Here is a 129749-nt window from a genome sequence, read left to right on the forward strand (position 1 = left end):
GTGCTACACAAAATATTTAAAACAGTAAGAAAATAGTTAAACAAAAGTAGCACATACCTTCAACATACCAGGCTCCATTCTGCTTCTTGCAAACGAGAGGGCTTCCAATGTCATCCTGGAAATGATTAGAAGCAATATATTGCAGGTTTTAAACTACAGCTGTGGGTTGATATGAATTAAATACAACTGATGATGAGACTCACAATAGCGTTGCTTATTTTAATGAAGGTATACATGCACTAACCGCCAGATGGCAGCAACTGGTCTGTCACATATAACAACAAATATAAACAGAAAGGTTCCACCTTTAATAACTACAGGGGTTAACCCGGTAGCCCGAACTTTAACCAAGAACCGCTCATCTTTAATAACAATGCAAACTATAGGGCCTAATCCAGTAGCCCGCCCATCTTTTATAACGATGCAAACTACAGGGTCTTATGCAGTAACCTCAACTTTAACCAAGCTCCTTCCACATTTAATAACAAGGCAAACTACCGGGGCTTATCCATAAGAGTGAACTTTAACCTAAATCCTCCCACCTATAAATACAAGGTAAACTACAGGGGATAATCCACTCGCCCGACCTTTAACCTAGATCCTTCCACCTATAATAACAAGGTAAACTAAAGGGGTTAATCCACTAGCCCGACCTTTAACATAGATCCTTCCACCTATTATAACAATGCAAACTACAGGGGCTTATCTAGTAGCCACAACCTTATCAAAGATCCTACCTCCTATAATCACAATGCAGCAATAATACAGTATCATTTTTCGTTTCGTCAGTCTATTATTGGGCATAACATGACACATAGTTGCATCAGAATTATGAGACCAATTGTTCATCCTGAGTCATACATCTACCTCAGGGAAGGTATTGCATCCGGTTCTCATAGCCAGCACACAACTAAAACCGTTAGCAGGAAGTCGTTCCAGTAGTAGGCACAGAATAATACACCATTAACATACATACACGAACATAACCCAACAGAAGCATTTCCTCTGGTTCTCATAGACGGCAGACACCTAAGTGTTGAGCAGAAAGTTGTCCCAGTTGTTGGCGCAGAGTAAACAGCCACCAACACACAAACACAAGCCAAACACTTACCCCACAGAAGTCTTTCCTCTGGTTTTCATAGCCGGCACACAACTCATTGGCGGGCAGGAAGTCGTCCCAGTGGTTGGCGCAGATGGAGTCATCTAGGATCGGGTACATGAGCTGGTTCAGCTGCTCCTCATCACCAGTGTCTGGGTGTAGAATGGTAGGATTTTGGGCGTTATTATCGATTTAACCTTGTGTATCACTTGCAGTAATTTAAAGAAAAGACTAATTCAAAGACACTTCTGGGTGAATCCAAGCGCAAATAAGCTGTTATAATTGCTAAACATACAAAATGCTCCTGAACTGTTTATCTTGCACGATATATAAAACAGCATCAACCATTGGATAAAACGTCTTAAATAACCGTCGACAGACTTGTATGTGTTTCTTATATTGCTTTTAATATGTAAACTTTCGCCTGTAAAGATAATGATTTCAATTTATTCTCATTATTTCTTACAACTCCATTCAATTATATACCTCACTTTTGACATGTTACTTATTAATGTGTTTATATGTGTATTTTTATATGATATATTTATAATGCCGAGAAAGTATGTATAGTTTCAGTAAAAAAGGTTATGTTATGTTATGTTATGTAAACATAATATAAATTTACTCTCACCCATAAGTTCCTCTTTTGTATGTAATTAAAGAAAAAATATAAATTGCCATTATATTTTTTTACATGTCACATACCATGCTTTTTGTTTACTTGATTGTATGACGCGGAGCTTGTAATGCTTAACTCAAACTGGTCTTTTCTGTTATTATGTGGTAACCCAATAAGGGTAGCCCTCCCCCCTTAGGGTAACGTTTATGCCAAGGCCCATCCGATAAAAAGCTAGTATATGGAACAGTGTTTTTCATCTGTTTTTGAATGTGGCCAGGCCTTTAGAATTGTGGAAATTGCGACAAAATGCTTAAATTTGTGAACTTAACATAGAACATTTATTCCAAACAAAACAAGAGCTATCACAGAGACAGCGCGCTCGACTTTTTCGCCGCTTTTCGGCGTATGGAGTGAAAGGTTTTGGCGAAATATGCATGGATCAGTGTTAAATTAGATTTCAATGCAAAACATGATGTGCTAAGAAATTTACATAAATTTAATTTGAAAATATTTGTGGTACGCAAACTTGAACGTAAATTCTAAGTCGTAAAAGGGGCATACTTTTGTCGAAATGCGTGATAGAGTTACCTCCTCCTGTGTACATTCAAAGCCATATGTAAATGGACTTTGAAAATATTTGAGGTGGTACACAAACTCTTACAAAAACTTTAACAAAAGTGGTTACGCCGACGCCGACGCTCGGGTGACTAGGATAGGTCTCCTTATTCTTCGAATAGTAGAGCTAAAAACAAAGCAAAGCCCCCTTTTAAACAAATTCCTGGGGCCTAATATTGCCTTAAACAATACTTGTACAATTTGCAGTTTTTGTTAGGAGTTTAAAAGTAAAAAAATGGAAACTTATGGCATTTTTTGGTGAAAAACTTTGGCGGGTTTTGAATGAGGCTGAATGTCGGCCCCATTTTCAGTTCATTACAAAATCACTGTAGAATGTTGCTTTACTCACTTCTTGTGCTTCCCCATCCGGGTAGATAACACTGATCTCCGACCTGGTAACCGTGGCTAGCATCAGGCAGACACACGGGCCTGGTGTAGTCGTTCCATCTACAATACATGACGCAAACAAGAAAATCAGATGGAGGGGTGTTAACAAACTTCTAATATTCAGTGTTTGTATAAAGTTTCATCAAAAACTTGGACAAACCTGTTTCCAAAATAATGTTTTGACAGTGCTCCGTCAGACGGCCGTATTGTGAAAAGGTTTGTCGAAGTGTTTTAAAAAACTTAACTCCGAAGGCAGGGCTCCGTAGACGCGCTATGTTTCATTTAAAATGGTGAAAAAATAGTGAAGTTGTCTTTGTTTTAAGTATTTTTTTCAAATAAAAAAATGCCTTCCGACATAGCATTTATGACGCAATTTATCACAAGGTATACACACACTGATAGTGCTAGGTTGTGTTTTGAATAGAATAGCACTTAGGAAATATTAAGCTACTATACAGGTCAGACAAATTATAGACCATTAGTTTAGTTTAGGTGTGCGGCGAACCGACATGCGAATCGAACAACCGACCGCTGGATTGACAGTCAAGTGAGTTACCACTAGACCAGGGATCCGCCACAGCCTGAGTTGAGCTTTGTTTACATCCCTTAATGTCTAGTAAGCAAACTGATGCACTTACGGTCCGATGAATCAAAAGTCTATCGACAGCGCAACACTCGAAGCAACAATCAATTTCATTAAATTTGATAATAATCAATGGTGAACGGCACGTCGTAAAGAAGACCTTAAGATGGTGAACGGCATGTCGTAAAGAATACATTCAGATGATGAACGGCACGCCGTAACAAAGACGTTCAAGAAGTGAACGGCATGTCGTAAAGAAGACGTTTAGACGGTGAACGGCATGTCGTAAAGGAGACTCTAAATAGTTAATGGCATGTCGTAAAGAAGGTATTCAGATGGTGAACGGCATGTCGTAAAGAAGACGTTCAGATTGTGTACGGCATGTCGTAAAGAAGGTGTTCAGATGGTGATCGGCATGTCGTTAAGAAGACGTTCAGTTCAAGAAAAGCAAAGAACGGACAAGTCATTGTACATTAAATTACATATTTATGCGAGTACCGAGCTGTCTTAGGTTTTCAGTTGTTAAGGTATGAAGGTTCAACCTTGAAATAGATGTATGAATATCCATTCTTAAACTTACACAATGGGCTCAACAGTGATGATGAGAGCGATGTCATTTTCAAGGCTCGTTGTGTTGTAGCCTGGGTGGAGAACCACGCGACGGATGTGGTACGTCTTTTCGTGCGGGTCGGTCATGCTGATGTTGTGAGAGCCCGTGTAGAGACGCCAGTTGTGGAGGTTCATGTCGAAAATGCTGTAACCCCACCTGCATGGCAAAAACAACGAATATATGGCTTCGATATTTTTATCTAGCGCCGGTTTTCGAAAAGTATGCAATCCTATTTCCATGTCGATTGCAGTGAATGGATTGATTTTGCATTTCACAATGAGTGCTAATTAATAGTTTTATTATAAATTATACTTTATGTTAAAATTTAGTGATTATTTTGACAAAGTTACTCCTAATCTATACTCTATTTATAGAGATTGCAACCATAGTATGGCAAAAATCAGCTTACCCCTCAAAATGCTGAGCGGAAGTCAAAATGACATGAGAGTCAATGATTGCACCGGAACCGGAAATGTAGCCAAGGCTGTCAACAATCAGCGTCTGAATCACAGATAAAGGTAAATGCAATATTTAAAACAAGAAAGCCTTGAATGGAACTCCAACGTTCATCAGTTGCTGGTGTTTTCATTCAAACAAGGTGAATAACTCCCTAAGTATTCAAATTAGAGTTATTGGACTAGATATAGATGTGCTTATTTTCTCTAGCGACATGAGTACCAAGTTTGAATTTAATAACATGAACAGTTTTTGAGTTATGGCTATAGTTCAGCACGACAACGATTCTAATCCAGTCTACATAAAAATGTATTCTTTATGTCAACCACTTCATATTAAAGAAATGTTCGGCTCATAAAATATAACTTGTTTAGTGTACAAAGTTGCATGTCCTAGCCGATTTTTGATTGCCATACCATCCATGGCCATGAGCCGGGGGTGGCCGTCTGTCCTCCGACAATCCTTTTGGTTTTCGGCTGAACCGTTTGGATTCCACATGGTACGCTGCCCTGGCCTAAGTGAATTGATGGTACTTCTTAAGCAATATTGATATGGGAACTCGGGAGTTCATTTTCATTTGTGATACATGTACTAGATTATGTAGTTATAAAGTAAACATTATTTTGTACGCGTTATTTTTCTACGGGGGTATTTTTTCGAATTATAGTATAAAGTAAATCACGAGTCTACAAAGTAAATTACGCATTTCAGGTAGATCTTTCCGAAATCAGATTTGGTAGCTCAACTTAAACAATTCCGTAGGGTATTGGGGTGGGGGTAACTATCGTTTATATGTATTAAGCCGTGTAATAAATTGTAAAATACATAGAAACGTTCAAAGTAAAATTCAAATCTGACATAAGTTAGTCAGTACCTTGTACCGAGACGGCAGCCACAAACAGAGCTAAACAAGGAATAAGATTCATTCTGTAAAACAAAAATAAACCATGCGTGTAAAGCGTACGAAAACTCAGGTTTTTTAAAGAATATTTTTCCTAAAAATACCGGGACTATTGTAACTTCAGTCTTTCAGCATCTTCATTTGCCTTTACACTGTATGAGGTTTGTCGGTATGTGCCTGTCGAAAGTTTTAAGTTTGTTCGTTCTTAGAATAAAGTTTGTCGGTACAAAGTATGCGATGTGTCAGAACAAACTATCAAGCTTCCTAATTTACCACAGAGTGGTCCATTGCCTTGTATTAAAAAAGTACCGGAAATGATTTCGCGATCCCCAATTGACACGTAGCTCAAACAGATCACCATATGGTTAAAGACAAGAACAAACCATTGTTGTCAACAAGACAATAAAAAAGTACATGAAGTAATAAGAAAAAGAAAGAAAAACGGCAAATAGTTTTAAAATGAATTTAAATTTACTGGAACGAATACAATAAATGTTTCACCTTTAGAAAAATAATTGCTAAGACGTCTTACCTGTCAGTTTTGGGTTGAAAACTTAAATGTCTCTAAAGCTGGCCATGCGTTATCTACTAGTTTAAGATAAGACGCACGATTCCATGGTCTTGCATAAAGTCTCAAAAAGATAAACATGAGTTTATCAAGAGCTTTCATATATATCAAAATTATAGAGAATGCTTCGTTAGATAGATAAAAGAAATGTGATTTGTTACATGCATCTTGAGATCTTTTTCGAAACGAAATCAATCCGTTCAATCTAAAAAGCACAAGACACAAAACACATTAAGCGCGGAACACAACAAATAAGCATAGCACACAACAACATGATTAACACACAACAAACATGCATGGAAAACCACAAACAAGCACGGTATACTCAACAAGACACACAACAAAGGACATACAACTTTAAAATGCACGGCACACAACAACGTGATTGACACACAACTAACAAGCATGGAAAATCACAAACAAGCACGGTATACACAACAAGACATACAACAAAAAACACACAACTAGAAAGCACGGTACACGACAGCACATACAACACACATCATTTTGAGTATCAGGTCGAGCGCCCATAAACTATTTTCAGCCACAATGAGTTCCATCTCAGTTTTTGTTGACTATACAAAGACCGTTACTCCAACATTTAACCAACTGAGATATTTTAATAGGCGTGTGTTGTCTTGTAGCGTTGTGTCTACTGTTTGGACTTGATCCCTGTGCCTCTTAATATGATCTGCGTTAAATGCAAGGCTACTTGTCCTCCTGAATTGTTATCAATGAAACAAGACCTATGTCTATGACTCTTATCACATACAAATATGTTTTCATAATAAAAACAAAACAAAATATTCATTTTACGCATTTATTTAAGGATAATCAAGCACATATACTTCACAATTGAATATGGGCATGGATGGCTAATACTGGTAGGGGAAGTAGGCCTGCTCCATGGTTCTCTAAAATTATCCAATCCTGGTACATGAATAGATTGTTGTGGTTTGGCGGTTGGAATGGTAAATATTCTCCATGGACAGCGGTGGCTCTTATATATCAGTCAGAAAGGTCGGGAATACCCCGATATTTTCAAATCATTCGCCGACTTTCAGTGCAATGACATAAGATTAATTGATTTATGTATTAGAAACTTTACGAGAGTACTTCCAAAGATACGTTATATGGTAAATAAAATGCAAACCACACAAGATACACGAACTCGCAGTGCTGTTAGCCAGACAATGTATTCACCACGTACATAAATACTAATAATTATATAAGAAATCCGACTTCAAAACTAAAACATTAATTTAACATCTTTTCGGCCATCTAAGCCTTTGACTCAAAACCGTGTTTTGAAATCTTACTTGTAACTATCTAAACGAGTCGGAGTGGTCTGCCTTTGATTTGTGTTTCAGACACGGACAATTTGTGCTTCAACTGACATTTCTTGTATTCAATCTCAGCCCCGAAAGCAGTTGGCTGAGACTATAAAATAGAATAAAAATTCGACCTAAATCTAGACGGTAAACACGACGTTAAAACACAATTTTATTTTTGTTCTGGAAATAACACTTCCCCCTTATTTGTATGGGATTGGAAATATATTACTACATCAAGTTATATTATGTTTACTGGTTTATGTAGAAAACAAGATACACGAATGTAGTCGGGTTTGTGTTAACCAGAAACATTAGCTCAATAAGCTGCTTTCCGACATGCATTACAAACAAACATAACATATAAAAAAATAACAATGAGCTTGTGACCTGGAAATAACAGCATAAAGGTTAAAATGAACGAATACTGAAACAAGTATTTACTAAAGCGGTTTGTTATCATATGCATGCATACAGTTACAAATCGTAAATTAGAGCATTGAAAACAGTGATAACATCAACAAGTTTTCCCAGCTGTCCAAACGTGCACGGTACCGCGAGTTGACATACCACCGGAAAATGGTTAGTTCTTTCAAGAGTATAACTTAAAGGATAACCGTATACATTGAAATAGCAAATTGTAAGTAGAAATATATATGGGAACAACAACATTGTACATTGATGTGTAGTTGGTAAAAAACTTATAATTAGTTTAGCTTGATAGGAAACATCTTTGGAAAGTATTGCTTAAAGGAGGTAATATGTGTATCATGTTATCTTGATAATACTAGATTTTGCTGATATTTTCAGGAACAGTAGCGTACTTGTGAAGGCATTTTTAATCCCATTAGGGCAATCCCTACCTATAGGTAACCATTCAAACCTCTGCCCGGCTACTGTCCGGACAGTATCAGCACCTACCACTGTCTGAGAATGTGAATTGAAAATGTTTAGTAACAACTAAAATATACTTACCGGAAGAAAAATACAAGTAGTTGTTTTGTGTTCGACAGATGTAATATAAATTTGAAACAATCATGAATAGAGATATTAGCCCATGTTATTTAATTTGATTATTTGTTATTTTTATTCAAAATGACCGCTTAAATCTTTTTGAATTCCTTATATTGTCCAGAGGGTGTAAGCCATCCAACTGAAAACAAAACTCCTTTTCCGTTAAGACAAAGGATAAAAGATATTCAGTGAAACATCTTATAATTCTCAATTTCTTCTATTTTTTAAGCAATAAGGTATTATTTGCACGTAGAGCATTTGCAAGAGGAAACTGTCGAGGTGCGGATCAGCCTTCTTAATTCCAGGTAGTTTTGGGGGACATTTTTTTTCCTTTGGGAGGCAGTTCAATACCTGACTAGTCTCAGAGCGGAAAGAGTTCTTCCCATATTTAGTTGTTCTTCCTGATGGAACATCTACACAGTGTTCATATCTGAGATTAAAATTACATGTTTTAAAAACTACTAGGTTTTGAACATATTCTGGTGAGATACCATACAGAAATTTTAAGTTTCAATAGCAATGTATCTTACCCTGCTCAAATATAATGTTGGCAATTGATTTTCGTAAGTTGAGGTGTAATTATTAAAAACATTTTTAAAGCTCTGTATTGAATCTTTTCCATTTGTTCTGTGTTGGTCTTGCTACAAAAATGCCAAACGACAGGACAGTAGTTGAAATTGGGTCCGATAAAAGATTTAAAGATAATATGCTTAGTATTGGTTAAAAACTTGCTTAGTCTTTGATATCCAATATGTAGCTGTTTTTTGGCACATTTGAGAAATCTGGGCATCTAAATTACCTAACATAACTATCTAACTCAACGCCTAAAAGTTTCCCTTGCCCTGCACAAAAAATGGTGTAAAAAAAGTATATTGAATTGTTTTATTTCTTTAACAGACTTTGAGCCAACTGAAATTGCTTGAAATTTGTCAGGGTTAGCCTGCATTTGATTGGAAGTTAACCACTTTAATAAAATATTACTTTCATCTTAAAGCGTGGTCTTAACAACATCAAGATTTTTATCACACACATATTGAGTCAACTGCATAATTATACAAAGCTGCATTATTGATAAAGTAGAAAATGTCGTTAAGGAAGATGTTGAATACTAAAGGCCATCATATGGATCCTTGTGGTTCGCCTTTCAGAATGAAGTCCCAGTCACTGGTTATTTGACCAAGTTTGACACATCGCTTTCTGTTTGTTAGATAGCTGTGCATCAGTTTACATGCTGGGGCTGAGAGACCGTATGCCTTTCTAAGATGAGATCATGGGGCAGGCAGTCGAATGCTTTTGAGAGGTCCATTAGAACTGCACCTACATGTTTGTTCTCATCAAGGGCTTTTTGCCAGTCTTCCACCAGCCTTAACAGGGTAGTTTGACATACAAAAGTTGTTCTGAATGCTGCCAGGAAAATATGAAAAATGTAATCAAAAAGACAAATCAGTTGCTCACTTATGACGCGTTTATATAATATGGACATTGATGGTAAAATACTTACTAGTCTATAGCTTTTTAAAATAAAGGGGTCATCTTTCTTGGAAATAAGGGTAAATTATGCTACCTTAAGACTATTTAGAAATGATCCTTGGCTAATGATTTCATTGGCCATGTTTCGGATGGAAAACTTTTAAAATATCTTTGCCAGAAATGATGATTATGCGAGGAATCAGATCTATAAGATCTATAAAATAAGGCTAAATCAATATATTAGAATCGGATTTTGTAACTAAGGGTCAAGTGTAAACAACAATTGATTATACACATGGAAACTTACATCCATTGAAGTGCTTTAATTGTGATAAATCTTCTATTTGTCATAATATTCTTATTTCATTTAAAGCACCACACTGATATGCAAATTGGTAAACATAGAAGAAGAAACAAGTAAATTATGTAAATCTAGAATTACGATGGAAATGTTTAAAAGGAACAAGTGAAACAACGGATTTGCCCATACACACAGATAATAAAATAAGAGATGAATCTCACACCCTAGTGTATATCATAAGGATACAGAATTAGATATTATAAGTTACGGGGTTAGTAGGTTACCCGATATGGGATATATGGGGCAACGGAAACCATATCGGGTGAGAGCAAACCCGATACGGGATATACGGGGCAAAGGAAACCATATCGGGTGAGAGCGAGGCTCAAACCCGATTATGGTTTCCTGCGCCCCGTATATCCCACATCTGGTAACCTACTAACCCCGTAACGTATATATGCCGTCGACAAACTGTTTACATGCTTTTATTCATCGGAATCGGAAATAGACGTCATTTTGGTACGATATAAATTCATGACCCAATATGGCAAAATATGAGGTCACCGCGTGACCAGTCCTGGACCAATGGCGTTGCGTCATTTATGTTGAAGGCGTGATATGACATTATGTAAGTGATTTACAACGTGTTAGGATGAACTCCATATCTGACCTCCAATTACTCCAGGTCTCGCACCACATCTACTAAAAGAACACCAGGTATGTCCCTTTTAACCAAGTCAAATATGGTAACCAGAATCATCGGATTTATATCTACTGAGGCGTTCATCGAAAAGCGCAAAGTCTACTCTTCTTAAGAACTTTGAATATTGACTTGAAATATAGTATAAGGACAATATGTTCAGTTAAATTTCAGTGCAAGTGTTACTTCCAAAATCAAAAGAATGTTTCGTCGGAACTTTCCGTCCTACGATTATATCGGAAATATATATTTTATAACTAATAAGTATTCATTCGAAATAAGGATAGTACGATATTCATGGATAAGACTAGCACACCATATACTTAACTCTAGTGGGTACCAGACCCAGTCGGATTTCGGGTTACGTGCAAGTTCGGGGCTAATTTGCGGTTCATGAGTTGTTTTCACAATGATGACCTATGTGTGGCGATAGATTGGTGAGTCCATTTACTACTTCCACTCGTCGTTATCCCGCTACTACACTCAAATGAGTACCAAACCTTGTCGGAATTCAGGTTCCTTGCCGGTTTGGGACCAGCTTTCTGTTTAACCGAGTGAACGAGTATTTCCAGGATGGTATTCTACATGGCATGGAAGTTGGACATATCTTCTCCAAAACCTTTGAAGGGTGGTACTCCACCTTCTTGGCTCAAGTGAGTATCAGATAAATCCGAAATTCGGATTCCGTGCAAGTTTGGCTCGAGATTTGCGAGCGTTTTAAACGAGTTAACGCGTTATAAAGAGCGTCGACCTATATCTGTAGGCTGTGGCTCGTGGACAAGTCTCAATGTGTACGGACGTGGCGGCGTGTCCCTATGTGGGTGAGTCCCCTATGTGGGCTTGTACCTACGTGGGGGCAAGTTCCATTTTGGGTGTGTCCCTAAATGGACGTGTCTCTACGTGGGTGTGTCGCTATCGCTATGTGGGCTTGTACCTACGTGGGGGCGTGTCCGTACGTGGGTGTGCCCCTATGTGGGATTGTGCCTACGTGGAAGGTGTAACTTCATGGGCGTGGGGACGTGTTCCGTTGTGGGTTTGTCATTATGTGAACGTGTCCCTACGTCGGTGTGTCCCTTTGTGGGATTGTACCTACGTGGGGGCGTGTTTCATTGTGGGTGTGTCCCTATGTGGGCGTTAACCTACGTTGGTGTGTCCCTATGTTGGCTTGTACCTTCGTGGGGGCGTGTCCCTACGTCGGTGTGCCCCTATGTGGGCTTGTACATACGTTGGGACGTGTACCTAGGTGGCGGCGTGTCCCATTGTAAGTGTGTCCCTATGTGGCCATGTTCCTACGTGGGTGTGTACCAATGAGGGTGTGGTCCTATGTTGGCATGTACCTATGAGGGTGTGGCCCTATGTTCGTGTGTCCCTACGTGAGCGTGTCCCTTAGTGGGGGCGTGTACCTACGTGGCTCAGTCGTTATGTTGGCTTGTTTCACGAGGGTGTGTCATTACGTTGGTGGGTCACTACGTGGGGCGTGTAACTACGTTGGTTAGTCCCTAGTGGGCTTGTACCTACGATGGTGTGTCACTTCGTGGATGTGTCCCCCTGAGGGTGTGTCCCTATGGGGGCCTGTCCCTAAGTGGGGCGTGTACCTATGTAAAGGTGTCCCTATGTGGGCCTGTCCCTACGTGGACGCGTGTCCCTACGTGGGTGTATCACTACGTGGGCCTTTCCCTTCGTGAGCGCGTGTTCCTACGTGGGTGTGTCACTACGTGGATGAGTCCCAATGTTATTGTGTCCCTATGTGGATGAGTCCCAATGTGGCTGTGTCCCTATGTGGGTGTGTCCCTAGGTGAGTGTGTCCCTGTGGGTGTGTTCCTAGGTGAGTGTGTTTCCCTTTGTGAGTGTGCCCCTAGGTGAGTGTGTTTCCCTTCGTGGGTGTGTCCCTTTGTGGGCGTATCCCTAAGTTAGTGTGTCCCTATGTGGGCTTGTACCAACGTTGGGGCGTGTTTCTTTGTGGGTTTTCCCTCGGCGGGCTTGTCAATCGGTAGGCTTTCCTCCTTTTTTAGTGTTTGAAGTAAACGATTGACCTAACTGTTATGGTTTTTCTATGATGGATCGGACATTGCCATTTACAAAGCCTGTAGCTGGTCGAAGTATATTTTGTGAATTTACAGCCGGCTGTGCAACTGAATCCCTAGAAGACTTGTCCATACTCATGGTATCGAAAAATTCATTTTGAACATATGATAATAAAACTTCCAGACATAAATGACAATATATTTCCTTTAATCTTATACCAAAAATTAAAATGATGCACTAAAACTGACAAACACATTTAGGAACAACGTCGACGATTGACAAACATGCGTGGCTCATAACTTTTAACGTTCAAGCCATTGCGAAAGAAAAAAATGCAATCTCTTTTTGATTGAAACTGTGTAAAGACAATAGCGGTAAATGCACCACACTGCTGACGAACCTTTCCACGGCTTAAGCATCATTGTATGTATATTGTTTAGTGTCAGTTAGACTTTAACATTGTGTCTATCAAGGTAAAAGATAACTAAGTAAATAGTTGATATATTATATTCTATAGTCAATGGACTAATTTGCACGCGAAATAACACTGAATTCTAGTGCTTTACGACCCCAACATATATGGGGAGAAAGTTCGGCTCGTGTACTGAACATTAAACAACGTTAAAAAAAAAGTTTCTTATTAGAAAAATGAGATTGGTAACGACTATGTATTCGATAAAATTACTACATCCGGTGTAGGAGTACGAACAATGCGGTGAAAAGATAAACATAAAAGTAGATCCAGCATGTTAAGCCTGTTTCGGGAATCCAAAAAATATGTTTCTAATAAGAAAAATAATATTGGTATTCGATAAACGAGCAATGCGGTGAACATGTAAACAAAAATAAATAGATCAAGTAGATCGAGCATGTTCAGTCTGTTTCGGATATCACAAACCATCCAGCTTTAGAACCTATAAAATGGAAAGTAGCCAATAGGCTTAGATAGTATAACCATGGATTCACTGTCATGTGTTGGCAAAAAGAACATAGGCATGTAACACTCAGAAGTCACTTCCGTGTTGATGTAATTTGGTCTAAAACAGAACCTTTGGACTACTTATTACTTTATGGTCTACTGAGATTGTCCCTGTAGACTGCAATTTCTTTTGTTTTATAAAGCGTTGTTCTATTTGCAAGAATCAAGCCTTATATTTGATGATTCAAAAATACAAAAGCTGAAAATAAGTCTGGGGCAGCATATACAGCAGGAAATTATAAATGACCAAAAATGTAACTCAGTGATGGAATTTAATACGTATGAACATAAAATCGCCGCGTTTCATTTTACACCTCACTGTAACGTAACGTGTATGTAACTGCGTTAATATTGGTATGGGTAGCCAGCGTTTTCCATTGTTGTCAGCACCCAGTTCTGGTACACTGTCACGTCTTCGAAAATACCTGGCTCATTGGCGGTTGTACAGTTGCCACCAGATGAGGCCAAACCTTTGTAGTAGAAATAAGTTCAGAAAAGATCGGATTAGTTTCATTGTAAATTTACAAGCCTTTATCAAACAACTATCTATCTCTTAAGCCCTTAAAACGCATCTTGCTTTTGTGGTTTCCTTGTGCAGAACAAAATTGTATATTACAATGTTTATGCTTATAGTTGTACGGGACTTAAATAGTCAAATTCCTTAAATGCACTTGCTACTTAGAGAAGCATGCTGAAGTTTTACTATGTCATAGGTTATATATAAAAAGTTATAAATAACTAAGAAGCATAACCTTAAAATAATAAAAAGGTTAAATGATACATTATTGTAATAATTTGGTTCAAGATGTTGGAAGTACTATACAAAATATTTAAAACAATAAAAAAATAGTTAAATAAAAGTAGCACATACCTTCAACATACCAGGCTCCATTCTGCTTCTTGCAAACGAGAGGGCTTCCAATGTCATCCTGGAAATGATAAGAGGCGATATATTGCAGGTTGTAAACTACAGCAGTGGGTTGATACTACTACAGGGTCTTTCCAAGTAGCCCGAACTTTATCCGAGATTCTTCCACCTTAAATAACGATGCAAACTACAGGGGCTTATCGAGTAGCCCGAACTTTAACCTAGATCCTTCCACCTTAAAAAACGATGCGTACCAATACAGGGGCTTATCCGGTAGCCCGAACTTTAACCGGAATCCTTCCACCTTAAATAACGATGCAAACTACTAATGGGACTTATCCAGTAGCCCGAACTTTAACCGGAATTCTTGCACCTTAAATAACGATACAAACTACTAATGGGACTTATCCAGTAGATCGAACTTTAACCGGAATTCTTCCACCTTAAATAACGATGATGCAAACTACAAAGGCTTATCCAGTAGATCGAACTTTAACCGGAATTCTTCCACCTTAAATAACGATGCAAACTACAAGGGCTTATCCAGTAGCCCGAAATTTAACCGGAATTCTTCTACCTTAAATAACGATGCAAACTTCAAGGGCTTATCCAGTAGCCCGAACTTTAACCGGAATTTTTCCACCTTAAATAACAATGCAAGCTACAAGGGCTTATCCAGTAGCCCGAACTTTAACCGAAGTTTTTTCCACCTTAAATAACGATGCAAACAACAAGGGCTTATCCAGTAGCCCGAAATTTAACCGGAATTCTTCCACCTTAAATAACAATGCAAGCTACAAGGGCTTAACCAGTAGCCCGAACTTTAACCGAAGTTTTTCCACCTTAATTAACGATGCAAACTAAAGGGACTTATCCAGTAGCCCGAACATTAACCGGAATTCTTCCACCTTAAATAACGATGTAAACTACAGGGTCTTATCCAGTAGCCCGAACTTTAACCGGAATTCTACCACCTTAAATAACGATGTTAACTACTACTGGGGCTTATCCAGTAGCCCGCACTTTAATCGGAATGATTCCACCTTAAATATCGATGCAAACTTCTAATGGGACTTATCCAGTAGATCGAACTTTAACCGGAATTCTACCACCTTAAATAACGATGTTAACTACTTCTGGGGCTTATCCAGTAGCCCGCACTTTAATCGGAATGATTCCACCTTAAATATCGATGCAAACTACAGGGTCTTATCCAGTAGCCCGAACTTTAACCAAGATCCTTTTATTTCAATGCAAACTTCATTTTGTTTCGTTTCGTCGGTCTATAATTGGGCATAACATGACATATAGTTGCATTAGAATTATGAGATCTGCTGCTCACCACTGGCTATACACCATTATTTCATCCGGTTCTCATAGCCAGCACGCAACTAAAACCGTTAGCAGGAAGTGGTCCCAGTGGTAGGCAAAGAGTAATCAACCATAAACACACATACACGAGCCAACACTTACCCCACAGAAGTCTTTGTTCTGGTTCTCATAGCCGGCACACAACTCATTGGCGGGCAGGAAGTCGGGCCAGTGGTTAGCGCAGATGGAGTCATCGAGGATCGGGTACATGAGCTGGTTCAGCTGCTCCTCATCACCAGTGTCTGGGTGTAGAATAGTATGATTTTACGCGTTATTATAGATTTAACCTTGATCAATCACTATTGCGATTAAAAAGCATTCCGTTTGGATAACCTTCCGGTTGGTATGGTCTTTGCCAAATGCCTTTCACTTTCTTTCGAAGTGTATCACTTGCAGTAATTTAAAGAAACGACTAGTTCAAAGGCACAACTGGGTGAATCCAAGCTCAGAGAAATAAATTGTTTTAAGAAATATTATTTATTACCATTATATTTCTTCATATTTCACATACCATGCTTTTTGTATATTTTTAATGGTATAACGATGAGCTTGTAATGCTTAAATCAAACTGTTCTTTTCTGTCACTCAGGAAGGGTATCCTCTCCCCGCACATTGAGTAACGTTAATTCAGAGGCCCATCCGATTATAAGCGAGTATATAGAACAGCGGTTTTCATCTTTTTGTAAATGGGGCCAAGCCTTTAAAATTGTGAAAGTAGCGAAAAAACTTATGAACTTATCATAGAACATTTCAAACAAAAAAAAACAAAGCAAAGCCCCCTTTAAAATAAATGTATGGGGCCTAATATTGCCTTAAACAATACTTGTACTATTTGCAGTATTTGTTTAAAAGTAAAAAGAATATGTAAACTTTAGGTAGTTTTGGTGAAAACGTAAACCTTGGGGGGTTTTGAACGAGGCTGAATCTCGCCATATTATCAGTCAATAACAAAAACACTGACGAAGGTTGTTTAACTCACTACGTGTGCTTCCCCATCCGGGCAGATAACACTGATCACCGACCTGGTAACCGTGGCTAGCATCAGGCAGACACACGGGCCTGGTGTAGTCGTTCCATCTACAATACATGGTACAAACAAGCTTTTCAGATGGAGGGGTGTTAACAAAGTTCTAAAAGTGCTAAGTTGTGTTTTGAATATAATAGCACTTAAGAAATATTAAGTTACTTCACAGGTTTTACGCGGTTCGCATCAGGATGTGTTTAGCGCATAATTGTAGCATTATATTTAAAGGTAAACTTCACACTAACTGGCAGCGTATTCCAATACGTTTGTAGCCCGATTTGAGGTTGTGTGTAAGCATATTTATACTCGCACTCGGGCTTTGTCCATTTTGCGACTTTTCCGTTAAGATTGTTAGACCTAGGTTTTTGGAGCGTAGTGCACAGACAGAATGTTTCCCTGGTTAGAGCTTCCCTGGTCCTTTAAGGTGCATCATTGTAAAGCACAATGCGACCCCTGAACTGACAGTCAAGTGTGTTTCCACTATACCACGGATCCGCCACAGCCCAAGTTGATCCTTGTTTACATCGCTTTATGTGTAGTAAGGAAACAGACGGACGGATGGTCGGATGAATCGAAAATCTATCGACAGCGACACACTCGAAGCCACGGTCAATATTTAATTGAATTCGATCATAATAAATGGTGAACTGCATTTCGTTAAGAAGACGTTTAGATGGTGAACGGCATGTCGTAAAGAAGACGTTCACTTGGTGAACGGCATGTCGTAAAAAAGACGTTCAGATGGTTAACGGAATGTCGTTAAGCAGACGTTTAGTTCAAGAAAAGCAAAAAAGGGACAAGTCATTGTACATTAAATTACCTATTTATGCCAGTACCTTGAAATAGATGTGTGAATATTCATTCTTAAACTTACACAATGGGCTCAACAGTGATGATGAGAGCGATGTCATTCTCAAGGCTCGTTGTGTTGTAGCCTGGGTGGAGAATCACGCGACGGATGTGGTACGTCTTCTCGTGCTGGGTGGTCGTGCTAATATTGTGAGAGCCCGTGTAGAGACGCCAGTTGTGGAGGTTCATGTCGAAAATGCTGTAACCCCACCTGTATGGCGAAGACAAGGAATGTATGGATTTTATATTTTTATCTAGCCCCGAAACAATATGGATGGATTTTTCATTTCACAATTATAGCTTATTATTATGATATCATTATTATTATTATTATTATTATTATTATTATTATTATTATTATTATTATTATTATAAACAATATTTCATGTTGAAATTAAGTGACTGTTTGACAGTTACTCCTAAACTATACTCTATTAATAGAGATTGCAGCCTTAGAATGGCAAACACCCGCTTACCCCTCAAAATGCTGAGCGGAAGTCAAAATGACATGAGAGTCAATGATGGTACCGGAACCAGAAATGTAGCCAAGACTGTCAACAATCAGCGTCTGGAGTCACAGACAAAGGTAAATACAATATTTAAACAAGAAAGCCTCGAAGTGGATGGCAACGTTCATCTGTTACTGTTGTTTTCAGTCAAACAAGGTGAATAACTACCCAAATATTAAAACTTAAAAGTTATTGGACTAACTATATATTGGCTTATTTACTCTTGCAACATGTGTACCAAGTTTCAATTCAATAATATGCACAGTGTTTGAGTTATGGTCATAGTTTTGCACGACAACGATTCTAATCCTGTCTAAAATTTATAAAATTGTATACTTTATGCCGACCACATATTTATATTTACCAAATTTAGTCTACAATTTTGCATGTTTCAGCCGATTTCTGATTGTCTTACCATCCATGGCCATGAGCCGGGGGTGGCCGTCTGTCCTCCGACAATCCTCTTGGTTTTCGGCTGAACCGTTTGGACTCCACATGGCACGCTTCCCTGGCCTAAGTAAATTGATGGTACTTCTTGAGCAATATCAATATTGGAACTTGGGAGATTTTTTCGTTTTCATTTGTGATACTTGATAATGTAGTTAAGAAATAAACATGATTTTTACGCGTTATTTTTCTACGGAGTGTATTATTTTTCGAACTATAGTATAAAGTACATCGCGGGTTTACAAAACTAAATTACATATTTCAGGTAGAAAAAAATCTTTCCAAAATCAGAGTTTGTAGTTCAACTTATACACTACCGTAGAGTATTGTTGATTTTAATTGTCGTTGATATGTATTTAGCTGTATAATAAATTCGTAAATACACAGCAACGTTCAAATTGAAATTCAAAACGCGAATTAAATTAAAAGCCAATGTGATTTTAAGGAATGAAAACAACTGACATAAAAGTTAGTCCGTACCTTGTACCGAGGTAGCAGCCACAAACAGCGCTAAACAAAAAAGAAGATTCATTCTGTAAAATAAAAACAAAACATGTTTGTAAAATGTAGGAAAACTCAGGTTTTATAAAAGAATATTTTTCCTAAAAACACCGCGACTATTGTTTGTTGAGTCTTTCAGCATCTTTAATTTGCTTTTACAATGAATGAGGTTTGTCGGTTTTTGCCAGTAGAAAGTTTCATGTTTGTTGGTACTTAGATTTGTCGGTATTTGCCGGTAGAAAGTGTTTAGCTTGTTCGTACTTAATATCAGATTTATCGGTACAAAGTATGCGATTTGTCAGTACAAACTATCACGTTTGCTAATTTATCAAAGAGTCGTCCATTGCCATGTATTCAAAAAGTACCGTAAAATGATTTCGCGATCCCCAATTGACACGTACTCAAACAGGTCACCATATGGTTCAAGACGAGAACAAACCATTGTTGTTAACGAGTCTATACAAAGTACATAAAATAATAAAAAAGAAAGAAACACTTAATTTAAAATTTGAAATTCTAATTTAAATTTACTGTAACGAATACCATAAATGTTTCACCTTTAGAAAGATAAATACAAACATGTCTTACCTGTCAGTATGTAGTTGAAAAATAAAATGTGTCTAAAGCTGGCCACGCGTTATCTACTAGTACAAGATAAGGCGAACGATTCCATTCGATGGCGTCCAAAATGCACCTTTGCGATAACATCATGAACTATTTCGCAACCAATATCCCATTACTGCGTGGCCTGTGGCGTACATAGACGTAACATGACATTGGTGTACAAAGTTTATTTAGTAGGACACGTTTTTTGACAATGAATACGTTCAGTTTCCTGAAGTAATCATAAACTAGAGTATCAAACACAACATTTTGAAAGTAAAGCTACTATATTGTCATTGTTTATTCGTATTCGTATCAATCAAAACATTATCAGGTTCGTTCAGTTCAAGTATTAAAGTGACACTCTTATTCAAAATCAATACATACACATATATAACGAACATCAATTTTGAATAATAAACCTTTTCTTACTAAATAATGCATTTATGGAAAATATTAATTACTGATAACAAGATTGTTACCGTGTATTATAACCGTGTATTTAATAGCAGAAAGCGCAAACAATATTAAATGATTGGTGAATGCTTATAGATTTACTGTGATATTCTATCGTCTCACGAAGTAGATATACCGTGTTTTATGCTCATTTCTTTTTAATTTAACTCGGTATCCTTCATAAGAACCACTGTTTTCGACATTTATTCATCCTTTTTGGAATATTAAATCAACATTTTTAATTGTGGTAAATCTTATTTGGGAGTAAGAGTGCATTTTTAAAAAGATATTTTGGAATAGTTTACATTATCAATGCATGGTTTGCATTATAGTTTGCCTTTGAATACATATATTTACGTTGTTAAGTGGTTTTATTCCGCTCACATATATAATACATTGTGGATTAAAATACGAAATAATCAATTTCACTATGTTATAAATAATTTGATATAATTGTTAAAAGATCTTAATATTATTGAGAGAAAAAGAAAGAAATAGAGGATATTTGTTGAGTCCAGTGTAAGATATACATTATTTCACGAGTTCATGAAAATATTTTTTACAACTCGTGAAAATATAGTTTATCTATAATCACTCGATATTTTCACTTACAGAAATGTGTGTCACGTTCTTTTGGCATTAAGTAAGCACCATAAAGCCTTTGTCCTGTTATAGTTATAATATGAAATAATATGGTCTTCCATAAAGTCTCAAAACATGAAACATGAGTTTATCAACAGCCTTCAGTAATATCAAAATTAAAGATAATTCTTCGTTAGATAGATAAAAGTAATGTGATTTGTTAAAGGTATCTCAAGATTTTTCTTTCGAAACGAAATCAATCAGTTCAATTTAAAAAGCACAAAACACAAAAAACAAGCACGGAGCACAACAAATAAGCATGGCACACAACAACAAGATTAACACACAACACAAATGCATGGAAAACCACATATAAGCACTGTATACACATCAAGACACGCAACAAACAACACACAACTAATATGCACGGCACACAACAGCACAAACAACACACACTTTTACGTGGAGTGTGAGGTCGAGCTCCCATAAACCATTTCAACCACAATGAGTTATATCTTGTTTTTTTTTCTGACCGTACAAAGACCGTTACTCCAACATTTAACCAATTAAGACATTTTAATAGGCGTGTGTTGTCTTGTAGCAGTGTGTCCTCTGTTTGGTGTTTGTTAGGCCTTGCGCCTCTTAATATAATCTTCGTTAAATGTTAGGCTACTAGTCCCCCTGTAGTTTCCATCAATAAATCAAGATCTATGTGCACGACTTTAATCTTACAAACATATGTTAACGTTAGTTAAAACGTACGGGGGGATTTTGAGTGGCCCGATAAGGCAGGTGGCGTTTTAAAGCAGGTGACCGTTCGACCAGGTTTGACTGTTCATCATAAATACTAAAAACCAAATTACGTTTTGCATTTATGTTAGAATAATCAAGCGCATGTACAACACTTTTGAAAATGAGCTTGGTTAATACTGGTAAGGGAAGTTGGCCTGCTCCATGGTTGCCTTTATCCAGTCCTGGTACATGGAGAGGTCCTCGAAAATGCCAGGCTTATCAGCTGTTTTGCAATCACCACCTGATGAAGCAAGACCTGGAACGAAACATTGAGCCGATTGTTCAAAGCTTTGCTAAAGTTAACTGCGTTTTAATACGTTAAAGCAAACTCCCCAATACAACTTTTAGTTCTTACAACTCAGAAATACCAATTTGAAAATTTGATTGTATGTTACATGTGTCAAAAAGATGTCTACTAAGTGTTATTATTGAATATTCGTAATAATTTTTCTATCCCTTCTATTCAGATCTGTTATTCTGCTGATAAAATTGGTTTAGAAAGAAAAACTTTTTACCTTGAACGTACCACGCCCCGTTACTCTTTTTGCACATCAAAGGACTGCCGATGTCATCCTAAAAGTGAAAATATAATCATTGGTAAGCGAAGGCCACTGGCCTTAAATATTCAAAACAAAAACTTGTTATCAACTTGCTCATGCATGTCAGAAATGAAATAAAAATGGCAATATACATTAACACAAGATTTACGTGCATATAAAACTCCTAAATAAGATAATGTTCATCGATGATTTATTCAAAAATTTCTTTTCAATTTTTCATTTGGGTTTGACCCCATTCAAGTTTTGGAACAACGCCGACATCGTCGAAGCCGACGACGAAACGCCGGCTAATGGTTAATGCAATACCATTACTTTTTTCGAGAAAACACATGTCACTTTTTAACCGCGAATTCAAACCATTATTATTTTTTAACTAATTGGAAATATCAAGTACCTGACAGAAGTCCTTGGTCTGATTCTGGTATCCCGCGCAAATCTCAGTCCCAGGGAGGAAGTCGTCCCAGATGCCGCTACACACACTGTCGTCAAGGATGGGGTACATAAGCTGGTTCAGTGTTTCCTCATTGCCAGTGGCTGTTGGCAAGAAAGCATAACATGCCATCTAATTTACCATCATTCAATGATGTTCCATTACCAGTGTATGTTTGCTATGAGAACATAATATGGCAACTAGGTTACTATTAATCAATTTTGTACCATTGCTAGTGAACGTTGGCAAGAGTTCATGGCATTGGAATTTGTTTACCTTCATTCAAAAATGTTCCATTACCAGTGGTCGTGGGCAAAAGAAAATCACATGCCAACTAGTTAACCATCATTCAATTTTCATTCACTGTCAGTGGCCATTGACAGGAGATCATTACATGGCAACTAGTATACCATCATTCAATTTTGTTTCACTGTCAGTGGCCGTTGACAGGATATCATTACATGGCAACTAGTATACCATCATTCAATTTTGTTTCACTGTCAGTGGCCGTTGACAGGATATCATTACATGGCAACTAGTATACCATCATTCAAGTGTATGTCATATCTAGTGACCGTTGACAAGAGTTCATGGCCTGGCAACTAGTTAACCTTCATTCTATTTTGTTTCATTGCCAGTGACCATTTGCAAGAGATCATTACATGGCAACAAGTTTACCATCATTCAATTCTTTTTCACTGTCAAAGGCCGTTGGCAAGAGATCATCACATGGCAACTAGTTTAACATCATTCAATTTTGCTTCACTGCCAGTTGCCGTTGGCAAGAAAACATAACATAGCAACTAGATTATCATCATTCAATTTTGTTTCATTGCAATTGGCCGTTGGCAGGGAAACAAAACATGGTTACCAGTTTACCTTCATTCAAAAATGTGTCAGACTGTAGGTGTTAACCAATAACAAACTAGTCTACTAGTTAAAAATTGTTTCCTACAACTTAACTTGATTAATTATTTTTGACTCAACAACAAGGGTAACGTCGATTTCTTTTATACTCGGTCTCGCTCTTAGCCTCACATTAAACATCATTACGATGGTCAAACCAATGCAACAATGATCTTTTTCATATATAAAAGCCAGTTGTTTATTAAGAAAGATAGACACATTCAGCGCGTGTATTCATTAGAAAAAAAAAAAAGTTTTTGGCGGAGTAAGCTGACGTATTCTTATAAATATCATGCATGATAACGTTGCAAATCTTCTGAAAGGAAATCTGATTGAGCTTCATTTTATTGTAAGATACGTGTTTTGACCATATTCGGGACATCATAATGATGTGATTCGTTGCACGTACTCTGATTTATTGAACTAGCGAAGTACAGAACTTGCAAAAAATAAAAAATAGAATTATCGCTAACTTAAACTAATCTGATATACCCGAAAAGAATTCGCTCACATGATGTGCTGCCCCATCCAGCAAGATAGCACTGTTCTCCTACAGTGTAGGATGTAGTCGGGTCGGGCAGACATAAAGGCCGAGTGTTGTCATTCCACCTATAAAAAAACACGGTGTTAAAGCAAATAGCCGTGTATTTATATACGAATTTGGTCAGAAGCTAACACTTACAAAGATCATCTTATTCAAAATGAAATATTCTTCAACACAAAAAAGTTGTGTTTATTATCTGGTTGTCTTTTAATTGTTTCATAAACAAAACGTTCGCTTGAAAAAAAATATGTATTTATAAACGATAATGCTTTGGATAGTTAGAGCAAAAATATGTTTTTTTGTTATAACAAATAAAAAAGTGAGTATTGCATTGTGTACTTTACTCGATGTAAAAAAGAATTGAATAAGCAACACATTAGTTATCAAAACGCACTTGGTATACTAGCGTTACACTTGCACAATTGGACAGTGCAATCAAGAACTCACCATAACTCGCTGGTGCAATCAAAATAGGAATATGGCGTTAGATCACAAGTATGTTTACGTATCAGACACAAAATTTAATCACAAGAAAACATAACATTAACAGGGCTGTCAAAATTGATACATAACCCTTCATAGAGTTATTCGGCTACAAACAACCAATTAACAGACTTCCACATGCTATGATTTTTCAAATATTTGACACTGGAAACATTTTTTTATAAAACATAAGTACTTGAACAAAAACACTCTTTTCTCTGTATTAACCGTATAAACACGTTAAGTTATTGGGAACGATAGTCAAGTGTAGTCTTTCAACCTTCTGTCATCAACGATACAAGAGAAACTTCAGTGACAACTTAAAATAACAAGTGGGTTGAATCCAAGTACATCAAAAAAATAATAACGGGCTGGCGCCATTAAATTGATGAGGGTATATATGTAAATATTGCATACAAATTATGTTCACGCGTCTATCTAAACTTTTACTCTACAAACCGTTTTGATGGCATGCGTATCATTATTTCCAAGAGCATTATGTTGACTTAACGTGTACAAGTTAGGGCATACACGGACTGGAGTAACTACACGCGTAAGGGCATGATGAAACGTTACAGTTGGCTTCGCATATATGATTAATGGCATGGTATATACACGCGCTTACTGGCACGGGCATAATGAATCGTTACAGTTGGCTTCGCATATATAATTAATGGCATGGCATATACACGCGCTTACTGGCAAGGGCATAATGAAACGTTACAGTTGGCTTCGCATATATGATTAATGGCATGGCATATACACGCGCTTACTGGCAAGGGCATAATGAAACGTTACAGTTGGCTTCGCATATATGATTAATGGCATGGCATATACACGCGCTTACTGGCACGGGCATAATGAATCGTTACAGTTGGCTTCGCATATATAATTAATGGCATGGCATATACACGCGCTTACTGGCAAGGGCATAATGAAACGTTACAGTTGGCTTCGCATATATGATTAATGGCATGGCATATACACGCGCTTACTGGCAAGGGCATAATGAAACGTTACAGTTGGCTTCGCATATATGATTAATGGCATGGCATATACACGCGCTTACTGGCAAGGGCATAATGAAACGTTACAGTTGGCTTCGCATATATGATTAATGGCATGGCATATACACGCGCTTACTGGCAAGGGCATAAAGAAACGTTACAGTTGGCTTCGCATATATAATTAATGGCATGGCATATACACGCGCTTACTGGCAAGGGCATAATGAATCGTTACAGTTGGCTTCGCATATATGATTAATGGCATGGCATATACACGCGCTTACTGGCAAGGGCATAATGAAACGTTACAGTTGGCTTCGCATATATGATTAATGGCATGGCATATACACGCGCTTACTGGCAAGGGCATAATGAAACGTTACAGTTGGCTTCGCATATATGATTAATAAAATGGCATATACACGCGCTTACTGGCACGGGCATAATGAATCGTTACAGTTGGCTTCGCATATATGATTAATGGCATGGCATATACACGCGCTTACTGGCAAGGGCATAATGAAACGGAACGGTTGGCGTCGCATATATAATTAATGGCATGGCATATACACGCGCTTACTGGCAAGGGCATAATGAAACGTTACAGTTGGCTTCGCATATATGATTAATGGCATGGCATATACACGCGCTTACTGGCAAGGGCATAATGAAACGTTACAGTTGGCTTCGCATATATGATTAATGGCATGGCATATACACGCGCTTACTGGCACGGGCATAATGAATCGTTACAGTTGGCTTCGCATATATAATTAATGGCATGGCATATACACGCGCTTACTGGCAAGGGCATAATGAAACGTTACAGTTGGCTTCGCATATATGATTAATGGCATGGCATATACACGCGCTTACTGGCACGGGCATAATGAATCGTTACAGTTGGCTTCGCATATATAATTAATGGCATGGCATATACACGCGCTTACTGGCAAGGGCATAATGAAACGTTACAGTTGGCTTCGCATATATAATTAATGGCATGGCATATACACGCGCTTACTGGCAAGGGCATAATGAAACGTTACAGTTGGCTTCGCATATATGATTAATAAAATGGCATATACACGCGCTTACTGGCACGGGCATAATGAATCGTTACAGTTGGCTTCGCATATATGATTAATGGCATGGCATATACACGCGCTTACTGGCAAGGGCATAATGAAACGTTACAGTTGGCTTCGCATATATAATTAATGGCATGGCATATACACGCGCTTACTGGCAAGGGCATAATGAAACGTTACAGTTGGCTTCGCATATATAATTAATGGCATGGCATATACACGCGCTTACTGGCACGGGCATAATGAAACGTTACAGTTGGCTTCGCATATATGATTAATGGCATGGCATATACACGCGCTTACTGGCAAGGGCATAATGAAACGTTACAGTTGGCTTCGCATATATAATTAATGGCATGGCATATACACGCGCTTACTGGCAAGGGCATAATGAAACGTTACAGTTGGCTTCGCATATATGATTAATGGCATGGCATATACACGCGCTTACTGGCAAGGGCATAATGAAACGTTACAGTTGGCTTCGCATATATGATTAATAAAATGGCATATACACGCGCTTACTGGCACGGGCATAATGAATCGTTACAGTTGGCTTCGCATATATAATTAATGGCATGGCATATACACGCGCTTACTGGCACGGGCATAATGAATCGTTACAGTTGGCTTCGCATATATAATTAATGGCATGGCATATACACGCGCTTACTGGCACGGGCATAATGAATCGTTACAGTTGGCTTCGCATATATGATTAATGGCATGGCATATACACGCGCTTACTGGCAAGGGCATAATGAAACGGAACGGTTGGCGTCGTGCGTGTAAGTTAGGGCATACACGGACTGCAATAGCTACACGCGTAATAGCAAGGGTATGATAAACCATACCGGTTAACTTCGCGTGTTTAAGTAAGGGTAAACACGGACAGGAATAGCTACATGCCTACTATTATTAGTTAGGGCATTATTTAAATGCGGATTAACTACTAACTAGGGACAATACACTTACTGGACTTGCGCCACAAATAAATTATTAAGGGAATAAACGGTGACGCGTTTGCCCAATGCGTATAAGTACGGACACAAAATGTAATTGATTTCCTTTGGTTTTATAAATTCATTCTGGCATACTATACTTACTGATCGTCTACCGACGTATTGGAAGCACATACTAATGTTTTTACTTATTTGGTCGGCACCTGCGTGAACGTAAAACATGGGTAACGTATTTGGGCTCTTTTAAAATAAGTATGCACATTGCATACTTACTGGATTGGATCATTCAGGATGATGAGAGCGACGTCGTTCTCGAGACTAGATACGTTATATCCAGGGTGTAGAACCACCCGACGAATGTGGTAGTATTTCTCATTTGGGTCCGTGGCCGATATATTGTATTCGCCGGCATACACACGCCACAAGTTCAGTTTTAGGTCAAAGACATTGTAATTGGTTCTGTAAATGTAATAGAAAATTCATGGTATAAAATAATTATACAACAATGTTTATAGTACTCAAGGATATAAGTGGCATAATCACATTGAATTAAGCCTTTGACATTCAGGGCGCTTTTATTGCAAATATTTCAAATGAAGGGGCGAAATCCAAAACTATTGATTTTGGCATTAAAATAATCATGCTTAATCGTTATGAGCTACCAAATACACTGACGGTTTAGATTCATGCCTCCGAAATGGGATCGCCGGAAAAAAATCACAACTATTCATTAAGAAGAGCTCTGACAATCCAAAAATCCGTAATGCAGATTTAATTATCGCCAAATTTCCAATTATTAACGAAAACCGTGATCGCCAAATTTCCATTCATTCAAAAATTGGTTAATTAAATGAGTACTAGTGAGAAACTCACGCATGCGCATATGCCAATATAAAGGCATTTATGCGGCATTTCGCACTTTTAACGCGTTTTAGTTGATACGAGACTTGTTTCAGTTTTGGTTTCAAGGGTTTCGGCGGTATGGAAACCTGTTTTGAAAGTTTTGCTTGAAGTAACAATTATTAAATGCTTGGTTTTCGGCACAGCTTCAACAACATAATGGAACTTCTGCACGTAGCTTTATATCATAATTTCTTCAAAACAATGAAACCGCAGATGATCGTTTGCCTGTTTTAACTCAACGGTGTAACAACACACGTATAAGATAACTGTCCGCCATGTTTTTGTTCTTTTTCAAAGTATGCTAGTTTTTCGATGGAACGAACCGACGAAACAACCTCCGGAGGGGGTTTCGATAGTTTCCAAAACCGGTTATCGTTAAACAAACGATAAAACTGGTTTTCATTTTATTGCGAACAGTCACAACAAAAACACAGGTCGTAAAATCACTATAAAACCAAAACTAGTTTATATTAAGCCAACAAAAAACGCCCTAAGCTGCGCCGAACTGCCGACTTTATTGCTTAGAATACCAAAGGTAAACACTATTACTCATACAAATGTCTCAAACATAGTTCAATACATGACAAGTACATACATGTTGTGTGCAGAAGGCGTTATGATAGCAATATAAACATTACCCTTCAAAATGCTGGGCGGAAGTAACGACCACGTGCTGATCAACAACTACACCGGAACCGGAAATAAACCCAAGACTGTCCGAAATTAGCACCTGAAAATGTTGGAATGGTCTTTATTTATTTAAAAAGGAGTTAACAAAAAACAAAAAACAAATTTGATTCCAGGGTCCCGATCTTCTCCATTGTTTTTCACTCGGCCTTTACTTTTTACATAGCAGCAGAAATATTTGTGGCCTTTTTATTCGTTTTTGGATTAACTTGTTTGGTAGTTTCCTACAAGGGAAAGACGCGTAATTGTACCCAGACCGAACTGCGTCGGTTTTCAGCGAGAAAATGATATAAGACACAATCAAGTATTGTACACAATATATACACTTATGCACCTATCGATGATACACCCAGCCGATGAGAGGGGCACACAGGAAAATTAAGAACACTGCTGTTTTCCTACTGGCCGGTATTTGGCATGCCCGTTGAAACTGCCAGCCGGGAAATATGGCAGGAGTTGTTACGTCCCCGTACCAGAAATGGGATTTAATGAACAACGCTACAAGAATGTCCAAAATTCCTAGGTGTCCCCAACTGCCATCCTATCCCCCGATTCGACAAAACATTGATAGATGCATTACTCACGACCCATGGCCAAGAGCCAGGTGTCGCCACTTGTCCTCCCACAATCCTATTGGTGACCGGCTGGACCATCTGTACCCCACATGGCACTTGTGCTGTAAGTTAACAGAATTATAACATGTATTGTAGTTATATAAAGATTGCAGTGACGTGAGTAGCTTTACTTAACAAAAATGTTTACAAATTTAATAATTTTTCGGAGTTTGCAAACTGATGAAGTTTAACTCAATACATTATATTCTGGGTATTCCATTACTTCGTTCAAATTTGGCAACAGTAGGAATATCTTAAAATGTGTACGGCCATGAAGGCTGAATAATCGATGTAAAATAGAAACTGTTTTGTCATTTGCCGCGGTTGTTGTCACGTACACGTACTTTCCGATACACGTAGAACTATCGGTCATTTTTCGTGATTGTTTTTACGTACACGTTTTTTCCGATACACGTAAACCTATCGGTCACTTTTTCGCGACTGTTTTCACGTACACGTACTTTCCGATACAGTAAAACTATCGGTCATTTTTCGCGATAGTTTTCACATACACGTACTTTCCGATATACGTAGAACTATCGGTCATTTTGAGCAATTGTTTTCATGTACGCTTACTTTCCGATACACGTAGAACAATCGGCTTTTTCCGCGATTGTTTTCACGTATTTGAACTTTCCGATACGCGAAATACTTTCGGTTATGTGTAGCGATTGCGTTCATATACACGTACTTTCTGGTACACATAAACTTTCTGATACAAGTACACGCAATGTGACATGACATGAACCCAAACTGGATAGCACACATTCGCCCCAACACAAAGTTAGTACGGTGAAATGTTGACTCTCAACAATAGAACATTCCACGAAATCGGATTTTTTTTTATACAATTTGTATTAAAAACAATATGTGTGCATTACAAATGTTCGTATTGGTGTTGGTATTGGTTATGGCAAACACCGGCAATGTGAGATAACGCGGTTTACCTTTATTGTGTACGTTAAAGTAATGATTCGGAACGAGTACACATGTGCTAAAAACTTGCATCAGTTTTGACGTTTTTGTAGACGCAATTCATGTGAATTGATTTATATATACGTTTTTTAAATAAACATTAAAGACTGTACATGCTAGCCAATTTCGAACCTTCATATTACGTGTACGCTTAAGCCTTATCATTGTTGAAATAATTTGATAAGCATGTTCAAAGTCTGACTACTTACGCGCTGCCTGGATACCGACCAATACCAAAAATATTCCCAGTACTTGATGCATTATTCTGAAAACAGAAGAAAACAACACTTACAACCATCCCAAATTGAGAGTCAACGCGTTCCAATACAATATAGATTATCTTTACATAAGAACAAATATATTCATTAAGCAAACTTCTAAATAAAGCATATTAATCACATGCCTGAAATTGCTTTACGTAAATTTAACAGTTGTCCTTATCTTGCCAAACAATGTAACAAAATTAGCTTACACTAGCTTACACATTCAAACTTAGATAACACTGGCAAACCTGCAAAGAGTGCTTGTCTGATATCAGAACAGGTGTGGCCAGGTTCGTTCTTATCACGAGCACAATGTACTAAGTTGAGCCAAAAGACTAGCGTTACATGTTAAAAGCATCTTATTTTCATTCTCCAGGTCACATAGTGCAAAGAAGTGTCTACAATAATCGAGGGTCTCAATGCAAAATAAATGTATCTCACTTTAATTGAATATGCATTTACGTCCCTCTTTCATGGACACAGTACCTACACTCATGCGCACAATGGTCAGAAATTGGCTCATGGAGAGCAATATTTGATAAGCATATAGAGATATGATTTTCTACCTTCTGTGACCTGTGCGTAGGAGTGAGTTGTGTTTTGAACTTATGCCGTCTACAACCGTAGATCTTGCATCATTATTTCGCAGAAAAGTCATTCGACTTACTTCTGTTTTCTCTATAGAACATCACGGCTAGCGAATAATGTGCATTAAAAGGGTGGGTCCTGGATTTTAAGTAAGAAGGGGCTCGACTAAGGAGCGCCTCTAACGATAAAAATATGGCTGTTAGAAATGGTGCGCTTGGAGCGCCCCCTCCACTCTCCCCGACTCGAATCGTTAAACGATATTGAGCAAGCGATGGCATATTTTTTGTATCTGTATTGTTCTGAAACCAAATGTTTGTTAAGAAAAAGGACTTTTGCTTAACTATCTGATTTTTTATGTAAAAAAATGTGCAGATAAAAAACTTGTCTAATTTTGTGTTTCTTTACACTGTATTTATTTATTTAAAGTTTTTGCACAATTCCTCAAATGTTTTCTTTGAATGGAATATACAGTACACATAATCGTATTTTACTATTTAAGTCAACAAAAAACTTTGGGGATTCAGCGCACAATTGAATTTTGAACTCTATTTGTAAAAGCTAACATGTTAGTTCTCGTTCATTTTATGTCTCCCCTTATGAAAGCATTATATATTTGTTGTTTTAGGTGAATCATTTTGGTAACGAAATATTGAGCAAGTATAATAACAATATTGCCAATATCAGTGAGAGACCACCATGTGGCGCGTGATATATTCTTATGAAACAAGCAAATTCGGTGATATCCCCTGCCAGAATATGAAGAGTAGATGGAATGAAAATCAAATGTTTGTGAAATATTCCAAACGAAGCATGCTGATGATGCACTACAAATGCAGAGTGATGGACTTCGGATATGAGATATTAGTCTGTTTGCAATTATTTGAAATAAAAGTAAAAAAGTATAAAGTGTAGCACTGAGATTTTACCTAGTATGTATAACCTTGTTTTTGACCCCTCGTTAGTCACCTCGTAATCATAAATTTTATCAAGGCAAATATTCTGATTAACTTAAATCAAAATTGGAGATGTATCACAAAAATAAAGCCTTTTGTGATAACATGTACTTTTCTAAGATTTGACAAAGTGACCTAGTTTTTGACCCATGTTACCTAGTTTCAAAAGTATCACCGATTACATCGAGGCAAATATTCTGATCAAGTTTCATCAATATTGGAGCGTATATAATGCCTGTTTGTTTGAGATTTTTCTAATGTTTAACCTAGGTTGTTCTACCCTTTTTGACCACACGATTACATCAAGGGGAACACTCTGACCACAATTTTAACAATGTCTGATCAATGAATACAATTATTTGGTTCAAAACAGGAGTTTGCTCAAAGATTAGACCTAGTGACCTACTCTCTGGACACAAGTGACCCAGTTTCAAACTATTCAATGATTAAATCAATGAAACATTATGATTAAGAGATTCATAACAATTGGGCCATATTGTCTGTAGTGTCCTAAAGATTTTCTTTTAAAAAATGAACTAGTGACCAAGCTTTAGAATATTTTGTCCAAGTTTGAATATAATCTGGCCAATCTTAACCATGGTATGGTTCCAGATAAAAACCTTAGATTTGACCTAATTTTTGATTACATGTGACCCTGTTTCAATTTGTGTTCATCAAGGGAAAACATTCTGATTAAGTTTGGTGAATTTTGACCAAATAAAATGCCTCTTATGCGTTCCAAAGAGTTTCTGGCGTTGACCCTGTGACCTATTTTTGACCCCATGTGATCCACTTTCACAAACAGTTGAGACTTGACCAAGGGGAACATTCTGACCAAATTGGAACACAATCTGAACAATCCCTACGAAGATATGGGCCTGATGGTATGGTTTCAGACCAAAAAAATCAATGATTTGACCTAGTGACCTCATTTTAAATAATGCGTGACCCAGTTTTCAGTATGTCCAGGAAATCATCAAAGGAAAATGTTTCATGAGTATTGAACCAAATATGATATCTCTAATATCGCTTACAGATTTTCTAAGAATTGACTTAATCATCTAGTTTTTTAACCCATGTGACCCACTTTAAAAAGCGGTCAAGATTTTACAAAGAGGAAAATTCTGACCAAGATTGAACAGTACCGTATCTGACCAGTCACTACGAAGATATGGTAATTAAAGTGTAACTTACTTAAGGACAGATGGACGGTAGGGCAGTCGGACGATCAACGCAAAAAAATATCTCCCTCACGAAATGTCTGGTAGGGCGGTGTATAATAAACCTGTACATTTATGAATCTACGTGTTATTACTTTTGAATAGTGTTCTTTGTATTGAGTCTGCATTGCTTAGTGTACAGTTCTTAAATAACAATACAAATTACTTGCACAGTATTGTAATTGTCACTATTCATTATTATAAATAATCGCGAAGACTTATTAATATCATCACCTTTGGTTAAAATAAAAGAGTCAAGTTCATTTGCAGCAGACCTGATAAATTGTGTTATTCAAAAATGATGCCATCATGCTATGCAGCATGTACCGCCAGGAAATATTCGGCGATTTTCCATTTGGTTAACAATGATAAGTGCTCACCCACAGACTAAACAATACGTTCAGAAAACAAACGTTTAATTTGTAAGTTTATTATATATAATAAATATGTCTGAATTTAAAAACAAATGTTTATATAAAACACAAATATGTTATCAGTAAATAGCATAAAAATATGCATAAGAACGGAACGCTAACACTGTCTGTTGTCCAAAAAGGGACATAGCTCAATAATAATAATAAAAATATTAAGTACAGTCAAACCCCGTTGGTTCGAACTCGCTTGATTAGAATTTCTCGTTAACAGGAACTCGATGTAAAGGACCGATTTCTTTATACGGAATGCAAACATTCCTGCTTTGCTCAAATTTTCCATGGCTTAAGGTATTTTCGCCTTTTCGCTGGGAGTTTGAGCCAGCAGGGTTTCAGCTGTAATGGGCCTTGCTAAAAATGTGCACATTGCCTTTGACACAATTTGTAATAAAAGTTTCATTTCACTATCTCAGTGATTGAAATTAGCACAACCCCGCAAGCTCTCTTCTGGTAAAATGACAACTGGGCTTGCTCAAATTCTGGATTTCATATTGCAAGGCTTTTTAATGATTTTGATGCTTTGGACCAATGTAAGGATTTGGGCTTGTTCATCCATTTTTAATTTCAAATGACTGCTCTCTTGAACGGCGTTGAGTTATGGCCAAGATTGAAGTGTTTGGTCACTGCTGACAAAGAATCACTGCCACCATGCACATCTCGTTACCATATATAAGGCCTAAAAAATATGTCCGTTTCGGGTAACCCGACCCTACCTATAAAAATGCGCCGACCCTAACTATTTTTTTTTCTGTTTCTGAGCAAAAAAAATATTCGTTAGCGAATAGAGTTACGAAGGGCGGATAAATGCAGATTTTAATCAGAATTATTGTTTATATGATAAAACAAAGTCAGGCAATGACAGTAATGTAGGAAAGACTGCCATGTGTAAGAAAACACTCGAAACTTACGACAGATTTTGATTTTTTTTTTTTTAAATCCCTACCTACCCTACCTAGAAATTAAGGGGAAAAAATTGGCCTAATATGTAGACTGTCTTTATCTTTTTATAATTTGAAAAACCTATCCAAAATGAGAGGGGAGGAAAAAAAACATTTATTTCTTTATATAAAGTATATGTATTATATATAGCTAAAATCCAGCTTTGCTCTATCATGGTGGCAGTTATCTATTCTGCTTGTCAGGGGAGATCACTGCGCAGGAAATTGGTACCGAGGACAAAGACACCAAAGCTATGACAATACCGTGACTTTTTTTCAAAAGACAAACGATATATAAAAAATATATAAATGCAAATAAGCTAAACTTCACTGAAAATAAAATACCATAAAACTACAAAAATATGGATAACAAGCAAATTCGTTGAATTGATATCCCCCGCCTGGTTAGGCAAAGTTCATGGATTGGAAATGAAAAGTAGGTGGAATAATCCTATATTAACATGTCATATGGCTGCAAAGAAATGGACCGTTATTAAGTTTGGATGTAAGTTTGAGTTTGTTTGGAATTATTTGAAGGTTTGACCTAGTGACCTTATTTTCGATCATATGTCATCCAGTTTTATATGCGTCCAAGAATTCATCAAGCAAAACATTTTGATTAAGTTTTATGAATATTTGACCATGTATAATGCCTCTAGTTTGTGTCCTAAGATTTTTTCTAAGGTTTGACCTAGTGACCTAGTTTTTAACCCTATGTGACCCACTTTTACAAGTGGTCGAGATATGATCAAGGGGAACATTCTGACCAAGTTTGAACATTGTTTTATCAATGCCTACCAAAATATGGTTCTGGACGGACGGACAGAATGACAGACAACGCCAAAACAATATCCTCATCCCGAAACCTTCGATTCGGCGGGGGATAACAAGCAGATTGTACAAATATGCTGAGGCAGTAAGTCTGGATAAAAAATTATTATACTTTTCAACCTTTTGCTGGACTGTTTATTTCAATACTAAAATACTGGTCACCATTTTAGCAAATTACATGATGTAAAAAATCTGGTGTAGGTTAATACATATATATAAACCATGGATTTCAATTATATAAGGAGTCAACAAGATCATAATTATCAAGTATGAAGTGAATTATTTTTTCAAGCATTATAAATAACTTCACTGTGATAAACCGTTTCTGGTTTATTGAAATTTCTATTTGTTAGATTTGTCGTATGTGTCTTCGAACACAGATTTTCAATTTAACAAATTTACTGGTACATTTATAAAGAAATTCAAATTTCATTTTAAAATTAATGAAACATAAAAAAAACAAGTTTGTTGATCAGTTTACAATCTGTTTCTTTACACAAGAGGGCAAGTTGTTGGTCCAAAAATGCAAATGGTTGACTGTATTGGAAATTGGCCCCTTAGAAATTCCAAGTGTCTTATTATAGATACACAGGAGGGTAACATTAATAATATCACCTGGTGAAAAGCGTTTTGTCAACGTAACAGATTGGATTGATTAATGTCGTGTATATGATAATTTAGCATGGGCAGGTCACGTGAGGTATATCGACAACTTATAATTTACACACTATCTTTAATTTCTGCTTAACTAGAATTGAGGATTTTTGCCTGAACTCAATCGGAGATAATCCGTGATCTCCATTAGTTTCCTTCAGCTCTGTTCTGGTTTAATTAGATGTGATCTTAATATGGAATGTAACTTCAGAACAGGGCGAACTGCCTCTCATTGAATGATTGCATGGTGATACCAATGTGCTGTTATTGGTGTAAGAACTAAATATAATACTCAGAGTAAACACCGACACCAAAACAAGGTCAGTAACAAACAATCCATTAACACAAACAAGGTTCATGACAAACATCTAACAACACAAACAAGAAACTGTAAACATTCACGACACAACAAATGGATTCTAAAACCTGTCTGGTACTGTTTCAGTTGTTTGATCAACACATTCGCCAACTATTTCAGCCACAAGCTTTAATGAACTTGTTAAAAATGCGTATTTTGTCAAAGTGAACATGATTAGCAAGTTTCATGTTAATCATATTACATGACAGTTTTTGAGATAACAACCCACATGGTTAAATTTTTTGCTCAACACTTGACACTGCCTTAACCATAACTATGATACAAAATCCCTTAAAAATCCAGCAAGCTAAAAAAACTCATACAACACACTGTAACAAATATACTAGCTTATAATGGACAGAGCTTGCTGAATATTGGTCTGCATGTCTGTCACATCTTGAATCAGGTAGGAACAATTACTCTTCACAACCTCTGGGTCAAGCTCTGATTCTGTGAGCCACAAGATGCGGCGCTGCGCTGAATTAATGCATGACTTGAACTTGTCAACCAATTCCTCTCTGTTGGCTATGTCAGGCAAGGACAACTCCTCTGAAACAGTGAATGATTTTTTGGTTGAGTATTCGAACACAAATTTTAACATCCTCCCAGTCAGTACCGAAGCACTATAAAAACCTGGTGTTTAAAATACATGTAGATGAATTATAACAATGACTGTCATAATGTTTGTAAGTAATGTTTATGTCATAACATGAATATGAAAATCACGCTAAGTTTGAATCAACAATTAAAATTTCATGAAACAATGTATAAACGGATATAAGAAATTCATAAATTTTGAAAAGAACTGACTTGTCATTCCCATAAAAAAAACTGCAAGGACCAATTACAAAACCAACATACCGAAATATTGGCCCTTTTCAAGAAGTTTTTCTTTATCTCGTTGTGATCTTGTTACTGCATCACTGGAGAACTCAATATCAAACCCTGCACCATACTGTGTCCTGAAGAGAGGTATTAACAACAAATATGTATCAGGGGGCCGTTAAAGTCAAGATCTTGGTCGATTTTATTCGTGAATAGAAATCATCTCAGTGCTTTTGCTACATATTTGTGTGCATTGTCAGCGACTCTAAATATAGAGGTGAACCTCTAAATTACATAGAGATACATGTACACCTCTATTTTGGCTCTTATGTTGGCTTTACGCCTTTTATGACCCTAATGTTAAGTCATAGTCTACTGATAAAGATATTAAATAAAGAACTGGTGCTGTTTTAAAATTATCTTAGTAAATTCAACTATGAAATAAATTTACCTATACATTGAACAGAAAACGACCGAGGTAAAGATAAGAAATGGTCATTTATTTATATTAACAGTGTATAATTGTTGAAATTAACATGAATACCAAACTTGCACACTTTCGTTATCTCAAAACCTAAGGATCTTTGTGCGTCAATAATCAATGCCCACCTGTTGGCGCTTGCACTAGCGGTGCATGTGATATTAAGAAGGACTTGGATCATCTTTGATGCACAGAAATGGTTCTTGAACTCCTCATGATGACGTCTAACCAGATGCTGGTCCTAGGTTAAGTATAAATGAAAATCATAATGTACAAAAAAAGCTATTGTATCACAATTTCTAATAGGCTATTTTATCACTTGTGATTCATAATAATTTTATGTTCATATGTATGTGTCTATATAATATTTCTGTTTTCATCAATTAAAAGGTTTTACCGCTACACGATGTGTCATTAAACAGTGTATGACTTTGATGTCACTTCCTTTCTATGACTGTTTATTCATCTACTGCGTTACGCCGAAGAGTTAAGATATAAAACTTTTTAAAAAACAAAGTATTTGTGTGTTTTTTTACGTATATTATCAACTCTTACTTTAAGTAACTGAGAAACTAGTTAGCTGCTTCTATTTCTGATGCTACCATGAAATAATTTCGCTTTAATCAGTAAATAAATTTAAATAATCCATAAATTCTTGTTTTAAAAACTAATCTAAACTGGTACATAATTATTTTTTTTAATTCTAAAGGGCAATAATTTATCATAATTTCGTATAGGCTACATTTGTCCATGTACATGAAAAAGGCAACTATATTGTTAGAATTTTATACAGAATTATTAAATTATAACAGACAATAAATATACCATACCAAGTGTCTAAACACTATAATAATAATAAGGATGTTTTATACAAATATATATATAACCAACACCAATATATCGTGTGTTCAAAATCAATTAACATGACGTGAATGTGAGTTTTAAAGCTACGCCAGGTCACTTGAGTAGTTTATCCAAGTGGATCAAAGTAATTTATTCGATAATACAACAATGAGCTAATACATATTGATGGAAATAAACAAACATGTTCAAAATTAACTTTTGTCTACTAGCCCAAAGGTCTAAAAGTCAAAAGCAAGACTGTTTATAAAAAAAGCCGGTGCCTGCATTAGTGCGGATGGGTGAAAAACTAAGATATCATTTGTTTAATGCACACACAACTTTTAGAACACTTCAATCAAAACCATCTCTGTTTGTCAAACATAATGCCCCCCTGAGCGCCATGTTGTCAGGTTTATATGGACAATTGAATGAAATATGCATGGACTGAAATGACAGCTGATTTGTCACTGACATTGGATGCCGTTGAGGCAGTTTTAAGATTATGACCATTCAAAGTGTGAGGTTAGAGTGTGTTATGACCTTGACCTTTGACTCTATGACCTCCATAGGAGTCATCAGCTGGGCACCAAAACCTAAATGTCAAGTTTGAGGGCCATGGGTGCAGGCATTGTCAAGTTATCACAGAGACAAGCTTTTTTTCGTTCAAGGTCACTGTGACCCTGACCTTTGGCCCAATGACCCCCAAAAACAATAGGGGTCATCTACTGGTCAAGCCCAGCCTCCAAGTCAAGTATAGAGGCCATTGGTGCAGGCATTGTCGAGTTATCACTCGGACAACCTTTTACCATTCAAGGTCACTGTGACTTTGACCTTTGGCCCAATGACCCCCAAAAATGATAGGGGTCATCTACTTGTCCAGCCCAACCTTCAAGTCAAGTTTGAGGGCCATGGGTAAAGGCATTGTCGAGTTATCAATCTGACAACTTTTTATCATTCAAGGTCAATGTGACCTTGACCTTTGGTCGATGAACCCCAAAATCAATAGGGGTCATCTACTGTTCAGACCCAATCTCCATGTCAAGATTGAGGGCCATGGGTGCAGGCATTGTCAAATTACCAATCAGACAACCTTTTATCATTCAAAGTCACTGTGACCTTGACCTTTGACACGATGACCCCTAAAATTAATAGGGGTCATCTACTGGTCAGGCCCAGCCTCAATGTCAAGTTTGATGACCATAGGTCTATCCATTGTTGATTAATCACTCGGACAAACTTTAAAATTCTTTTACCATTTAAGGTCACTGTGGTCAAGTTTGGTGACCATCCGTCAAGGAATTGAAGGTGGGCATAATTATAACAAAGGGGAACAACTCTAATGAACACTTAAGAAACTAAATCAAAGGACTGAAATCACTTATCAGTGCATCAGTAACACTATCTGATTCTTCTTTGAATGTCGCTGAGAACTTATTGCTCTTTAGCCATTAATATATAAAACACGTTGGCTGGATATCCCAGGGATCATACAAAATACTTCCAGCCTTGCAAAAATTCGAGCCAAGCAGTAATGCTTACATAGAGTAAAAAAAATCGGTTCTTTCCATCAAGGTCGAGCCAACAAGAAAATCAAGCCAATCGATATTGAGCCAACAAGTTTCAACTGTATGATACATGATTATATATATACTACAATTACATTCCCAATGCAAAATTCCCACACTGTATAATCGGTAGATATTGATACCCACATAGCCTCGGTGAACAGTATTTCCCCAAGTTGATAATTTTACTACCAAACTATCAGTACGTATCAGCCGTCTAATATATTATATTTTATCTACATGGTGGCCAGGATGAAATAATTACCTTTGAATTGTGCTTCTAAAAACAAAATATTAGATAACAATTTCAATAAATAAGCCTCACAAAGGACAACCCATTCTTTACAGAACTTTTTTTACTTTTTGTAGCTCAAATAATTACAATTTTTTTATATTGTAGGAACTGAATGTCAACAAAAAAACAGTTTTTTAATATATACTATATATCATCTAAAAAATATTTTCTATTTTTTGCTAGATCATTGAAAATGTTAATCAAAAAGCAGGGGCGGTATTCATAAAACTTCATAAGTCATTTCTCAACTTAAGTAATTTTCCTAACTTTAGTATCCCTTAAGTCATATGAAAACAAACTTAAGAATTTCCAAAATTCATTATTTTTATTGACCTTATTGAAAAAAAACTTTATTTTAAATAAAAACACGTATACTGGGTGAGTACCTAAATCGGAACAGTACCTTATAAAAGCGTTTTTCCGATCACGATCGGTTTAATCATGATTTTAATCAATAAAGACGCTTGCCTTAGATACAAGTTCCAAAAAACATGATACTCCGGTTAGTATTTCAAATGCTGCTTTTATTCAAAGTTTTTCATGTTCAAATGTCAATACATGGCCTGGGGGGAATGACTTCATGCTTGCCACAATCACAGCATACTGGCACAGTCTATATTTTTTACTGAAATCGTCAAATTTTACTGACAAAAATGACAAAAAAAACAAGCTGGAAATAAAGTTAATTATTAATTTACCAAAACAAAACATGTAGCAATAATTTTAAAAGGATACATAAAATAAAAAACAAATTAAAACTGTTCCATATTTAGGTACTCCCGAGGACGAAAATGGCAGTCCTTGAATGTGCGTTTAATAAAGTACTTTTCATGCAGATTGGTAGTATCTTGAAAAATGCCATTTATATCAACCAATTGGTCTTGAATCCTAGTATGCTGATGGCAAATTTTGTAGTTGTGGTGCAAATCTAACTAAAGATATTTCAAAAATAGTGCCAAAAGTGTACATTTCTTTCAATTTGACTATGAAAGATTTAAGAAATCGACTTAAGTTAGGAAATGGCTCAAGATTCTTTTTCAATACGTCCCCAGAACTAAAAGCAAAAAAGGGATCCTACCCTGTTCTATAAAATAAAAATTCATTTAATATAGTTGTGTCTTTTAAGTTGTGTTATCAAATTATACAAAATTTTAAATATGTTGCTACATTCTTTGTATATAAGTAAAGTTGATGCTAACAAAAATGCTGTGATAGTTTTATACTGTTGTATTAACATAAAGATCTGAATTACATACGCTACTTTCTAAAAAACAGAAAATTTACCTACCCGTCTGTTCAGATCTGTTGATTCAAAATTTCCATGGAATCCACCAACTACAATGTAGGTAAAAAAAATATACATTTAAACAACTACTAAAAAAAGCTGAGACAATTGTCAGTAACATAGTTTGAATATGCTTATTAATAAATTATTCAGCTGCAAGTGTAACATTGCTTCCTACACATAAATATATTATATTCCAATTCATAATGTCCAAGTATATGGTAGCGCGACAAGGTATTCCCTTTTCTTCCTTCACATCCTCCCTCTCTTGCAGCACCCTGACTTTTTAAATCCTGGGTAAAACCTTAGATAAGTCCACCACATTTAATGTCTAAGTTATGTCTCTGCCAATGAAAACTGCTGGAATGATTTTGATTCAATCAATAAGAAAGTCTGAAAACAAACGCAAAATTTCAATTCAATCATTAATCGCTTTTGTTAAGTAAAAAGGCGGTTCGTGCGTTGCCATTGCATTCGGCGTGAAAGCATCAATTGATTTAACAATACCTCAAAAATATATAGAGTTATGTAGAAAAGTAAAAAAGTATATATTAATAATCAAAGAGCAATAAGATAATACACAAAATAATGTTTCATATGGAGCTGTAGAGAAAAACAGATTTGTCCAGATGTCCCAGAACAGAAAGACAGACAGACAGACAGGTACTACAAGGTGGTTCCTATGTAGCCCGCACCACCAAGTGATGGAGGTACAACAATACCGATTTCTTAAGGCTTATGCGTACTGGGATCCTATAGTCAGCTACATATTGTATGATCATTTTATCGAATTGGTAACTTTAGGTAGTAAATTATTCATTTTTAAACAACTTATGTTATTGATCATTTAAATCAAAGCTAGTTTGAATTTGAAAATAGCATATTAATTTACTAAAAACATGTTGTAACCTTATATGAAATCTTTTACTAAAATTCTTGATCATATGGCATTATGTTGTATGCGCCACATTTGCACATGTATATTTTGTTTTTCTCAGGGGCCATGTGGCTTATTGAACATGTATTCAAAATAAACCATCTCTCCTATATTATATAAGTTTCATAAAACACATATTAAGGAACATAACTCTTTCTTCTTGGAGAAATAATTCAGGTTTAACTTGGTGAATAAATGACACATGTAACTCGCCACAAAATATTACCATCAACTACAAAGTCCTTGGGTGGCAGACTCTTGGACAAGAGACCCAGAAGGGCTGTGGCCAACTGTTCATCATGGCAAACGATGTAGACAGGCAACTTCACACAAGCTTTAAAAGTTAGAAGAAATTGCATTTTCTTATGAATATGTAATAAAACAAGAATAATGAAAGGAATTCTAATTAGCTCTAATAAAAAAATAAAAATCATAATACCCTGGTAAATTCAAAAATTAAATTTACTTTTACTTTAAGTATTAAATGTCCTATTAAACATGCATCCCCTAATGGAGTCATGCTGGGGGTCTTTTTTCCGATTCAGTGACATGAACTATGATTACCTTTTAACCTTATAATCTAATTAATGCAATAAATTCTGATGAAAAGCCTTCTTACAGCCGTTATTTTAGGGCACTTGCTGACTTTATGCATATACGGAAAAACCATACCCTATTGTACACAATGACAGTCTATATAAAATTGCCAAAAATTGTGTATTCATATATATTGAAGTCATGTATTCAGCGGACCATTTTATTGACTTAAACAGCATAGTATGTTTACAGCTATGATGCAGCGGACACTGATAATTATTTCATGTTTTTGACTCCAATTTTGCGGATTTTTAAAAGTTGCTGAATAGGGGAAAAATGGTTCTTTTTTTAGAGTGCAGTGTTCTCAAAAAGAAATGTGCTTTGAGTGTTTAATATAATATAAATGGTATTCTAATAAGGACTTTAAGAAAAATATCTTTTTCGGTTCCTACCTCTCATTGGAAGAACAAATTCATAGGCTCTTCCTGAAAACAGAAAAGCATAAAGGGTATGTCATTTTAGTTAAAACATATTTATGTCATGGAAAGTATTGTTTTGTATTATAACCAGCTCAAAATTGATGATCTATACTTAATGCTTACAAATTTAAGACCGTCGTTTATATGCGTGTATCGCTGTACTCGTTTTGTTAGCCACATATTAAGCCGAAGCTCCAATTCTTTGTTTACAAGTGATTTAAAGTTTATAAAAAAAAATTGCGTCTTTATGACCTGGTTGATAAATTGTTTCCTGTTACGGTCAGGTCGTACTCAGCACGAGTAAGAAAGAATAAGTGTAAGGTTTTATAAAATGAAACAAAGTTTTTTTTACGTTTTTTAATTCTACCACATGTGAATATACCTTTTAACCTCACTCCACCTTCACGCAACTTTTTGCATTCGTCTGTGCTCGTGCTGCGAGGCAGGCGACAGATTTCAGCCCTAAAAAAGCAAAGTAAAAGAACATAAATTAAATGTGCCTCATAAAATGATTTTTCTTCAATTAAGAATTTGATATTAAAATTCTGGACTCCTAATTTAGACAGACATTTTGCTACATATTTTAACTTCATCAAATCATGTCTCAGGTCAACAAATGTTAAGACATGTCTCACAATACTTAAATACCTATGGTCATTCAACTGTTGAAAAATCTTTTGGGAAAATCCAACTGCGAAAATGATTGCATGCATGTAATTGGCTAGTCCACATATTTACAGCATAAGATGTAGCAGTAGTTCATTCTTTAACAAGAGACCTACACAATTTATGGGGTTACAAAAACTCCCTTTTCCTAGTAATAAATAAATGACATGAAGTAAAATTTCAATGATTAAGGACGGGCGGAGTGAGCATAGCAAAGAGGCTTCTTTATATAAAAATATAACTTTGAGTCACCTAACTGACTAAGCATACAACCTTATTGGCTGACACATTGTCAATGCAAAATCTGACACAGGGAGTGTGTATCAGATGAGCGGCAGTTGGCGGACCTTTAAACAAACGCAAAAGTTGACATTCTTAATGATTAAACCTAGTAACTAAATTTTATCCATATCTGCAATTTCAATCGCTGTAAATGAAGGTTGTATTCTAACATATCATAAATACATGGAGCTATCAACCCACTTTTTGTGATCATATACTGGTTAAACTTCGGTTAACACCGGAAGGTTTAAGCTATCTGCTAATAGATTAAACTGCTAAACTTTGATTGAACTTGTTCCAATGCACCGTCAATTTTAAGAAAGGCAAAATCTATCAAATATCTTCTCACTTTTTGAGATCTGGAATCCAGCAGAGAGATTCGCTATTGTGTCGCCCTGACAAGGGATTAACCAAGTGACCGCCCCAGACTTGTGATCGGTCGTGTGGGTGTGATACCTTTACAAGGAAAATGTCACCAGGACTTAGGCTGAATGGATCAGCATCATCATGATTGGAGACCTTTACATTACACCTGCAAATGAAAAAAATATATATGAGTAGATGAAAACAGTAAATTATTCGATTAGGTAAAAGAGTTCTGATATGTAGGGAAACAGGACATGTAGGGTAAAGTGACATGTAGGGTAAAGTGACATGACATGTAGGGAAATGGGACAAGTAGGGTAAAGTGACATGTAGGGTAAAGTGACATGCAGGGTAAAGTGACATGCAGGGTAAAGTGGCATGAAAGGTAGTGAAATATAGGGTAAATTGACATGTATGGAAAAGTAAAATAAACGGTAAAGCAACATGAAGGTTAAATTGCCATGTGGATGGGAAAGCTGGGAAACAAGGAGGTATAAGTGACAGTGACACAACAGAAGATATTGAAATTACACAGGAATGTTATGGTGACATAACAGATTTGTTCTCTGCTGACAATGTTCAATAATTAGCATGCGTATAAAAGAATAGTGCTGTTATAGGCACAATATTTATTAAATGATTGAGCTTCGCCTACTTGTTACCGTTGAAATATCAGAATTAAAGTACAGAGGAAAACATTTAGAAAACACTTGCAAACATTGAAAAATAATGAAAAATACTTTAAAAATAATGAAATAGCGTGAACTCACTTGATGTAAAAATAATCTCCACTGCCATGGTTTTCGTCCATCCATTTGCATGCAAGGGCAAACTCTATAAAAACAACACCAACATGCTATTTTCATAACTTATAAACTTCAATAACACCAACAGGTTAGGCCCTAAATAATGGTTTAGTTAGGGTTACATCCTTTTCAAAAACAAGTAGGGTAGGTAGGCCTTTTAAAAAATAAATATTAGGCTTTATATAAGAACATAGTTGTCATCATTGGAGATTGGTTAAAGTAATGTTCAGAATAAAGGTTTAAAGATTTCAAACTACATATTAAAAAACACACTTAATTTTTTGTTTTTTGTTTTACCAACTGACTATAAAAACAGAAGGGTAGGCACCAATTTCATGAGGCAGGGTAGGGTAACCCCAACCAAAAATAAATGACAAAAGCGATTTCCATGGCTATCGAACTTGATCAAGATATTATGGTCACAATCATGTATGTAAAGTTTGGTGAGGATTGGACACATACTTTTCAAGAATTAGATTGGAAACATATATTTTTGAAGTATTTTTGGCAAAAAAGGGCCGTAACTCCTAAATGACTAAAGCGATTTCCATGACTATCGAACTTGATCAAGATATTATGGTCACAAACATGTGTTTAAAGTTTGGTGAGGATTGGACAAACGGTTTTCAAGAATTAGATCGGAAACAATCTTCGGGACATACGTACGTACGTACAGACAGACAGACAGACAGACAGACGTACGTACGGACAAGGGCAACTCTATATGCCGCCACTTTGTGGGGGCATAACAAATTAATGATACATGCTGACTAACAGTTGAAAACGAATTGTGACATGGTTACTATAAAATAACAACACTAACATGCCAACAAAACTAATATAAACAAATCTATGTGCTTACTAAGCCAAGCATTTTCTTTTGTTTGGTGTTTTTTGTAGATTGTTCAATGATATGTGGAAATATATTGGGTCAAAAATTATTATAACAGAATTATACATTAGTGAGATCTCCCATACATCATATCAATACACACAAAATATAAATATACTCCGCAAACAGAGTGTGCACTTGTAATGCACTTAGTTTGCAATTGTACTCCACTCGGCTTCAGAGATTGTGCAATTGATGTGAACTCATAAAGTGCTTGTGTACGAAACAGACATTGTGCAGTTGTTGTGAACTCATTTAGTGCTTGTGTACCAAACAGACATTGTGCATTTGTTGTGAACTCATTTAGTGCTTGTGAACCGAACAGAGATCGTTCATTTGTTGTGAACTCATTTAGTGCTTGTGTACCCAACAGACATTGTGTGTACCGAACAGACATTGTGCATTTGTTGTGAACTCATTTAGTGCTTGTGTACCAAACAGACATTGTGCATTTGTTGTGAACTCATTTAGTGCTTGTGTACCGAACAGACATTGTGCATTTGTTGTGAACTCATTTAGTGCTTGTGTACCAAACAGACATTGTGCATTTGTTGTGAACTCATTTAGTGCTTGTGTACTGAACAGAGATCGTTCATTTGTTGTAAAGTGATTTAGTGCCTTTGTACCTAACAGAGATTTTGCATTTGTAGAGCCCTCATTTGGCACATTAGAACCAAACAAAACAGAGATTGCGCATTTGTAGTGCACTCATTTGGCGCTTTTGTACTGAAGAGAGATTGAACATTTGTAGTGCACTCGTTTGGTGCATTTTTACAGAACAGAGATCGTGCATTTGAAGTGCACTCGTTTGGCGCATTTGTACCAAACAGAGATTGAACATTTGTAGTGCACATTCATTTGACACATTTGTATTGAACAGAGATCGTGCATTTGTAGTGCACATTCATTTGACACATTTGTACCAAACAGAGATTGAACATTTGTAGTGCACATTCATTTGACACATTTGTACTGAACAGAGATCGTGCATTTGTAGTGCATATTCATTTGACACATTTTCACTGAACAGAGATCGTGCATTTGTAGTTCACTTGTTTGGTGCATTCTTCCAGAAAAGAAGTCGTGCAATTTTAGTGCACTTGTTTGGCGCATTTGTACCGAACAGAGATTGAACATTTGTAGTGCATACTTATTTGGCACATTCATAATTAACAGAGACTGTGCATTTGTAGTGCAATTATTTGGCACATTTATAATGAACAGAGACTGTGCATTTGTAGTGCACTTATTTGGCACATTTATAATGAACAGAGACTTTGCATTTGTACTACACTTATTTGGCACATTGATAATGAACAGAGACTGTGCATTTGTAGTGCACTCATGAGGTACACTTGTAGCTAACTAGGATTGTATATTTGTAGTGAACTCAGATTGCGAACTTCTAGTAAAAAAAAATGAACTACAAGTGCAGAACATCATACTCAACTTGGCTGCCCCCCAAAAACAAATATAATACCTTTTTCAGATCTGCGAACTTCTAGTGTAATATCCTTCTTCTTATGTGGTTGGATAGTCTGATCAGAGAGCAACTGGTGCACATCATCAAGACAGCAAACACAGGCATCAACCTTCACCTTACTGTACTTAATCTGATCAAAAAAATTGGCAGCCATTGACTTTTGTATGAAAAAGCCGAAATTCTTATATTATTGCTTGGCATCAAATTTTTGAAAAAGCCCTGCTATATGAAATCCAAAATTTGAGCAAGCCCGAGAAGCATTTTACCAGGCTTGTGCTAATATCGACCACTCAAATGGTGAAACATTTGATCACCAAGAACCATAACTTGCGTAGCTTTTTGCTTTTATTTTTTTTCACTTTATCAAGGTTCAAAGCATGTACATTGGACTTCATAATAATTCATTTTGAAAAATGTTTAAAATAGTGTAAAGCCATGTCTATCTTGCAGTAAATCTTGATTTTTAAACAAAGCAACATTATCAGTGCTTTCATACAAAAAATACCTATTTCATACATGTGTGTATAAACATGTATAATACATTTTTATATATACATATATGAAAGAATAAATTAAAACACTTAATATTCTGCAATTTTTCTACCATGCACAATTATGATAATTTTAAGCAACAAATTTTAAACTTACGGACAATATCTAATCAGCTGTTGAAAAGTTCTGAGTTTCAAAGTTAACTTTGCTGATGAAATGAAATGAAAATTGCAACTATATATACTGAAAAAAATCACTTCCAAATAGGAATTTAATATCATTTTAAGCAACAAATGTCAAACTTACAGACAATATCTTATCATCTGTTGAAAAGTTCTGAGTTTCAAAGTTAACTTTGCTGATGAAATGAAATGAAAATTGCAACTATATATACTGAAAAAAATCACTTCCAAATAGGAATTTAATATCATTTTAAGCAACAAATGTCAAACTTACGGACAATATCTTATCAGCTGTTGAAAAGTTCTGAGTTTCAAAGTTAACTTTGCTGATGAAGAATCCAGTATGATTTCCACCAATGATTTCCAATCTTTTCTCACCAAACACTGGGAATTTGATGTCTCGAAAAATGTTCATGGCTTTTTCTGGAAGGCCAGGCTTTTTAATGCTGAAAAAAATCATGTTAACTGTTAATATTTCATATACTTTTAAGTATACAATACATGCAATACAATGTAGTCTCAGGTTTAATAACATTGTCCCCCAAAAATGTAGAAAATGTTGATTTGTCTACAAAATAGAAGGAGAATATAGTAGGTTGTTCACTTCAAAATGTACGAGGTAAAATGACAAAATAATAGGAGAAAATGGTTCAATTTTTCAGCACAAAATGTATTGAAAACAGGTTTAACACTGCAAGTTAATGCCAGGACTTTAGCCTACAACTATATCACCGCAAGTTGATGCCAGGACTTAAGCCTACAACTATATCACCGCAAGTTGATGCCAGGACTTAAGCCTACAACCATATCACCGCAAGTTGATGCCAGGACTTAAGCCTACAACCATATCACCGCAAGTTGATGCCAGGACTTAAGCCTACAACTATATCACCGCATGTTGATGCCTGGACTTAAGCCTACAACCATATCACCGCAAGCTGATGCCAGGATTTAAGCCTACAACCATATCACAGCAAGTTGATGCCAGGACTTAAGCCTACAAACATATCACAGCAAGTTGATGGCAGGACTTAAGCCAACAACTATGTCACGGCAAGTTGATGCCAGGATTTAAGCCTACAACCATATCACAGCAAGTTGATGCCAGGACTTAAGCCTACAAACATATCACAGCAAGTTGATGCCAGGACTTAAGCCTACAACCATATCACCGCAAGTTGATGCCAGGACTTAAGCCTACAACTATATCACCGCATGTTGATGCCTGGCATTAAGCCTACAACCATATCACCGCAAGCTGATGCCAGGATTTAAGCCTACAACCATATCACAGCAAGTTGATGCCAGGACTTAAGCCTACAACCATAACACCGCAAGTTGATGCCAGGACTTAAGCCTACAACCATATCACCACAAGTTGATGGCAGGACTTAAGCCAACAACTATGTCACGGCAAGTTGATGCCAGGACTTAAGCCTACAACCATAACACCACAAGTTGATGCCAGGACTTTAGCCTACAACCATAATACCACAAGTTGATGCCAGGACTTAAGCCTACAAACATATCACAGCAAGTTGATGCCAGGACTTAAGCCTACAACCATAACACCACAAGTTGATGGCAGGACTTAAGCCTACAACCATAACACCACAAGTTGATGGCAGGACTTAAGCCTACAAACATATCACAGCAAGTTGATGCCAGGACTTTAGCCTACAACCATAACACCACAAGTTGATGGCAGGACTTAAGCCTACAAACATATCACAGCAAGTTGATGCCAGGACTTAAGCCTACAACCATAACACCACAAGTTGATGCCAGGACTTAAGCCTACAACCATAACACCGCAAATTGATGCCAGGACTTAAGCCTACAACCATACCACTGCAAGTTGATGCCAGGACTTAAGCCTACAACCATAACACCGCAAGTTGATGCCAGGACTTAAGCCTACAACCATAACACCACAAGTTGATGCCAGGACTTAAGCCTACAACCATTACACCGCAAGTTGATGCCAGGACTTAAGCCTACAACCATATCACCACAAGTTGATGCCAGGACTTTAGCCTACAACCATATCACCGCAAGTTGATGCCAGGATTTAAGCCTACAACTATGTCACGGCAAGTTGATGCCAGGACTTAAGCCAACAACTATGTCACGGCAAGTTGATGCCAGGACTTTAGCCTACAACCATATCACCACAAGTTGATGCCAGGACTTAAGCCAACAACTATGTCACGGCAAGTTGATGCCAGGACTTAAGCCTACAACCATAACACCGCAAATTGATGCCAGGACTTTAGCCTACAACCATAACACCACAAGTTGATGCCAGGACTTTAGCCTACAACCATATCACCGCAAGTTGATGCCAGGATTTAAGCCTACAACCATATCACAGCAAGTTGATGCCAGGACTTAAGCCTACAAACATATCACAGCAAGTTGATGCTATCACAGCAAGTTGATGCCAGGACTTAAGCCTACAACCATATCACCGCAAGTTGATGCCAGGACTTAAGCCTACAACCATATCACCACAAGTTGATGCCAGGACTTAAGCCTACAACCATATCACTGCAAGTTGATGCCAGGACTTTAGCCTACAACCATATCACCGCAAGTTGATGCCAGGACTTTAGCCTACAACCATATCATCGCAAGTTGATGCCAGGACTTTAGCCTACAACCATATCACCGCAAGTTGATGCTAGGACTTTAGCCTACAACCATATCACTGCAAGTTGATGCCAGGACTTAAGCCTACAACCATATCACCGCAAGTTGATGCCAGGACTTAAGCCTACAACCATATCACCGCAAGTTGATGCCAGGACTTAAGCCTACAACCATATCACCGCAAGTTGATGCCAGGACTTAAGCCTACAACTATATCACCACAAGTTGATGCCAGGACTTAAGCCTACAACCATATCACCGCAAGTTGATGCCAGGACTTAAGCCTACAACCATATCACCGCAAGTTGATGCCAGGACTTAAGCCTACAACTATATCACCGCATGTTGATGCCTGGACTTAAGCCTACAACCATATCACCGCAAGCTGATGCCAGGACTTAAGCATACAACCATATCACCGTAAGAGGATGCCAGGACTTTAGCCTACAACCATATCACCACAAGTTGATGCCAGGACTTAAGCCTACAACCATATCACCACAAGTTAATGCCAGGACTTAAGCCTACAACCATTACACCACAAGTTGATGCCAGGACTTAAGCCTACAACCGTATCACAGCAAGTTGACGCCAGGATTTAAGCTTACAACCATATCACTGCAAGTTGATGCCAGGACTTAAGCCTACAACCATATCACAGCAAGTTGATGCCAGGACTTAAGCCTACAACCATAACACCACAAGTTGATGGCAGGACTTAAGCCTACAACCATTACACCACAAGTTGATGCCAGGATTTAAGCCTACAACCATTACACCACAAGTTGATGCCAAGACTTAAGCCTACAACCATATCACAGCAAGTTGATGCCAGGACTTAAGCCTACAACCATATCACCGCAAGTTGATGCCAGGACTTAAGCATACAACCATATCACAGCAAGTTGATGCCAGGACTTAAGCCTACAACCATATCACAGCAAGTTGATGCCAGAACTTAAGTCTACAACCATACCACTGCAAGTTGACGCCAGGACTTAAGCCTACAACCATACCACTGCAAGTTGATGCCAGGACTTAAGCCTACAACCATATGACTGCAAGTTGATGCCAGGACTTTAGCATACAACCATATCACAGCAAGTTGATGCCAGGACTTAAGCCTACAACCATATCACCGCAAGCTGATGCCAGGACTTAAGCCTACAACCATATCACAGCAAGTTGATGCCAGGACTTAAGCCTACAACAATACAACTGCAAGTTGATGCCAGAACTTAAGTCTACAACCATATCACCACAAGTTGATGCCAGGACTTAAGCCTACAACCATATCACCACAAGTTGATGCCAGGACTTAAGCCTACAACCATATCACAGCAAGTTGATGCCAGGACTTAAGCCTACAACCATTACACCACAAGTTGACGCCAGGACTTAAGCATACAACCATTACACCACAAGTTGATGCCAGGACTTAAGCCTACGACCATATCACAGCAAGTTGATGCCAGGACTTAAGCCTACAACCATACCACTGCAAGTTGATGCCAGGATTTAAGCATACAACCATATCACCACAAGTTGATGCCAGGACTTTAGCCTACAACCATATTACCACAAGTTGATGTCAGGACTTAAGCCTACAACAATACCACTGCAAGTTGATGCCAGGACTTAAGCCTACAACCATATCACCGCAAGTTGATGCCAGGACTTAAGCCTACAACCATAACACCACAAGTTGATGCCAGGACTTAAGCCTACAACCATTACACCACAAGTTGATGCCAGGACTTAAGCCTACAACCATACAACTGCAAGTTGATGCCAGAACTTAAGTCTAGAACCATACCACTGCAAGTTGACGCCAGGACTTAAGCCTACAACCATACCACAGCAAGTTGATGCCAGAACTTAAGCCTACAACCATACCACTGCAAGTTGATGCCAAGAGTTAAGCCTTCAACCATTTTACAGTGGATGGCAAGATACAAACCTAACACTGCAGGTTGATGCAAAGATATAAGCCTACAACCATAACACGGCAAGAGATTGACCAGAGTTAAGCCTAGAAACAGAACACGGGAAGAGGATGACAAGACTTAAGCCTACAAACAGAACACAGCAAGAGGATGACAAGACTTAATCCTAGAAACAGAAAACCGCAAGAGGATGACAAGAGTAAAGACTACAACAATAACACAGCAAGTGGTTGACAAGAGTTAAGCTTACAAACAGAACATGGCAATAGATTGACAAGAGTTATTGCTACAAACAGAACATGGCAAGAGATTGACAAGAATTCAGCCTTCAAACAGAACATGGCAAGAGGATGACAAGAGTTAAGCCTACATCCATTACACCGCAAGTGGTTGCCAATAGTCAAGCCTAAAAACAGAACACTGCAAGTGGATGACAAGAGTCCTGCCTAGAAACAGAACACAGCAAGTGAATGAAGAGTCCAGCCTACAAACAGAACACAGCAAGTGGATGACAAGAGTTATACATAAAAATATAACATGGCACATTGGTTACTTAATTAATTTTCTAATTTTTATTGTCTATTTTACAAAAAATACCTTGACTTGACTTACACAGTGATGGCTTTGGGAAATAGATCCTTGTCAACCTCAAGGCAGGGGAAGTCTGTGACAATCTCTGAAGGTTGGAGTACAGACGGCCCTACAAACACATTTGGATCACTGTCCTCAGATTCTGAAGGGTCATCCAGTGCTTTTTCTTTTGACTTGTACATACCTGTGTTATTTAAAATAGATACCATTGTGGTTTACATAGGAACTCAGTTGTTACACCATTTTTGTTCAAATAATAAGTGACACTCCTATTTTAAAAATCAATACATACACATGTATAACAAATGATAAACCTTTAACTATTTACTAAATGACGCATTTATGGAAAATATTAATTACTGATAACAAGTTTTGCCTTCATACTTATGACTTAAACCTATCCAGTAACAAGTCAACATTTCAAAGAAATTTGGTTGCCTGCTATGAATAAAAGAAATTTGGTTGCCTGCTATGAATAAAAGAAATTTGGTTGCCTGCTATGAATAAAAGAAATTTGAACAATGTTATTTTATTGAAATAACCTCAACACAAAGTATTAGATTTGAAAGATAATAATATAAAAATTAATGTTTTCGGATAAATCAAATAGAAATTTATTAAAGTGGCCCCAATTTCTCGAAAATTCTTAGAGACCAAATAACAGGATTAAGCTAAGCCCACTAATTTTCTTTCTCACTAATTTGCATAATATGTAATAAGTTAAGAATTTCTATTCTTTACATAGGAATAATCTTTATAATAGTTACAATTAACCATTTTTCATTTATAAACATTCATTTTAAGTATGTATTTTGGCTAATTGAAATATGCTACTTAAGCCTGTTAAGCTTAAGAAGTTTCGCAAAATCGGGTTCAGGTTTAAATTGGATTGATTTTGGAATTCAGAAAGTATTGTAGTTGAACTCACCAAACGTTTTCAAGTAATTCTGTTTCTTTCTCTGAGAATCTTCGCTGTCTCGTCTCATAACCCCAGGGCTTTCTCCACCCCCTTGGGCCCCCTGTCCGGGCTCATGGGACAGTTTTGACCCCTGTGATGACTCACTAAAATCATGATGTGACCCCTGAAAATGCTGGGTCCGGCAAGGAGAAGGAGGGGAAGAATCGTCAGACTTTCTTGCAACATACACAGAGCTTGAGTTGTCTGTCACGCTGTTTTCATCATGGTCTTCAGTATGTGTAACCGGACCTTGGAAAAAGAATGGAAATTCCATTAACACATTTCATATCTAACTTCAAAACAACTCAGAAGAAAATTGTATAAAACTGGATATTTTGTTGGTTTGGTTAAAGTTAGCCATGATGTTTATTGATTGGTCAATACTTATCCAATATTAAATATTGACCAATCAAATTGCTTTCATGTGCAAACTAGCCAGAAGATAACTTTTGGATAACTTATCAAGCTTAATGATACAAAAGGCTGCAGAACACCAATTTCATTTCAAGCATTTCAGATTTAAGCACATGTGCAACCAACTGTACCATTCAAAACTTCTCGTTAGAAATGGTTTAAGCCATGATACATTAATTTTCGAACGGAAAAATGAAAATCTGCGATCTGATCTTTTGTCAGCAATCTTTTAACATTGGTTTGAAGATATTTACATAAAAACTTGCTCTTTCCAAGACAAGAAATAAAAAAAGTTGTAAAAATGGTAAATCTGTGAGAGTGCATTTTTAAGAGACTAAAAAATTTAACACATAAAACACCAGCAAAACACACCTGGTCTTAAAGGACGGTTAAAGTCGTTCAACGGCTCAACATGATTCACAAAGTCATCACGAATTCCCATATCATAAGTCCGACTCCCAATGCTCTCACTCAAGTGAGGAATCATGGAGTCAGACTGCTCCAATCTTGGTTTATTGGTAGCATAGTCATTTCGGGAATATCGGAACCAAGCCACCTCTTTATTGAATAAGTCCTCTGGTGATTCCTTGGCAAAGGATGGCAAGGTGCTGGCTTTTTGAACATCAGTTAAATCTTTATTGTCTTCAGCGGGTGTTTCTGTAAGTAAAATCATTTTTTAATTGGACGGTCTGAAAATATTTTTTTTTTTATAATACTGTCTTTAAGTACAAATTAATAGATACCAGGATCTACAAGAAAAAAATTGTTGATGGCAAGGTCTACAAGGAAACAAGTTTTGATTCTAAGGTCTCCAAGGAAACAAGTTTTGTTTTCAAGTTCTACTAGGAAACAAGTTTTTATTCCAAGGTCTACAAGGAAACAAGTTTTGATACCATGGTCTACAAGGAAACAAGTTTTGATTCCATGGTCTACTAGGAAACAAGTTTTGATTCCATGGTCTACTAGGAAACAAGTTTTGATCCCATGGTCTACTAGGAAACAAGTTTTGATTCCATGGTCTACTAGGAAACAAGTTTTTTATTCCAAGGTCTACAATGAAACATGTTTTGATTCCATGGTCTACTAGGAAACAAGTTTTGATTCCATGGTCTACTAGGAAACAAGTTTTTTATTCCAAGGTCTACAATGAAACATGTTTTGATTCCATGGTCTACAATGAAACTCGTTTCGATTCTTGAAGGTCTAATGAGGAAACAAATTTGATTGGGAATCTATTAGGTTTGGGAATTGTTTAACTTGCCTAAACATGAGTAGAAAATCACTAGAAGGAACACATAACTTGCATAAACAATTGAACTTTATATCAAAATTTCTATAAGTAACATGTAAAACTTGCCTGCATGAGAACTTATTGATATTGGAATTACTAATAGAAATCACATTTAACTTACCTATATGTGAATTCAAAGAAAAGAATAAAAGTCATGTATAACTTGACTATACATGAATATTGGAATGTTACCACAGATAAAGAAAAAAACAGACATTGCATACCTGTGGACATTTTTCTTTGTGCTTTCTGTTGTCGCTGCTGAGCAAGAATTTCGGCAAACTTCTCTCCACTGTACTGTTTCTGAATTTGTACTTTTCGCTGAAAATGGACAAGCCTTTTATAAGAATGTTTAAGAAACTCTTTTTTAACATGAAATGAAAAAAGGTAAAAATAAATTGCTTGCAAAAATATCTTCTGATATCCAGTAAATTTATCCAAAATAACAGCCAAGCCTATTTGATAATAGAGATGTGGCATGTACACATGACACTCAATGACAAAAGTAAAGTATACATTTTTATATTTTCATTTCTTTTATTCTAGTAATATTTTACCTATGAGGGGCTTATTTTTATATGAGACTATCCATATGAATTATGTTCCTGAAAAAGGTGTTTTGTAAACTTGCCCCCATTGTTATTCGTCAATGTTTTGTTTTTGCATTGTTACACAAAGTAGTATTAAATTTGGTTGAAAAATTTCACACAACAAATGATTAACAGAAGTTATCGATCAGTGTGTAAGATAATACAGTGTCTATTGCAATGAAAAATAACCAACACATAGAAGTTAATGGTTTTTTCATTGTAGACCGTAATATATTTCACCGAGTGAGCACCAAATTAATTTATATTTCATGAGTGGCATAAATATTCACTTTTGGTGTTTACAAGGTGAAATATATTGCTATCTTACACAGATTTGTTTTCTTTTATAATATGCCTTAAATTAAAATTAAAAGTAATTTAATTACAATTTTTTAAGAAAAAGTGGCTCTTTGGAAATACAATGCTGAAATTGTGTCCAAACCCTCACTGCCGGTGCGCACTAACGTTTGATTATAACAAGTGTGGGCTTAAATTTCAAAACAGTGAAAAATGTCAAATTGATATTTCACTGTTTAAAGCAGTGAAATATCAATTTTATTTCACTGATAAATCTCTATAAACCACCAGAGAGCATATAATAATTTCAAATACATTGCAACATACAATAAAGACCAGTTGAAATACATCAATAAATTCAAAATTGTATACTTCTTTTGTCCGAGTGTATAAACTTATTACCTTTCCTTATTAAACAATATCATACTGTTTGGATTGAGAACGTAAATCATATCTATGTCAGGTCAAATAAAAACATGTAACATGTTTCAGATAAATATCTTAAACAACTTTTGAGAAATGGTCAATTTTAATGATTTTGGGCAACAACAATCCAGTCTGTGATCACCTAGCCCTCACAGACAACAAAACCAAGGCTATGACAATAACTCAATGTTTTTCTTTGAAGTGCAGATGGGATAAAAATCCTACAGTGTCCCATTATTGTATTTGGCTATATAGCGTGCAGATGAATCACTGGTGGTATTATGGATGAGATGTTATTGAAGGTTGGGAACAAGGAAAATACAATGCTAATGCAATTTTTAAAGTTAAAATTGGAACAATGCTTTTTCCTGTCCACAAAATTATCTTTTTTTCCTGTCCACAAAATTATCAATAAGAGTGACAATACAAAGAGCATAATAAAAATATAGACACTATTCCTTAAGAATAATTATATAAAAAATTTGTGAAGTAGTATACACCCTAATATATAAAATATTCAGACGTCATTTATATCAATTTACCCCATTTAGAAAACTTTTCAAAAACAGCTAAATTTGATTGTAAGTTATGTTTAGGGTCATACTAATGGGATATCAAATACCAACTTAGATTGGCTAAATTCCCCATTGCTTGGATAGTAGGCGGAGTCAAAAGACTACAACTGACCAATCAGGGATCAATATCTGCTACAGTGCAGTCGTATATACACCCTGATGTGCAAATCAATGAAATGGTCTACTAAACACTTGGATTCAATTTAACAAATTTTGGCAAGTATTAGATGTTTTGCTGTTATTAATGTAGGTGGTGTGTAACCTAAATCATACAAAAGGGTATGGGCTTATGCACAATGTTAGCAGCCAAAGCATGTGCGCTATAAACAAATGGAATTGACGTTATGCTTTTCATGCCTTTCATGCAAGTTAAGAGTTAATGGCAAGCATTGTTTAATTCACAGAATAAGAAAATATATCCACAAAAATACCACCGGGGAAGTTATTAGGGCATGCACGTCTAATAAGATGGATGTAAGGTAGCATTAATATGAAGTGAGCTGGGATGGTAGCAACATGCAAAACATACCAGGCTTTATGAAATCAGTAGCATTTTTTTTTTCTGATAAAAAAAAAATCATAATTAAAAAAAATTAAGTAAAAAGCCATAGGGCTCCATTCTTTAACTTTGACCTAGTGCACACAAGGCAATTATTGTGCCTAATTCCAGACAGTTTTTTGAGCAACAATGCATGTTGGTAGTTTACAGGCAAAAAATTTCAACCAAATTATCTGATTTCACATTGTCGTGTGAATTGAATCATCAAAGGGTGAAGACTAAATGCCTTTGTCTTATGCACAATATATCTATGAACGTGTTTGAAAAATACAAGGAAAAGTGCTCTCCTTACCTTAAACGAAATGCACTAAAACATCCATAATAGTCAAGGTTCAAGGTTTTGATGACAACTGGGAAGACACCATTGACATAACCATGTTAATGACAAAAGCCTCAACCATTTTTTTATATGCGACTAGCTATAAAGCAAACAATGCAAAACAATATCAACTGTAATGAGTTTAACCTGATATATGTGGTGAATGTAACAAGAAATATGTGCTAAATGTAACCTGATATATGAGTTCAATGTAACCTGATATGTGTGTTAAATGTAATCTGATATGCATGTTGAATGTAACCTGATATGTGTGCTAAATGTAACCTGATATATCCGCTAAATATAACCTGATATATGTGTTTAATGTAACCTGATATATGTGCTAAATATAACCTAATATATGTGTATATTTACATTCACACTTCATTCCTAAACGATGGTTGTTGTTTATCAATTGCACTTTATTTCTGTATAAAGTGCAATGGCATTTCCCATCGATATCGCGTGCGTTTGTTCGATACTTCTGTCCTGTCATTGGGCGCAATAATACCAAGGGCGGGGCATATTTACTACGGAACTATTTTTTTCAATGAAATCGTAGTAAAAATTTTGCCAATATTGGCAACATGCAAAACTGTAATCTGCAGTAAAGCAGTTAAAAAAAGATAAGCAACGATAATTTGATTGATTTTAATGTAGATGGTTTCATGATGGATGGAACAGTTGAAGAAACGTTGGTGTTTAAAAAGGCTGTTAAATGTCACGAAAATGCAAAAACAGTTAGTTCAAAATAACCTCTATGACGGGTGCTTGTATGACGTCATGAGTGATGTCATTGAAAAAGTTTTACATTAAGCTCGATTCGGGCCGCAACATAACTCGGCAGCTGCATTTTGTTTCGACGCCATTTTTTGCAGTGTTCATTCGTTTTGAAAGTGTTGTTTTTTCGAAAATTGACTGGATTACTGGGATTATTTACACGCAATGCCTATTGGGTAATCAATTAATTACCTATTCAGTCATACTTTAACCATTGCTTGTTTTGATAACTAATTTAAGCCTGAAAATTTGGTAAACATGTTCTTGATAAAATGAACAGCATCTTCAGCATCAGAGAAAACATATTTGAAATTTCTTTGTTCATTGCATACGACGTAATGGAATCATGTCCATATAAGTCGTATGTTCTGAATAAAATCGACAGAAATAACTACAGTTCGGAGGAGTTAGTCGTTTTAGACATAATTTAGTGCTTTTAATAGTCAAAACAATTGCAGAAAAAACTATTTAGTAAACACATCAGCTTGCCAGGAAAAGACAACTCAGTAGAAAATATGTAAGTTATATGTGGTTTATTTCATGTTTTGGTATTTGTATGCAGCTACGTTATATATGCTAAAATATGTTTTTGTGCAAAAGTTAGCATCGTTGACCAACTTTCGGTCAAAAACCTGGTCGCTCAGCCTTCATTGTTATGATGCGGGCCCTGATAGCGTATATGTAAAGCAAAAAACCGGGCATTAACGGCACGTGAATTTACTGAATAATGCACGTTTTCTACCGATAACGCATGGGTTTTTGCGTTTTAATACACCACAATAACAGACCGAAAACACACATTTAAAGCAATAATACGTATTTATAATATTCTTGACCTTGAAAAGATAGAAAGTAATCATATAAAAAAGGAACTATTTTATCTGTGCATTCATTGTGGTATAAAATTAGGTTGCGATAGCTGTTCTAATTTACCCACCGTTGAGAACAACGAGAGAAAGAAAAAAGAGAAAATGCTCTTGAATAATCAATTTATTTTAGCAGAAATGTAGATTTAAATGAATGTAAATATAAGTATTAAAATTCGACATGTTGCATTTTATTGGGGTATGGTATGCAATGGCGCAGTTCAAAATATTGGTGGAGTCCTTCGGACTCCACCCATTTTGAACAGCCCCATTGCATACCATACCCCAATAAAATGCAACATGTCGAATTTTAATCCTTAATTAATGTAACCTGATATATGTGCTAAATATAACCTGATATATGTGCTATATGTAACCTGATTATGTGCTTAATATAACCTGTGATGAGTGTAACCTGATATATGTGCTAAATGTAACCTGATATATGTGCTTAATATAACGTGTGATGTGTGTAACCGGATATATGTGCAAAATATAACCTGATACATGTCTTAAATATTACCTGATATATGTGCTATATGTAACCTGATATATGTGCTTAATATAACCAGTGATGAGTGTAACCTGATAGATGTGCTAATTTTAACCTGATATATGTGCTGAATGTAACTTGATATAGGTGATAAATATAACCTGATATATGTGCTGAATGTAACCTGATATATGTGCTTAATATAACATGATATATGAGTTAAATGTAACCTGATATGTGTGTAAAAACTAACCTGATATGTGTGTTAAATGTAACCTGATATGTGTGCTAAATGTAACCTGACATGTGAACATACAATGTAACACCATTCTTATGTTAGATGTAATCTTATATGTGTGTTAAATGTAATTTAACTGCAAAAACAACTCATAAAGCCTGATTTATTACATTGTGCATTTGTGTTAGTACAAACCCACTACATACAATGGCTGCTGTATATACAGAAATGGTCATTCAATATTTAATTTATTAAACCAGTTTTCTTAATTCGATAAACATGATCCTTGGTGAGTTTTTATCAATTTAAGTAAACAAGTTCAATAAAATTTGTATTGACAGACCACAAATGTGAAATTCTTTTTATTTCGTAAAATACTAATTTGATAATTTGCAGATCTTCATTAAAGTTTTAAGAAAAAATCCAAAATAGAATTACAATGATGTTATTTCATGATGGTGGTGACACCAATTATGTTATAAAAATCTATAACACATTAATATTCAAGTGGCTTCTAGCGTGCCTTAGTGTTTACGATCATGCCTCTGCCAATGAAATCTCCAGGCCCCAATTTCGCAAAAGAGCTTAAAGGGACTGAACACCAGATTAGCACCAAATATTTTTTTTTCTGTAACAAATCTCTGCAGAAATAAATGTTTTACTCGTTGATATCATAATTGTAAAAAAGAATACCAAAAAAAAAAAATTGTGTCGAAGACCGGGTCTGAACCGGTGTCGCCAAAATTGCAGTCCAGCGTTGTATCCACTGAGCTACGAAGGCTTACTCTAAACGGGTGATATAATTAAGCTATACACCTAACTTGGTAATATCACGTGATATCATCGACTAGCCAATCACGCATAAGGAATAAATTCTACAAGGTAGACATACCCAGTAATCTTTTTTAATGGAAAAAGTACGAAAACACTGCGAAAAAATTAATTAATTGTAAACTATGTGGTACTTCAGTTAGTAAGCTTCAATGCATTGTACACATCGATACCAAGATTATGTCAGTTTTTCGACAATTTTCTTTTTTTGTGCTATTTCATCATTTTTTTGTGCTATTTCATCATACGGAGTGCAGTCCCTTTAAGGCTCCTATAACATAATTAAGCTTATCTATATATATTTAGTCACTAATTACTTTTATTAAGTGGGTTATTTATTTAGAAGTTTATGCATGCACCCTGGCTAGTATAAGGCATTTCACGCAGACACTAAGATAGCTTTTATTTATTTTTGGTCTTGTACACAATCATATTGGCGCCTTGCTGTGCCCAGCCAGCCAATTTGATGGATTTAGACAACCAAAAATATTACTGACAAGAATTTGTGTAAATTGGAACCTCACATAAACCGACAAACCAAATTTCAGATTGCACGCTACAATATACACATTACATACCGTAAATATTTTAGATTTGTTTTTGCTCGAACCCTAAAAGAAATGTTAGGAACTGATTAAGTATGTGAACAATTACCCTGACCCTCATTTGTAGGACTGCATTTATAATCAAACCTAAAGAGTAACTGATGTTATTATTTAATGGTAGTATCATTTCTTACACTACATGTATTTCTTGCAATCGTAACTGTATTTTCATAATTAATTCTTAATGAATTTATTATATATTTCGGTAATATTATAAAAATTCAGCAGCCAATATTAAGCAATTACATAATGTAACTCCGTAATTATGATTGCCTAAAATAAGTTTTTCCCCCAAGGCATCCCTCTAATTAATATTTACCCCTAATCATTTCTCTAATTTAAAGATATCCCAAACATCCCTACAACATTATGGTTGCCTAAAATTATCTTTACAACTTAATGCTTGCCCAAACACATTCCTTCACAATCATGCCTAAAACAACTGTACAACCATTGCTCGCCAAAAACATCTCTCAAACTACTACTTGCCTAAAACAACTGTTCAGCCTTTGCTCGCCAAAAACATCTCTCCATCTACTACTTGCCTTAAACAACTGTACAACCTTTACTTGCTAAAAACATCTCTCCAACTACTACTTGCCTTAAACAACTGTACAACCATTGCTCGCCAAAAACATCTCTCCAACTTCTACATGCCTAAAACAACTGAACAAACTTTGCTTGCTTAATCCATCTCTCCAACTACTACTTGCCTTAAACAACTGTACAACCTTTGCTTGCTTAATCCATCTCTCCAACTTCTACTTGCCTAAAACAACTGTACAACTTTTGCTTGCCAAAAACATCTCTCCAACTACTACTTGCCTAAAACAACTTTACAACCTTTGCTTGCTTAATCCATCTCTCCAATTTCTACTTGCCTAAAACAACTGTACGATATTTGCTTGCTTAATCCATCTCTCCAACTTCTACTTGCCTAAAACAACTGTACAACCTTTGCTTGCCAAAAACATCTCTCAGACTACTACTTGCCTAAAACAACTGTACAACCTTTGCTTGCTTAATCAATCTCTCTAACTTCTCCTTGTCTAAAACAACTGTACAACCTTTGCTTGCTTAATCCATCTCTCCAACTTCTACTTGCCTAAAACAACTGTACATTATTTGCTTGCCAAAATTATCTCTCCAACTACTACTAGCCTAAAACAACTGTACAACTTTTGCTTGCTTAATCCATCTCTCTAACTTCTCCTTGCCTAAAACAACTGTACAACCTTTGCTTGCTTAATCCATCTATCCAACTTTCACTTGCCTAAAACAACTGTACAAGCTTTGCTTGCCAAAAACATCTCTCCATCTACTACTAGCCTAAAACAACTGTACAACCTTTGCTTGCCAAATCCATCTCTCCAACTACTCCTTGCCATAAACAACTGTACATCCTTTGCTTGCTTAATCCATCTCTCCAATTTCTACTTGCCTAAAACAACTGTACAACCTTTGCTTGCTAAATCCATCCCTCCAACTTCTACTTTCCTAAAACAACTGAACAACCTTTGCTTGCTTAATCCATCTCTCCAACTACTACTTGCCTAAAACAACTGTACAACCTTTGCTCGCCAAAGACATCTTTCCAACTACTACTAGCCTAAAATAATTGTACAACCTTTGCTTGCTTAATTCATCTCTCCAACTTCTACTTGCCTAAAACAACTGTACAACCTTTGCTTGCCAAACACATCTCTCCAACTACTACTTGCCTAAAACAACTGTACAACCTTTGCTTGCTTAATCCATCTCTCCAACTTATACTTGCCTAAAACAACTGTACAAACTTTGCTTGCCAAAAACATCTTTCCAACTACTACTTGCCTAAAACAACTGTACAAGCTTTGCTTGCCAAAAAAATCTCTCTAACTACTACTTGCCTAAAACAACTGTACAACCTTTGCTTGTCAAAAACATCTCTCCAACTACTACTAGCCTAAAACAACTGAACAAACTTGGCTTGCTTAATCCATCTCTCCAACTACTACTTGCCTAAAACAACTGTACAACCTTTGCTTGCTTAATCCATCCCTCAAACTACTCCTAGCCTAAAACAACTGTACAACCTTTGATTGCTTAATCCATCTCTCCAACTTTCACTTGCCTAAAACAACTGTACAAACTTTGCTCGCCAAAAACATCTTTCTAACTACTACTTGCCTAAAACAACTGTACAACCTTTGCTTGTCAAAAACATCTCTCCAACTACTACTTGCCTAAAACAACTGTACAACCTTTCCTTGCTTAATCAATCTCTCTAACTTGTCCTTGTCTAAAACAACTGTACAACCTTTGCTTGCTTAATCCATCTCTCCAACTTCTACTTGCCTAAAACAACTGTACATTATTTGATTGCCAAAACTATCTCACCAACTACTACTAGCCTAAAACAACTGTACAACTTTTGCTTGCTTAATCCATCTCTCTAACTTCTCCTTGCCTAAAACAACTGTACAACCTTTGCTTGCTTAATCCATCTCTCCAACTTTCACTTGCCTAAAACAACTGTACAACCTTTTCTTGCCAAAAACATCTCTCCAACTACTACTAGCCTAAAACAACTGTACAACCTTTGCTTGCCAAATCCATCTCTCCAACTACTCATTGCCTAAAACAACTGTACATCCTTTGCTTGCTTAATCCATCTTTCCAATTTCTACTTGCCTAAAACAACTATACAACCTAGCTTTGCTTAATCCATCTCTCCAACTACTTCTTGCCTAAAACAACTGTACAACCTTTGCTTGCTAAATCCATCCCTCCAACTTCTACTTACCTAAAACAACTGAACAACCTTTGTTTGCCAAAAAAATCTCTCCAACTACTTCTGCCTAAAACAACTGTACAACCTTTGCTCGCTAAAGACATCTCTCCAACTACTACTTGCCTAAAACAATTGGTCAACCTTTGCTTGCTTAATCCATCTCTCCAACTTTCACTTGCCTAAAACAACTGTACAAGCTTTGCTTGCCAAAAAAATCTCTCTAACTACTACTTGCCTAAAACAACTGTACAACCTTTGCTTGTCAAAAACATCTCTCCAACTACTACTAGCCTAAAACAACTGAACAAACTTGGCTTGCTTAATCCATCTCTCCAACTACTACTTGCCTAAAACAACTGTACAACCTTTGCTTGCTTAATCCATCTCTCCAACTACTCCTAGCCTAAAACAACTGTACAACCTTTGATTGCTTAATCCATCTCTCCAACTTTCACTTGCCTAAAACAACTGTACAAACTTTGCTAGCCAAAAACATCTTTCCAACTACTACTTGCCTAAAACAACTGTACAACCTTTGCTTGTCAAAAGCATCTCTCCAACTACTACTTGCCTAAAACAACTGTACAAACTTTGCTTGCTTAATCCATCTCTCCAACTACTACTTGCCTAAAACAACTGTACAACCTTTGCTTGCTTAATCCATCTCTCCAACTTCTACTAGCCTAAAACAACTGTACAACTTTTGCTTGCCAAATCCATCTCTCCAACTACTACTAGCCTCAAACAACTGTACAGCCTTTGCTTGCTTAATCCATCTCTCCAACTTCTACTAGCTTAAAACAACTGTACAACCTTTGCTTGCCAAATCCATCTCTCCAACTACTCCTAGCCTAAAACAACTGTACAACCTTTGCTTGCTTAATCCATCTCTCCAACTACTCCTAGCCTAAAACAACTGTACAACCTTTGATTGCTTAATCCATCTCTCCAACTTTCACTTGCCTAAAACAACTGTACAAACTTTGCTCGCCAAAAACATCTTTCTAACTACTACTTGCCTAAAACAACTGTACAACCTTTGCTTGTCAAAAACATCTCTCCAACTACTACTTGCCTAAAACAACTGTACAACCTTTGCTTGCTTAATCAATCTCTCTAACTTCTCCTTGTCTAAAACAACTGTACAACCTTTGCTCGCTAAAGACATCTCTCCAACTACTACTTGCCTAAAACAATTGGTCAACCTTTGCTTGCTTAATCCATCTCTCCAACTTTCACTTGCCTAAAACAACTGTACAAGCTTTGATTGCCAAAAAAATCTCTCTAACTACTACTTGCCTAAAACAACTGTACAACCTTTGCTTGTCAAAAACATCTCTCCAACTACTACTAGCCTAAAACAACTGAACAAACTTGGCTTGCTTAATCCATCTCTCCAACTACTACTTGCCTAAAACAACTGTACAACCTTTGCTTGCTTAATCCATCTCTCCAACTACTCCTAGCCTAAAACAACTGTACAACCTTTGATTGCTTAATCCATCTCTCCAACTTTCACTTGCCTAAAACAAATGTACAAACTTTGCTAGCCAAAAACATCTTTCCAACTACTACTTGCCTAAAACAACTGTACAACCTTTGCTTGTCAAAAGCATCTCTCCAACTACTACTTGCCTAAAACAACTGTACAAACTTTGCTTGCTTAATCCATCTCTCCAACTACTACTTGCCTAAAACAACTGTACAACCTTTGCTTGCTTAATCCATCTCTCCAACTTCTACTAGCCTAAAACAACTGTACAACTTTTGCTTGCCAAATCCATCTCTCCAACTACTACTAGCCTAAAACAACTGTACAGCCTTTGCTTGCTTAATCCATCTCTCCAACTACTACTAGCTTAAAACAACTGTACAACCTTTGCTTGCCAAATCCATCTCTCCAACTACTCCTAGCCTAAAGCAACTGTACAACCTTTGCTTGCTTAATCCATCTCTCCAACTACTCCTAGCCTAAAACAACTGTACAACCTTTGATTGCATAATCCATCTCTCCAACTTTCACTTGCCTAAAACAACTGTACAAACTTTGCTCGCCAAAAACATCTTTCTAACTACTACTTGCCTAAAACAACTGTACAACCTTTGCTTGTCAAAAACATCTCTCCAACTACTACTTGCCTAAAACAACTGTACAACCTTTGCTTGCTTAATCAATCTCTCTAACTTCTCCTTGTCTAAAACAACTGTACAACCTTTGCTTGCTTAATCCATCTCTCCAACTTCTTCTTGCCTAAAACAACTGTACATTATTTGATTGCCAAAACTATCTCTCCAACTACTACTAGCCTAAAACAACTGTACAACTTTTGCTTGCTTTATCCATCTCTCTAACTTCTCCTTGCCTAAAACAACTGTACAACCTTTGCTTGCTTAATCCATCTCTCCAACTTTCACTTGCCTAAAACAACTGTACAACCTTTTCTTGCCAAAAACATCTCTCCAACTACTACTAGCCTAAAACAACTGTACAACCTTTGCTTGCCAAATCCATCTCTCTGACTACTCCTTGCCTAAAACAACTGTACATCCTTTGCTTGCTAAATCCATCTCTCCAATTTCTACTTGCCTAAAACAACTATACAACCTAGCTTTGCTTGCTAAAAACATCTCTCCAACTACTACTTGCCTAAAACAACTGTACAACCTTTGCTTGCTAAATCCATCCCTCCAACTTATACTTACCTAAACCAACTGAACAATCTTTGTTTGCCAAAAAAATCTCTCCAACTACTACTTGCCTAAAACAACTGTACAACCTTTGCTCGCTAAAGACATCTCTCCAACTACTACTTGCCTAAAACAATTGTACAACCTTTGCTTGCTTAATCCATCTCTCCAACTTTCACTTGCCTAAAACAACTGTACAAGCTTTGCTTGCCAAAAAATCTCTCTAACTACTACTTGCCTAAAACAACTGTACAACCTTTGCTTGTCAAAAACATCTCCCCAACTACTACTAGCCTAAAACAACTGAACAAACTTGGCTTGCTTAATCCATCTCTCCAACTACTACTTGCCTAAAACAACTGTACAACCTTTGCTTGCTTAATCCATCTCTCCAACTACTCCTAGCCTAAAACAACTGTACAACCTTTGATTGCTTAATCCATCTCTCCAACTTTCACTTGCCTAAAACAAATGTACAAACTTTGCTAGCCAAAAACATCTTTCCAACTACTACTTGCCTAAAACAACTGTACAACCTTTGCTTGTCAAAAGCATCTCTCCAACTACTACTTGCCTAAAACAACTGTACAAACTTTGCTTGCTTAATCCATCTCTCCAACTACTACTTGCCTAAAACAACTGTACAACCTTTGCTTGCTTAATCCATCTCTCCAACTTCTACTAGCCTAAAACAACTGTACAACTTTTGCTTGCCAAATCCATCTCTCCAACTACTACTAGCCTAAAACAACTGTACAGCCTTTGCTTGCTTAATCCATCTCTCCAACTACTACTAGCTTAAAACAACTGTACAACCTTTGCTTGCCAAATCCATCTCTCCAACTACTCCTAGCCTAAAACAACTGTACAACCTTTGCTTGCTTAATCCATCTCACTAACTTATACTTGCCTAAAACAACTGTCCAACTAATGACTGCCAAATCTGTCTCTCCAACATCTCTCAAACTACTGACAGACTGTTAACCAAAAACATCTCCCCCACTACTGGCTATTAGTGTTTATGCTTATTATTTTATCTAAAAATATTGTATTATTTTGCAACCCCCATTAATCATTCAGAAACAGCCTTTCATGTACATATAGTGAAAATAAGCCATACCTGAACAGGTAAAAGATTACACAAGTGTACCACAAGTGGTTGCCAACACCAGTCTGTTCCTAACTTTTTCTGTCAAAATGGGCATAAAATGATAAAATGCTACAGCCAGAGTGATGTGACTTCCTATAGAACACAGCTATGTATTGTCTGTATGGTCTCTAACAACATGTATACCAAGTTTCATTTAAACATCATAAAATGCTTTTGAGTTATGACCAACATTTCTTGCCCACAGATGCTGATAATGACAACAAAGCTATCACAATACTCATTTTTTTATCTTTGATATACAGACAAGCTAAAAATTTAAAAATCATTATAACTAAACAGATAAGCACCTCCAATTTGGATTCCTCTTCTTCAGATGTGCAGCTCTGTAATCAAACAATGCTTACGTTCAATCAATGCTGGCAAAATATAAACCGTTTTATTTACTGTAGATTGCTTAAATTTGCAAGGTTCTTTTGTCAAAACTTTTGTGTTTCATGCAATTTCGGCAATGTTTAGTGTTTGCAAAACCAAAAGGATAGGAACCGTTTTTTATAAAAGAAGCAGTATAGCTTTTCCTGATACCATTTCAAAACCAAGACAATTGGAACCATATTTTGGAAGAAGCAGTAAAGGTTTCCTTCAAACCATTAAAGAAAGTTTTTAACTTAAGCATAGAATTCTAAACACCCTCATGAAATTAAAGCAAAGTACAGTAAATGCATAGGTTAGAATTTTAAGCAAAATGCATAAATTCCTTTCAATAGAATAAAAATCATAAAATTGTTAAATGGAAAACTAGAAAAGCAACAAAACCAGGCAAACCAAACCACATTAAAACACAAAACATGCTGGCAACGATCTACGCACTAATTTCTAGAAAATTCTATTATTTTATTATGAGCTCAATTTATTTACTCAAACCTTTTTTTACATTAAAATAAATAGTCAATGATGACTATAATAAAGATGAGTGTCTTTTAAAGTCTAAAAATCTTGAAATGAGCATAAAACACAAATTATACCAAAATAAAATAGTGTGCTAAGCTTGACCCTGTTATAATTGGCTCAAGATTGTTCTAGAAATTGGTGAAAGCAGAATTATTGTGATCTTTTATTCTTCTTAATGTCAAACAAACATATGTTTATAATATTCATATTCGCCCAGACTTTAGCATAGGTAAAACTGGACATTCATATTGTATAACACACTAGTGGCTATGATGTCATTGTCTATTTCAATATCGCCCTCTGATTGGATAAGCACAATGTCATTTAACCAATGATATACAACATAACAACTACTTGCTTTTCTTTGATAAAAACATGTGGTCAATACCTTCTCTTATAAACAATTAACACTCAGCAGCAGAATATTTTACTAATTTTTAATTTAGAGGACTAATTATTTAACATGTAGCTAGCATTGTTCGTTTTTTTTCTGTGTGTTCATGCTAATCATGAACACAGTAGGGCAGGCTAGTTCGCTTCATCAAGTTTGTTAAGGCTATAATAAATAAAAACTTTGTTTTGTTGAGGTTTTAAAAGAAAAACAATGTTTGGGGGGGGGGGGAGGCGATGTAAAGAATTTATTTACTTTTATAGATTTAAGTCAGATTATATTAAATGAGTCTTTCATCCTACAAACAAATCTAAACAAAACAATGTGTGTGTGTGTGGGGGGGTGGGGGGTGGGGGAGATGGAATGTCAAGAATTTATCAAAGTTTGGGGTTTTGGGGGTGAAAACATTAAAATGAATTATTCTTTAATTTTTGAACTACAAATCCTAGCAAATGTATATTTGTTTTACATATCATCGGCTAATTGTGTTTTATCATTTGAATTTAAAAAGCCTCTTCGGGTCATAATAAACCCACCTTAATCTGAGGACTCAAAAATATATATAGGGTTATCTTTAAAGCCAATCTTAATTAAAATATTAGAAAACCAAATAGACATTATCTTGTTTAGAAACCAGATTATATTGAATTTTAATGTATGGTATTAAACAATCATTTGTAGGAGTCAGTCTTAATTTATACTGTCAAATAAACATACCAGAAAGTGTAACAGTTAATAGAATCTTTCGTTAACAAAGACCAGACTTTATAGGCTTTTTGCAGATGGTTAATTGGAATTGTTTTTTAAGAATGCATACTGTAAACCACAAGAGACCAGCATCATTGGGAAAAAAATGATTTTGCTTACTGTAGAGGTCATAAAAATTCAGCCTTTTCAAAGAGCTGGGCAGGTCACTTTAAACAAACTATTTTATATTAATGGCCTTATAATATTTATATAAACTGTCAATTAACTCACAGCCTGGCTACTTCCCGAACTCCTAATCTGGCATCTAAGTAGATCGATCTCATTACGAAGCCGCTGATTTTCTTTCTCAGCTTCATGTTTCTCATCAATCCACCTGTTTTTTTGCTGCTGAAGATCGTGTAATCTTCTGGTGTCTTGTATACGCTGTGTCTGTAACTATACGGGGGAAACAACGTCAAATTATCTTTTGCTTATTTTGTCAATTCATTTTGAGATTGGTCAAATTATTTTGCTTACTTTGACAATGCATTTTGAAATTGGTCAAATTATCTTGCTTTCTTTGTCAATTCAATTTTGAAATTGGTCAAATTATCTCGCTTACTTTGTCAGTGCATTTTGACATTGGTCCAATTATCTTGCTTACTTTGTCAATGCATTTTGAAATTGAAACAAGAGCACCAGTGGTAAAAATTAACACAAGCCCGCTAACCCTGAACTAGTTAAATTTCCTACCAGTTTGCACAAACTCTGAATTCTATATAGAAGGGCTTGTTCAAAAATTTGATGCCAAGCAATAATAAAAGAATTCAGGCTTGTTCATCCAAAAGTCTAATTTCAATGACTGGAGCACTGCAAAGTAACAACTTGTTTTTCCAGTCAAAAAAGGGGAATAACTCCGCAATTTTAAGACAGTTAATACAGGCCTTTGCTATTTACATTTGTACAGTCTCAACTTATGCTTCAGACAAGATAAATTGCAATGGAACAACCACAAGACGACTCCAATCATCCCCTTCATTTTTTTTATTGTTAAGGGTATTATTATAATCAAAGTAAAGAAATATACCCTCTACAGGAAGAAGTTCAATTTTTTAGATTTATGGAGCTGCTCATGTATTTGATGCTTTCTTAATGTCTTCAATGGTAAAATCTACTATCAAGAGCAATTGTTGAAAAAGAATAAGAACGTGTTGTTTTTTCTATACCCTGAAAGTAGGTTTTGATATTAGAACCTGACACTAAAAACATAATCAATTTGGTATGGCCTCATTCAAAATCATTATGTGCTAGGGTGAGTAAAATTGGCAAACATTACTTAGAATACAACCTACATTTTCAGCCAATGAAATTGCAGAAATTAAGTACTAGGCTTAATCACTAAGAATTTTATCTTTTGTGAGTGTTTTAAGGTCTGCCTACTGCTACTCATTCAAATCACACTCCCAGCGTCAGAGTTTGTGTTAGCAAATGAGGTAGTATTCTAAGTATTCAAATTTTTCGCTTCTCACCTAGGCCACCTGGGTTCGAATCCCGGCTTGGGGGCATGTGAGTTTGGTTTGTGGTCACCAAGCCGGACAAGTGGGTTTTCTCCGGGTTCTCCGGTTTCCCCCACAACACAAGACCATACTCTCGCGTAAAATCGTGTCAACGAGAGTGATTAATATAATGTTGTAATAACTTGTTTCACAATCGTTGTAAAATAAATATGTTTAAACTAAGTATTCGATCAATCATAGCAAAATATATAGTATTCAATTAGCTCACTCCACGCATTCTTAATCATTAAAATGTTTCTTCATGTCATCTGACTACATATTACAGTCAGGTATTTTACTCTCATTTCTCAGTTTACATTATAGTGCAAAGAACTGCCTATATCAATTGAGGGTCTCAATGTAAAACAAAGGCATCTCGTTCTAATTTGATATGCTATTACAACCGTCTTGAGCTAAAAAATAGTTTGTTTAAAATTATTCATAACAGAAGAGTGATTGTATCATCACAAACCTCCACAATTTCCGTGCCCTTCTCCATAATCTGTGCATGGTACAAGTCACATTGCTTGTCGGCATTCTTCTTCTGTTTTTCTAAGGTCCTTTTTATACTCGAGAGCGTGAACACTTCCCGCTTCAGCTGCAAAATACAACATGACAGTCAAAAGATGGACAAAATCGATATTATAATTCTCTAGATCAACCCATTTACATTCATTTGCATTGATATTCAGAATAAAATTAAATCCTTGGACTCCAATGATACTTTTAAGTAGGGATGGCAACGAGTACCGGAGTACTCGAGTACTCGATCGAAAATCTAAAAATCTATAAAAATCACAAAATACACGATTTACAGATGAAGTAACAGATCTGGTTAGTTGCCAAGAGGACAATTTACGGTCCCTCTAATCCCCGCTGTGTAATTGACCCTAATAAATTAGTTGAGAGTTGCAAACTGTCAACAAAGGGCCCCGATTTCCAATAAGCACTGATGTCAATTAGCAAAGTTTTGATAGCAGAACTTTCACCTACACAATTCTATTGTTTACCAATTAGTGACCTTTCACCAAACAATGGACACTAACGAGCCAACGAGTAGCAACCGTTACGAGCATTGATTTCTTAATGGGCGTATTTTAACTATTTTTGCAATGTTTATCACAATTGACTGGTTGATATCTTAAATCAAGAATTATGAATATTAATGAGGTAAAATGCAATAATACAGTACTAAGTATGCAATAATACAGTACTAAGTATTTCGCTCATTATTTTTATGTATGTTATTAATTTTCGTTCATTGTAATATGATTGATGTTCATTATAAATCTCAACTATCCAGACGCTTGAATAAAATCCGGGTTTAACTTTCCAGCTATATTGTAGCTTATTTGCAGTGCATAATTTAAAGCCTGAAACAACATATGTTTTCCTTTAAAAAAATTTTCTGTTACAAGTACATAATGAAAGTCTAATCTAAAGATGAAAATGACAAAAAATACGACCAACGCACTATATACGCCATGAACGATACATGTATACACGATCTTGTCTTTCCCAAAAACGAATTCATTTTTTCCGAGTCAATAAATCGAGTACCCAAGTACTCGATCGAAAGATTGTCCGAGTACCAATTTTACTACTCGTTGCCATCCCTACTTTTAAGTCTTGTCTTTTAAGTCATGTGATTGGTCAGATGATGTTTCACTTCTGTAAGATGAATGTGATATCAATGAAGTGCAGTCATTGAAATTAGACTTTTGGATAAACAAGCCCTAATCCTTATACTGGTGGTTGCCATACAAAGAAATCATTAAGCCCAGCTTTATATGGGGGGGGGGGGGGGTATATGAGTGGGTGTCTTTTTTCACTTATTTTAACCCCCCAAAAAAGGAAAAATTTGCTTCTGTAGGGGGGGTGGGCATGATTTGCCTTCCCACGGGGGCATGATCTGCCTACCCATGGGAGGTTATATGTTTAATTGGCAAAGCCCCGGAAAGGATTTTGAGTAATAGCCAAGGTTTTCCAAATTTTACATTTCATCGACATAAAGGCAATCTAATTACTCCAATTTATTTATTATTTTTTCATTAAAAAGCTGATGAGCTAAACACGTCGGTATTTCTTACCTCACTGACTTTCTCGTTGAGTTTTCTGCATTCTTCATCCGAATTTTGAAAACGTTTTGTTAACTCCTCACTATGCATCTGTAACTCTGCCACTTGATCTTGTAAAATGTTTTTCTGTTCTGCGATGTGCTGCCCAATCCTAGTCTGAACCTAAAAAAAGTTATCTCTTGATTATTTGTCATCAAATTAGATTTTTTGGTACACAAGCTTTGCCATTGCTGCACACCATAATCAGAGATGTAATTAACCAGGCAGCTCAAGTGGTGATTGTTTTTTGGGATGATTAATAGGTTCTCAGTTTGAAGGGGGTGGAGTTATGATTGTTTTTTGGGGGGCACTTTATAGGTTCTCAGTTTGAAGGGGGTGGAGTGGTGATTGTTTTTTTGGGGTGCTTTATAGGTTCTCAGTTTGAAGGGGGTGGAGTGCAGACTGTTATTTTTGGGGTGCTTTATAGGTTCTCAGTCTGAAGGGGTTGGAGTGGTGATTGTTTTTTTTGGAGTGCTTTATAGGTTCTCAGTCTGAAGGGGGTGGAGTGGTGATTGTTTTTTTTGGAGTGCTTTATAGGTTCTCAGTCTGAAGGGGGTGGAGTGGTGATTGTTTTTTTGGAGTGCTTTATAGGTTCTCAGTCTGAAGGGGGTGGAGTGGTGATTGGGTTTTTTGGGGTGCTTTATAGGTTCTCAGGCTGAAGGGGGTGGAGTGGTGATTGTTTTTTTGGGGGTGCTTTATAGGTTCTCAGTCTGAAGGGGCTGGAGTGCAGACTGTTATTTTTGGGGTGCTTTATAGGTTCTCAGTCTGAAGGGGGTGGAGTGGTGATTAGGTTTTTGGGGGTGCTTTATAGGTTCTCAGTCTGAAGGGGGTGGAGTGGTGATTATTTTTTTTTGGAGTGCTTTATATGTTCTCAGTCTGAAGGGGGTGGAGTGGTGATTGGTTTTTTTGGAGTGCTTTATAGGTTCTCAGTCTGAAGGGGGTGGAGTGGTGATTGGTTTTTTTGGGGTGCTTTATAGGTTCTCAGTCTGAAGGGGGTGGAGTGGTGATTGGTTTTTTTGGAGTGCTTTATAGGTTCTCAGTCTGAAGGGGGTGGAGTGGTGATTGGTTTTTTTTGAGTGCTTTAAAGGTTCTCAGTCTGAAGGGGGTGGAGTGGTGATTGGTTTTTTGGAGTGCTTTATAGGTTCTCAGTCTGAAGGAGGTGGAGTGCAGACTGTTATTTTTGGGGTGCTTTATAGGTTCTCAGTCTGAAGGGGGTGGAGTGGTGATTAGGTTTTTGGGGGTGCTTTATAGGTTCTCAGTCTGAAGGGGGTGGAGTGGTGATTGTTGTTTTTTTGAGTGCTTTAAATATTCTCAGTCTGAAGGGGGTGGAGTGGTGATTGTTTTTTTTGGAGTGCTTTATAGGTTCTCAGTCTGAAGGGGGTGGAGTGGTGATTGGTTTTTTTTGGGTGCTTTATAGGTTCTCAGTCTGAAGGGGGTGGAGTGGTGATTAGGTTTTTGGGGGTGCTTTATAGGTTCTCAGTCTGAAGGGGGTGGAGTGGTGATTGGTTTTTTTGGAGTGCTTTATAGGTTCTCAGTCTGAAGGGGGTGGAGTGGTGATTGTTTTTTTTGGAGTGCTTTATAGGTTCTCAGTCTGAAGGGGGTGGAGTGGTGATTGGTTTTTTGGAGTGCTTTATAGGTTCTCAGTCTGAAGGGGGTGGAGTGGTGATTGTTTTTTTTGGAGTGCTTTATAGGTTCTCAGTCTGAAGGGGGTGGAGTGGTGATTGTTTTTTTTGGAGTGCTTTATAGGTTCTCAGTCTGAAGGGGGTGGAGTGGTGATTGGTTTTTTTGGGGTGCTTTATAGGTTCTCAGTCTGAAGGGGGTGGAGTGGTGATTGGGTTTTTTTGGAGTGCTTTATAGGTTCTCAGTCTGAAGGGGGTGGAGTGGTGATTGGTTTTTTTGGAGTGCTTTAAAGTTTCTCAGTCTGAAGGGGGTGGAGTGGTGATTGGTTTTTTTGGGGTGCTTTATAGGTTCTCAGTCTGAAGGGGGTGGAGTGGTGATTGTTTTTTTGGGGTGCTTTATAGGTTCTCAGTCTGAAGGGGGTGGAGTGGTGATTGGGTTTTTTTGGGTGCTTTATAGGTTCTCAGTCTGAAGGGGGTGGAGTGGTGATTAGGTTTTTGGGGGTGCTTTATAGGTTCTCAGTCTGAAGGGGGTGGAGTGGTGATTGTTTTTTTTGGAGTGCTTTAAAGGTTCTCAGTCTGAAGGGGGTGGAGTGGTGATTGGTTTTTTTTGAGTGCTTTATAGGTTCTCAGTCTGAAGGGGGTGGAGTGGTGATTGGTTTTTTTGGAGTGCTTTATAGGTTCTCAGTCTGAAGGGGGTGGAGTGGTGATTGTTTTTTTGGGGTGCTTTATAGGTACTCAGTCTGAAGGGGTTGGAGCACCCTGCCACAGAAGCAAAACAGGGGCTTTTTGGCCCCTTATGAAGGCTCTCCTGACTTCAAATTTGAAGCAGTCTTTAATCAGTGTTTTTATTTATTTATATTTAACCTCAAACTAGATGTTTGTGAATATATGGGCACTGCATTTATTTGCAGCTTCAAACTAAGTGTTAGAGAATATATTGGCCCTGATGTTAGGGCTATTCCAGTAAAATATATAACCCGTGGGGGGGAGGCAATTATTTAAATAGTATATGGGTGGGTGTCTTTTTTCCTTTAATTTGGACCCCGAAAGGGTAAATTTGCATCTGTAGGGGGGTGGGATGTTTTAAAAGTCCCCCCCCAACTGGGGGTTATATGTTTAAATTGCACAGCCCTTAGGAAACTGTCTTGTTTCCCTTTTTTTGTAACTAACTGCAGACTGATGTTAAAAAGTCTATATACAGCATATTATTTTTAAGAAAATCTATACTCACAGTGGATGGTAGATCAGGATGCTTTTGAGGTGGTTGTGGTTGATGTGGTAAATTCTGAGACTCTGCTTGTTTTTGCTGTAGTTCGTCATATTTGATTCTCAACTCCTGATTCAAATCTTTCAGCTCATTCTCACGTTCTGAGTGGTCATACGCCTTCTTCATCCATCTATCTGTAAAAGATCATTTAAATGTGTTAGAACAAAAGCAACAGACTGACTGAATATTGGACAGGGCAAAAACAATATTATTTCAGGAGATCAAGTTATGGCACTTACTGATACTCAATACGTTTATCTCAATTGGCTGATGGAGTAAAACTTAACAAGCATTTCAGACCAAGTATTTTTTTTTTGTTATCTTGGAAAATTTACCTTAACATACTATTTCTTGCACATTATATATAATTTCTGTAAAATATGGCTGCACTGGAAAATCCAATACGGTACTCCTCATCATCATGCCAGAGTTGTCACTTGCTATGACACACTTGAGTAGCTGCGCGTGTCAGAATAATTTATGATAATCGGTTTAAACAAACATTCAGTTCACCTTCATTATAGCAGTTTCTTATAAATCCTGAATCAGTGTGTGACTATACCATGTGATAAATGCTAAGTCAGAAGGCAATATTTTGTTTCATTGAATACTTTAAACAAAGATAACTTTACTTTGTATTCACCTTTTAAAACGAAAAATAGCACAGTCTGCGCCGCTTTCACAGCCCCTTCTTCGGCCTTTTACTAGAGTATGATTGAAGTTTCTTAAACAATTCAACAAACCTTTTCACAAAACCGTCACCTAATCCAGCACTGTCAAAACTAATTTTGGAGACAGGTTTTTCAAAGTGCTTGATGAAACAAATAACCTAATCAAACTTTGTTAAAAAAAATGAGGATGGTGCGGGCTATTTGAGCGGCATAGACTGCCCTTTGTTTCATTTAAAATGATTAAGAAAACAAAAAGACGTTATCTTTTTTTTAAGTCATCATTCGAAGCAAAATGGTTGCTTTTGACGTAACATTTACATAGGTTATCACAAGGTATATACACACTGAATACAATATAATATGTTCTAGAATATAAAACTTACTAAACAAGAGAGCTATAATGGCCCTACATCTATCACCTTTTAAAAAATATTTTTTTTTATGTCAAGGAATGAGTTTGCTGGTTTATGGAAATGGAAATTAAGGAATTAAACTATGATCGAGGATAGACAAATGTCAAAGTGGTTGTGATGGTCATGGGAAGCGCCTTGGTGACAGTCAGAGCAGGAAAATATAAAAAGTAGAATTACACAATGTATTTATATAATTCTTACGATTTTCGTCATTCATGGTGCTGACAGTTTTGTTCATATCACCAATTTTATGCCGCAGCTGTTCATTTTCACAACGCACACTCTTCAAAGTCTCCAACTCTTTCTGAAAAGAAATAAAATAATATATTTTATTTAGGGATGAAAACAAATATTTGAATATTTGATCAAACGTTTGGTATTGGAATGTCAAAATCGGTATTCAAATATTCGATGTTTTGTTGTTGAATAAATATAATACAGTAAAACTGCGGTCATTCGAACCGACGTTCCCTCTAGGTCGGAGCTTGGTCCAGAACTGTTTTCCTTCTATTTTCATATAAAATATACCTATGTTGCATCAAAACCTAATTATGACGAGGAGTCGAGCAATATACTCGGTCCCAAGTACACAAATCATGCACAAAACCTTATGGCTCCCTCTAGGTCATAATTTCACACTTTTTCCCGAACGCATGTTCCAAAATAAACAAACAATTGCAAAAAAAAGTGTTAAGTGTTAAAATTTTCGCAAGTTGTAAAAATTGCAAAGACAGTTGAAAGGAAATTTGATAATGTGTGAAAAAACGTTTATCACTGTTAAGGCATGACTGATATTAGTCGATATGGGCATTTGAGAAGATAATTATGAGAAGTTAATTGTGAAAAGTTAATTGTGAGAAATGTAAATGAGGAATAAAAATATGAATAAACACTACCATATCGATCCAACATCGGAATCTGTAAATTTGTAAAAATAAACATTTCTATTTATTCATTTGTTGATATTTGTTTTATTCTAAGTATTCATTTTGTATTCGACAGCCTTTGAACATATGAGCGATTTCCTCAACACAACACATAATCGGTGTCTTAGTAAACAGTCGGTTTGACGACTTCAAACTTAAAATACACTGAAAGATATTTCATAACAGTCTTAACAAGAGCTGTCACAGAGACAGCACGCTCGACTATTCCGCCGCTTTTCAGTGTAAGGATTGAAAAGTTTTGGCGAAACATGCATGGATCACTGTTACATTAGATTTCAATGCAATACATGATGTGCGGAGATATTTTAACATATATGTGGTTACATGCAAAATTTTAACCAGACTTTTTAAGTGTAATAATAAAGGGCCATTATTTGCAAAACACAGTAATCTATTAACTTGATTATTCAATTAGGTTGAGTGGTTAAATACCATTGTATAAAGTCTCAATGCAATACATCAAGTAGTTGCTGAGATATTATCCTATGTGTGCTAACATGCAAGACCTTTACCAGAATTTCTAAGTCGCATAATAAAGGGGCAAAAATTATATAATATGAAAGATAGAGTTATCTTACTTGATTAAATAAGAAGGTTAAATGGTTGGGAGCCTGTGTGTAAAGTTTCAATGCAATACATGATGTATTTCCTAAAGCATTGACTTAAAAGTGGTTACATGCACAACCTTAACCAGAATTTCTATGTTGAATAAAAAGGGGCCATTATTTGAATTTAATGCAAACTAGAGTTATCTTACTTGGTTATTTAAGTAGACTGGATGGTTGAGTACCATTTTATAAAGTCTCAATGCAATTCATCCAGTAGTTACTGAGATATTAACCTATGTGTGCTTACATGCAAAACCTTAACCAGAATTTCTGAGTCAAATAATAAAGGGCAATTATTTGCATTAAATGCAAACTAGAGTTATCTAACTTGGTAAATTAAGTAGGTTGGATGGTTGAGTACCACTGTATCAAGTCTCAATGCAATACCTCAAGTAGTTGCTGAGATATTAATCTATGTGTGCTTGCATACAAAACCTTAACCAGAATTTCTAAGTCAAATAATAAAGGCCTATTATTTGCATTAAATGCAAACTAAAGTTATCTTACTTGGTTAATTGAGTAGGTTGGATGGTTGAGTACCATTGTATCAAGTCTCAATGCAATACCTCAAGTAGTTGCTGAGATATTAACCTATGTGTGCTTGCACACAAAACCTTAACCAGAATTTCTAAGTCAAATAATAAAGACCTATTTTTGGCATTAAATGCAAAGTAGAGTTATCAAACTTTGTTAATTTAGTAGGTTGGATGGTTGAGTACCATTGTATAAAGTCTCAATGCAATACCTCAAGTAGTTGCTGAGATATTAACCTATGTGTGCTTGCACGCAAAACCTTAACCAAGGGGTGACACCGACGCAGACGTCGACGCTTGGGTGAGTAGTATAGCTCTCCTTATTCTTCAAATAGTCGAGCCTTCGAATAGTCGAGCTGAAATTCGGGTCATTCAAAACATCAGTTCCCTCGATGTTGTGGCTTGGTCCCCGGCGTCCTCAAGCAATCGCAGTTTAGCTGTAATAAACCTATTGCCTACAACTCTGTTGTTGTGATTAAAGTTTGTTTGTCTTGTGTTTACAATGTTTAGCCCATAATGCCAGAGGTGATGATGTGATGACAATACACTAAACACGCGTGTCGTACGGAGAGACCCTTCACTGGCACATAACGCCGTTTTACCAGAAATTCTTCCAATGTACTGTTGTTTATAACAATGAAGGCAGAGTAATATAAAAGATTTTGGTTCTTTGTTCATAATGTATTACTTTTTGTCTGTCTGAAATGAGGTATTGCAGAGGCTCATTTGGTGAAATTCAGGGTCCATCGCGGGTAGTGGTTAGGCTAAAATGCCCTGGCTATTACTTTAGCAAAAATTATAAAAGTTTACTACAACTTTTAAAAGAAGTATTTTGGTAATCAAATATTCTAAAATTTGTTCAAAAGAAATACCGAATATTTGAATACCAATTTTGGCATTCGTTTGCATCCCTAATTTTATTTCATCCCATCGTACGGACTGACTGACTGACTGACTGACTGACTGAATGACAGAATGACAGACAGGGGGAAAACAACATTTTGGGGGGAGATATAATAATACATTAAGTTCAAGTTATGGCACTGTAATTTTTTTTTCTCATTTTGACTGAAATCAGAAATGAAATTAAAAACTGGATTATCAATCTTTAAATTCAAAACAGCTGTTTGCAATAGTGTTGATCATTATGATATTTACATATTCTCTCTATATGAATATAAGACACAATAAACCCACTGAAATGACACCAAAACAATATAGGTCACCAGGAATCTAAAATTCAAATCATTGTACATGAAGTGCCTTAATTTCACTTACTGCTTCCCTATTATTATTAAAATTGTGCCATAACAGCTTTCAAACACTTGAATAAACTTAAACCAAACTGGATCAAAATACCGGTACAACACAAGGAAGGCAATAACATAAACTCTTTCATTTTAACACTACTTGAATAAATTTCCTACAAGCAGCTAATTTTTAGTTTTTACCAGCTCTCTTACCCACGGATAATGTTTTGTTCACTTAAGTGTCATTGTTTTTAATAAGTGATTGAATTCTGACTTCAAGCATTAGAATAAAATACTTCAGTTCAAATAATCTACAGCTCATATACTGAGGTCTCTATTTATTTAGTACTCATAATAATGGGTTTCAAAAGAGTGTAGTTCCTTATCTTAACCACATAAAAGCATAGTTAATTATCTTAGTCATAATTGCATACAATCCATTAAGTTAAAGGTAAAACAGAATCGGCAAAATCTTAATTTTTTTATGTTTTTAAAGGTTATACAAACAAAAATCTTATTTTTGTTTGTATAATAATAAACTTTAAAAACATAAAATTAAGATTTTGCCAATTCCTTGTCAGGAAACATGGGGAGGGGAATGGCCAGTTTGGACCTGTCCAAAACTATTTTATGGACTGCTGACATCATAAACCTGTTGAGTGCAGCTTTATGAAATTTACAACGGTGAACAATCGTCACACCAGCCCAAAAAATAATAAATAGTAATATAAAATGTTTGGTATAATAAAAGAAAAATAACACACCACTTCTGGACTGATGGTATTATAAGGACTGTCCAGTCAGCCCCTGAAGTTCAATGGACCTCGGCTAAAGCCTCTATCCATATACACCTTCAGGAACCGACTGACAGGTCCTTATAATGTCATATAACGCCTTCAACATATATGAGGCAACATCATTGGTCCAGGACTTGTCATGTGGTTACCCCCATATTGTACCATATTTGGTCACCAAATTTTTATCGTACCAAAGTGGCACTATTTTCCGATTCCAATGAATATTCCTATGAATAAATGAAACATTTAAACATGTTAACAGGTTCCCCACGTGACGTATAATAAATTATGTTACGGGGTTAGCAGCTGATCTGATATTGGATATACGGAACACAGGAATCCATATGGTTTCCTTTGCCCCATATATCCCATATCGGGTGACCTACTAACCCCGTAACTTATAATATTACACTTACTGGTGTGTAATATTTCTTAAATATTATACCTTACATAAATGTGTCCCTTCTTTTTGTATATAAAGTTGATTGGTCCGTATATCAATGTATTTTAATAACAATCCAGATATTATGACGTCAGCAGTCCATATCATGTTTTGGCCGGTCCGTTTTTTGCCAAAAATATAATATGGACCGCTGACGTCATATAATATTGACAGCTGACATCATAAAACTGGTGAGAGCTGCTTGCAATTTTCACAATAACGTTTTTTTCGCAAGTAAACATTATTTGATATGTTCATAAATAAAACACATCAAAAGAGCTTTAAACAAAGTAAACAAAGTGTTCGGTATAATATAAGAAATATAACACACCACTTAAGGCCATATAGCATTAAAAGGACCAGCCAGTCAGCCCCAGAAGATGAATGGACCTTCAGGGGATGACTGGCCAGTACTCATTATAAAATGCCATATGATATGGTGTGTTATATTTCCTAATTATGACAGTAAAAAGAGAATGTACTTAACCTCCAGGGCCATGTTCTCATCTTTTGCTTCTTTTAAAAGAGACTGAAATGTTGATAGTTGCATTTCTAGCTCAGAATTGTCGAGGTAGCGGTCCTTGATGATGTGTTCTAGCAGGTTCGGTAACTCATGGATAATCCGCAGTCTATCACTCTGACGGTTTCGCTGGAAATCTGTAATTTTAGGAGCAGTGGGTTTTCAAGACGCACATTATCTTTTAATGTTAATGCTTTATCATGTTGAACTAATTTGACTTTAATGATACAAACAAATAAATGCATGATAAAGGTACATAAAAAATATATTAGCAATATTTTGGCGCTTTAAGTCGGTCTTTTCGAAGAATAAGGAGGCTATACAACTTGCCCCAGCATCAGCTCCTGCGTCTGCATGGGAGTCTGGTCAGAGTTTTAGGGCAAGGTGCCATTTTCACTCATAACTCAAATACCCTTTATTCAATTCACTTAATTCAAATGATTTAAAGATAATGCATTCAATTTAAAAAAAACAAAAACATATCAACCTATATGTGTGCCTTTAATGGAACAATATTGAAATTGAAGCAATATTAGTTTAAACTTAATCAGAAACATGCTAAGGCCTAAAAAAAAAACATTTGGTTCGGGTTACCCGACCCTACCTATGGAATAGGCGCCGACCCTACCGTTTTTATAGTGAGTTTGAAAAGAAAAATGAAAAACTAAAATAAAATAAAAAATTGCTTGCTTTTCAATATGTAGTTTTAAACCTTAAATGTTAATACAGTATATAACTTTAACACCATTCCGCTTTGATGAACATGACATTCTTATATAAACCTAAAATAAAAATAAAAAATTTAAAAAAAGCCTACCTACCCTACCTATTTTTGAAAAGGATGTAACCCTAACCAAACAATTATTTTTTTTAGGCCTAAAATGTTTGGAACGAGAAATTAAGCAAAATGGGTTCTTAAAGCCCCACTCTCTGTTCTGGCCAGAAAATGTGTTTATATTTACGAAAAAGGTCATAAATAGCAGGTTGAATGAGGCCTTCAGATAGCATCTCGTAACCTTTCTGTCCCATAGCAAAAACTGTCAACAAAAACTAAAGCATTGTTCACAAATTCTGCCACAATGAGTTTTGTCAATATCTTACAACCCTCCAAATGTATCAGTTTACTATGGTAAAACTGATATGTTCCTCGATTGTAGACCTTGATTATCCTGGTTAAAATCTTATTTCCTCAATCCTTTAGATGATGTTATGCAGTTTGACTCTTTCCAAACTAGAAATGTGTCCATAGGACACGGATGCCCCCACTTCGATTTTTTGTCACAGAAAATAAGCCATAATGATTATTCAGGATAATCTGCACAAGGGCAAATCCTTTTCAAAAATTAGATCGGATAAGATATTTTTTAAGTATTGTTGGGAAATAAAGGGCCCTAACTCCTAAATGATTAAAGCGATTTCCATGGCTATCGAACTTGATCAAGGTATTATGGTCACAAACATGTGTTAAAAGTTTGGTGAGGATTGGACAAACAGTTTTCAAGAATTAGATCGGAAACAATCTTCGGGACGTATTTTTCAAGTCTTTTTTTGCAAATAAAGGGCCGTAACTCCTAAATGACAAAAGCGATTTCCATGGCTATCGAACTTGATCAAGATATTATGGTCACAATCATGTATGTAAAGTTTGGTGAGGATTGGACACATACTTTTCAAGAATTAGATTGGAAACATATATTTTTGAAGTATTTTTGGCAAAAAAGGGCCGTAACTCCTAAATGACTAAAGCGATTTCCATGACTATCGAACTTGATCAAGATATTATGGTCACAAACATGTGTTTAAAGTTTGGTGAGGATTGGACAAACGGTTTTCAAGAATTAGATCGGAAACAATCTTCGGGACGTACGTACGTACAGACAGACAGACGTACGTACGGACAAGGGCAACCCTATATACCGCCACTTTGTGGGGGCATAAAAAAAAGTTGTGATAATGGTCAATCTGTGAGAGTGCAGCTTTAAGTCTTAAACTCACAGCTAAACACAGGAATTCTTAACGTACTCCCCACTGTTTTAAATAGTCCAGTAATCAAGGACACCAGTCAGGTGAAAATTATAATCATACAGAAAGGAAATATTTAAATGGAAAAAATGACTAAAAATGAAGTTTAACAATGCTAATAGATTGATACAAAAAAGAATTAATTATTACATTTTTCTTTTGCATTAATTAAATGTTTGACGGACTTCTTTAGACCAAAATCCACAGTCTGGGATAAAATATCGGAGTTTCAGGCTTCCAGACTCCTTTAAAAGTGTCACCCTATAATTTTCATGAAATATTAAATGACAGGTTTGAGATAAAAAAGTAAAAAATGAACTCTTTTTTTCCAAGGTGACTCAGAATGATATTAAGGATAACACAGCAAATATAAGATACAAAAATATATATATATATATTTTTATAATACAATGGAGTTCTGAAGTTCTTTTATTTCTGTCATATTTTGATTTAACTATCTTGTCTAATGATCTTCAAATGGAGATTTGATCTGATTATATTTGAAATTGTCTTCTTCAAGGAATCCAACCCTAAGCTAAAAATAAGAAATAACGATGAAGCTAACAATACTATCGCATGATATACATGTTCGTATTTAATACCTGGCTTATTCACTTAGTTTTATCATGTGCAGTAGTTTCGGGAAAATAATAAGGAAATCTGAGTGTCTTTCAAAAAAACAAATGTCATACTGTCAGAAAACATTTCAACTGTACATTTTCAAGGTTGTTTCATTCTAAAAAAACGGATAAGGAATCAAGAATGATTTTGAAATATCTTCCAAAGTGAAAGCTGAAATAGGAGAATATTATTTTCCTGGAATTATCTCAATGTTCTGGTTATGTCAAACTTTTTTGAACGTGTTGGGTAATATCAAATGTTCATTATCTTGAGGTATTTTCCAGGGTCCAAATGACTTTGACACAGTGAATTATGACTATATATATCAAATTCTAGAAATAATAGTCACTTTCTTATGACTGAAATGCATGTTTGAAAATTAAACATATATACAGAATTCTTATATACATGGGGATACAACTTACCCGAGGGAGGGTCCCTTGGTTTATTTCCTGTTAGTTCCTCATATACATGGGGACATCTGTATTCCAACAACTCCACAAACTTTTTGTATCCCCTCGCTCCCTTCGTCATAAGAATCTCTATGAACTTGTCTGAAACATAAAGAGAGAAACCTAAAGATTGGGCCTTAAAACTCCTTAAGTCATTTCCCAAGTTCAATATCCCAATTTCCCAAGTTCAATATCTCAATTTCCCAAGTTCAATATCTCAATTTCCCAAGTTCAATATCTCAATTTCCCAAGTTCAATATCTCAATTTCCCAAGGTCAATATCTCAATGGTCATACACTGAAATAACTTTACAATATCTCAAATACTTTACTTCTATTGATTTTATTTAAAAAATACCTTTTGTATGCCAAAAAAAACAACAACAAAAACTCATATATATAGAGATATGCATATACTTACAGGTTTTTTTCAATTGAAAAAGGGGCCAAAATATTAGACCATTCTCAATCTCAAAAAGTACACTTTATTCACCAAAAATAGTCTCAATTTTCAAAAACCTAAAAAAAACTCCTAACAACTGTTATAATATTTATGTGAGGTAAACAGGTTTGTTTCAATGGATTTCAATGAAGTTTGAAAACAAAAGTTTTTGTACAACAACAAAAACTACACAGATGATTACATCGTCAAGGCTTTGACGATAAAACTAAACTGAATTCCTCCAAAAATATCCAAGCTAGAATGCGAAACTAAAACTGGTTTTCAAATGCACATACTTGCTCGTTGTCTGCGATTCTGGTTAACATATTGATTCATTATCAGCTCCTTTTCATCGATGTTGATGACATTATGGCTTAGCAAGGCATCAAGAAAATCTTCCGGCAACAAGTACCTTTGAGAAATTTACAAAACAAACCATGCATGAATGCTGTGATATAACACTATATGATTAAATTTTATTGATATTAAGATCAATGGGACATTCTTTTACATTCAAAATATTTAAAAGAATAAGATCGTTTTTTTCTTAAATTATAATTTTAATACAGACGAATCACGTTGGGTCGAACTTGCTTGGTATGATTTCCTCGTTGGCTAGAACAAGATGCTAAGTACTGATTTTGTTTCTACTGATGGTAATCATTTACACTTGGCTCAAATTTCCCAAGGGTCAAGGTATTTTCCCCAACGGGATTCGACTGTACTGATGATCTACTAAACCTGAACATCTAAATTTCACGACAAATAAATGATATAGAAATAACATCCGTAGAAAAAGTTTGGTTCGCAGTTAGGCTAACGAAGACGGAAACGTGTTTGGCAAACATTTTATTACCAATTGTTTCAAACTGGTAAACTAAAAGAGTACCTGCTAAGCAGGTAAAAGTGCTCCTGAAGAATTTCATAGTGTTCATCATCGTCTTGGTCAGCCATCTTGAGGTTGGGAGTCTGAAAAATAGAGCTATAATTGTCAAATGAACAAGAAAAAGAATGAAAATCACCTAACATAATACACACTCTATTAACAATGGGGGTGTATTTCCCTAGATTTTTTTTATAAATTTCAATCTACATTAAAACCATATCAAAACGCTTAGTAATTTTGCATAGGCTGGTATTTAAAATTGGTCTTTTTAAATAGTCATAGATTACAAATCAGCCTATGAAATTGTAGATAGGTAATCATTAAGTAATACGCTTAATCATTACGAAGTTAAACTTTGCAGGTATTTCAAGGTCCGCCTCACTTAACTGCCCCTCATCTGTTACACCTTTCCTGCGTTAGATTGTCTGAAAATGTGTCAGCCAATGAGGTTGTATTCTAAGACAGTTAGTTGACCTGAAGTTATATTTTAATGATTAAGAAGGGCTTGTTTGCTATGGTCACTCCGCCCATTCTTAAACATTAAAATGTTACTTCATGTCATCTAACTATTACATAAACCCTACCAATAAAATACAAATTTTATTGAACTGATCAGCCGATATTGAAGTAAAATATTACTCATTGATTATAAACTAATCAGAGCATGTAGTTCTCTTTACTTTTCGTAACAACTGAATCAAATCTAATGTCATTGATAAACACTGATTTGCTTGCGCTTCACTCTTCATATCTACACACCCTTTTTAACTGCTGTAATAATTTACCGCAACGTTTTGTGAAAGCTTTCAGCACCACTTAAGCGAAGCTTTTAGCACAGCTTTAATCACGCTTTAGTGAAGCTTTTATGTCACTAACATCCTTCATTAGGCTATAAATGGCATGCATCATGTCATAAAAATAAGACTGTGTCATCCCTAATTAGACTAATACTACCTTGTTGCTTCTCATAAAATGAGACTGTGTCATCCCTAATTAGACCAATACTGCCATGTTGCTTGGGCCTAAAAAAAAAATACATTTGGTTCGGGTTACCCGACCATACCTACGGAATAGGCGCCGACCCTACCGTTTTTTAGTCAGTTTGAAAAAAAAATGAAAAACTAAAAAAACTAAAAAAAAAAAAAATCTTTTTTTTTTTAATTGCTTTGCAATATGTAGTTTAAAACCTTAAATGCTTATACAGAAGATAACTTTAACACCATTCTCCAATGATGAAAATAACATTCTTATATAAAGCCTAAAAAAAAATAAAAAAAAATTAAAAAGCCTACCTACCCTTCCTATTTTTGAAAAGGATGTAACCCTAACCAAACAAATTTTTTTTTAGGCCTTGTCATAAAATGAGACTGTGTCATCACTAATTAGACTAATACTGCCATGTTGCTTGTCATAAAATGAGACTGTGTCATCCCTTATTAGACTAATACTGCCATGTCGCTTGTCATAAAATTAGACTGTGTCATCCCTGATTAGACTAATACTGCCATGTTGCTTGTCAAAAAATGAGACTGTGTCATCCCTAATTAGCCATGATGTTGCTTGTCATAAAATTTGACTGTGTCATCACTAACAACAGAATGATGTTTGTCAAACATTATGCCCCCCTAAGTGCCATGTTGTCAGGATTATATGGACAATTGAATGAAATATGCATGGACTGAAATGACAGCTGATATGTCACTGACATTGGGTGCTGTTGAGGCAGTTTTAAAATTATAACCATTCAAAGTGTGAGGATAGAGTGTGTTATGACTATGACCTTTGACCTCAAAATCCATAGGAGTCATCAGCTGGTCACCAAAACTCAAAATGTCAAGTTTGATGGCCATTGGTGCAGGCATTGCCAAGTTATTACACAGACAAGCTTTTTTTGTTCAAGGTCACTGTGACCTTGACCTTTGAACCCATGACCCCTAAAATCATAAAGGGTCATCTACAGGTCAGACGCAACTCCAAGTCAAGTTTGAGGGCCATGGGTGCAGGCATTGTCAAGTTATCACTCGTACAAGCTTTAACATTATTTTACCATTAAAGTTCACTGTGACCTTGACCTTTGACTTGATGAGCCCTAAAATCAATAGGGATCACCTACTGGTCAGTGGATTAATTAGACTGTGTCATCCTTAATTAGGCTAATACTGCCTTGTTGCTTGTCATAAAATGAGATTGTGTCATCCCTAATTAGACTAAAACTGCCATGTTACTTGTCATAAAATGAGACTGTGTCATCCCTAATAAGGCTCATTTTGCCCCGTTGCTTGTCATAAAATAAGACTGTGTCATCCCTTATTAGACTCATACTGCCATGTTGCTTTCATTTGACTGTGTCATTACTAATTAGGCAAATATTGTCATGTTGCATGTCATAAAATAAGACTGCTGCATTGTCCCTAATAAGCCTAATACTGTCTTGTGTTGCATGTCATAAACTTAACAACTGCTACATTCCCTTATAAGGCTAACGAATACTGTCAGGCAGCATGTTGTTAAATTAGACTTATGACCACTGGGAGCAATTGCAGGCCGTCAACCAAGTTTTGGTGAAAATATAGGAAAAAATATAGGAAATTTTGACCAACTAGAGCTGTCACAGGAGTGACAAATACCCCCAAATGCCGCCTGGACACAGGAATGGCAAACCATTCCTTTGAAAAGAGGCCATAACTCTAAGGTTACTGCACACTGCATCTTCTTTTATCATGCATGTATTGTTTTATTTAAATCTGTTGAGTAATTTAGAAGTTACACTGCTGACAAGAAAAACTAGCCTTTCATGAGTTATCGTCCGGAAACTGTTTTTCTATTTTCAGTAACAGTGACCTTGACCTTGGCCCCACCAGCCCCAATATCGAACTTGACCTGTATCTTCTGATGTTACACCTGTGTACCAAAAACTGTTAAAATCTGTCTAGCCTTTCATGAGTTATGGTCCGGAAACCGTTTTTCTATTTTTAGTAACAGTGACCTTGACCTTGGCCCCACCAGCCCCAATATCGAACTTGACCTATATCTTCTGATGTTACACCTGTGTACCAAACTGTATCTTCTGATGTTACACCTGTGTACCAAAAATATCTGTCTAGCCTTTCATGAGTTATCGTCCGGAAACTGTTTTTCTATTTTTAGTAACAGTGACCTTGACCTTGGCCCCACCAGCCCCAATATCGAACTTGACCTGTATCTTCTGATGTTATACCTGTGTACCAAAAATTGTTCAAATCTGTCTAGCCTTTCATGAGTTATCGTCCGGAAACTGTTTTTCTATTTTTAGTAACAGTGACCTTGACCTTGGCCCCACCAGCCCCAATATCGAACTTGACCTGTATCTTCTGATGTTACACCTGTGTACCAAAAATTGTTCAAATCTGTCAAGCCTTTCATGAATTATCATCCAGAAACTGTTTTTCTATTTTTAGTAACAGTGACCTTGACCTTGGCCCCACCAGCCCCAATTTCGAACTTGACCTGTATCTTCTGATGTTATACCTGTGTACCAAAAATTGTTCAAATCTGTCTAGCCTTTCATGAGTTATCGTCCGGAAACTGTTTTTCTATTTTTAGTAACAGTGACCTTGACCTTGGCCCCACCAGCCCCAATATCGAACTTGACCTGTATCTTCTGATGTTACACCTGTGTACCAAAAATTGTTCAAATCTGTCAAGCCTTTCATGAATTATCGTCCAGAAACTGTTTTTCTATTTTTAGTAACAGTGAACTTGACCTTGGCCCCACCAGCCCCAATATCGAACTTGACCTGTATCTTCTGATGTTACACCTGTGTACTAAAAATTGTTCAAATCTGTCAAGCCTTCCATGAGTTATTGTCCGGAAACTGTTTTTCTATTTTTAGTAACAGTGACCTTGACCTTGGCCCCACCAGCCCCAATATCGAACTTGACCTGTATCTTCTGATGTTACACCTGTGTACCAAAAATTGTTCAAATCTGTCAAGCCTTTCATGAGTTATCGTCCGGAAACCGTTTTTCTATTTTTAGTAACAGTGACCTTGACCTTGGCCCCACCAGCCCCAATATCGAACTTGACCTGTATCTTCTGATGTTACACCTGTGTACCAAAAAAATTTCAAATCTGTCTAGCCTTTCACGAGTTATCGTCCGGAAACCATGAAAACCGACAGACCGACTGACAGACCGACCAACCGACCGACAAGCTTACTCCTATATACCCCCTTAAACTTTGTTTGTGGGGGTATAAAAATATAGGAGTTTTTGGCTTTTTCTGGGCAAAATATAGGAATTTTAAGGCTGAAAAATTAACATTAAGAGATATGTAAGTTAACATTTACTTACTTGTTTATTGACTATAATCATAAATTTTGTTTTTCACTTAACCAATATTCCTCAAACCTCTCCATCAAGGCAGAATATGCTGCAGCTACACAACTGTGGTCATCATAGTGGACACCTTTAAGCTTTGATGTTTGGTATAGTCTTCATCAAAGGTGTTCAAATGGATAACCATGAGTGGACAACAGCAATTCTGAATGATGGTGATGGTTTGTAGAACAAATGACAGTCTTAAACTGCAAAAAAACAATATGAAGGCCACCGGTTTATTATGTTCAAAATAGCCGAAAGTTTATTGTGATTGCCAAATAAATTTATACTTATAAAAGTTATTATTTTGAAGGCAACAAGGTACCATAGTAAGCAATGAGTAGCCAGAGACCTTTGTATTAGAAACGTATGTTCCTACAGACGTAACCAATTGGACACTAAAGTTACGTCACGAAGAGCAAAATTAAAAATCTTAATTTTTATTAACCACTTTGCAGAGGCTCTGTTTATTTGTAATAATTTTTTAGGAAAATCACCTCTTTATTCAAATTACTTCATTGTTCATTCAAAGTTTTATTCATGTCAATGTTTAATATTGAAGTTTATAAGGTAGAAATTTGGCAAGCATCATGTTGACTGCAATGATCATTCAATTTCGGGGCTTCATTACTCAAGGTAGCGGACCAATGAATAATCTCAGTTCTGTTATAGTCCTTTACTTTACTATTAAATTGTGATTCCTGTATCATGTTATCAATTTTAACTTCTTGCTGATTACTCATATGTTAAATAATGGCAAAAAGTACATTGGACATCAAGTTATTGCAGTTTGTAAAGCTGCTGTTTATTTAAACTGAAATCAGACAGGAAATGACCCATTTCGTAATCTTTCAAGTCCAAAAAGCTTGTTAGTTATATCATTTTAGGTATTATAATTGTTGTGCACCTAAAACCATCTCAAATGATACAAAAAAGCAAATAAGAGTCACCAGGCATAAGATGCTACACATTTGGAGGCCTCAGGATGGTATACAATAATGGTCTTAACTGGATCTAAGAACGCTGTAACTAATCTGAATGCTCATATAAATAACAGACCTATACAGTGAATGAAGTCAATGATGTATGACCATAAAATTGACTTAGTTAAGTTGCATATTGAATACCACCCCAGGGCTTGTAATCAAAATAAGTCCTAATTTGATCTTAGAAGGATAACAGTAGCTAGTAATGGGATTACTTGTTATTAATAACATGTGCTATGAAGGCTTCCTTTAGACAGTAGGAATATTTAAACTATATACCTAACTTTGTTATATCACGTGATAACATCGACTAGCCAATCAAGCATAAGTAATGAATTCTACTAGACATACCTAGTAATCTTTTTTAATGGAAAAATTTAAAAAAAATGCGAAAAATAAATTTATTGTAAAGTATTTGGTACTTCAGTAAGTAAGTTTCATCCTCCATACAAAATGGAACTACATTGCATTGTACACATTTATGTCAGTTTTCGATGATTTGCTTTCTTTTTTTCTCGCTATTTCATCATAAGGAGTACAGCCCCTTTAAAACATTAGTAAAAATTTCTTGCCATAAAACATCAATTTTTGTCAGCAGTCTTATATCACTGATTTCAAGATACTAACGCCAAAAAGTGGCTCATTCAAAGACAGAGAAAAAAAGTTGCTAAAATCTGTGAGAGTATAGCTTTAACCCAGATGACCCTTTTTTTCCCTCCAAACCCTATACTTTTTTGTGTTTTGTTCGATATGTGTTTTTTTTTATAATTTCTACAGTAAATGAACATGTTATAAATTGACAATATTATATTTTAAAAGTTTCTACAAAAGTGATATACCTTGATATATAGGTCCTAGGATTTCAAACAGATTCCCAGTTCCCAAAAAAGAAAAGAAAAATATTTTATACCCATTTATCTACCTCCTCTATTCCTTTTGGATAACAGTTAAGTGAAAACAAACAAAAATGTATCGCCTAAACAACAAGTAAAGCTAGCTATTTAATTTGAAAATTCTATCTTAATATAACACAAAAAAATCCCCAAATAATGTGTAATGAACTAAAAATGAAAATAAATTCCCAACAAGTTATAATATTCAAAAATGTTTATATTTGAATTTAAACGGTCTTAGTGCATGTCTTTTATGCGGAAGTACAAAACAAATATGGCAGAAGATAACAATAATCTCCACCTATTATTAAAATTTATGGTTTGGAAAATCCTCTTTGATATTTAAATATGTACACAAATAATATAACATCCATTAAAAAAATATGCAAATAAAACATCACTTTAAATCATGAGCTGTATTCAAAAAATCACCTGAGCTAATTTTCAAGAGTGTTTCCAAGTGTTTTGATTGGACTGTAAAATTAATAAGGCCTAAACATTTTTTTTTATTGCTTTTCAATGTTTTGAAAAGGATGTAACCCTAACCAAACCTTTTTTTTTAGGCCTAAGCTTAAAAGGAAAAACTGATGCATATTTAAGGAATTTGGATAAAACTATATTGATTACCAACTATTCATCTTTACAGTCTGACGATAATTTTTTTTATAAAGGTACAGTATCATTTTGTGCACTCTATTTTGGTTATTGGCATACACAACTGAGTACTCAGCAACCCATCATCCAATGCAAACTCATAGGGGAATTTATCATCACAAGACTGTTGTAACACCTTCTATTTCTATATTAAGCAATAACCGTCTTGATTTATTAAAGCCCCCAATTATTGAAACTTTCATGTATGATCACCATATCAAATAACTTCTTTTTGATACGGTGACAAATCTGATCTATGATGAGAGATTGAAAGCCTTCTTGTTTCATATACTGCAGTGATTTTTTTTTTGATTTTTTTTTCCGCCTTTGCCTTGCAAATTGGGAAAAAGAGTTGAATTTGGGAAACACACAAAATCAGGCCAAAATAGGTTATATATAATGGTAAATATACATGTTCTAAATTTTGTATGCATAAATTATGCTGTGAATGAGTAAGAACTGTCAAGATTTTGTTTATATTTCAAGTAATTCATTGCTTTAATTATTCATTAACGTAATCTACATTGATCTAATTGGGAAAAAAATATAAAATTTTGGGAAAAATGGACATTTTTTCGCAAGAGGAAAAATAAAATCACTGAATACTGATAAGCCCCTCAGGCTTTCAATGGAAGTTAATAACATAAAATTCTAAGACTGATCTTAGGAGATAAGTACGGGCCCTGAGGGGCACCATCCAAAATATCATACTGTTTTGTAAAATATTAATAGATAGAGCACCATCCAATGAACATCCCAGTGAAGCACTGTCTACATGTTTAGGTGAGCCAAAAATTGCAAAAAGGCCACCAGCCAGGTGAGCGGATTTAGCGTTCCATTTTTTGAAAATTTGAAAGAAAAACTTGGTTTAAATAGACTTACGTGAATACAGAGAAAAAAAGCTGTAATATTTTTTTCAAGAACACCATTTTTCAAAACATAATAACAGGAAAACATTGTTTTTTATAGTGTAGAGTAACCTTTTAACCGATCATTCAGAAAAAGAATCAAGAATACTATTTACAAAACGGCAACAGCAGCATTCAACTTGTGATAGCAAATCTTAAAAATATGAAAGAGATGCTAATCACTGAGGCACAAGATAACGAAACATTTGAGGACTTCTTTATCACAACTGTTAGCCCATATTAACCTTCCTACAAGCACCACCGATCATGTTACATACATAAAAATTTACTAAAAAATAACAAGTTTGCAAGTTGCACCTGTATTGTTGATGCAATTTCTTTATTTATTTCATTTAAATGGTCTATTGAATCAACAATATATTCATCAATCAATCCATCCATCCATCTATGACTGAATATAATTTATATGCACTCGTGTTCTTGTATTTATTTATGTATTGGATATACATTACCTTTATTAAACAAAGATGCTGACAAAATAATACCTAAAATAAAAGATGCACATCTTAATTAAAAGATAAACAAAACTAGAAGCCCTATACACAATCCCATGAAAGGTCTCCATAAACTCTTCCTATATTCCAAGTTTGGTCAAGATATGTGAACACTGACTAAAGTTATTCAGTTTCAACCATTCTTCTATTTTTAGTAACAGTGACCTTGACCCTAGGGACCCCAAATGCAACCCCATGAAAGGTCTCCATAAACTCTTCCTATATACCAAGTTTGGTCAAGATATGTGAACCCTGACTAAAGTTATTCAGTTTCAACTGTTTTTCTATTTTTAGTAACAGTGACCTTGACCTTGACCCTAGGGACCCCAAACGCAATCCCATGAAAGGGATCCATAAACTCTTGCTTTATACCAAGTTGGGTCAAGATATGTCAACCCTAACTAAAGTTATTCAGTTTCAACTGTTTTTCTGATTTAAGTAACCTGGTTAATAATGTACTCTGTAATGACCAGATTTTGAAAAAATAAAGATTCTTTTTTCAGACAAAAGAAACGCTGTAAATTCAGTTTGTGTTCAAGAAAAATTCACTTCATCAAATAGATGCACTTATTCACTCAAAAAATACACTTAAAACGCACAAAATAAAGTGAACTTAAGTTTATGAAATGTAAACTTGCCATCCATTTGATAAATACCCATTTAATCTTGTTTCGTATTTGAAACAGTCAAAAGAGCTAGAAATTATTGTTTATGTAATGACAGCTTGATCGCTTGCTCTGAAAATATTTGTATTTATATATATATATATATATATATAGATCAAACTAAAACTTCAGTTTAAGCATTAGACAAGTGAATAATATCATTTGTACAATTGATTCATATATATATATATATATATATATATATCATCTTTTGAAATTAGTACATCACTTAAAATAGGCCAATTAGAGCCAAGCATTCTGTGCGCTCTATCTTGACTATTGGTGTATGTTAGATCGACTTACCTGTGTTTCAACGATAAACTAAAGGCTAAAGGTTATGGTTCACATATTACAAATTAAAACAACTGATTTCAGCTGTCACTGTCACTCACTCATGGAATAAATTTGTTTCAATTTAATTAAAGCTATACATTGAGTCATCATTTCAATTCAATACAATTCAATTCGATTTCTTTTATTTGTTGCAATTAGATGACAATTCTTCTAATAATTCACAATATCTAACTTAACACAAATCACATAAAAAGATAATTTCATTTTATACTTATAAACTTATAAATTCATCAATTCAAATTAATTGAATTTAGCTGAACAATTTTGTTTGACTCCTAAGGATATCAAATCAAAATTAACAATAATAATTTGATTCCATAGATTGAAGTTTAAGGTAATTTGATATATATTTCCATAATTGCAACTCATAAAAAATATACAATTTTCCTTGTATACAATCATGTACAAACATTTAAGGTACCTTTTAAATATTTCCGAGTAAAGATTAAATATAACCAGCATCAGCGAACATCAAATGAAACCTTATCCTAAAATGGTAACTTCAGCCTTAAAACAAATAACAATACAAATATTTCACCACTGGGATGCTCCACATCAGCTTTAAATGCATACACAGATCATTTGATCTAATCTTACACAATTATGAGTTGGGGAAAACAGTTGAAAAACATCATTAAAATACCAAAAAGAGGAGAATAATTGAATATATATAGTGACTTTTTTGATAAGTTTAACTTTTGACATGCCAAGTTGCATAGTATGATACTCATGCTATATTTCTTGCCAGGGCCTAAAAAAAAACCACACATTTGGTTCAGGTAACATGACCCCCCCCCCCCCCCCCCCCCCAATGAAATAGCTGGCGCCGACCCTACCATTTTTATAGTTTGATGGTGAAAAAAAGAGTTTCCTTTAATATGTAGTTTAAAAACATTTATAGCTTTATTGATAAGATTACTTTAACGCTTTTTCCCCAATAATGACAATAAACTTCTTACATACACAGTGGTCGAAATTAACACAAGCCCACAAGCCCTGCACTGGTAAAATGTCTTCCGGGCTTGCTCTAATTCTGAAATTTATATAGCAGGGCCTGTTAGAAAATTTGATGCCAAGCAATAGTATAGGAATTCAGGCTTTCATCCAAAAGCCTAATTTCAATGACTGCATACAGTGTTTTTTGGAAAAGCCTACATTCCCTACCTGTTATGAAAAGGATGTTACAAAAACCAAACAACTTTTTGGGGGCCCATTTAGGAGAATATGAGGATAGAGGGATATTGTCATTAATCGCTCTTGCATTGTTTGCTTTTAAAAGCCAGTCAAGCATGTTCTTTTTAACTTATATGTACTGAATTGAGAAGATATATGCTGTAAGAAAATTTATGCATTTAGCACATTTTCCCCAAGCATATTTTCATTTTTATTATTCCTGAAGTAATTCATTTCACACAGGGAGAGGATGGAGTATTGACTGAAATTTTGGAAGCTTCCCGGCCCACCTTCCCGCACCGGGAGATAATTGGTTTGTATCAAGTTGACTATCACCGCAATAGACAGAATGATGTTCATTAACTATCAAGGTCCTTCCTACGTTACTATTTTCATTGTATATTATTTCACAAATATATTGCATGGGGTTGTGGAGTCACCAAGCAACATTGAAGCTGCACTCCATCTCCCTAAGACTGTCAGTTTTGACACTTATTAAAACATTTGTCATATAATCAGTACATACATCAATGCCTTATATTCAGTCATGTTATATATATACAACTCACAATTAAACAACGTTAGTAACCCTTTTAAACATAAAACATCGCTTTTTAAACGTAAATGTGATCAACTGAGATCTGATCTTTTTTCAGCAGTCTTACATCACTGGTTCCCAGACATTACCGTTAAATTGGGAAAAAAAGAAACTTAAACAGTTGTCCAAATAATAAATCTATGAGAGTGCAGCTTTAAGGTATAGAATGTGTTGGTACCTTCTGGTTTTTACCCAACGCATTATTAATATACTTTAAATATAGAAATAAAAATATATTTAAATTGTACCAGTATGACATGTGCCCTCCAGATCAGGAATTTTCATTTAATATGTATATGTCACAGTCAAGAAAAAGTAAGTAAACTGAGACCTTCACCACTCAACCACAAGGACTTAAAAATGTTGATGTATATTTCAACTTTTATCGAATACATTGGAAACATCACATGATAATATCCATCAACCACTCATGCTATATATATATATATATATATGATAATTTGCTGAATTGCATTATACCAACAGTATTCAAAATTATGGACTTCAAAGACAAAATTTGAGCGAATATCAACATTTGTTGAAGGGTTCCAGCTGTTTCTTAGTTTTGCCACACTTTGTTAAGTAATAAAATAAAAATCATAAGAAGTGATTTTTTTACGAACCATAAACGAATCTCTTCAAAGACATACATTCTAGAGATGCACACATTTAAGAATAGCAGAGTATAAGGACTCGGGATGCCCAGCAGCAAAATGAATCACTGGGTTCAAAACAACTCAAACGGAAAGGTAGCTGACGGAAAGCATCTCTCCTAAATTCCAATGTATTTGTTCATTTTTATGAATAAAAAAATTACATTTCTGATAGCACAAACCAAAGCAGGGAGCTCTATATAAACCGAGGCATGGACAGTCCCGTGAATCTGGCTATGTTGAGTGCGGGCGGCGTGCAGGTGGCAAAGCACCAGGGAAAACTTTGTATATGGCACAACATCTACTTTTATAGGGAAAGAACTTTTCCAGACCACTAGCCAGCTGGATACATAGCTTTTCAAATCAACGAGCCAAGCATCAGACCCACAAGCCCAACATTTCGCATACGCATTTTATACAATAAATAATGGTTTAAGATGAGGAAAAGATAAATACAGTGCATTGAGTTACATTTAGTAACACAATACCTCAAAAGACAGCTTTTCCCTGTCAGCAAAACTGAGAAATTTCTCGAAAACTTTACAATAGGTTCTAAACATTTCACATAATTTGTATCTGGCAGCTTTGTTAAGGTTCTTCAAAATGTTTCCTGCCCCACAATTTTCATAAGGCTTTCTTAACCTTATTGAATAGCCAAGGCCCTTTTGTGGGTTTAACTTTTTTCATGCTTTTAATACTGTCACGTTTATTAAATTCGCAGCCAGTGACAAAATGATTTGTAAATCCGGCAGACATGCAAAATAAACAAACCTTACTATAATTCGCATTGGACATATAATAAAACACACACTATTTTAGTTGCACCCACACTGGTAGTGCAATGGTAATGGACATGACATAATAGTTCCACTTTTTCTTTGGCTGATGGGGACTTTTCAGCCTCCAGATCATGTGTGTATTGGGTTTTACCATAGAAAATAAGATTTTGGAGGTTAATTTAATTTAGGATCAATCTGATATTCAATAAATGACAGTGTTTTTTTTCACTTTTAAGGGAATGATGGTTGAGCCTATTGATAGGCAAAATATAGCGTCATTTTGGTAAAAAGGGGGAAAATACCAACATGATTCATATAATATTTAACTTCTTTTCAAACCTTTTATTCAACAAACATATCATCATATTCATGAATGGCACTTGAATGTTACATTTGCTTAATGTTAAGAGGTCAACATGTTTGGAATGGGGCCAAATATCAGGCCCAAAAAAGGGCCGACAAAAACACTGAATGGTAACAAAAACACTGAATGGTAACAAACAATATTGTTGAAAGTATAATCATTTTGTGTTATCTGATAAAATCAGGCGTATAAAAATTAATCATGTCAAACTGAACGACTGTCTTTGGTACATGTACAATGATTGTGGTTAACACAGGGTTTGGGGAAGGAATATTCTAACCTGGAATGTTAATAGTTTTTATATGTTTTTTCAGTAAAGAACACAAATGTTTCTATAATCTATATCTTGCCGAAGTTCACCTGTTTCCCAACCCTTTCCTCTTACCTAAGAACAATAATATAAAAACGTTGATTCATAAGAGCTAAATAAAATAGTTCATGTTTACTCAACCATACCTATGAAATATGTGCCGACCCTTCTGTTTTTATAGTCTGTTGGTAAAATAAATAAAACAAAATACTTTAATGCCATTGCCCAATGATGACAATAATGTTAATACAAAACAAACAAGAGCTGTCGTAAGACAGCACACTTGACTATGCCGCTTTGACTTAGAAGTGAATATAATAACAATGTGATAATTTATATGCCTGTCAACAGCAATAAAACAATCAATTAAAAAGTGAACAAGAATCTCGAAGTGACAAAACCGGGTTTTTAATGATAAGCAGAAGTGATTCCGTTTCAACTGCTTTCTTCAATTTTGTGTAACTGCTTTCTTCAATTTTTTGTAACAGTGACCTTGATCCTAAGGGCCCCAAACACAATCTCCATCAACTCTTCCTACATATCAAGTTTGGTCACAGTATGTCAACCATAACTAAAACAGTAATCTATTTTTAGTAACATTGACCCTGACCCTAGGTGGCAAAAAGGCAATCCAATGAAAGCTTTGCATAAAATTGTCCTATATACCAAGTTTGGTCACACTATGTCAACCCTTACTTGAGTTATTCAGTACTAACCGTATTTCTATTTTTAGCAACAGTGACCTTGACCTCGACCATAACTCTTTGGGCCCAAAACACAATCTCAGGAAAGGTCTCTATCCTATATCCTATTCCTATATACCAAGTTTGGTCACAATATTCATGTAGACCCTTACTTAAGTTATTAAATACCAACCCTTTTTCTATTAAAAGTAACCTTGACCTTGATCCTCATAGAGTGGCCTCAAATGCATTCCCATAAAAGGTCTCCATAAACTCTTTGTATATACCAAGTTGGTCTCTTTATGTCAAACCTAAAATTATTCGATACATAAGGTGACTTTGATGCCCCCCTCCCACCAGCCCGTCCGAACAATGAGTCAAGTCATTCAACTAACGTGTTTTCCCTGTATGAAAATTTGGTTAAGAATATAAAAATGTGCCTGTCAAAAGAAATTTAAAGAAAAATAAAAATAAAAAAATCAAGGGCCATAATTTGTATTTAGGGTTAAAATGGAGTTATGTGACCTTATGGTAAGATGGTTGTCATTAATTGTGCAAAGTATTAAGTGCATTAAATGAAGGGTATATGCATAGAAGTTTTTTTTATTAAAATTCCAACTTGCCCTTAAACTTTAACCTAGCCTAAAACATTTAAGTCAATCAGGGGCCATAACTTGTATTAAGAATAATATGTAGTTATGTAACATCATTGTGTGATGGTCCTGAACAATTGCATGAAGTATTAAGTCAATTGAATGAAGGGTATAGAAGTTATTAATTGATGTCCCAACTTGCCCTAAAACTTGTCGTATTATTAATTAACTATAGGGATGATAGATAAAGACTGCTATGTAGTTTACAATGTTTATTCAATGCTAGCTAACTACAGACTGCTGATAAGCCTGGCCACTCGCAGGTAGCTGATATCATATTACAAGAAAACTTTAACCTAAGTTCCATAGTCAATCAGGGGCCATAATTTGTAAAAAGGATTATATGTAGTTATCTAACCTTATTATGTGATGGCCCTGGGCATGTGTGTGAAGTATTAAGTCAATTGAATGAAGGGTATTGGACTTATAAGTGAAAATCTCAACTTGCCCTAAAACTTTAACCGAACGCCGACGCTTGGGCCTAAAAAAAATATACATTTGGTTCGGGTTACCCGACCCTACCTACGGAATAGGCGCCAACCCTAACGTTTTTATAGTCAGTTTGAAAAAAAAAATGAAAAACTAAAAAAAAAAGTCTTTTTTTTTTTGGCTTTTCAATATGTAGTTTAAAACCTTAATTGCTTATATAGAAGATAACTTTAACACCATTCTCCAATGATGAAAATGACATTCTTATATAAAGCCTAATAAAAAAAATTAAAAAAAAATAAAAAAAAAGCCTACCTACCCTACCTATTTTTGAAAAGGATGTAACCCTAACCAAACAATTTTTTTTTTTAGGCCTTGGGTGAGTAGTATAGCCCTCCTTATTCTTCAAATAGTTGAGCTAAAAATGTACATAAAAAAGGCTACACAGTACATACCGTACTTGTTTTTAAAGGGATGTAACCCTAACCAAACAATTATTTTTTGGCCAAAGGGATAGAAAACTTGGAAGGCAGACCACAGGTGTCTGATGTGTTGTTTTGGGGGGTTAAGACAACGCACTGGACACCTCAAGGCAGACCAATAATAAAAGCTCTTACCTTTATCACATTATGTACTGAATTTAATTTGTAAGGATGTCGTTTACATGTTTATTTATACAACTTCAAAGCCATGTACTTACTCTGTGTCCGAATAGTGATTTATCCGATTAAATGGCACACCATCTCCCAAGTAAAAACACAGTGTGTACGGTCATGTCATGAAAATGTCATCGGTTGATACATTAAACTAATATGAGATTTATAAAATCCAAATAATTTCCACGTGTAAAAAATCTTGAACAGTTTACAGCTACAGAGTCTGCTTAACTTCCTGGTTGCAGACGCAGGTGGGCAGACAACTTCTGTGCTTCTGTGCTTGATTCTTTCTGTTCGATTAACCTGTCAAAATTGTGTGCAATCAAGCGATCGCTACCCACGTGTGTTTGTTTACAAATAAATCGGTAAGAAAACAAACTTACATGTATTTAAATGACTGTGTCGATATATGATTATAATATTTAAGTACAAAGTCGCATAATTCTTGTTTTAAAGAACTGTTTAACTTGTAGAGTTACTCAAAAGACTAAGATTAAGTCAGATCTTAATTCTAGTTCTATCAACCATAATCATTTTGACATTTGTTATGTATCTATAGCTTGAATACGGATCAAAGCCCAGTCCAACACAATATAGGTGTGTTTCTTTATAGCAAAGTGGGCCTTCTAGTACTGAGCCTCTTTGACCCGACACCATAACCCTAATCACACAATGTTGTATACTAATGTACCAGTCAATTGTAACCACAGCCCCCCCCAGGTCCGGGAGTATACCGTGGATAGCCAGGGAAATGGGCCATGTTTTTACCTTTCAGATGGCCCCACAGTGCTGGGTGAATGCTGTGGTTTTGTCTTCGCGTCAAAAATAGCAGGGAATGGGCCTTACCTAGGGTCCCTGGGTTGCGGCATTTGGCGGAGATTTCACAAGCAGTTTTATTCCCACATGGCGGGGATTTTACCCGGGCTTGGCTGGACCGAAAGTCAAAGTCTCTGCTATTCCCCGGACCTGGGGGCTGTGGTTACAATTGACTGGTGCATAAAAAGGATCCATTATTATTTCCATAACATTTTTAAAATAAATGATGAGATATGCTGTATGTAGGTGAACTTCTTGAGTATGCCCAAACATGAAATCATCAAGACATGAAGTCCATTTAGGTAACAGACTTAAGTCAGTTTTCATTTTAAATGTATCTACATATGTTTTTACTTGTTGATTTTAACTCCATTTCATAGTTTGAATGCAAACAGGTGATAAGCTATATAGGCCTGTGGTGTAAGTCAGTTTTTGTTAATTTACAGTTTTTCCTAAGAAAGCCCTAAATAGAATTATTATTTTAACTAGTGGAATTGGCATGTCTGTCACAGGTTTCTGAGTCGAAAAGCTAAAATATGGCCCTTCAGTCCATTAATATTGTTACATTGCAATACTAGTAGTCATTTCAATAGAAATCTAAGTTTTACTTAAAAAAAAATACAAAAACAAATAATGTATATATGTTTGTCCAATTGGAGTCCCGTCAAAATCTTGATTTCTGAAGATTTAGCTTCAGAAATGTAACCTATCTTTTATAATTAATATATATGTATTCCTATATAGCTATATTGCTCATAGTTGAATTAATTAATTTATATACAATTTTTGATATGGCATTCCTAGCACTTCGATTGGAGTTCCTAAAATAAAGTCAGATTATTTAAAATAGTATAGAATATAATTACATCTGGCTGTAGTTAGCAACAGATATTGTTTGGTAGAAAACAAAACTTTTATCAATTCCAATTACTGAAAAGTAAATCGAAACGAAACTTTGTGAATCAATAATCCCTTACCAGATGCTTTTGGATCATCAACCAAAAAGGTATGGTAGTAGTATCACTGATGAGGACACTATGGAGAGTCTACAATTGTAGCTAAAGAACTTCAGCTACATTTCTATAGCCAAAAAAATCAGGCAAAACCTGTAATGAAAGGAGTTTCAAAAACAGAAATCAATTGTAAAGTTTAGCTGTCCTTTTTGGACCACCTTTCTGCACTTATGGAGAATAGCATTAGTTATGGGCATAATCAAACAGTTGCTTGATTGTCTGAGACTGTTGGGACAATATCGATAAATTAAACAACTGTGTGGGGGCCACAACTAACCACTGCACCAAACTCACCTCCTACATGGATATTAATTGATTTCATATTATAAAACAGAGTTAATAAAATGTTTTAGGTTCTTGGGACATGTTTTTGTTTGTTTGCTTAGGTATTAATCACTGGGTATTAATCTTCCAAGTATTGTGCGGCGAAAAACACCCACTAGACCTCTGGTGTTTCAAATATTGAATTTTAATTTTCAGTTTTCTCAGGACTATGGGTAAGAAGAGGAAACATGAGAGTAAAGAAACTTCTGAAGAGGTTGTTGATCTCGAAACAGTGATTAAAAAGACAAAGAAAGAGAAGAAGAAGAAAACACAGGATGTAACAGACAATGATGCAGATCTTAGTGAAAGATGTGAAGAAAATTCAGTGAATAGAAAGACAAAGAAAGAAAAGAAGAAAAAAGATATTTCTTCCGATGTCAAAGAAGATAATGAAAGTGATAAAACTGAAGAAAAAATGCAGGTGAAAGAAATGAGAGATACACAATCTAAAGGTAAAAAGAAGAGGAAAGAAGAACAAGGAAGTGATTCTATTGAAGATACTCCAATTCAAACTACAGATGAGCTGAGTCATAGTAGTCGAAAGAAGCATAAGAAAGTAAAGGGTGATACTAATGAAGCAGAAACTAAAGACATAGATAAAGAAGATAAATCTTTGACTGATTCTATAAGAAATATGAAAGAAAATAAATTTGATGCCAAGAAAGAAAATAAAAAGAAGGGTAACAAAATATTATTGGAGGAGCAGGATAATAAAACTGAAACACCAAAAAATATTTCAAAGGTTAATCGGAAAGAAAGTGCTGAAAGTGAGAATAAACCTGTTAAAAGCCAGTCGACAACACAAAATATGTTGCTAGAAAAATTAAAAAGTGTTCAGTCCAAAAGAAGTGAAAAGGTTCTTCAGAAAGAATCAATTACTGCAAAGAAAAGGCCATCTCAAAATTCTGGTGCTGCAATTCAGCCAGCAAACAGTGATGTAAAAAAAGAAAGTGGAGTCAAACAAATTAATAATGAATCGGTTGAAGATGCTGATGAAGAAGACCCGGAAAAGGCTGAGATCAGAATGAAAAAGAGAGAGAAGAGACGACTGAAGAAGGTCCAAAAAGAGAAACACAAGAAGGAACAGGCAGAAAAGGCTGGGACAGCAAAAGTTGCAGCAGTTGAGTATCTGGATCTTTGGGAGAACAAAAGAGAGGAGTGGAAGTTCAGCAAAGTCAGGCAATGCTGGCTGCTTCAGAATATGTATAAGGCCTCACTGGTGAGATTTTTATTGAATTTAGATACTCAAATTATTGTTACAAATGTTGTTATTGCAAAATATATTTCTATACAAATAAAGGAATACATGATCGTATTTTACTGTAAATTGTTTTGGAAAGGAGGCACGAAAAAATAAAAAATAAAGAGAAATAATATAAATAAAAGGTATCATATATATCAAAATTTATATAGTTCTAATATTAATGTTGGAAAATCTTGGCTGAGCAAATGAAAATTAATTTATCATTCACATATGAGGGTTCATTTTCATAGTACATTAAAATATTTAAGAGCTCTTTTGTTGTCATATATAAACATTTTTTTCATGTTATAATCACATGCATCTTTTTCAATTTATCATTGATATTTTTGCTGTCTGTAATGTAAATTACGCATCAAATGAACATAGTTTTTAGCTAACAAGTGAAAAATAATTGAGATATTGTCATACCCTAAAAAGACTGAAGTTTGGCCATAACTCGAAAAGCTTCTGAGATATTAAAATGAAACTTGGTCAACGTGTTGCCAGAAACAGTATGCATTTGTATAGCAATTCCCATAATTCTGGCTTTGATAATTATTGAGCCAACACCCTTCATTGACTAAAAAAACAAAACAATTAATGATACGAAGGATAATTTTCTTGCAGGTCGACAATGACCATTTCGCAATACTGCTGAAGTATCTGGAGAAATTACAAGGTCGGGCAAGGGACGTAACTGTTGCAGACGCGGAAAAATTGCTGCAAGAAGGAGAAAGCGATGATGAGGATGAAGATGAAGACAATGATGATGATGACGAAAAGGAGGAGGAGGATGAAGAAGGGGAGGAGGGTGATGGTAAAAAGACTGATGTGAAAGAAGAAAAAAAGAAAGTTAAAGGTGAGGTGGTATTTATCATAGGTCATGGGATTAAAAATGGATTGAAACTACAGTTTAAACCCCAGTAGTAAAACATTAAAGCAAAAACTGGTTAGAGGCACAAGGCCCAAATTTTTTATTTAAATATTTAAGTGGCAAAATAAATGGTTTTGTTAAGGTAAAATCCTTGTCAAAAACAGGTACCCTACCTACGAATCAGGCAGCGACCCTACCGTTTTTAACGTACCTACGAATCAGGCAGCGACCCTACCGTTTTTAACTTTTTAAAGTCATTTGGTATAAAAATGAAAAACATTTTGTTTAAAAGTGTGATCTCATATGAAGTGTAAAACATTGAATGCTTTATACTGGAGATTACTTTAACACAATTCTCCAATGATGAAAATACGTTTCTTATATAAAACCTAATAAAATATTTAAAAAAAGCCTACCTACGGTACCGTACCTATTTTCAAAAAGGTTGTAACCCTAACCTAACCATTATGTCTCCCACATTCATGGTTTTTGCCCTGTCCGTCAGTCAGTCAGTCTGTCACTACGTCACACTTTGTTTCCGCTCAATTAATATAGAACGCTTCGACCAAAGAACTTAATACTTAGTATGCTAGTTGGTCATGACTAGTAGATTATCCCTATTGATTTTGGGGTCACTAGGTCAAAGGTCAAGGTCGCTGTGACCTTGAGGTGAAGAAATGGTTTCCACTCAATAACTGAAGATCCTTTGGGTCCAGGAATTTCATACTTGGTATGCTTGTTGTTCATGACTAGTTTATTAAACCCTATTGATTTTGAGATCAAAAGGTCAAATGTCAAGGTTACCTTCAGGTAAAAAACGATATGTTGGCAGTGACCTTTAGCTTAAAAATGGTTTCTGCTTGATAACTAAAGAATGCTTGTACCCAGAAACTTCATACTTGGTATGCTAGTTAGTCATGACTAGTAGGTGACTCCTATTGATTTTGAGATCAGTATGTCAAAGGTCAAGGTCACTGTGACCTTGAGGTGAAGGAACGGTTTCCGCAAAATAACTTAAGAACGCTTACACCCAGAAACTTCATGCCAGTTTGTCATGACTAGTTGATAGCCCCTTTTGATTTTGGGCTCAGAAGTTTAAAGATCAAGATCGCAATACTGTGAGGTAAAAAACAGTTTCCGCTCAATAACAAAGAATGCTTGCACCCAGGAACTTCATACCTGGTATGCCAGTTGATCATGACTATTAGATGACCCCTATTGTTTAAAAGGTTAGTAGGTCAAGGTCAAAAATAATTTGTTGGTCACCAGTCTGTACATCAAATTTCTTTCGGCTCAATAACTCAGAAGTTTAAAGATCAAGGTCGCAATACTGTGAGGTAAAAAACAGTTTCCGCTCAATAACTTAAGAACGCTTGGACCCAGGAACTTTATACTTGGACCCAGGAACTTCATACTATGTATGCAGGTTGGTCATGACCAGTAAATGACCCCTATGTTTGTTCGTCTCCAGTCCAAAAGTACAAATTTCATGTCCATCATTGATTACTTCTCACCTCTGACCACACAATGGGGGAGACAAGCGCTTTTTCAAAAAAGCAATCTCTGGAGTTTTTTTGGCCTGAGAGAATTTGGCAAGCAGTGTGGTATATAATAGATTTCTGCTTCATGGGGCTCACTAGTCGTATTTTCAATAATCCTAAATCTGTAAAATCAGTACAAATGGCAACAAGTTGAGCAGTGATTTTACATTAATTACCTTTGTGCTCATTTTTAATACCGTCTTCAATTCACACAAATATGTAGCAAAAAAAATATAAATGTGGCACTAAAATAAAATCAATTTACGACTAGTATCTTTATTAAAACTGGCCATCAGTTTTAACCTTGTATATTTTTCTATCTATCGTGAAGAAAGTTACAATAACTTATAAATACTAAGTCTCCCTTATGTTGGCATGATGTTGTAGTCTGTAGTCCACTGTTGTGGGGGAAACCAGAATACCCAGAGATCATCCACCTGTCCGGCTTGGTGACAACTAACCAAACTCGCATGCGCCCAGGCTGGGAATTGAACCCGGTATGCTTAAGTTAGAAATGAGTGTGCTAACCACTGCACTGAGCATTTACAAAATGCTTGCAAATGTTTTGTTTCGTATCCCTGTTGCATCGCAGCGCTTACACTACTAAAGTGGAACTAAACAGCAACGATCACCGCAAACATGTTTACTGAACGCATGGATGTTTTTATGGGCTATATACTCTTGGTACAATTGAGCATAAAGAAATAAGTAAATTCCAAAACAAAGTAATGAAAACTTAAATGTGTGTATGTGTATTAATATTTCAGAAGTTGACCCAGTTCAGGAGGATCGAGCAAAGCAGATCATACAGCTTCTCTCAGCGTAGCGATGACCTTTTATGAGCTTCATCCATCAACAGCTTCTGTACAACTGTGTTCTATATAGTCCTTTCGAATCAATTGAATAATATTTGTGAAGAACCATAAATGGGAAAGAACCATGAACTTCAATTTAATTCAGCAACTTCAGGCCCAGATTTTTCGAAACTTCTTAAGTCTGCTCTTAAACATGATTAAGCTAAGCTCAATGTTTTTGTTTTTATGTTATATTAATTTGCGTAATATTTACTTCTTTACAAGTTCTTTTTTTACTTTAAATTGGAAATATCTTTATGCTTATCTCAATGAAACATATTTTGTTTATTAAAATCATTTTTTAAGTATGTATTTTGGCTATTGAATTGAAATAAGCTACTTAAGCCTGTTTAGCTTAATCAGTTTTGAGAAATCGGGGCTAGTTGTTTTCCTTATAATTTCACCATGATTGTGTATTACAGAAGAAAGACTCATTGGTGAAGTTTTATCCTTAACAAGACAGAACTTGTGTTTTAAACAAAGAGAAAGGCACTGCACAAGATCTTTTCTTCATTTAAGGTCCCAACAAAACATTGTATAAAGAAACAAGGACACTGCTTGGCAGTAACTATTCACCAATTGTGTTCCATATACATGTAGCTTGTGATGTGATAATGTAAACTGAAGAGAAAAGGGTGATTTAAAGAAACACAAACTATTGGTACCTAGCTGATGCAACATTTTAACTATGTTCCATATTCATTGTACCAGTTTAATATGATAAAAAAAAATCAGAAAATCAGTGCAGTAAGTTATTTCAGAGCTCTGTTATGTATTCATCTGCTAAATGTCTTTGACATAAAAATTGAATTAAGAAGCTATATGTACATTTACAAGTACAAAATAAACGTCACAGATGTTGCAAATGCCAAGGTCAAACTTAAATTTAAAACTTGTATTTTGTATTCCAGAGTGTGAGCATTATGAGCTTGCTTTTTCGTTTTCCAAATCCATTCATTTTAAGCATAAACATGCATGTACCAAGTTTATTCATGTGAATATTTTTAACATCTTTCGAGGAACTTTTTTTTTTAGTTATATAAATGTATATATATATATATTTATAAACAAAGAAAAAAGGTGAAAAAAGTAAAGAAAATATAAACAGTATGTTCTTGTACAAAATATATTAGTTTTTATTGTTTTTAAAATGTACGTGGTCTAGATAAAACAATTTTACAACTGACCAATTACTTAGTTCTGTATCTTTAATATTTGATTTTTTCATAAAAATTCCAAGCAAGTTTCTTTTGAGGAACTTTAATCACATTTGATTTAGCACAATAACAATACCAAGGTTACAACCTCATGTTTTATTTGATTAGCTAATTAATAAAAATATGTTTTCTCTTACCTTCATATTTTTTTTTTCATATCAATTGGCATGATCTTTGACACTATTGCCCAGTTATTTAAAAATCCCACAATGTATGGCAAAGATACAGCCTGGACAATCCAACATCAAACACATTTTAACCAGAGCTGTATAGGTTTGACCTTGAAGAACAGGCATGGGTGTTGCCCCTGACACTTGGACTCATCATAATGAAAAGTTTTCCAAAGATATTTCAAATTCCCAAAGTGCATCTATAGCCAAATTACAGCCCCGACATACAATGACATTTTACCAATGACCATTAAGGTATACCTTTTCACCTTTGACCTACTGACATGGGTCTTGCACGCCAACTTTTCAGGCTGAACATTTGTGCCAAGTTATTTTGAATTACCAATGCATGGCCAAGTTTCAGACCGGACATGCTTTAATGCAAGGAATTTCGACCAGTGACGTATGAATTAAACCTTATTGACTTTCAAGCAACACACCAGCTTGTCATTGTGAACTATTTATTTTAAAATGCCACAATGATGGCAGCATGGACAAGTCTATGTGTAAAGCCAGCTCCCTGGACACTGGAATGTGTCTGCCATTTTTCCATGCAACACAAAAAAGGGGCATATATAATTTCAAATGTTGTTCGGTCAGTAAAATTTGGCCAAAATCCTCTAAATGTATTTAAAGTGGTTTAGGTTTAGTAAACAACATGGCCACAAAAGCCAAACAGCAGAAGAGCTAAGATATTTGGTTGGTAGTATCAGGAAGAGGTCTGTAGGTTGTTCAAATTGGTGCCTTGTGGTCAGGATAGGTCCTCCCGCGTCTCTTTGTTTTTAAACAAAACAATCTGGTCTGAGACCATTATTCACAGACCTTCGATATATAGAATCCTTTTATTATGCCCCCCTTCGAAGAAGAGGGGTATATTGCTTTGCACAGGCATGTCGGTCAGTCGGTCGGTCGGTCCGTCGGTAGAACAAAGCTTGTCCGAGTGATAACTCAACAATTCCTGGACGTATGGTCATCAAACTTCACATGAATGTTGGGCCTGACCAGTAGGTGACCCCTATTGATTTTGGGGGTCATCGGGTCAAAGGTCAAGGTCACAGTGACCTTTAATGGTAAAATATTTTTAAAGCTTGTCCGAGTGTTAACTCAACAATGCCTGCACCCATGGCCCTCAAACTTGACATGGAGGTTGGGCCTGACCAGTAGATGACCCCTATTGTTTTTGGGGATCATCAGGCCAAAGGTCAAGGTCACAGTGACCTTGAATGGTAAAAGGTTGTCCGAGTGATAACGTGACAATGCCTGCACCCATGGCCCTCAAACTTGACTTGGAGGTTGGGCCTGACCAGTAGCTGACCCCTATTGTTTTTTGGGCTCAATGGGTCAAAGGTCAAGGTCACAGTGTCCTTGAATGGTAAAAGGTTGTTCGAGTGATAACTCAACAATGCCTGCACCCATGGCCCTCAAACTTGACTTGGAGGTTGGGCCTGACCACTAGATGACCCCTATCATTTTTGGGGGTCATCTGGCCAAAGGTCAAGGTCACAGTGACCTGGAATGGTAAAAGGTTATCCGAGTGATAACTCGACAATGCCTGCACCCATGGCCCTCAAACTTGATTTGGAGGTTGGGCCTGGCCAGAAGATGGTCCCTATTGATTTAAGGGGTCATTGGGCCAAAGGTTAAGGACACTGACCTGGTATGGTAAAAGGTTGTTCGAGTGATAACTCAACAATGCCTGCACCCATGGCCCTCAAACTTGACTTGGAGGTTGGGCCTGACCACTAGATGACCCCTATTGTTTTGGGGGGTCATCTGGCCAAAGGTCAAGGTCACAGTGACCTGGAATGGTAAAAGGTTGTCCTAGTGATAACTCGACAATGCCTGCACCCAGGGCCCTCAAACTTGATTTGGAGGTTGGGCCTGGCCAGAAGATGGTCCCTATTGATTTGAGGGGTCATTGGGCCAAAGGTCAAGGTCACAGTGACCTGGAATGGTAAAAGGTTATCTGAGTGATAACTTGACAATGGCTGCACCCTTGGCCCTCAAACTTGATTTGAAGGTTGAGCCTGGCCAGAAGATTGTCCCTATTCATTTTAGGGGTCATTGGGCATAAGGTCAAGGTCACAGTGACCTTGAATGATAAAAGGTTGTCCAAGTGATAACTCAACAATGCCTGCACCCATGGCCCTCAAACTTGACATGGAGGTTGGGCCTGATCAGTAGATGACCCCTATTGATTTTAGGGGTCAAAGGTCAAGGTCACAGTGACCTTGAAAGCAAACTCGACAATTCTTGGACCTATGGTCATCAAACTTGACATGAAGGTTGGGCCTGCCCAGTAGATGACCCCTATCGACTTTGGGGGTCATCAGGCCAAGGTCAATGTCACAGTAACCTTTAACGCAAAAAAGTTAGCAAATCTTCCCCCACTGATATCTCAACAATGCCTGAACCTATGATCAATAAACTTGACATGGATGTTAAGCCTGACCAGTAGATCACCCTTATTGATTTTAGGATTCATAGAGCCAAAGGTCAAGGTCACAGTGATCTTGAATGGTAAAAGGTTGTCCGAGTGATAACTCAAAAAAGCCTGAACCCATGGCCTTCAAACTTGACTTGGAGTTGCATCTGACTTGTAGATGACCCCTTATGATTTAAGGGGTCAAAGGTCAAGGTCACAGTGACCTTGAACGAAAAAAACTTGTCTTGTGATAACTTGACAATGCCTGCACCCATGGCCCTCAAACTTGACATTTAGGTTTCTGGTGACCAGCTGATGACTCTGGATTTTGAGTTCATAGAGTCATGACGGTCATAACACACTTTATCCTCACACTTAAATGGTCATAATCTTAAAACAGCAACAAATCAGCTGTCATTTCGGTCCATGCATATTTCATTCAATTGTCCATATAATCCTGACAACATGGCGCTCAGGGGGGGGGGGGGCATAATGTTTGACAAACATCTCTTGTTAGAATTGTTTCCGCTGGAAGCCAAGACTATAACTTTGAAGTGACATTGACAGTAATTGAACTAGGCCGTGATAATACGCCCATACACACAGTGTCCAATTTTAATGATCAAACAAATGCTTCTTGAGTTATAGTCTGAACAACATTTATTAATGTAATTTAGGCAATTCAAGGGCCATAACTCTTAGGTGACTGGGGCAACATAGCTGATTAAGAAAAATGCATCAAACATCATTTTTTTAACTAAAATATAAAGATCTGCGATCTAACCAACATGGCTGGTGCATTTGCAAGACCCCATTGTATTATGTCTAACCAACATGGCTGGTGCATTTGCAAGACCACATGGCATTATGTCTAACCAACATGGCCAGTGCATTTGCAAGACCACATGATATTATGTCTAACTAGCATGGCTGGTGCATTTGCAAGGACACATGATATTATGTCTAACCAACATAGATGGTGCATTTGCAAGACCACATAGCATTATATGTTTGCCATAGGAATGAAACTCCTTTATGCTTGACAAGAATACAGCGTGGGTCTTGCAAATGGGACATTGCTTTAGAGCAGTGGTCGAAATTAGCACAAGCCCGCAAGCCCTGCACTGGTAAAATGTCTTTCGGGCTTACTCAAATTCTGAATTTTATATAGCAGGGCTTGTTCAAAAATTTGATGCCAAGAAATAGTATAATAATTCGGGCTTGTTGATCCAAAAGTCTAATTTCGATGACTGTTAAGAGTGTCAAATACACATGTAGCAAGTTATTTTAAAATGCCTCTGAACAAAAAAATACCACTCGTATATGACAACTAATGTCCTTATATGCAGCATTCCGTAGTAAACAAACACTTAAGAGTGACCTTGACCTTAGAGGTAGAGACATGGGTCTTGCATGTGACATGTGGTCTTGATATGTCGAAAACATGTGGCAAGTTATTCTAAAATATGTCCATATAAGAGAAAGTTACAGCCCGAACACAACCACCTATACTCTTATGTCCTTACATACAGCATTCTCTAGAATCCAAACACTTAAGTATGACCTTGACCCTAGAGGTAAGGACTCAGATCTTGCACGCAACATATCATCTTATATGCCAAATACATGTGGCAAGTTATTTTAAAATCTGTCCATACAGGAGAAAGTTACAGCCCAGAGTAGTTGAGCTGGACACATGGACGGACAGACGATGCGATTATGATATGCCCACCTTTTGGGCATAAAAAGCATTCAATTTAAGCACAGATTAAAGAAACATTAGCCTTTATAAATTTATGCTGTGTTTTAATTGATAGCTAACATCATCTTTAAAACTCTTGAAAGCTATAAGCATATATGATTTTATTCATGCATCTATTCATGATTGAAATGACAATAAAAAAATTTAAAGTCACACTTAAAAATTCATACAAAAACATGTATAACAAACATAATTTTTAGTCATAAACCTTTAACTACTTACTAAATAGTGCATTTATGGAAAATATATTACTGATAACAAGATTGTAACCGTGTTTTGAATAGCTGAAAACGCAAAAAATATTAAATGGTTGGTGAATGTTAAACGATTTACTGCGATCTACTATCGTCTCATAAGGTAGAAATACAGTGTTTTCTGCACCTTTCTTTCAAATTAAACTCGGTATCCTTAATAAAAACCATTGTTTTCAACATTTATTCATCCTTTTGGGTTATATTAAAACAATTATATTAAACGTGGTAAATCTTATTTAAGAGTGCATCTTTAAAACATGTGCAAATAATACAAAATAAATAGCACAGGTTTTTTTTCAGAAAAAATTAGGGCTAAAATCTGGCCCTATTCCCAATGCTAAAATAAATTATTTCACTTTTGAAAAAGAAACGGAACTCGGTATATCTTTTTTGTCTTATAGTTCAGTAATAAAAGATCTTTGACTCTCCGTCTATTGTACAGTGTTCTTATTCATTTCTAGACAAAACTGTTACTTCAAATTTCAGTTGCAATGACAAAGTTTTCCCTTTCTGAAACTTCAAAAGACCATTCCCCCCTTCCTAAATTTTGCTTAAAAAAACAACCTTATTCTATAACTTGAAGAAGTCTCAATAAGATGTACTATCCACCATACATCGACTGTGTTCAAACTAAATCTTAAAATCACCAAGAATTTTCTTCATATCCTCCATATTTTCTTGAGTTATAAATTGCGGGACAAGAATATATTCCTCCTTCTGATAGGTCATAACTCTCAATATTTTGTTATTTTCAAACTTTTGAAAATCACTGAGTGGCATCACATCTGATGTGTTTTTATGCAAATCAACTTTTCTGCCCCATGAATCAATCATAGTGAACCGCAATTTCTCGTAAGTTTCGTCCACGTAAATGCTCACAATAAAGCGTCTTACATTTTTAGCAGCAGACAGAATCAATTGTGTTGCAAAAAACAACAAAAGGCCCAGAAAGAGACTTTGATTTCCCGGGTTGAATATAAGTATGGTCGGTATAGCAGCTAAAGACATTATAACTTGAGCACGTGCAAATATTTGCATCCTCTGTGCCTTTTGGGCACCTTCCAAGTTGTAAATCAATTTCCATGAGTCACCATTTTGTACCTCTTTCTCAATATCTGCCTTTTCGTTAGATGTTGTTCTTTTTTCATTTTCTAATTTTTCTTCTTTTTCTGCATCTGTTGACATATCCATTGATTTCTTTGAAGTACAAAAATACACATAATTGCTCAGTTGAGGCGTTGTTTGAAGACAAAATGAACCTCTACGTATAATACATTCCGTAAGATTTAGATGACGTGAAGATTTGAAATAACTCCTGGGCTGTAAAGAGTGTTTTATCTGCAAGATTGATTTCCCAAATCTGGCTTGCAACCCTTTACTCTGCATCATACTGAAAATGAGTCTGCTGGCATTCATTTTGATTCTGAAACGAAATATAGCAAATTATTTATTTTACCTTCTACACAAAGTTAAGAATCTTATTTATGGTCAGCGCCTTTGAACCAGTAATAGGGAAAACATGCAGCTCTTTTTTTGGGAAAAAAACCCCTACATTATCAGCCATTTTGGGAACAAATGGAATAAATTAAATAAAGCAGTAAATATTTCATTCAAAAATATCATTATCATTCTCTTTATTTAAAATCATAAAACAAATTGAAACTAGAGGTGTCACAGGAGTGACGAATACCCCCAAATGCCACCTGGACACAGGAATGGCAAACCATTCCTTTGAAAAGAGGCCATAACTCCAAGGTTACTGCACACTGCATCTTCTTTTATCATGCATGTATTGTTTTATTTCAATCTGTTGAGTAATTTAGAAGTTACACTGCTGACAAGAAAAACTAGCCTTTCATGAGTTATCGTCCGGAAACCATTTTTCTATTTTTAGTAACAGTGACCTTGACCCCACCAGCCCCAATATTGAACTTGACCTGTATCTTCTGATGTTACACCTGTGTACCAAAAATTGTTCAAATCTGTCTAGCCTTTCATGAGTTATCGTCCGGAAACCATTTTTCTATTTTTAGTAACAGTGACCTTGACCTTGGCCCCACCAGCCCCAATATCGAACTTGACCTGTATTTTCTAATGTTACACCTGTGTACCAAAAATTGTTCAAATTTGTCAAGCCTTTCATGATTTATCGTCCGGAAACCCTTTTTCTATTTTTAGTAACAGTGACCTTGACTTTGGCCCCACCAGCCCCAATATCGAACTTGACCTGTATCTTCTGATGTTACACCAGTGTACCAAATATTGTTCAAATCTGTCAAGCCTTTCATGAGTTATCATCCGGAAACCGTTTTTCTATTTTTAGTAACAGTGACCTTGACCTTGGCCCCACCAGCCCCAATATCGAACTTGACCTTTATCTTCTGATGTTACACCTGTGTACCAAACTGTATCTTCTGATGTACACCTGTGTACCAAAAATTGTTCAAATCTGTCTTACAGTCTAGCCTTTCATGAGTTATCGTCCGGAAACCATTTTTCTATTTTTAGTAACAGTGACCTTGACCTTGGCCCCACCAGCCCCAATATCGAACTTGACCTGTATCTTCTGATGTTACACCTGTGTACCAAAAATTGTTCAAATCTGTCTAGCCTTTCATGAGTTATCGTCCGGAAACCGTTTTTCTATTTTTAGTAACAGTGACCTTGACCTTGGCCCCACCAGCCCCAATATCGAACTTGACCTGTATCTTCTGATGTAACACCTGTGTACCAAAAATTGTTCAAATCTGTCAAGCCTTTCATGAGTTATTGTCCGGAAACCGTTTTTCTATTTTAAGTAACAATGACCTTGACCTTGGCCCCACCAGCCCCAATATTGAACTTGACCTGTATCTTCTGATGTTACATCTGTGTACCAAAAATTGTTCAAATCTGTCTAGCCTTTCATGAGTTATCGTCCGGAAACCGTTTTTCTATTTTTAGTAACAGTGACCTTGACCCCACCAGCCCCAATATCGAACTTGACCTGTATCTTCTGATGTTACACCTGTGTACCAAAAATTGTTCAAATCTGTCAAGCCTTTCATGAGTTATCGTCTGGAAACCGTTTTTCTATTTTTAGCAACAGTGACCTTGACCTTGGCCCCACCAGCCCCAATATCAAACTTGACCTGTATCTTCTGATGTTACACCTGTGTACCAAAACATTTTCAAATCTGTCTAGCCTTTCATGAGTTATCGTCCGGAAACCATGAAAACCGACAGACCGACCGACCGACAGACAGACCGACAGACTGACCGACCGACAAGCTCACTCCTATATACCCCCTCAAACTTCGTTTGTGGCGGTATAAATAGAGACGGTTATTGAGGGAAAACACAGGATTGCCCTTTGAAAAGATGCTGGGAATAGGCTTCAGCAAGACAGGGTTTAAAGACACTGATGCTAGCAAAACATACTTGTTATGTTTATGATATCGAGTACTAAATACTATCCTAATCTGTAAATATCTAATTAAATTAAATCTTATCTACCGTTAATGTCGAAACCTACTAGGGACTCCCTATGTCTAATTTAGAATATAGATCTAATTTTTTTGTCAGCAGTCTTATATATCATTGATTTGCAGATATTTCCAAGACAAAAAATAACAAGAGGCCCAAAAGGGCCTATGCTCTACTGGCATGGCTCTTGTGGTCATTTTCGATCCAGAGCATGTTCGTTTGAGTAATAGGCAACAAATATATAGTTCACTTTTAGTGTTTGGGTTAGCTGAAAACGCTGCACATTCAACATCTGAGGACAGGAAGTGTTGTAAGCCAATTAGTTGCATGAACTATTTTAATAAGTGCCAAGTAAAGGTAATCTGAGAGTAAAAAATATTTGCTTTCAAAACTGTACTCATCGTCAAAATTTCATTTCTGTAGCTTTAAAAATAAAGTCGGTCAAAGGTCAAAGTCAAGGACATCTGTGGACAACATTAATGCTTGTTTGCAAAACTGTTCACATGGTCAAAATTTCATTATTGTAGCCTTTAAAAATTAATAAGTAAGTCAAAAGGGGTGGGGCCAACTTTTGCCCAAAGGACATTATTTCAAATGTTTTCAATTGCATCATATGATGCTCCACAACAAATATCAAAGGTATGGGCCTTGTGGTTTGAAACAAGAAGATCTTGAAAATATTTCTTAAATAAGTCTCTATGAAAAATGTGACACCCAGGGCAGTGCCAGTAATGACCCCAGGGGCATACTTTGAACAAACCTTCACAAGCAATTGTGACTTTACATGTAAACTTGGCTAAAAATAGACTTCGCTCATGTAGAATTGGCTAAAAATAGATAGACTTAGCTTAAAATAGCATTTTTTATACTTTCAAGACCCATAAGCTAGGCATGCATGGGCAGATCTGGCTGGTTTCAAAGGGAACCAAGTTCTAATGGATATCTAAATACTGTACAAGTTTCATCGAGATAAAATCAAAACTGAAGACTGTATCGTGTTCACAAGCTAGTGTTTACACAATTGCATTTTTTTATACTATCAAGGGCCATAATCTAGGCATGCATGGGCGGATCTGGCGGGTTTTTGAAAGGAACCGAGCTCTAATGGATATCTAGATACTGTGCAAGTTTCAGCGAGATACAATAAAAACTGAAGACTGTACCGTGTTCACAAGCAATTGTTTACAGACGCACGCACGGATGCACATACTATGTACACATTACCATCGCATAAGCTCTTCTGGCCTTTGGCCAGTAGAGCTAAAAATAGTTGTTAAAATGGTATACCTGTGAGAGTTCAGCGTTAAGGACTAAAAATTTAGAATCTGTAGACATGCCAATATCATGTGGTTCAAAATTTTAAATATCAAAAAAAGTTTGAAAGCAATATCTATATTTAGACCAGGGGACACCAGCCAGTTTGAATGTCCATGTTTTCATGACATAAATAGTGTTTTTTTTGTATTGTATCCTTTATTTAAAGAAAATATATGGTGTCTGTGTGAATAATTGGTTGATCAATCACAGATATGTCATGAATATAGCATTTTATTCTATTTATCGACTAGACTCAACATTCGATTTCATTTTACATTGCAGGCTATGGAATGGTGAATACAGTACCGGTGAATTTAGTGGACTCAAACCTCTACATGACCTTGACCACCGTCACTAACCTTTGGATTGTTCAATGTGGCGTACGGCTTTGTAAACGGGTCTTGAATGCCCGGCGAATGTCACATAAAAGAAAGTTGCGAAAAACAAAGACGGAAAAGCGAATATTATTAGACGCTTTCGCTGAAGTGAACTTAAAAATCTCGACATCACACAAATCCGTCGAGGTTTATAGAAGCTTGACAAATTTGTATACGTTTAAAACGGATTTTACCCGAACGGTAAATGGTAATCGTAGAGTTTGGTTATTTAGGAAATTACAATTATTTCTAAATAACATCTGGGATCCTACTCCAAGATAATATTACAATAAATGTTCTTTTTCTGAGAGTTATTTGGAATATGTACAAAAAAGACACTTAATTGTATTTTCACTATGTACAGCTGGGAGTAGGATTTTGTTATTGGTCCATGTCCAAACATTGGAGTAGTTTTATATTAGTCCCAGTCTAAACCAACCCTTTCTTTTGATATAGATCAAAACAGATCAGAATATGCTTATTGATAGACAAAATGTATTTACGGGGCAGCCAATGATGGTTTTCGGTAACTCAAGAGCCTAGATACACTGCTTTGGACAAAGTCATTGCTAAGCATCGTAGCTGTCCAGAATAGACACTCCTAAATATAAGTACATGTACATGTTCAAATAGAAATAAATAAGTTTTGTTGATGAAATAAACAATTATTATTGTTAAGTGCGTACTTATAATTAATATAATATAGTTTATTTTCACATATTACACACTATATGTGTACACCATGTCCGAGTTTAACATGTTTCTGGGAGGGCCATTTTCTAATGTTGTCTATGTAACTTGTGGCCCAACCCAATTGTACAATACTATTGTTTGTCGAAAATATGTATATCACGTGTGTTTATTATTTACAATAAAATACGATTAAACTAAACTTGTTTTAACATGTATTTTCAATCAGATCATGTCTTCCGTGACGCTACTACCGGATATAATCCCGCTCTCGGACATCAAAGCTGCCCAGACAAGAATAAAGGAGCACGTTCTTCGCTTACCACTCATTCCACTAAATGTCGAATGGGAAGGAGGAAAGGTACACTGTACTCAAAGTTTGATCCCAAAACGTTCCGCTCTCTTTGCACTAAATGTTAAGTTAGCATACCCTTACAATAATTTTGCGAGTCATGAATAATGCTTTTACAATAAATGCTCTAGTACAGAAAAGAAAGCTACAGAAAGTTAAAAACCAACATTTTACTCACATCGGATGTGAAAAAATGCTGAATGATATTGTAATTTGAGCAAAAACGGCACCATATAAAGTCCCAAATTATCGTTTGTAAACACATCTTTGAAATCGCAAGCAAAACCTCACTAAAGCTGACGCACCATAGTAAACATTGTTATTTTTATTCCCAGATTTATCTAAAGTTAGAGAACCTCCAACCTAATGGTTGTTTCAAAATACGAGGTGCTTGCAACGCCATCGGTTGCCTATCTGAGGATGATCTTGCCCAAGGTGTTTATACCGCCAGTGCGGGAAATTTTGCTCAAGGTCTTGCATATTGCACGAGGAAATTTGGGGTGCCTTGCAATGTACTCGTGCCAGACCACGCCCCTGAAGCAAAACTAGCCAACGTTCGCCGACTTGGTGGAGAAATTCACAAGGTGAATACTTTTGGTTTTTGTTTTTTTTTTCGTGTGAATGTATTATAATTTCATGTCAAGATATTTTTTATCGAGTGTAAGGACTATATATATATATATATATATATATATATATGCAATGTAGTTTAAACTTATTTATTTAACATACTAGTAAATTGCTGTAAACATTATATTTATCACTCTCGTTGGCACGATGATCCGCGAGTGTGTGGTCTTGTGGCGTGTGTGTCGGGGACCGGGGTACCCGTAGGAAACCCGCTTGTCCGGCAAACCAACTCAAATGCGCCCTGTCCGGGAACCGAACCAGGGTCGCCTTGACGAGAAGCGGATGCGCTACCATTGCACTTAACGGTCTGTATGTAATATAATGTTAAAGATTGTTAAACACAAAATTCGTTTCTCTTTTAGTGTTGATAATTGTTCGGCAAATGGACTGGCAATACATGTAAATGCTTTATCTAAATGTTAAAATATTGAAGCTGAACACAGTTTTTATTGTAACAATAAAATATTACAAGGTTACTTTCGACGAATGGTGGGAAATCATTAAAAGTCACGGACGAGAGGGCATGCCAGGGAGATTTGTGCACCCTGTGTCTGACTGCGCCGTTATTGCAGGTAAAATTTGACTCTAAAATGTTAAGGCAACGCAGTTTTCTGCAATTATGTCAACCGAAGTGTTATATGTTTTCTCTCCAGCATTTGCAACGTCTAAACATACATTTGTATCGTTTGCCACAAATCAGCAACTTCTAGAAAGTTGTTTATGTTGGCATGCAAGACTTATATGATTCCAGTCCGTTGAAAATCACATTTTTTTTTATTTAATTAAAGAGTTTAGTTTTACAACTGCAAGGAGACACCCACTTTGTTTCATCTCTTTAAAAAACAACTTTACACATTTTCAGTCTTGAGATTTAATGAATGTACATTTCAGGTAATGGAACCATTGGCGTCGAAATATTTGAAGACCTACCCGACGTTGATGCGGTCATTGTACCTTATGGTGGTGGAGGTCTTAGCTGCGGGATAGCTTCAGCTCTGAAGCAGCTTCAACCTTCTTGCAAGGTCTTTGCGAGCGAGGTAGAGACGGCTGCACCGTTAGACGCTGCGTTCAGAAACGACAACGTTACAGAGTGTTCTTATACACCTACTTTTATTGATGGAATCGGGAGCAAATCTGTACTAGAAGAAATGTGGCCTATGGTGAAAAATCTGATTTCGGGGTCTCTCGTAGTAACGGTGGAAGATATTGCCCGAGCACTTAAAATCCTGATAGAACGGAACCACGTGGTCGCCGAGGGCGCAGGTGCGAGCTCAGTCGCTGCGGCGCTTGCAGGAAAAGCTGGAAAAGGAAACATTGTCTGCGTCATTTCTGGTGGAAATATTGACACTCATAAGCTGGTGGACATCCTGCAAGGCAAGGTCCCACAATAAGCTGCAAATAAAAATAGAGTGGTTTGACAAATAAGTCTGTATTATTTAAGCAGGAACCGTACCATTGTCTTTTAAACTGAAGAACCTTAAATTGTGCCTTGACCCATTATTGGTGTCAGAACCGAAGATTCTTGATGATTTTGAAACTATAATTAATTATAGCAATATTTGTATAATAGTTTGTAATGATTTATTTTTGTTTCGATTTAAATTGTTACACTGGTCCTATACACCTTGTTTATATAAAGTAAATTGTATGTTTCTAATTTAAACCTACCGCGTCAGGTACTTTATATCAATCAATATAGTTGTATTTTATTTTACATGGATACTAGTCCTCCATTGTTATACGTGTACATGTACTTATGTATACATACACACGCATATGAAGTCTATAAATAGATTTTACTAAAGGTGTAATTATATCTAATCATATCTTTAAAATATAACATTTTTTTTAAATGTATTATGCAATGACTAAGATGCTATGGATAATGTTTGTAGAAACACTGTTGTGATTACCTCATTTATTGAATAAGCAGTATATATAACCTTAATTTCTTTCATTATTTAATATTAACACTGTTGATTACCTCATTAATTGAATAAGTAACTTAAATTATTTCATTATTTATACATGTACTTGTGTAATTGATAATCATGTAAGATTGTGTCCAAAACTAATGCAGTTCTTTGTGGCAGGGATGGAAATGGTTCAATTACAAATGGGACCAATCAGAATCGTCATACTCCCTGATAAAAATAAGTTTGCCTTCGTCCATGCTTTGTTCAATGTCAAGGTCACACATGAATGTCAGTTTAAACCAGGAATATAAGCATTTAAAACTCAAGATCTTTTTTTCCCCTGAATTATATTGGATGACAAGGTCAAGCTTAAAAAGTTTATTTTGAGCACTTGTGGTCATAGCATTTCGAGCTGTCAATGTGTCACAATTATATAATGGTGCTCTAAAATATCCCAGAAATTGTCTTTAACCAATGCAGTTTGCCAATTGATAAATAATTTTGCTCAAGGTTGACAACCATCGAGGATTTTTATTATTGAAAATAAATATAAATTTTCAGAGGATGTTCTTGGATTATTCATGTCTTCTTGTTAAAAACAACTTGGTAGTCTCTGAGCAACCAAAATTACAAACAAATTGTGAAACTGTGTGGGTTAAACTTGAAATAAAGGGTTGTAAACCCATGTATATTTCATCCTACTATAGGCCACATGAGTCTGACCTTCAGAGCCTTCTTGAACTTGAAAAGTCACTGGACCTTGTCAACAATTAAAGGGTACGCCACACTTAAAACCAGGTTTCAGTACCACAACTGTCTATGACAAATTCCTTGACATCATAAATGATCAAAACATGACACAGATGGTCAGTGAAAACACTAGAAATGATAACATCCTGGATCTTTTTCTAACAACCAACCTTACATTTGTAGACAAAGTAAATATCATACCTGGAATTAGTGACCATGACATCACTTCAACCATTGTTAATGCCCGTCCAAACATACTCAAACAAAAGCCAAGAATTGTACCCCGTTATCGAAAAGCAAACTGGGATGACTTCAAACAATTCATGAACACTACCAAGTCTGATATCCTAAAAGGTTCAGACAGTCTATCAGTTGAGCAGATCTGGCTTAGATTCACAGATGCTATCAAAAGAGGTATTACTCAATTTATACCTGTCAAGAAAATTGGTTGCAAAAGAGCACTGCCTTGGATTACAAAAGAAATTAAGAGACTTACAATGTATTCATAAAAGAGATAAACTTTATACACAATTGAAAAAGAATCGCACTGATTCAAACATTAGTAACAAATTCAAATTATTAAAGGCAACCATCAAAAGTAAAATAAAAACGTCTTATTTAACCTACATTGAAAACATCCTTGATATTGCTAATAATGAGCAATCGGTTAAAAAACCAAGCAAGTTCTACACCAAAAAGTCATACTCATTACTAAAAAACTCTAAACAAGACTCTCAGAGTGTGTCATCGCTCAAAGATCCCGTTACAGATAGCCTGAAATCTGATAACACGGAAAAAGCAAACATTCTGAATAACCAATTTCAATCGGTATTTTCAAAAACATCCCCTCTATCTCTAAAACAAGCTTGTTTTCAGAAATTGAGAACTCTTGTACCACACAATTATTGCAGTTACCCCCAGATGAGTGATATAACCATTCACAGAAATGGCATACTGAAACTTCTTGCCAATTTAAAACCCAACAAAGCTGCAGGGCCAGACCGTATAAGCCCTCTTGTCATTAAAGAGTTGAAAAACGAGATTGCTGATATTATAACTGTCCTCTTTCAAAAGTCACTGACCACAAACTCTATCCCTGTTGCCTGGACGAAGGCTTTTGTATGCCCACTATTTAAAAAGGGTGATTCCAGCAACCCAGCAAACTATCGACCTATCTCACTTACATGTATTTTATGTAAATCATTAGAACACATTATTGCCTCAAATCTCTCTGCACATCTGACCGAACACAATATTCTCTATGACCTACAACATGGCTTTCGAGAAAAGCGCTCATGAATGCGAAACTCAACTTATTGAGCTGACCGACGATCTTGTAAGAATCACTTCCTCAGGTAATCAAACTGACTTAATTCTTTTGGACTTCAGCAAAGCTTTTGATAACGTAAATCATCTCAAACTTCTATTCAAACTACAGGATTATGGTGTTTGTCCACAGGTTCTCAAGTGGTCTGAGGCATTTCTCCTTCATAGAAGTCAGACAGTAGTCTTGGATGGCGATCATTCTGAAGAAGTACCCGTAACATCGGGTGTACCTCAGGGCTCTGTACTGGGTCCCTTGTTTTTCTTGATTTACATAAATAACCTCCCTTCTAGTATCAAATCACAAGTTCGACTTTTTGCAGATGATACTGCTGTTTACATGTACCTTACCATCAATTCTCCCTCTGACTGTGCTATCCTTCAAAATGATCTCAAACAACTGGAATTATGGGAAAATGATTGGGATATGGAGTTTAATCCCTCCAAGTGTCAAGTTTTGCACATAACAAAGAATAAGCATATCATCAGAAATCGATACATTCTCCATGGCCAGATCTTAGAGCCAGTCTCAAGTGCTAAATATCTTGGTGTTGACATATCAGCAGACCTCACCTGGAACACTCATATCTCGAGAATTACCACCAATGGAAATAATACTCTCAACTTCATTAAAAGAAATATAAAAACAAAAACAGAAAATGTCAGGACTTTAGCTTACAAAACCCTTGTCCGTCCACAGTTAGAATATGCAAGCACAATTTGGCACCCACACACGAAATCAAACACCAATAAAATTGAAATGGTTCAACGTCGGGCTATCCGTTGGGTTAAACATGACTTCTCACCTCTCTCCAGTGTTACAAACATGCAGGAAAGTCTTGGTTGGCGCTCACTTGAACAACGTAGACTGGATTCCAGACTTGTAATGTTTTACAACATATACCATCATCATGTTGCTATTAAGCTGCCATCTTATATTCAAACACCAATAAGATTTACCAGACTAATGCACCCACTATGTTTCAGACAAATTCAAGTAAAAACTGACAATCACAAATTTTCATTCTATCCTCACTCGGTTGTACTTTGGAACAGTTTGCCAAATCATATTGTCACTATCCCCACCCCTGACACATTCAAGGTGGCTGTGGCAACCATTAAGCATTAGATAAGCGAGC

The 129749-nt window shown here is 36.0% G+C and overlaps 6 protein-coding genes across 15 annotated transcripts in view; 2 read left to right on the forward strand and 4 right to left on the reverse strand.

Moving 5' to 3' along the window:
• The window catches only part of LOC128246644 (chymotrypsinogen A-like), a 6397-nt gene extending 553 nt beyond the window's left edge, over nucleotides 1-5844 (reverse strand). Inside the window, exons 1-8 of the mRNA XM_052964950.1 lie at nucleotides 5803-5844; nucleotides 5244-5296; nucleotides 4786-4883; nucleotides 4323-4414; nucleotides 3884-4069; nucleotides 2683-2780; nucleotides 1112-1251; nucleotides 58-115 (exon numbers count right to left, since the gene is read on the reverse strand). Of these exons, the coding sequence (XP_052820910.1) occupies nucleotides 58-115; nucleotides 1112-1251; nucleotides 2683-2780; nucleotides 3884-4069; nucleotides 4323-4414; nucleotides 4786-4883; nucleotides 5244-5295 (724 nt within the window). The 5' untranslated portion in view covers nucleotide 5296; nucleotides 5803-5844. The remainder of the gene's footprint in view (nucleotides 1-57; nucleotides 116-1111; nucleotides 1252-2682; nucleotides 2781-3883; nucleotides 4070-4322; nucleotides 4415-4785; nucleotides 4884-5243; nucleotides 5297-5802) is intronic.
• Nucleotides 5845-13913: 8069 nt separating this feature from the next.
• Nucleotides 13914-19879, reverse strand: LOC128246653 (chymotrypsinogen A-like). Its single transcript, XM_052964958.1, has 9 exons — nucleotides 19816-19879; nucleotides 19207-19259; nucleotides 18695-18792; nucleotides 18247-18338; nucleotides 17796-17981; nucleotides 16877-16974; nucleotides 16000-16139; nucleotides 14530-14587; nucleotides 13914-14128 (listed from the first exon to the last, which is right to left on the reverse strand). Exons 2-9 carry the CDS (start codon nucleotides 19256-19258, stop codon nucleotides 14004-14006), a joined length of 849 nt encoding a protein of 282 aa, XP_052820918.1. The 5' UTR covers nucleotide 19259; nucleotides 19816-19879; the 3' UTR covers nucleotides 13914-14003.
• Nucleotides 19880-21727: 1848 nt separating this feature from the next.
• Nucleotides 21728-31349, reverse strand: LOC128224187 (vitamin K-dependent protein C-like). 4 transcript variants are annotated; one of them, XM_052933957.1, is made up of 9 exons: nucleotides 31305-31349; nucleotides 31032-31087; nucleotides 29818-29909; nucleotides 29185-29276; nucleotides 27917-28102; nucleotides 24068-24165; nucleotides 22615-22754; nucleotides 22176-22233; nucleotides 21728-21916 (listed from the first exon to the last, which is right to left on the reverse strand). In XM_052933957.1, the coding sequence occupies exons 2-9, from the start codon at nucleotides 31081-31083 to the stop codon at nucleotides 21792-21794; spliced, it is 843 nt and encodes a 280-aa protein (XP_052789917.1). In that variant the 5' UTR covers nucleotides 31084-31087; nucleotides 31305-31349; the 3' UTR covers nucleotides 21728-21791. The 4 variants fall into 4 exon arrangements, with proteins under 4 accessions (XP_052789917.1, XP_052789927.1, XP_052789902.1 ...); XM_052933967.1 differs by having other exon boundaries at nucleotides 31334-31342; XM_052933942.1 differs by having other exon boundaries at nucleotides 31295-31327.
• A 2911-nt stretch (nucleotides 31350-34260) lies between these two features.
• On the reverse strand, nucleotides 34261-105544 carry LOC128203231 (uncharacterized). Of its 7 annotated transcripts, none has more exons than XM_052904550.1 (29): nucleotides 105342-105544; nucleotides 99963-100032; nucleotides 89669-89748; nucleotides 89076-89191; nucleotides 88312-88440; nucleotides 85211-85380; nucleotides 80348-80450; nucleotides 79027-79196; nucleotides 76150-76299; nucleotides 74532-74657; nucleotides 72795-72959; nucleotides 70825-70860; nucleotides 63879-63911; nucleotides 57551-57647; nucleotides 56408-56692; nucleotides 55592-55870; nucleotides 54685-54847; nucleotides 49749-49920; nucleotides 48798-48930; nucleotides 46390-46453; nucleotides 45603-45785; nucleotides 44688-44767; nucleotides 44279-44311; nucleotides 43516-43623; nucleotides 42356-42402; nucleotides 41038-41052; nucleotides 38493-38605; nucleotides 37920-38020; nucleotides 34261-37607 (listed from the first exon to the last, which is right to left on the reverse strand). In XM_052904550.1, exons 3-29 carry the CDS (start codon nucleotides 89731-89733, stop codon nucleotides 37402-37404), a joined length of 3342 nt encoding a protein of 1113 aa, XP_052760510.1. In that variant the 5' UTR covers nucleotides 89734-89748; nucleotides 99963-100032; nucleotides 105342-105544; the 3' UTR covers nucleotides 34261-37401. The 7 variants fall into 7 exon arrangements, with proteins under 7 accessions (XP_052760510.1, XP_052760519.1, XP_052760536.1 ...); XM_052904559.1 differs by lacking the exons at nucleotides 99963-100032; nucleotides 105342-105544 and adding exons at nucleotides 90010-90090; nucleotides 93998-94039; XM_052904576.1 differs by lacking the exons at nucleotides 63879-63911; nucleotides 99963-100032 and adding an exon at nucleotides 60066-60080.
• A 37-nt stretch (nucleotides 105545-105581) lies between these two features.
• LOC128203268 (DNA ligase 1-like) lies at nucleotides 105582-113315 on the forward strand. Its single transcript, XM_052904606.1, has 4 exons — nucleotides 105582-105662; nucleotides 107607-108669; nucleotides 109321-109552; nucleotides 111876-113315. The coding sequence occupies exons 2-4, from the start codon at nucleotides 107620-107622 to the stop codon at nucleotides 111932-111934; spliced, it is 1341 nt and encodes a 446-aa protein (XP_052760566.1). The 5' UTR covers nucleotides 105582-105662; nucleotides 107607-107619; the 3' UTR covers nucleotides 111935-113315.
• Nucleotides 113316-123031: 9716 nt separating this feature from the next.
• LOC128223460 (L-threonine dehydratase catabolic TdcB-like) lies at nucleotides 123032-127100 on the forward strand. The gene is made up of 6 exons (XM_052932743.1): nucleotides 123032-123150; nucleotides 123406-123560; nucleotides 123869-124000; nucleotides 124327-124575; nucleotides 125094-125193; nucleotides 125513-127100. Exons 3-6 carry the CDS (start codon nucleotides 123872-123874, stop codon nucleotides 126010-126012), a joined length of 978 nt encoding a protein of 325 aa, XP_052788703.1. The 5' UTR covers nucleotides 123032-123150; nucleotides 123406-123560; nucleotides 123869-123871; the 3' UTR covers nucleotides 126013-127100.
• Nucleotides 127101-129749: the final 2649 nt, after the last annotated feature.

Source organism: Mya arenaria, chromosome 2, assembly GCF_026914265.1.
Source record: "Mya arenaria isolate MELC-2E11 chromosome 2, ASM2691426v1".
NCBI classification, from domain to species: Eukaryota; Metazoa; Mollusca; class Bivalvia; order Myida; family Myidae; genus Mya; species Mya arenaria.

Coding starts and splice junctions, on each gene's coding strand:
- LOC128246653 (XM_052964958.1), bottom strand. CDS start 19,258: ATGAATCTTCTTTTTTGTTTAGCGCTGTTTGTGGCTGCTACCTCGGTA. Junction 18,793..19,206: donor GGCTGCTACCTCGGTACAAG/GTACGGACTAAC, acceptor CAATTTACTTAG/GCCAGGGAAGCGTGCCATGT. Junction 16,975..17,795: donor ATCACTGTTGAGCCCATTGT/GTAAGTTTAAGA, acceptor CATGTATTGTAG/ATGGAACGACTACACCAGGC.
- LOC128203268 (XM_052904606.1), top strand. CDS start 107,620: ATGGGTAAGAAGAGGAAACATGAGAGTAAAGAAACTTCTGAAGAGGTT. Junction 108,670..109,320: donor ATATGTATAAGGCCTCACTG/GTGAGATTTTTA, acceptor ATTTTCTTGCAG/GTCGACAATGACCATTTCGC. Junction 109,553..111,875: donor AGAAAAAAAGAAAGTTAAAG/GTGAGGTGGTAT, acceptor TTAATATTTCAG/AAGTTGACCCAGTTCAGGAG.
- LOC128203231 (XM_052904543.1), bottom strand. CDS start 89,733: ATGGCTGACCAAGACGATGATGAACACTATGAAATTCTTCAGGAGCAC. Junction 72,960..74,531: donor AGGGCACGGAAATTGTGGAG/GTTTGTGATGAT, acceptor TCCCCCGTATAG/TTACAGACACAGCGTATACA. Junction 54,848..55,591: donor GAATTACTTGAAAACGTTTG/GTGAGTTCAACT, acceptor TAAATAACACAG/GTATGTACAAGTCAAAAGAA.
- LOC128224187 (XM_052933942.1), bottom strand. Junction 29,277..29,817: donor CTGGCTCTTGGCCATGGGTC/GTGAGTAATGCA, acceptor CAACATTTTCAG/GTGCTAATTTCGGACAGTCT. Junction 28,103..29,184: donor TCCGCCCAGCATTTTGAAGG/GTAATGTTTATA, acceptor TTACATTTACAG/AACCAATTACAATGTCTTTG.
- LOC128223460 (XM_052932743.1), top strand. CDS start 123,872: ATGTCTTCCGTGACGCTACTACCGGATATAATCCCGCTCTCGGACATC. Junction 124,001..124,326: donor TCGAATGGGAAGGAGGAAAG/GTACACTGTACT, acceptor TTTTATTCCCAG/ATTTATCTAAAGTTAGAGAA. Junction 124,576..125,093: donor TTGGTGGAGAAATTCACAAG/GTGAATACTTTT, acceptor AAATATTACAAG/GTTACTTTCGACGAATGGTG.